At 39.9% G+C, this 140,948-nt stretch overlaps 12 protein-coding genes and 2 long non-coding RNA genes across 20 annotated transcripts in view; 8 read left to right on the top strand and 6 right to left on the bottom strand.

Annotated features, from left to right (window-relative positions):
- Positions 1-1,619, top strand: part of LOC113040737 (GTPase IMAP family member 5-like) — a 2,132-nt gene extending 513 nt beyond the window's left edge. Inside the window, exons 2-4 of the mRNA XM_026198997.1 lie at positions 254-335; positions 731-787; positions 1,021-1,619. Of these exons, the coding sequence (XP_026054782.1) occupies positions 314-335; positions 731-787; positions 1,021-1,619 (678 nt within the window). The 5' untranslated portion in view covers positions 254-313. The remainder of the gene's footprint in view (positions 1-253; positions 336-730; positions 788-1,020) is intronic.
- Positions 1,620-36,842: 35,223 nt separating this feature from the next.
- Positions 36,843-39,937, bottom strand: LOC113039343 (ETS-related transcription factor Elf-3-like). The gene is made up of 9 exons (XM_026197237.1): positions 39,811-39,937; positions 39,510-39,670; positions 38,865-39,095; positions 38,631-38,774; positions 38,420-38,530; positions 38,240-38,323; positions 37,875-37,988; positions 37,591-37,786; positions 36,843-37,499 (listed from the first exon to the last, which is right to left on the bottom strand). The coding sequence occupies exons 2-9, from the start codon at positions 39,661-39,663 to the stop codon at positions 37,394-37,396; spliced, it is 1,140 nt and encodes a 379-aa protein (XP_026053022.1). The 5' UTR covers positions 39,664-39,670; positions 39,811-39,937; the 3' UTR covers positions 36,843-37,393.
- Positions 39,938-44,156: 4,219 nt separating this feature from the next.
- LOC113039358 (C->U-editing enzyme APOBEC-2-like) lies at positions 44,157-50,038 on the top strand. The gene is made up of 3 exons (XM_026197260.1): positions 44,157-44,435; positions 47,756-48,285; positions 49,587-50,038. Exons 1-2 carry the CDS (start codon positions 44,185-44,187, stop codon positions 48,282-48,284), a joined length of 780 nt encoding a protein of 259 aa, XP_026053045.1. The 5' UTR covers positions 44,157-44,184; the 3' UTR covers position 48,285; positions 49,587-50,038.
- Positions 50,039-51,837: 1,799 nt separating this feature from the next.
- Positions 51,838-55,004, bottom strand: LOC113039378 (uncharacterized). The gene is made up of 3 exons (XR_003274964.1): positions 54,005-55,004; positions 52,185-52,827; positions 51,838-52,097 (listed from the first exon to the last, which is right to left on the bottom strand). It is a non-coding gene; the product is annotated as an uncharacterized LOC113039378 (long non-coding RNA).
- On the top strand, positions 53,668-58,470 carry LOC113039365 (serine/arginine-rich splicing factor 3-like). The gene is made up of 6 exons (XM_026197272.1): positions 53,668-53,814; positions 55,019-55,230; positions 55,315-55,452; positions 57,211-57,249; positions 57,332-57,418; positions 58,038-58,470. The coding sequence occupies exons 2-6, from the start codon at positions 55,028-55,030 to the stop codon at positions 58,063-58,065; spliced, it is 495 nt and encodes a 164-aa protein (XP_026053057.1). The 5' UTR covers positions 53,668-53,814; positions 55,019-55,027; the 3' UTR covers positions 58,066-58,470.
- Positions 58,471-62,309: 3,839 nt separating this feature from the next.
- On the top strand, positions 62,310-64,877 carry LOC113039361 (cyclin-dependent kinase inhibitor 1). 2 transcript variants are annotated; one of them, XM_026197267.1, is made up of 4 exons: positions 62,310-62,473; positions 62,504-62,536; positions 63,566-63,956; positions 64,656-64,877. In XM_026197267.1, exons 3-4 carry the CDS (start codon positions 63,566-63,568, stop codon positions 64,709-64,711), a joined length of 447 nt encoding a protein of 148 aa, XP_026053052.1. In that variant the 5' UTR covers positions 62,310-62,473; positions 62,504-62,536; the 3' UTR covers positions 64,712-64,877. The 2 variants fall into 2 exon arrangements, with proteins under 2 accessions (XP_026053052.1, XP_026053051.1); XM_026197266.1 differs by lacking the exons at positions 62,310-62,473; positions 62,504-62,536 and having other exon boundaries at positions 63,396-63,956.
- Positions 64,878-67,360: 2,483 nt separating this feature from the next.
- Positions 67,361-71,638, top strand: LOC113039337 (transmembrane and coiled-coil domains protein 2). Of its 2 annotated transcripts, none has more exons than XM_026197228.1 (5): positions 67,361-67,627; positions 68,530-68,892; positions 69,131-69,723; positions 69,904-70,039; positions 71,076-71,354. In XM_026197228.1, the coding sequence occupies exons 1-5, from the start codon at positions 67,625-67,627 to the stop codon at positions 71,211-71,213; spliced, it is 1,233 nt and encodes a 410-aa protein (XP_026053013.1). In that variant the 5' UTR covers positions 67,361-67,624; the 3' UTR covers positions 71,214-71,354. The 2 variants fall into 2 exon arrangements, with proteins under 2 accessions (XP_026053013.1, XP_026053012.1); XM_026197227.1 differs by having other exon boundaries at positions 67,364-67,627; positions 71,072-71,638.
- Positions 71,639-74,543: 2,905 nt separating this feature from the next.
- On the bottom strand, positions 74,544-79,568 carry LOC113039331 (ubiquitin carboxyl-terminal hydrolase 49-like). 2 transcript variants are annotated; one of them, XM_026197218.1, is made up of 7 exons: positions 79,173-79,568; positions 78,860-78,946; positions 76,555-77,978; positions 75,703-75,907; positions 75,526-75,634; positions 75,110-75,315; positions 74,544-75,023 (listed from the first exon to the last, which is right to left on the bottom strand). In XM_026197218.1, the coding sequence occupies exons 3-7, from the start codon at positions 77,917-77,919 to the stop codon at positions 74,920-74,922; spliced, it is 1,989 nt and encodes a 662-aa protein (XP_026053003.1). In that variant the 5' UTR covers positions 77,920-77,978; positions 78,860-78,946; positions 79,173-79,568; the 3' UTR covers positions 74,544-74,919. The 2 variants fall into 2 exon arrangements, with proteins under 2 accessions (XP_026053003.1, XP_026053005.1); XM_026197220.1 differs by having other exon boundaries at positions 78,860-78,943.
- Positions 79,569-82,481: 2,913 nt separating this feature from the next.
- On the top strand, positions 82,482-84,654 carry LOC113039357 (G1/S-specific cyclin-D2-like). The gene is made up of 5 exons (XM_026197259.1): positions 82,482-82,893; positions 83,451-83,666; positions 83,737-83,896; positions 83,988-84,130; positions 84,209-84,654. The coding sequence occupies exons 1-5, from the start codon at positions 82,693-82,695 to the stop codon at positions 84,293-84,295; spliced, it is 807 nt and encodes a 268-aa protein (XP_026053044.1). The 5' UTR covers positions 82,482-82,692; the 3' UTR covers positions 84,296-84,654.
- A 761-nt stretch (positions 84,655-85,415) lies between these two features.
- Positions 85,416-93,464, bottom strand: LOC113039335 (NUAK family SNF1-like kinase 2). The gene is made up of 6 exons (XM_026197225.1): positions 93,212-93,464; positions 91,072-91,192; positions 90,841-90,992; positions 88,832-88,897; positions 88,333-88,585; positions 85,416-87,414 (listed from the first exon to the last, which is right to left on the bottom strand). The coding sequence occupies exons 1-6, from the start codon at positions 93,371-93,373 to the stop codon at positions 86,426-86,428; spliced, it is 1,743 nt and encodes a 580-aa protein (XP_026053010.1). The 5' UTR covers positions 93,374-93,464; the 3' UTR covers positions 85,416-86,425.
- A 5,696-nt stretch (positions 93,465-99,160) lies between these two features.
- On the top strand, positions 99,161-113,150 carry LOC113039328 (dual serine/threonine and tyrosine protein kinase-like). Of its 2 annotated transcripts, none has more exons than XM_026197215.1 (14): positions 99,161-99,726; positions 102,479-102,882; positions 107,629-108,018; positions 108,108-108,303; positions 109,596-109,831; positions 109,907-109,990; positions 110,057-110,233; positions 111,044-111,173; positions 111,248-111,404; positions 111,523-111,655; positions 111,724-111,837; positions 112,052-112,229; positions 112,531-112,665; positions 112,733-113,150. In XM_026197215.1, the coding sequence occupies exons 1-14, from the start codon at positions 99,561-99,563 to the stop codon at positions 112,894-112,896; spliced, it is 2,664 nt and encodes an 887-aa protein (XP_026053000.1). In that variant the 5' UTR covers positions 99,161-99,560; the 3' UTR covers positions 112,897-113,150. The 2 variants fall into 2 exon arrangements, with proteins under 2 accessions (XP_026053000.1, XP_026053001.1); XM_026197216.1 differs by having other exon boundaries at positions 99,166-99,726; positions 112,052-112,166.
- Positions 113,151-113,680: 530 nt separating this feature from the next.
- Positions 113,681-118,069, top strand: LOC113039347 (uncharacterized). Of its 2 annotated transcripts, XM_026197245.1 has the most exons (6): positions 113,681-113,814; positions 114,216-114,285; positions 114,365-114,428; positions 114,498-114,703; positions 114,911-114,977; positions 116,281-118,069. In XM_026197245.1, the coding sequence occupies exons 4-6, from the start codon at positions 114,545-114,547 to the stop codon at positions 117,141-117,143; spliced, it is 1,089 nt and encodes a 362-aa protein (XP_026053030.1). In that variant the 5' UTR covers positions 113,681-113,814; positions 114,216-114,285; positions 114,365-114,428; positions 114,498-114,544; the 3' UTR covers positions 117,144-118,069. The 2 variants fall into 2 exon arrangements, with proteins under 2 accessions (XP_026053030.1, XP_026053028.1); XM_026197243.1 differs by having other exon boundaries at positions 114,365-114,703.
- Positions 118,070-121,834: 3,765 nt separating this feature from the next.
- Positions 121,835-123,583, bottom strand: LOC113039380 (uncharacterized). The gene is made up of 3 exons (XR_003274966.1): positions 123,529-123,583; positions 123,007-123,177; positions 121,835-122,230 (listed from the first exon to the last, which is right to left on the bottom strand). It is a non-coding gene; the product is annotated as an uncharacterized LOC113039380 (long non-coding RNA).
- Positions 123,584-129,100: 5,517 nt separating this feature from the next.
- LOC113039353 (F-actin-capping protein subunit beta isoforms 1 and 2) lies at positions 129,101-135,587 on the bottom strand. Of its 2 annotated transcripts, XM_026197253.1 has the most exons (10): positions 135,415-135,587; positions 132,512-132,601; positions 132,271-132,392; positions 132,076-132,189; positions 131,869-132,010; positions 131,671-131,787; positions 131,508-131,573; positions 131,343-131,419; positions 130,333-130,427; positions 129,101-129,822 (listed from the first exon to the last, which is right to left on the bottom strand). In XM_026197253.1, exons 1-9 carry the CDS (start codon positions 135,415-135,417, stop codon positions 130,334-130,336), a joined length of 825 nt encoding a protein of 274 aa, XP_026053038.1. In that variant the 5' UTR covers positions 135,418-135,587; the 3' UTR covers positions 129,101-129,822; position 130,333. The 2 variants fall into 2 exon arrangements, with proteins under 2 accessions (XP_026053038.1, XP_026053037.1); XM_026197252.1 differs by lacking the exon at positions 130,333-130,427.
- Between the last annotated feature and the right edge of the window lie 5,361 nt (positions 135,588-140,948).

Raw genomic sequence — 140,948 nt, 5'->3', positions numbered from 1 at the left:
ATGGCATTCTTTCATTCATTTGGATAATTGAGTTCAATCTGTTTATGTAATCCAGAGTGTGTCTTATTTCTGTCACACGAGTGTCATCAGAGTGTGTTTGTTCAGTGATTCACAGCAACAGCTTCATGATTCAAGCTACTGCAGTTAAACAGAAAACTGAACAACAAACAGCAGGCACAAAAACTACAGAACAGTGATGGACGAATGAACAGAGACTGTGTTACTGTTTGAAAATCACTAACATCTCTTACAGGATGATGAACAGACAGACGTCAAGAGTCTGAGGACTAAAGAAAGAGAACAGAATATCAACATGTCAACCTCAGAAACCACAGGTAAAAATTATTCTAAAAGAACATCTTCATTCAATTCTGTCAATAAAAATGTAATTTCTTGAAGCACTTTATTTACATTCAGAAGCAGTGAACTTTTTTTAATCAGTTAACTCTTTTGAAGTGAGTTTTTAGCAAAAATATATTTTAAAAACCTAATATAACTTTCTTGCCATGAAAATAGCCACAGAAGCTGGCATGGAATTAAACACAAACAAACACATTTGCATATTTAATTAAAATTATCCAAATTATTTTCATCTCAACAAATTTTAAACATATTTATTCTGATGTGACTTGTAGTCATCTCAGACTGTCACTTAGACCAGTTCTGCAGTTTTAATCATTTGTTCAAAGATGTTTTCTGTTGGGTGATGAAGGTCCTTTGTTTCATACAGTGGTCGTCCACAATCCTCCTCGTAGGAGAAGACGAAGCAAAGAACAACCTCCTCTGAGTAAGTCTTTATACATGAAGTTATGTGCGGAAAATATAAACTGTTTATCCCCATCAAAACACAAATGATTAAATGAAAAAAAAATCTTCTGCTGCTGGATTCTGGTTATTTTGATCTGTGATGCTGGATTAAGAACAAGATCCTGGCATCATAACTTGTTCCATATCACATGTGTTATTGTATAATATGAGGATTGATTGTGGACACTGAATGTCTGATCTGACTCTTTACAGTGAGGATTGTTCTTCTGGGTTCGAGTGTGTCTGAAAACAGTCTGGTGGGGAACTTCATCTTAGGACGAGCAGCGTTTGACAGTGAAGCTCCTCCAGATGTTGTAGAGAGAGTCGGAGGAAGACTGAAGGACAGAGATGTGATGATCATCAACAGTCCTCAGCTGCTCCAGACGAACATCTCAGATCATCAGATCACACACACTGTGAGAGAGTGTGTGCATCTGTCTGATCCAGGACCTCATGTGATCCTTCTGCTCCTCAAACATGAGCCGTGTTCAGCAGAAGATCAGGAGCGTGTGGAGAAGGTGCTGCTCTCTTTCTCTGAGCAGGTTTATCAACACACCATGGTGCTCACAACACAAGAGACCACAGAAACCAGTGACGTCCTACAGAACATCATTCAGAAGTGTGCAAACAGACACTTCAGTCTTCAGAGGAGCAGCTCTCCAGATGATCTCCTGCAGATGTTTGAGGACATTGTGAAGATGAACGATGGACGACACATGGTTTGTGCTGAAGCTTCACAGTATTATTTTATTATATTTATATTCATATATTCTTCATTCACATATAATTACTGCATTAATAAATTCAGATAATTATTGTATTAAATTCATGATTAAATTATTTAATTATATATATGTAAGAAAGATCAGATTACTTAAGTCTGTTTAAATCTATATTGACACCGAATAACAGAAATGAATTATTGCTTGTAATAATTATAATAATAATTGTACTAATATTTTAACATTTTATTTTTACACAGGGAGAAAACAAGGACATTGAATCAGCAGAAAATATACAGAATCTATTTCACAGACTTCATCTTGAAGACAGAAAGCACAATAAACTGAGAGCCGCAGATGTTCTTCAGATAACTGAGCATTCATTACAGTCTCATGAGTCTTGTGCTGAAGAAGAGATGATTCAGACTTTCCTACAGAAACTACTGATGATGAACTACAGAGCAAGATACATCACAACTAAACAGACCAATAAACACCAAACAGACAGTGACTCATCTGAAGATGAGGGTAATATTTTTGCTGAAATGATTGTGTCTATCATAAGAATGAGTCAGTCTGCTCTCATTCACCCGATGGATGTCCAGATGGCTGTGTTTCATCGTGCTGATGTTCTCCTGAAGCAGCTGATGGTCACTAAACTGTCCCAGTGTCAGTTCGCTGTTCCTCTGCTTGTTCCTGATCCAGACACACGACAGATTGAGTTTCCTCTCTGGACATTCAGACAAATCCACAAGAGCTGGAAGACCAGAAACACCAGCAATGAGATCATCAGTCAAACCCAGCCCATCTACAGAGCACAAACTCCAATGGTGTTCTTCTTCAGGTTCGGCTCTGTGTCTTCATCCAAGTCTCAGCTGATGAACTGTCTGATCAATGAGAGACACGACACGTTCTTCCACAGAAACTGTCCCGGCAGCAGCAGATCCAGAGTCCTGATGGACGGAGTGGTGGAGATCTCCTGGTTCTGTCCATCTGGAAGAGACACAGATAAATACAGTGAGTGTGTAGCGTTCTGTAATCTACACGGAGATGCAGGAGAACATGAGAAACAGCTGGAGATCCTCACAGACATGAGCTCAGTCAATGTTGTTCTTCTGCCACGACTCCACAGGAATGATAGACACCCTGCAAAGATACAAAACCTGTACAAGGACTCAAAGCCACTCATTTGTCTCTTTACTGAGGATGAATCTTCTGTAACTGAGTCAAAGAAAGGAAAATACAAGATCGGTCTGAAATACAGAAATCAGTCAGAAGTATCTGAAGAACTCAGAAGAGCTATAAATGATTGTGTCTCAGAATCATCTCACACTTTCAGACTTGAAGACGTGTCCAAACACTCAGATGTCAGAGTAGATGAGGAAGATGATGATGACTGCAGGAGAGGAAGAGCAGCAGCACAGAAGATGATGAGTTTACTGGAGAAGAAAGATCTGACGATAGTCAAAGAATCATTTCTTCCTCATCAGGGGAAACTGTGGCATCAGTGGAGTCAGAAGAACAGAGAACTACATCAACCTCGAGCAGATGAAGGAGAAATGGAGATGAAGAGAATCCGTCAACAGCAGCATGAATTAGACATCAGTGAGTTTATGAAGATCTTTATTAGAGAAATGAACTCAGATGTTGTCACAAAGATGTTTCTCCTTCAATGGCTCAGAATCCTCCTGGATGAACATACATCAGCAGAACTTTCTGCTCTTCATCACAAATATGATGAAAAGGTATCAGCACTTTTAAAACTAAGACATAATTATACATCTGAAGAACTCCGAGCTGCACAAACAGAACTTGAGAGAATATCTGAGGATCTTCAAGCTGCAGTCTTTGGTGTGGAGCACATCATGAGGGAGATGGCTCAGATCTATGAATCATGTTCATCTGTGAAGAGAAACAAGAAAGACCTGCAGGTTCACTTCTCTTCTCTCCCGAGTCTGGCAGCACAGATGATGATCTCTGGATCTCCACTGGAGCTGATGGATGGAGATGCTGCTCATGTTCCTGTGATCTGGATCTCTGCTGTTCTAGATCAACTCGTCCAGAAACTGGGAGACCAGCGAGTCTTTGTGCTGTCAGTTTTAGGGTTTCGAGGCTCTGGGAAATCCACCATGATGAACGCCATGTTTGGACTCCAGTCTGCTGTCAGTGCTGGAAGATCAACCAGAGGAGCTTTCATGCAGCTGATCAGAGTCTCAGACCAGATGAAAACACAGATGAACACTGACTATATTCTGGTTGTTGATACTGAGGGTCTTCATGCTCCGGAACTGTCTGTAAGATCAGGAAGACATCATGACAATGAACTGGCCACATTTGTTGTAGGTCTTGCAGATCTGACACTGATCAACATCTTTGGAGAAAACCCATCTGAGATGCAGGAGATTCTTCAGATTGTTGTTCAGGCCTTCATGAGGATGAAGAAGGTCAGACTGAATCCCAGCTGTGTGTTTGTGCATCAGAACGTCTCAGACATCACAGCTGGAGAGAGAAACATGGAGGGAAGGAGACGACTGCCGGAGAAACTGGATGAGATGACAAGACTCGCTGCTGAAGAGGAAGTCTGTGATTCTGAGTGTTTCAGTGACGTCATTAGATGTGATGTTCAGAGAGATGTGAAGTATTTCGCTCAGTTCTGGGAGGGAAGTCCACCGATGGCTCCACCAAACCCGTGCTACTGTGAGAACATCCAAGAACTGAAGAAGACTATTATATCTCATGCCTCAAAATCAGATGGAGCGATGCTGAGAGATTTAAACTATCGTATTAATGATCTCTGGGAGGCTTTACTGAATGAACGATTTGTCTTCAGTTTTAGAAACTCTCTGGAGATCTCAGCTTACAGGAAACTGGAGACAGAATACAGGAAGTGGACCTGGAGTCTTCACAGAGCCATGATGGAGACTGAGAACAAACTACACAACATGATAGAGAATGAAGTGATTCATGAGATTGAAGAAACTGATCTTCACAGAGAAGTGAAGAAGACAAGTGAAGAAGTGGAGAAATCAATGTCTGAATTCTTTGAGAAAGACACAAATGCAGATATACTGATTCAGTGGAAAACATCATTTGAAACTAAAATCAGAGAGCTTCAGGAAAACATTGTGAGAGAAACACAGAGAAGATTAAATGAGATTCTTCAGCAGCGAGACCTGAAGAAAGAGATTGATGCTCTGAGAACACATCATGAAAACACTCTGTTTGAAAAGAGCAAAGAACTTGCCTTAAAACTCAGACACAGAACAAATGATGAAGAAACACTGAAGAAAGAGTTGATTTGTTTTGGAAACAGAGTGTGAAGATCATAAGAGACACTTCTGCATTCAGAGACATTGACTTAATGAGAGATGTGAGAAAGATCCTCAGTGACGGCTATGGAAGTGTTCCTGTAGATCACTGGAGAGAGAACAGGGATATTTTCACTGTTACAAGTTATTCAGATTATGTACAGTTGAAGAAACCCAGTGGATTTGGCAGAAATGCCATCAGATCAGTTAAAGGGATGTTGGGTTATGGTCTGTCTGTAGAGGATGAAGCCCAAATAAGATCATTAGTCTCAGATGTTGTTCAGCAGACAGACCGAATGATTCAGTCTTTTAACATCTCAAAGATGGGCTACAACATCAGCTGCATTCATCAACTCATAGACTACATCAGAGCAAGAATAACACAACATGAAGAAGAATCAGTGAAATATGTGTTCAAGAATGAGTTCTTCAGGGATTTGGTTCTGTCCATCTGTGAGAGAGCAAACAAGATGATCACTGACCAACACAGACGGTTCAGAGAAAACCATGATCCTGTAATATATGTTCAGAAGAAGACAGAGGAGTACTATAGTATTTTCCTGAAATACTGTCATGAAGTTGCGTCAGCTCACAATTTTTGGTGAGATCATCTGTCAGAAACTGAAAGATCCCATTGAGCAGAGCATCTATAAGAGAACTGCCAGAGATATAGCAGATTAGATCAAACTGTGAATCACTGAGAGGAAACAGATCACATCTGGAGAAACACATCCTGAAGAGACTGGCAGAAGAGGAGGACTTCAACAAATACATGAACTACATTAGTAATCCCACAGAACACTTCAGGAGATTCATCAGAGATGAAGTCAGTCAGTACATCACTGATCAGTTCAGTCTCAGTGTTTTACCCAAGATGAAGGAGAACATTATACTCCTGAAGCAGAAGATCATGAGAGCAGCTCATCAATCTACTGAACGTGTTCACGAGAACAGAGGAGATGTTAGTTTGTGTTTGAAGAGTTTCACACAGCAGCTCTCAGATGAGCAGATCTTCTCTGAGGAACATTCAGACTCATCTAAAGATCAAGAAGATCAGATTTCAAATACAGACCAGGATTCAAGACCAGATTCACTCCCACAAATATCAGTCAAATGAGCAAAGATATTAATGACTGATGATATATGATGAGTACAGAGCCCCGCACATGACATGCAAGAAAAAAAAAAAATTAAATATAAATTTATAAATCGAGTGAACGAAATAAGAAATCAAGGGAACACAATAGTAATTGTGTGCACGTTTTAGTACATTGAGTGAACGAATTAGTAAATTGTGCATACTAATTAGCCTAATATTTGGTCCTGCATGTCAAGTGCGGGGCTCCGTAGATGAGTGAAACAAAATCAAGTGTCTCAGACCTGTACATCTGATTTATATCCAAATCCAGTGTAAAATTTTGTATGAAATAATGCATCTCTGCGAGGACAATACTTTTATATTAAAAAAAGAATTGTTCTGTGGTTTTTACAGTGATGGGAAATTTTTGACCATAGTAATTAAGATTCACTAACAGCTTGTGCCAATGCAAAACATCTTTTGGTGTTAAACCGGTTGTGTCATGATTTTACTAAAGACACACAGTGATGATTTAGCACAGAAGAGACATGGACAGAGTTATGTTTGTGCCTGACCTTATTGAATATGCATTTGTAGGAGTTTACCTTGCAGACGTGAAATTTATGGGAAGAGAGTATTCAAATGAATCATGCAACGTTTTACTAAAGTTTGCGCTCATCAAATTACAAGTAGAACTGGAAGAATTGTTGTTTTTTCCATTATTGATGAATAGTCAAAGTCTGTCCGTCATGTTAACATTTCTCCAGTAGATGTCAGTGAAGCAGAACTGAAGTGTGAACTGATCTCACATGAGCAGCTGAAGGATTCGTGTCACACACATTTATTAATTCAGCTGAAGATCAGTGATGTGCTTGTCAGATGTTCTCTGCAGGATTCAGTCCTGACTCACTTCTGTGCTCAGGTATCTGTGCTAACAAGAGTGCTTAAAGACGGGATAAAATATAAAAAAAAGACAAGTGTATAGAACTAACATTTTCAGAACTTAAATGAGAATGTTAGCAAACTGTATTTTTTATGTATTTCTGTGATTCTGTCTTCAGTGTCACATGATCATCAGAAATCATGATAATATGATGATTTACTGCTCAAAAAACATTTCTGATTATTATCAATGTTGAACACAGTTTCGCTGCTCAATATTTCTGTGGAAACTGATAGATTTTATTTTTCAGGATTCACAGAAGAATAGAAAGTTCAAAAGAACAGTCTTTATTTAAAACAATAATCTTTTGTAACATTATAAATGTCTTTTGATTGATTTATTGCATCTATGTTGAAATTCTTTCAAACATCACTGTGAAGGTGTGCAGTGTATTTCTTCACTCTCTTCAGACACAAAGGCACTGATAAACCTTCATCTGATTGGACTGAAAATCCCCGTCTTTGTTCAGATTGTGTGTGCAGCTGTGACAGAACTATATTTACTCTGGTGTTCTTGAAATAGTCAGTATCGTGACTGATGAGAGGGACCTGAAGACATCGGCTCCTTCGTGAGCTTCCACACATCTACAGATCTGATGCTCTTCTGAACGTTTCTGTAGAGTTTTACTGAGCTGAATTCCCCTTAAACGCTCCGTCATCTTCACTAGCCACGAGTCCTGATGTTTGATTCATCTCCTTCACGTCACTCCTGCACAATCACAGCTTTGTTTATCAACTATCCCGACCAGCGTGATGATGATGACGATTTATGATGATCAGGGTATTTCAGCTCAGTTAACACATTCTGACAAGTTCCGCAGACTGTCTTTCACAATCAGCACAGAAACACATCAGTGTTAATATTGTTATCTATTAAACTATTTCAAAATTATTAAATAACTACTCAATTATTTATAAAGTGTTTGGTTAATTAAAATAAAGCTGACCAAATATAGTAAAAGACAAAATAAAGAGGTTTAAAAATATTTATTTTAACATCTATTTGATTTCAGCCTAGTTTTAATTAAATACAATTGGTTCACGTTTGCTAAAACTGATATTAAATAAAGCTAAATAAAAATATTAAATATAAATAAATCTCTCTCTCTCTCTCTCTCTCTCTATATATATATATATATATATATATATATATATATGTATGTATGTTATTTAAACCAACAAAAGCACGCTTAAAAAAAATAGTGCTCTATATGCAGGGCTTGACATTAACACCCGCCAAACGCGGGTGGATTTTGCTTCGTGGCGGCTAACACAGTGACTCCAACTAGCCACTTTGGTGGGTTGAATAATAGCCAGTGTGTGAGAAGGAGGCTAAGTATAAGATTAGCACAGATATATTTTGACGTCATACCAAACACACTGACTTTGACTGAGGGCTTTAGAGTTTCACTCTCCGTCAAGCGATCTGTGATATCCAACATCGCAACGTCATTCCCAAAGTGCTGCATGGACACACAAATCCGATCTGAACAGTTGTGATATAGTGTGGACATCATTATTTTAGATCAGATTCCAATCGAATACAAAGATAATCATATTTGGACTAACAGTGTGAATGTAGCCATAGTTAACTACGTCAACATTTAAGCCATAGTCGACGCTTCATTTACACATGTGCTGTAACTGTACCTCTCTCAACCACAAACACCTTCTTTAATCACTTTTTCACCCTTTTCTCTTTAACTTTTGACAGAACTCCAAATGTGTTTAGTCCGTTGAGTGGCATTGTTTATGTTCAGTGTGTCCAACATGACCGACTTCCAGATTGATGACGCGTCCGTGAAAACCCTCTCTTAAAGAGTAACTGAACCCCTGGTCAGAGCCTGACTCCATCCACTGGCAATATTTGAATGTTGCTGATGTTAGAAGTGTATTTTAAAAAACTGTGCCATTTTACAAATATTTATATACATATATAGGTCCAGAGAACAATAAGGACACAAACTGAAATGTGTTCTTTATGATGAGAGGAACGATCCCCTCAAATTTAAACGAAGTTAAAAGCAACTTTGTCTGAACCATGGCATGAATTTTTCGTGAGGTTTCGAGACTGACCTACTTTCCATTGCAACTTGTTACAAATAATATCCCACTGTGGTTCAGTAAAGTAATTCTGAGTCTGATTCTGATATTTAAAAGACAGTGTTTCTAATGCTAATGCTAAAGTTTTTTTATTTTTATTAATCTATTACATCCATGCACCACTTTTATTATGCAATAAGAAGCTACTTATGTCTTTATCTTATTACATGGTTTTATTTTAAAAACGAATCAGCAGAAGAGCTGCAGTAGAACAGTGGTGAGGTGTTATTATGAGCACAGGGGGGCAGCAGAGGATCAGCAGAAGAGCTGCACTAGAGCAGTAGTGAGGTGTTATTATAAGCACAGGGGGGCAGCAGAGGATCAGCGGAAGAGCTGCAGTAGTGAGGTGTTATTATGGGCACAGGGGGCAGCAGAGGATCGGCAGAAGAGCTGCAGTAGAGCAGTAGTGAGGTGTTATTATGAGCACGGGGGCAGCAGAGGATCAGCAGAAGAGCTGCAGTAGAGCAGTAGTGAGGTGTTATTATGAGCACAGGGGGCAGCAGAGGATCAGCAGAAGAGCTGCAGTAGAGCGGTAGTGAGGTGTTATGAGCACAGGGGGGGCAGCAGAGGATCAGCAGAAGAGCTGCAGTAGAACAGTAGTGAGGTGTTATTATGAGCACAGGGGGGCAGCAGAGGATCAGCAGAAGAGCTGCAGTAGAGCAGTAGGGAGGTGTTATTATGAGCACAGGGGGGCAGCAGAGGATCAGCAGAAGAGCTGCAGTAGAGCAGTGGTGAGGTGTTTTTATGAGCACGGGGGCAGCAGAGGAACAGCAGAAGAGATGCAATAGAGCAGTAGTGAGGTATTATTATGAGCACAGGGGGCAGCAGAGGATCAGCAGAAGAGCTGCAGTAGAGCAGTAGTGAGGTGTTATTATGAGCACGGGGGCAGCAGAGGATCAGCAGAAGAGCTGCAGTAGAGCAGTAGTGAGGTGTTATTATGAGCACAGGGGGGCAGCAGAGGATCAGCAGAAGAGCTGCAGTAGAGCGGTAGTGAGGTGTTATGAGCACAGGGGGGCAGCAGAGGATCAGCAGAAGAGCTGCAGTAGAACAGTAGTGAGGTGTTATTATGAGCACAGGGGGGCAGCAGAGGATCAGCAGAAGAGCTGCAGTAGAGCAGTAGGGAGGTGTTATTATGAGCACGGGGGGCAGCAGAGGATCAGCGGAAGAGCTGCAGTAGAGCAGTAGTGAGGTGTTATTATGAGCACGGGGCAGCAGAGGATCAGCAGAAGAGCTGCAGTAGAGCAGTAGTGAGGTGTTATTATGAGCACGGGGCAGCAGAGGATCAGCAGTAGAGCTGCAGTAGAGCAGTAGTGAGGTGTTATTATGAGCACGGGGGGCAGCAGAGGATCAGCAGAAGAGCTGCAGTTAGAACAGTGGTGAGGTGTTATTATGAGCACAGGGGGGCAGCAGAGGATCAGCAGAAGAGCTGCAGTAGAGCAGTAGTGAGGTGTTATTATGAGCACAGGGGGGCAGCAGAGGATCAGCGGAAGAGCTGCAGTAGTGAGGTGTTATTATGGGCACGGGGGGCAGCAGAGGATCGGCAGAAGAGCTGCAGTAGAGCAGTGGTGAGGTGTTTTTATGAGCACGGGGGGCAGCAGAGGAACAGCAGAAGAGATGCAATAGAGCAGTAGTGAGGTATTATTATGAGCATGGGGGGCAGCAGAGGATCAGCAGAAGAGCTGCAGTAGAACAGTAGTGAGGTGTTATTATGAGCACAGGGGGGCAGCAGAGGATCAGCAGAAGAGCTGCAGTAGAGCAGTAGGGAGGTGTTATTATGAGCACGGGGGGCAGCAGAGGATCAGCAGAAGAGCTGCAGTAGAGCAGTAGTGAGGTGTTATTATGAGCATGGAGGCAGCAGAGGATCAGCAGAAGAGCTGCAGTAGACCAGTAGTGAGGTGTTATTATGAGCACGGGGCAGCAGAGGATCAGCAGTAGAGCTGCAGTAGAGCAGTAGTGAGGTGTTATTATGAGCACAGGGGGCAGCAGAGGATCAGCGGAAGAGCTGCAGTAGAACAGTGGTGAGGTGTTATTATGAGCACAGGGGGGCAGCAGAGGATCAGCGGAAGAGCTGCAGTAGTGAGGTGTTATTATGGGCACGGGGGGCAGCAGAGGAACAGCAGAAGAGCTGCAGTAGAGCAGTAGTGAGGTGTTATTATGAGCACGGAGGCAGCAGATGATCAGCAGAAGAGCTGCAGTAGACCAGTAGTGTGGTGTTATTATGAGCACGGAGGCAGCAGATGATCAGCAGAAGAGTTGCAGTAGAGCAGTAGTGAGGTGTTATTACGGGTACGGGGGGCAGCAGAGGATCAGCAGAAGAGCTGCAGTAGAGCAGTAGTGAGGTGTTATTATGAGCACGGAGGCAGCAGATGATCAGCAGAAGAGCTGCAGTAGAGCAGTAGTGAGGTGTTATTACGGGTACGGGGGGCAGCAGAGGATCAGCAGAAGAGCTGCAGTAGAGCAGTAGTGAGGTGTTATTATGAGCACGGAGGCAGCAGAGGATCAACAGAAGAGCTGCAGTAGAGCAGTAGTGAGGTGTTATTATGAGCACGGGGCAGCAGAGGATCAGCGGAAGAGCTGCAGTAGACCAGTAGTGAGGTGTTATTATGAGCACGGGGGGCAGCAGAGGATCAGCAGAAGAGCTGCAGTAGAACAGTGGTGAGGTGTTATTATGAGCACAGGGGGGCAGCAGAGGATCAGCGGAAGAGCTGCAGTAGTGAGGTGTTATTATGGGCACGGGGGGCAGCAGAGGATCGGCAGAAGAGCTGCAGTAGAGCAGTAGTGAGGTGTTATTATGAGCACGGGGGGCAGCAGAAGAACAGCAGAAGAGATGCAATAGAGCAGTAGTGAGGTATTATTATGAGCACAGGGGGCAGCAGAGGATCAGCAGAAGAGCTGCAGTAGATCAGTAGTGAGGTGTTATCATGAGCACGGGGGGCAGCAGATGATCAGCAGAAGAGCTGCAGTAGACCAGTAGTGAGGTGTTATTATGAGCAACGGGGGCAGCAGAGGATCAACAGAAGAGCTGCAGTAGAGCAGTAGTGAGGTGTTATTATGAGCACCGGGGGCAGCAGAGGATCAACAGAAGAGCTGCAGTAGAGCAGTAGTGAGGTGTTATTATGGGCACGGGGGGCAGCAGAGGAACAGCAGAAGAGCTGCAGTAGAGCAGTAGTGAGGTGTTATGAGCACGGAGGCAGCAGATGATCAGCAGAAGAGCTGCAGTAGACCAGTAGTGTGGTGTTATTATGAGCACGGAGGCAGCAGATTATCAGCAGAAGAGCTGCAGTAGAGCAGTAGTGAGGTGTTTTTACGGGCACGGGGGGCAGCAGAGGATCAGCAGAAGAGCTGCAGTAGAGCAGTAGTGAGGTGTTATTATGAGCACGGAGGCAGCAGAGGATCAACAGAAGAGCTGCAGTAGAGCAGTAGTGAGGTGTTATTATGAGCACGGGGAAGCAGAGGATCAGCGGAAGAGCTGCAGTAGACCAGTATTGAGGTGTTATTATGAGCACGGGGGGCAGCAGAGGATCAGCAGAAGAGCTGCAGTAGAACAGTGGTGAGGTGTTATTATGAGCACAGGGGGGCAGCAGAGGATCAGCGGAAGAGCTGCAGTAGTGAGGTGTTATTATGGGCACGGGGGGCAGCAGAGGATCGGCAGAAGAGCTGCAGTAGAGCAGTAGTGAGGTGTTATTATGAGCACGGGGGGCAGCAGAAGAAAAGCAGAAGAGATGCAATAGAGCAGTAGTGAGGTATTATTATGAGCACAGGGGGCAGCAGAGGATCAGCAGAAGAGCTGCAGTAGATAAGTAGTGAGGTGTTATCATGAGCACGGGGGGCAGCAGATGATCAGCAGAAGAGCTGCAGTAGACCAGTAGTGAGGTGTTATTATGAGCACCGGGGGCAGCAGAGGATCAACAGAAGAGCTGCAGTAGAGCAGTAGTGAGGTGTTATTATGAGCACAGGGGGGCAGCAGAGGATCAGCAGAAGAGCTGCAGTAGAGCAGTAGTGAGGTGTTATTATGAGCACGGGGGGCAGCAGAAGAGATGCAATAGAGCAGTAGTGAGGTATTATTATGAGCACAGGGGGCAACAGAGGATCAGCAGAAGAGCTTAAGTAGATCAGTAGTGAGGTACTATTATGAGCACGGGGGGAAGCAGAGGATCAGCAGAAGAGCTGCAGTAGAGCAGTGGTGAGGTGTTATGAGCACAGGGGGGCAGCAGAGGATCAGCAGAAGAGCTGCAGTAGAGCAGTAGTGAGGTATTATTATGAGCACGGGGGGCAGCAGAGGATCAGTAGAAGAGCTGCAGTAGACCAGTAGTTAGGTGTTATCATGAGCACGGGGGGCAGCAGAGGATCAGCAGAAGAGCTGCAGTAGAGCAGTGGTGAGGTGTTTATGAGCACAGGGGGGCAGCAGAGGATCAGCAGAAGAGCTGCAGTAGAGCAGTAGTGAGGTGTTATTATGAGCACGGGGGGCAGCAGAGGAACAGCAGAAGAGCTGCAATAGAGCAGTAGTGAGGTTTTATTATGAGCACAGGGGGGCAGCAGAGGATCAGCAGAAGAGCTGCAGTAGAGCAGTAGTGAGGTGTTATTATGAGCACAGGGGGGCAGCAGAGGATCAGCAGAAGAGCTGCAGTAGAGCAGAAGTGAGTAGGGATGGGTATCGTTAAGGTTTTAACGGTATTACTACTCTTACCGATACTGCTTAACGGTCCGGTGCTTTAACGGTATTCTTATCGGTACTTTGTGTTGTGTGTTTTTTTTAAGAACAAGTTGAGAACAGAATTAACATTTCTTTATTTTTTTAATGTAAAATTAATAATGGGCTTGTCTTGAACCAGAGGTGTTAGGAGGAGTTGGTTGGTTCATAGTAGCTGCAGCTTAAAAAAAATATTATATATATATATATATATATATATATATATATATATATATATATAAGGTTGCAAAATGTGGGCAATTGGCTATTTTGTAAACTAAATTGAGGTGCTGTGCTTTTAAGTTAACCAAATAAATGTTTACATTTACATACTGATTTTTCCTTATTGGAATTTGAAAAAACAATTAGAAAATATGTTGATTTCATTCTCATTTTTCCCAAAAGAAATCAACAGAATTTCTACGTAAGGTTAGCAAACCAGGGAGATCTTACATTTATTTTAAATGACGTGAACAACGTTGATTCAACATGATTTTAGCATACATACCTGATTTAGATGGGGCAACAACCAGAGACGAGCTAGCTAGGTAGTCGATACACATAATGCACTTTTGAAAGATGCTTTCACAGATTGCTTGTGTTTCCGCCCTTACATGCAAATATTGTTTTGCACTTATGACAACAAGGGTTGTCAGCATTAACTCTAATGATGTATAACCACACTTTAGAACGTTTTGCTCTCTCCGCCTTCGTCACTCTTTGTATTAAGCGGGAGTTTTCGTACTGTTATGCGTGTACCGCTCTCGTTCTTGTGTGTGTGTGTGTGTGTGTGTGACTTTTGAAAGACAGCCTCCGCTGCACGCATGCGAGTTCTTGCAGATCTCACAGACAAACGTCTTAATGATATCGCAAATTAGAAATGTTTGGTAAGATAAAATGTGAACGATAACATTAAGCAAATTTCTTCGCTATCGTCACTCTTTATTATTATGCAGGAGTTTACGTACAGTTAATGCATGTGCATGCGCTCGTTGTGGTGTGTAGCAGTGAGCAGTAGTGAGGTGTTATGAGCACAGGGGGGCAGCAGATGATCAGCAGAAGAGCTGCAGTAGAGCAGTAGTTAGGTGGTATTATGAGCAAGGGGAGCAGCAGAGGATCAGCAGAAGAGCTGCAGTAGAGCGGTAGTGAGGTGTTATTATGAGCACGGGGGGCAGCAGAGGATCAGCAGAAGAGCTGCAGTAGAGCGGTAGTGAGGTGTTATGAGCACAGGGGGGGCAGCAGAGGATCAGGAGAAGAGCTGCAGTAGAGCAGTAGTGAGGTGTTATTATGAGCACAGGGGGGCAGCAGAGGATCAGCAGAAGAGCTGCAGTAGAGCAGAAGTGAGGTGTTATTATGAGCACAGGGGGGCAGCAGAGGATCAGCAGAAGAGCTGCAGTAGAGCAGTAGTGAGGTGTTATTATGAGCACGGGGGGCAGCAGAGGATCAGCGGAAGAGCTGCAGTAGACCAGTAGTGAGGTGTTATCATGGAGCACGGGGAGCAGCAGAGGATCAGCAGAAGAGCTGCAGTAGAGCAGTAGTGAGGTGTTATTATGAGCACAGGGGGGCAGCAGAGGATCAGCAGAAGAGCTGCAGTAGACCAGTAGTGAGGTGTTATTATGAGCACGGGGCAGCAGAGGATCAGCAGAAGAGCTGCCAGTAGAGCAGTGGTGAGGTGTTATTATGAGCACAGGGGGGCAGCAGAGGATCAGCAGAAGAGCTGCAGTAGAGCGGTAGTGAGTTATTATTATGAGCACGGGGGGCAGCAGAGGATAAGCAGAAGAGCTGCAGAAGAGCTGCAGTAGAGCAGTAGTGAGGTGTTATTATGAGCACGGGGGGCAGCAGAGGATCAGCAGAAGAGCTGCAGTAGAGCAGAAGCGAGGTGTTATTATGAGTACAGGGGGTTAGCAGAGGATCAGCAGAAGAGCTGCAGTAGAGCGGTAGTGAGTTATTATTATGAGCACGGGGGGCAGCAGAGGATAAGCAGAAGAGCTGCAGAAGAGCTGCAGTAGAGCAGTTGTGAGGTGTTATTATGAGCACAGGGGGCAGCAGAGTATCAGCAGAAGAGCTGCAGTAGAGCAGTAGTGAGGTATTATTATGAGCACAGGGGGCAGCAGAGGATCAGCAGTAGAGCTGCAGTAGAGCAGTAGTGAGGTGTTATTATGAGCACGGGGGGCAGCAGAGGAGCTGCAGTAGAGCAGTAGTGAGGTGTTATTATGAGCACGGGGGGCAGCAGAGGATCAGCAGAAGAGCTGCAGTAGAGCAGAAGTGAGGTGTTATTATGAGCACAGGGGGCAGCAGAGTATCAGCAGAAGAGCTGCAGTAGAGCGGTAGTGAGGTGTTATTATGAGCACAGGGGGCAGCAGAGGATCAGCAGTAGAGCTGCAGTAGAGCAGTAGTGAGGTGTTATTATGAGCACGGGGGGCAGCAGAGGATCAGCAGAAGAGCTGCAGTAGAGCAGTAGTGAGGTGTTATTATGAGCACAGGGGGGCAGCAGAGGATCAGCAGTAGAGCTGCAGTAGAGCAGTATTGAGGTGTTATTATGAGCACGGGGGGCAGCAGAGGATCAGCAGTAGAGCTGCAGTAGAGCAGTAGTGAGGTGTTATTATGAGCACGGGGGGCAGCAGAGGATAAGCAGAAGAGCTGCAGTAGAACAGTGGTGAGGTGTTATGAGCACAGGGGGGCAGCAGAGGATCAGCAGAAGAGCTGCAGTAGAGCAGTAGTGAGGTGTTATTATGAGCACGGGGGGGGCAGAGACTCACAGATATCTTCTGAACATCTGCTGCTCACAGCTGCCTTTCTTCAAATATCATGTGCTTTGTTTTTTAAATGTTTCTGTCACTTCGTCCTGCAGACGCTGAAGTGTTGCGCTGTTTCTGACAGGATTCAGACTGAACATAATAACCCTGAGAGCCGAGAGCTGCGAGCGTGTGTGTTTATGTGTGTGTGTGTGTGTGTGTGTGTGTGTGTGTCGAGTCAAATGCTATTGTCAAATCCAGCTCTTTCATTCTTGTGTTCAGGAGCCGGCTCGACCAGACGCACTGGTTCTGCGGTTTCCTTACATAAGATCCGTCACCTGAGCTGAGCTGAATTAAAAAAAATTAATTATATAAAACAAAGTAACTTTGTTACTTGAAAAATTATACTGAATACAAAGCTGACGTTAATTGTAATGTGTTTCTCTCATCACTGGTTATGGTGTTGTTGTTATGCTGTTATTTAGTTAAGAGTTCTGAATGATCGAGATGCTACCCAGTTGCTAGGGTGTTCTGAATGGTTGCTAGGGTGTTGCTGCACAGTTGCTGAGGTACTCTGAATGATGTATGGTTGATAGTGCATAAAAGATATGCACTACTGCACTACAAAAGTTACTAGTGGATTTCTGCACAGATAATAAAGCATTCTGCATGTTTTCCAGAAAGTTGCTGTATGGTTATCAAAGTGTTTAGTTTGGTTGCTATGTGGTTGCCAGGGCATTGCCATGCATTTGCCAAAGCTATACTTTTATGTGGCTGTTAGGGTAATCTGAGTGGTTGCCAGGGTGTTGCTATGCATTTTCTAAGGAATTCTGAGTAATAATAAGGACGTTGCTAGGGGATCTAAGTGGTTATCATGGTGTTGCTATGCATTTTCTATGGCATTCTGAGTAATAATAGATGAAACACGATGGCGGCATGACAGCAGCTTGCAGCGGCCACTCTAGATCCGTTCTATGGAAGCTGTACAACCAATTCCATATATATCATTGACAGACCCAACTCAAGTAAAGAAATAATCCTAAAACTGCACTGCTGAAGGACCTACGAGCTCTTGGCTTACTACGGAGAACAGGCCCCCAATCCCCGTCGTCGCCTGATGCCAGAAACCAGGCAAGGGGACACCGGGAGTGGTGTGAGAGGAAGCATAAGCGTGGGAAGAGAGCGAGAGTCTGCGCTAAGCTAAAAACAAACCTTAGCTGGCCGGCTCTCTCATCTGTCATGTTTTCCAATGTCTGCTCCCTGGACAATAAATTGGACTACATTCAGCTTCAACTAGCTACATGGAGGGAGTTCAGAGACTGTTTTGTTTTCACAGAGACGTGGCTCAGTAGCAGAATTCAGACACCGCCATTCAACTTGATCGGCTCGCTGTGTTACATGCAGAAAGAGACAAAGACCTGTGTGGTAAGGCTCGCCGCAGTGGCTTGTGTGTTTACATAAACACAAAATGGTGCACAAACTCTGTACTGGTTTCTAGATACTGCTAATTGCTAGTGGAGTTGTGGCTGTTAAATGCAGACCTTTTTATTTCTCATGGGAGTTCACCACAGTATTTGTAGTCGGAGTGTACATTCCTCCTAGCGCTAGTGCTAAAGGTAATGAGGCACTCTGTGAATTGTATGGGGCTATCAGTGAAGTCAAGTAACATTTTTTATACAGCAATTTAAACACAAAACATTGTGTAAAAGCAACTGAACAACATTCATTAGGAAAACAGTGTCTCAATAATGCAAAATGATAGTTAAAGGCAGTTCATCATTGAATTCAGTTATGTCATCTCTGTTCAGTTAAATAGTGTCTGTGCATTTATTTGCAATCAAGTCAATGATATCACTGTAGATGAAGTGACCCCAACTAAGCAAGCCAGAGGCGACAGCGGCAAGGAACCGAAACTCCATCGGTGACAGAATGGAGAAAAAAACCTTGGGAGAAACCAGGCTCAGTTGGGGGGTCAGTTCTCCTCTGACCAGACGAAACCAGTAGTTCAATTCCAGGCTGCAGCAAAGTCAGATTGTGCAGAAGAATCATCTGTTTCCTGTGGTCTTGTCCTGGTGCTCCTCTGAGACAAGGTCTTTACAGGGGATCTGTATCTGGGCTCTAGTTGTCCTGGTCTCCGCTGTCTTTCAGGGCAGTAGAGGTCCTTTCTAGGTGCTGATCCACCATCTGGTCTGGATACGTACTGGATCCGGGTGACTGCAGTGACCCTCTGATCTGGACACAGACTGGATCTGGAGGCCACGGTGACCTCGGAACAAGAGAGAAACAGACAAATATTAGCGTAGATGCCATTTTTCTAATGATGTAGCAAGTACATCGGGTGTTATGGGAAGTGTTCCCGGTTCCGGTTTACCTAATTAATGCAGCCTAAAAATCCTTTAACGGATTTGGATATTAAAAGCATATTAGTATGTTATGTGTAAGCCAGGTTAAAGAGATGGGTCTTTAATCTAGATTTAAACTGCAAGAGTGTGTCTGCCTCCCGAACAATGTTAGGTAGATTATTCCAGAGTTTAGGCACCAAATAGGAAAAGGATCTGCTGCCCGCAGTTGATTTTGATATTCTAGGTATTATCAAATTCACCGGCAGGTAGGGGAACACTACAGTAAACTACAAAACACACATCCTGAAAGATTGTTTATTGTCGCGTAGCGATTTCAATCATGTGAATCTCAAAACAGTGCTCCCTAAATTCCATCAGTTTGCAGACTTTGCAATGAGAAGGATAAACACGCTGGATCTTGGCTACTCAGACCACATCTCTGTTATGTGGATTCCAGCATACAGATCACTCAACAAACGCAACAGACAGGTTCTGAAGTAGAATAGATTATGCTCTACAGGACTGCTTTGAGCAGAGTGTCGCATATTTAGAGAGGCTGCAACAACTAGCAACTCCATCAGCTTAGAGGAATATACGACGTCGGTGACCAGCTACATAAGCAAATGCATTGTTTGAAGACAATTACTACACACTCCAACCAGAAGCCATGGATGACTGCGGATGTGCATGCACTGCTGAAGTCCCATGACTCTGCCTTCCGAACGGGCGATAAGGCAGCGCTAAGACAAGCAAGGGCCAAACTGTCTCAGAAAATCAAAGTGTGCACACTCCAAGAGAATCCACAACCAGTTCAGGGACTGCAATGACACTTGGGCGTATGTGCCAAGGCATCCAAACCATCACCAACTACAGGCCATCACCACCTGCCTGTAACAGTGATGCCTCCCTCCCAGATGCACTGAATGATTTCCACGCTCATTTTGAGGCACAGAATGACACCATTGTGAGGAAGTTCATCCCCTCTCCCACCAATCATCTTCACACACTTAGATAAAAAAAGACACATATGTCAGAATGCTGTTCATTGACTTCAGCTCAGCATTCAATACAATCATTCCTCAGTCCCTGATTGAAAAGCTGAGCCTGCTGGGACTGAACTACTCCCTCTGTAAATGGATCCTGGACTTCCTGTCAGAGAGACCTCAGACAGTCCGTATCGGAAACTGTGCTTAGTCCATTGCTGTTCACTCTGCTGACCCACGACAGTGGAGCAATGTACAGCTCGAACCACATCATCAAGTTTGCTCATGACACAACCGTGGTGGGTCTTATTAACAAAGGTGAGGAATCAGCATACAGAGATGAGGTGCGTCGGCTAGCGAACTTGTGTAAAGTCAACAACCTGTCCCTGAACGTGGACAAAACTAAAGAGATGGTTGTTGACTTTAGGAGATCACATACCAACCACTCTCCACTGAACCGACGGCTCCTCTATGGAGATCATAAAGAGCACCAATGTCCTTGGACATAGAACCTCACCTGGTCTCTCAACACCAGCTCCACAGCAAAGAAATCTCAGCAGCGTCTTTACTTTTTACACAGACTGAAGGAAGCACATCTCCCACACCCCATCCTCACCACATTTTACAGAGGGACTGTAGAGAGCATTCTGAGCACCTGCATCACTACCTGGTTTGGGAATTGCACCATCACAGATCACAAGACCCTGCAGCTGATCTTAAGGACAGCTGAAAAGATCATTGACGTTTACACCACTCGCTGCATTGGTAAAGCCATTATGATTACTAGCGACCCCACACACCCTCACACCAGCTTTTCACCCTTATGCCATCTGGAAGAAGGTACAGAAGCATTCGGGCCATCACGGTCAGATTGCAGGACAGCTTCTTCCCTCGAGTCGTCAGACTCCTCAACTCCATGTGAACTGATCTAAAAAAAATCCAATCACAGATATACACCCCAACTATAAATACCTGAATCACAAACACTTGGAACCATGGCTTTCATTCAGACATGCACACATGCACTTTATGTAGTCTGAACTTTGTACTTTGTTTTATGTTCAACTTTTACTTTCTTCTTCTTTCCAGTTTTAATATTATGTCAGATAATTTAAGATAATTTAATTATGTATTGTCTTTTGCACAGTACAATGTGAGTTTTTGAAGTTAATGTTGTCTTGTGTAGCAACATGGTCCTAGACAAACACTGTTTTGTTTCACTTTGTACAAGCTGTATAGAGCTCAGATGATGAAAATGCCTCTCTGCTAGGGCATCTAAGTGGTGCCAGGGTTTTGCTATGCAGCTGCTTTTAATATATTTTTTGTGTTGCACTTTGCTAAACTTGCTATTCTGTTGAGTTTGGAGTGGTTGCTAATGTATTCTTTATGTGGTTGCTAGGGTTTGCTTTGCAGTCGCTAAGGTTTTCTGTATGAGGTCATATTTATTTGATGATCTAAGTGACAGTGATTGTGTTGGTGTTTCACTCAGAGCCGTGAGTTTCTGGAGGGACCCTTCAGTGTCTAGCTGGTGTAGTCATGATAACTCAGTGCTATTAAATCATATTTATCATATTTCATCGGTAGGTTTCCCAGCAGGCACATATTTGAGGTCAGACTAATGAGATTCTGTTGCCAGTTTCGCTCTTTTGACAGCAGGACTCCAGTTAAACCAGTCGCCCAACGAGCGGGAATAGAGCTAAATCAGGTCTCCGTGGGTTTATCTGCTAATCCAGATCAGCCATGAAGGTCAACTCAAGGTTGTGTAAACGAGTCAAAACAACATACTTAATCCACCAGAACCGGTTTGGGAAATAAACATAGAATATGCAGAATATGTGTGTGTGTTTGAGGCGCTGCGCGAGACGTGAGTCTCTACACTAACGGCAGTTTATTTCGGCTCGCTGTATTTCTTCAGCTGGATTTTAGCTACCAACATCATCCACTAACTGCCCACAAACACCCACAAGACTAACACACTGAGGTTGCACAAACTGTGGGAATATTTTTAAAACCATGAAATTTCCAGTTTTCTTGTCATGGTTAGAATGTTATTAAAATGTTACAAAAAAAATTATGTTTCTTCGAACATTCATCAAGTACAGATCATCGTACGGACGTTTTGAGAATGTTGCTCTGAGAATGTTTCTCAGTGTTCTAAGAACGTAAATCTAATTCATAGGAACGTTCCATACGCATCGCTTTAAGAAGGTTTTGCCGCAACATTTCTGTAACGTTAGTCAACTCTGTTGATTCAGCCTCTCATACTCTTTATTCATCAGTGTTTTGTGTGTTTGTGTGTCTTCTCTTTCGGTAAGCGACCCATACGCTAGATTTTTGTTACATAATCGCTGACATTGATAGTCTCTCTGCTGTTTGTTTCCTGAAGGTATACACTTTTGTTCCTGATTCTTTCAGCTCAGACGGTGAAGTGTTGAATCTCTGCCATCTGCGGTCGCTGCCAGAGTCTTACCGTAAAAAACACAAACATTTCATAAATGCATTATGTAATTGAAATTATTATACTTATGTCGAAAAGTAATAACGTTCATTGTATATGTTGCAGCCAAATGCAGTATACAATTTAGAACAATTTACAATTCATGTATTGTTTCATGTGTTCATTATTTTTGTTACGTACTTTTGTTTTATTTTACATTATTCTATTGGAATTGTTTCAGACATTTGAACATAATTTAAAGGAGAAAAATTGTGTACATTTTTATTGCATTCCATTGTGCACTACACACAATGACAAATATTTTTTACAATTATTAATAATATTTTTTGTATTTTCATTTAAGATTTTAATAATTTGCATTGCATTGTGGGATAGAATTTGATGCACTCTGCGCTGGTGATGCGATTTCTAAATATTTTTTAAATGTAAACATTTTTTAATGCATTTTATATTTATTTATATATGTACATTTTTGAAAGAGTTTCTATTTATTTTTATTTTTTTTGGTCTTCTTAATTTTGCACTATATGCATTGCATTGTGGGATACAGTATCAAAGCATACTCTGTTCGAGCACTGCACACTTTGACAGATGTGATACCTAATTCAGGTTTTCCTGCGCCAGTGTAAATAATATCTAGCACAGTATATCTGCTGTAATTAGTCTGCGGTTTTAATGAAACTAATGAGGTTAATGAGATAATATCAGTTGCGGTGTAATGTGAGCTGGTGTGTATTCTCACACACTCATGTACCTGTTGAGCAGGTGTATTTGGCAGAGCTCCAGCATTGCAGTGGGTCACGTCTTTTACTGGAAAGTGTGTGAGCGCTGCCCGTAAACCGTGCCCAGTGGGCGGAGCTTGCGCTCTGATTAGCCACGCCTCATGTCAGTTTGGTTTAGATGTTAGACAATCATTACACCAGCAGCTTTCACTTTCCCAGATTCCACATATCAAATATAAACTCTGTCTCTATGGTTTTCTGCACTAAAGGAAACAACATACACCTCTCATCACACTTCCATTGGTGTTGTTTATTGGTTTTGATGACTGCTCTGTTATAAAATGTGGAAAACAATCATAACCAATTATGAAGGAGTGTCCGAGCCGCTTTACCGGCAGTGCATGTTTATATTCTAATACTGGACGTTTTATTGGTGTGTTGTAGTGTAAACTTCACACCTGTCACACCAGTATTTAGTATTTCATAAACACATCCTAACTATATTTACACTCACATACTGTCTGCACTTCATAGTGTAATAGATTCAGAGTAGTATGTTTGTTTAAATGAAAGGCCTGTGTAATTTCTTCAGGATTTTGTGCATCTGTTCATGGTTTTTGTTTGTTTGTTTTTAACCAAAACCTTTATACACACAGATTATAGGGATGACTATTTTAATATTCGTTTTTACTTTTAAGCGGAATTGATTTAGTTAATGCTAACATGTTAATGCAAAGCATACAAAGCAAAGGGGTTTATAAGAGTTTATTAAATCTAGAACAATAAAAAAATACAACTTGAAATAAATGTTGATTGAAATGAAGTTTAAAAAATGATTTCAGCTATTTGCCAAGAAAACATTCCTCATTTTCATTTAGTTTTACCTACTGCACTAACATAATGAAAACTTAAAATGTACAAAAATATATATAAATACATAGATATATATTTAATAAAAAACACTAAGCAATATTACTAGCTTTAGCTGAAATTAAATTGACAACAGAAACTATAAAAATAGATACAAAGCCTTAAAAAAACTTAAATTAACAAACATGTAATTATAAAAACTTTAACTAAAATGAAAATGTATAATATAAACATGGAAATGTAATTCCAAATATTAATAAAATCTTTACTAGTAATGAAAAAGCAAAATGAATAAAACCAACAAAAATACTTGAGATTACTAAAACATTCAAATTTAAATGTAAATGTATTTAAAACAAATACAAAAAATTACAAAACATGCAACAGACTTATATCTTTCACTAAAATTTAAATGAAATTTGAGAATATATAAAAATGATTCAAAATGTTAATAAAAACTGTAACTTAAAAAAGTGACAAACATGCAACAAAATGACTAAAAGTAAAATTTTACTGAAAATATAAAAATATAATCTAATGCAAAATATTAATAAAAAAATATAATAGTCATATTTATTTAATGAAAATAGAAAATAACCATATCAATTAATTAAATAACTAATAATCATTATACTCTATACTTAGTATGCTTAGTATATACTTAATAAATTTAGTATAATCAATTATACCAAAAACACTTATTAGGATGCAGGAATAAAAATAAAAAAAATTTAATTTCTCCCAAATATTGGAGAAAGTGGTTCTACAGTATATCAACTTTAGTCTTACTTGTCTATCAGTTTAATCTCTGAAAAGTTTCAATCTGATTTTAAATCCTGTCACAGTAATGACTCTGCCCCTCTAAGAGTTTTGCATGATATCATGCTAATTACTGACTCTGGGCAGTCCGTAGCTCTGATTCTGTTAGACCTCAGTTGTGCCTTTGATTTAGTTGACTATAATACTCTTCTATCACATCTTGAAACAGCCATTGGCCTTCAGGGCATGATGCCGCAGTGTTTTTGTTCATATTTCACTAACATGAAGTATGTTGTTAGTATTGGAAACCAATCCTCATCTTAAATATATAAAAAAAGTCTGGTGTTCCCCAGGGTTCAGTTCTTAGTCCGATATGGTTTTCCCTTTACATGCTTCCTCTAGAATCTGTTTTAACAAGTGTGGGCTCTCTTTCCATCTGTATGCAGATGACACACAAATCTATATCCCCTTGAAGTGTAATAAATCCTATTTTAGATTGTCTGGACAAACTAAAACTTTGGCTTGTAAGTAATTACCTAAGCCTTCATGAGAGTAAAACCGAATTCCTCTCGTTTGACTCAAATGATCCCTACGTACCCTGTGTACTCCACACAGCACTACATGTGCCATAAACCTAGTGGTTTGGTTTAATCATTTTAAAGTTTGATCTCTTTTAAGTCTTACTATTAAAACTTGTTTCTTTTCCATGGCATTCAATATTTCTTGACATGCTGTGCAACGATTCTCTGTTTTGGTGAACCTCATCCATTTTAAAGTGTGTGTTTAATAGTTTGTCTTATTTCTAATCGTGTTGATCTCTTTTATTTTTCATACTCTATCCATTACTTTGGTCGAATTATAACTGTGCTTTATAAATAAACATTGTATAGTATTGTATTTTATTTTTTAATGAACTCACATCTTTATATATATCAATTGGTTAATTCTATATTATATTAGCTGTATGCTAACTGGGACACAGTTGCGTGTGCACGCCGGGTCATCCTGGAGCATCATGGGAAAAGCAATCAACCAAGACTGATAACTTACTGTAACAACAGCTTGATTCAAAACAATATCAGTGTGCCAATCCCTCATCAGTTACCCAGGATGCCCTGCTGTGGCGTGTCTCACGTGTATCGTTAGCTTTTATCTGACTGATAAAGCTCTTTTACCGTCCTCTGCCGCGGCTCCGCCCGTGTTTACCATTCACTTCCACTGACTTTAATGGCTTAATATTAAACTCAGACACATGAGCTTTGACCCCGAAATATACAGTCTGACTCTAACAAAAGAGCATTGAGCATCGAGCTGCGCTGTGATGCTTTGCTAATCGGCGATCGCTAGCACGTGACGAAATGATAAACGATGGCCTGATGACTTATAGTCAGTGAGATGCGTCAGAAAGCAATGGAAGCGCTTGTTGACACACAGTCCAGGGATTACTGGAAGAGCGCTGACCTCAATTAGTTAACGACCGTGTGACTGCGTAACACACTTAACACACACACCGACGCGGCTCTTTTCATATCACGATATCACTGTGATATCAGATCATTAATCTGCAAAACATCAGCAGAACTGTTCAGTTTGTGATCTTTAATGGATAATAACCAGCTAACACATTTAGGTCATAATTAATAGGTTATTAGTGAGAATGTTGTTTTGAAATGTTTTAAACCGTTTTCTTGTTGTTGTTTAAAGGTTACAAAAATGTTCCTTGCAGTTTTCTACTAACTTTATTTTGACCCAAAATATAACATTTTTTGAATGTTTATTTAAAATTTTCTACGAACATCTTCAGCTATCTTGTGATTAGACATTAGTTGAAGGTTATGAAAAAGTTTTTGCAACGTTCTACTAATTTTATTTTCACCCAAAATATAACGTTATTTAAATGTTTATTTTTAATGTTCTAAGAACGTTAAAATGTAAAATTTTCTTGTCATGATTAAACATTATTTAAAGGATACAAAAACAGTTTTCACAACATTCAACTAACTTTATTTTGACAAAAAAATTGAGCCAGAGGTTTAAATTTTCGACTTAAACACGGTAGCAGTCGATAACTCAATATCACGTTCCCGACGTCCTTTCAGAACAGCATATCTTCGCTTTACTTAATCTTAATCTTATCGACCACCCGGTATAGGCTACAGCCTGCACTCAGGACCGTTATCCACGCGATGCACGCATGGACCAGTTTTTTCTGCGTCATGCACTGTATTTGAGGGGTCTGTGCGTGCAGCATGTGCATAACGGTCCTCAGGGCAGACTGTACCGGTGGTAATGGCAGAGCGAAGTGTGGATGCGCTGTCCTTGAAGGACGTTCAACTTGGACTGGAAAACGGTCAGTTTACTGCTCAGAAACCCACATCAGGCAAGTCAAGACTATACACAAATTCGGATGTACAATTACAACAGACATATTGACAGAAACCTATCGCAAAATGTCTTTTTTGTCGACAACCATCCATTACGTTAATGAGCAATCTGAGCTACATTCAAGAGTGCTTTTTGCTGTCCCTTTTGACCCAAGCACCTCAAAGACGGGTGAGAATATTGAAATGCACCTGCTGCAGAATCTCAGAATATTTGGCATTCATGCGACAGAAATGGGCAGAAAGATAGTTCTTGTCACAGATCGTGGAGCCAACATGATCAGTGCCTAGTTACGAGGATACACAAGACTAAACTGCACAGCGCACATACTAAACGTGACTCTGTCCAGTGCGTTTGGTTCTGCCTTAATGGAAATGTCTCCAGAGATCGCTGGGCTTCTAACTGATGTTAAAAAGTTGGTCACATTTTTCAAACACTCAGGACAGCAGGCCAAGCTAAAAATGTCACTGAAACAATCCGTAGAGACACGGTGGAACTTTTGACATGCTGAATTCTGTCACCTGCCAAAAGGCCTACTGTTCTCTCTAAATTTTCAGATTGGGAGGACAATGAAGAATCTGTTGGATCGAAATCACTAGATATACAGATTCAGGAGTATATGACCATGAAACTTGAACTATCAAGTCAACAAAAAGTTTTGCAGTGGAGGAATTCACATCAATCCCAGTTTCCTGCTCTGAGGAACCTTGCAAGATATGTCCTCTGCATCCCGGCCACGAGTGCACCTTCTGAGAGAGCATTCAGCCTTTGCGGTCGGATTTTGGAGGAAAGACGTTCAGTATTGAAACCGTCATTAGTGAGTGACATTATTTTCTTGCATGGATATTTTAAATAGTTTGGAAAAAGTTGATTTTGCCAAGTAAGTAAACGGGTTTCATTCATTTCATATATTGCCTACAAATTTGAGATGTTAATTTATTATTGGTTATTGTTGAATTTATATATTTTGTTTTGTAGGAGAGACGTTGAAATCGTCGTCGGCGCATTCTTCTCAATGATGTTATATTGTTCGGTTAAAAAGTGATTTCATTTCACGATGGAAGGCCTACATATTTTGCTTGTAATGGATGACGTCATATTGTTTTTTTTTCTCTGACACTTCTCCTGTGTTGACAGCAAAATGTTACGAATTTAGTATTTTGACAATACGAATAAAAATAACAAATAGGCTTCCATTTTTGTACATTTTTATTTATTTTTTCTCTGCGACATTTTTTCCCCTACTTTGTTGGCAGCAAAATGTTAAATTCCGTATCTTAACAAGGCGAATAAATAATAAATAGAATTTTTGTGCATGACTACATTTTTATTTTCGGTCGGGAAGAAAATTATTCTAAGAAGATAGCGGATGAACAAAGAGTGTATATATTTCGGGAACGGGTGGGTGCGGATATAACCCCAGTGGGAGCTGGCAGGAGCAGGACTTATAAAACCTCTAGTTCCGTGTTAGCTAGGTAAAGAACATTTTTGAATTGACAGGAATTTTGTCTCAGTGACCTCATTAAAACCTCATTTTTGTGCATGTTTTGATAATCTTATCAAATAATGAGTTAATAAAATAATGATTCATTCATCACACACATGCATTGCATTGTGTACTGCACATTTTGAGCAATTTATTGTGCACAGTATGCATGCTGCAGAAAATAGCATGCTAGCATGCTGTTCTCAGTGTAATCACAAATGTCCAAAAACATACATTATGAGAGTTTATGTGTACATCTGGTGACATTCTGGACTGGTCCAAAACATCTAATAGATTAGTATAAAAACTTTATTTAGCCACTTCATTGAACTGTTTTACTACAGTGTACATTCTACTATACTTGTTTTCATAGTCGTAGCCCTCAGACTAGCAAAACACGTGCGCTAGCCAGCATGTTTGTTTGTGTTTTTCCATTTTGTGCAGCTCAAACTATAAACAGGATATACTTTAGATATGAACATCCATAAAAGCATTTCTCTGGTAACTGTTGTTTGCTGCTTTATGATGTCACCGCCAAACGGGAACCAGAAATCATTCATGCTAGGAAATGCCTAAATGATTGTTGATGCAATGCTACTTTCTACTGATAGATAGATAGATAGATAGATAGATAGATAGATAGATAGATAGATAGATAGATAGATAGATAGATTGTTGTTTTGTGTCTGGATCTTTACTCTAAGCTAGACCTAATTGTAAGTGTATAATTTTGCAGTTTAGGCTAATTTTGAGGACAATATATGGATGTTTTCTTTTTTGTTATTTTGATTATTTTTATTTTTTAATTGTAGATGCTTCAGTGTGACGTTAAACTTTGATGGTGTTGTTTAGTGGATAAATGCGTGTTGATGAGTTTGGTCTAAGCAGGTCAGTGGGTTTGGTTACTGAGAACAATATCAGAGCCATATAATGCGCTTGATGTACTGATATGAATGTTTACAGACGATCACGTGAGGACGCACAGACTCGGCCTGTTTGCATGCTAAATCATTTTATTAGCCGTCAGATTCGACCAAAACATCCGAACGGATCAACAAGTGTGTGTGCGTGTGTGTGTGTGTGTGTATGTGTGTGTGTCGCAGTCATTCTGGAAAAGCAGGAGTCGTGGTGGATGAACGGTCGAGCCCCTTAACTGTCACATACTCACTCTCTTAACTGAAAGGGTGGAGGAAAGCTCCATCAAGCAGACAGAACCGGAGCGTTTGAGTGATGGAGACACAAACAGATCAGTTTACATCTGACAGACGAGACGAACCGGTCCACTAAACCACATTACAGACATTCATTACTGCACACACACACCAACTGATTAAATCTCACTCAACAGCGCTCACTCACTGAACACAACAATAATAATGGAACTTTCTGTTCATCTGTGAATCCTGAAACATTAAATATATTACAGTTTCCACAGAAATATTGAGCATCACGACTGTGTTCAACACTGCTAATAATCAGAAATGTTTTTTGAGAAGTAAATCATCATATTATTCTGATTTCTGAAGATCATGTGACACTGAAGACTGGAGGAATGATGCTGTAAATACAGCGGAGCATCACAGAAATACATTACACTTTAACACAGATTCGCACAGAAAAGAAAAAAGAAAAAAAAACAATTCTGTAGTTTTAATCACATGAATGTAGCTTTGGTGAGCAAAAGAGATTTATTTCTGAAATATTACAAATTGTATTTAATCCAAACTTTCTGCACATGGATTAAAGCTGTTAAATCAACTTTAATGTTGCTTCTAATTAAAATCTAATGTGTCGTAATGTTTAACTTCACAGCATTGTGTCATTTCCAGTTAAATATGCGGCTTTGACCTTATGACATCATGTCTGACATCATAATCATTTGTTTATGAGCTCCATACGCTCATTCTTTGTTATGATTTCATGACGTCATTTTTAATCAAAAGACTTAGCAGATCAACTAAGTAATGTTTTATATATATATATATATAATTTTTATTACATATAATATTACTATTATTATTATTACTAATATACAGTATATATCAGAAAATAACCTGCATTGATATGTATTTATTTGTTTAACTTTTCTGTATTTATGCCTTCATTTATTTAAATATATTATTATTATTATTATTATTACATGTTTTTTAGGAACCCATGAGGAGATTTCTGTAAAGTCTGCTCTAACTCTGAACTTCTTGTTGGCAATATTAATGATAGATGAGCTCTTGTTAATATCTCCAATCTTTCTGCTACACAGCAGTGTATTTCCGATGCTTCACTATTGTGATGTTAAATCTGTTGAGAGGAAATGAAGCTCTGTCTTCCTGTAGATCCGTGACATAACAGCAGAACAGTGAAGGGCGTGTGCCCTCGATTCATTCATCCGCTTCCCATCAGACCCAACAATACAGACTTTCCTGAAACACCGCTGCCCTGACAGAAACCCAGATACTCTGATGTGTGATCCTACTTTCTTTCTTAGAAAAGTAGAGAATACACTTAATTTGTCAAGAATAACACAATAGAGTTATAACAATCCCCCACCTTAACAGACATCTTGGAAACCTTATTCAAATTCTTTTTGACACAAATAATTTGGATTCTGTTTTACTTAAATGCAACATCAGTTTGTTTTCAGAAAGCCGTACAAAATCACTGATAGCTTTTTCCTAATATTTAACTATTGACTAGAGTCATTCAAAATTACAATATAACAGAGAGCTGTCAATTTTAATTTAATAGACTTTTGAAAAATATCAATTTCTAATTTAAGTGAACTTAAAGCAATCTTCACCAAAGCCCATTATAATAAATGTGATATTTACCTGTGCCCTTCATCAAGTAGACGTAGACAGAAATGAAAAGAAGTTACCAAACACTAAATTCTAAATTAAATACAGATGAATCCTTACAGCTACAAATGTTATGTATTTCCGCTTTTCTTTTGTTATTTGATTGACAGACATCACAGCAGCTGGTTATTAGGTTATTTGGCTGCTATTACTTTAAGAGTTGCCGCTGCTTAAAGTGACATGCATGTTTGTAGCTTCATTCACTCTTTACTATAAAATGATTCAGTTAATGATACAGAAATGATACAATATGCCCACACCGCCGTATTTGAGTGTGCAGCTGAAGAGCTCTCGCTAGAGGTGGGTAGTAATGAGTTACATTTACTTCCTAGACACAATTAATATTTATATTTCCACAGTATGTAAGCTTGCAGAAATATACATGTTCACATTTTGCAGAACAGACAGAAGAAGATCCATCAATGTGCATCTAGTTCGTTATGTTCCAAAGAACAGTAACTTAGCCGTCGTGTGAGAAGTTTTCACTCTTCTCTGGGTCAGATGATTTCTGAAGGATTATGTGACACTGAAGACTGGTAACTTACTACTTGAGCAGTTTTTTTTAATCCAATACTATTGTTACTATTATTCAAGTAACTAGTACTTTTAGTTTTAATTTAATTAATATTTCTATAAGTACTTTTACTTGAGTACAGTTTTTGGGTACTCTACCACCTCTGGGCCTGACAGCATCTCAAAGAAACAAAAGAGGGCCTAAAACATTTCCCTGAGGGACTCCATTTTTAACAAATGTTTCCTCAGAAAGAACCCCTTCAGTTTCTACCCTCTGAACTCTCTCAGTCGAATAACTATACTTAAGGCTATCACTATACTTAAAAAATTCCATGACACTTGATTTGTCTCAGAGTTTTGCGCCTCTAACACTTTCTGGAGGCCCAAAAGAGCCATACCACACATTTTGTCTGCTTTCTTAAAAAACTTGTTAAATAAAGAGGTATAAAAATAGTCAAATTTATATATTTGTTTTAATGGAATGATTTTGGCTAACTTTACATCAGATGGGACTATAACATTTTCCAAGGAAAGAGCAAAAAATGTAATAGTTGCAACTAAATTATCTGCAGCATCTCATAAAAATCTATCTGGAATGTCGTCCAGTCAACTTAGAAACTTGAAGCTCTTCTAGAATTTTCTACAACACATTCTCACTCCCAACTCGTCAGATCTATTTGCACAGCAAAATAATTAATTTAGACTCATCTTGGAATCAGATTGTGACTCTCAGAATCGGATCATGAAGTGCCTAAAGATTCCCACCCCTAGTGCCTGTACTTATAGTATATTTGCCTGTTGTGTGTTTTATATTGCTCAGAAGTGGGAAGGTTTAGGGTAGGGGTGGGGTTAGGTGCTCCAACGATAGTATACATTTAAATGAAATATTTATATTTTTTTACAAATGCATGCAAATCATTAAATAAAGACAAACAAAGCTAACAACAATGGAGGACCCTGCACACTGAAAAGTGATGTTTTAAAGGGGTCCTGAGCAAGCGTCAATATGTGACGAGTTTGCTGTGAGAATGCGTTGTTGATCAAATTACTAAAATGCTAGAAGAGCTTCAAGTGTCTAAGTTGACTGGACGACATTCCAGCTAGATTTTTAAGAGATGTTGGATCAGTACACTAACTTTAGTAAAAGAAAGACCATTTGGCATCACCCCTTGTTTTAAATAATAATATGATAACTCTACTAGTCTCCACACTAACGTACGATAATGTTCATTTTGTGCACACTTTATATGTTTGTGCTCTTTAAAGCAGCATGGATTCCGATTAGCTGATTGTCAATGTTTCTATCATCGGCTAAAAAAATATCGCTATGAAAGTGATTGCGACAGTATCGTTCATTTATAGTATTATTGTGATGTGATGTGGACTCTTGCTATTCTTTCCAATTTTGGATGACTTTTAAAACGATATCTTTGTGATTATAGTTATCGCTCTTGGTGTGAACGGACCTTTTAATGTAAGTTACATAATCATCATCAGATTATGAACACAATACAGACAGTTAAACTCTAACTTACCAATCGATCACCAGCATTTATCAGTAATTAAAGTTCTCCTAAGTGACAGTTCAGCCAAAGGTTGTCATTATTAATTATCTTTGTGTCATGACCCTTCTTCAGTGGAACCAAAATGCAGATGTTTAGCTGACTGTTTAGCTTCTCTTTGACACAAGAGATCCTTATCCCATAACCTCTATATGACTCAGTATTTCAGGTGTTTTATGAGGAGCAGACGTCACAAACTGTAATATAATGAAATATCTCTGATGTAAATGTCGCCTGCAAAAACATTTTGTCCTATTTCATCACAAAACACATTTGAATGGATGAAAGATTGTGATTAGCCAATATCTACCAGCAGAGACCAACTAACCTGTGCTAACCAGCTACACCTTGCAGTTTGTCAAGGTTTACTTTTTCTTAATTTATCAAAAATACTCTATTCCACAATATGCAATATAATAGTTATAAAATACTTTTTATATATTTTAAATTATAATATTAAATATGTTTTAACATATTATATATTAATATATATATATATATATATATATATATATATATATATATATATATATATATATATATATATATATATTAATTGTAATATTTAATTAATAATTACACTTTAACACAATGAGGTCATGTGACCACCCTTGCATGTGATGTTGCATAACTCACATGCATTCACATACTGTTTATTTTGTTGAACTGTAAAGGCAAGTATAGCGTGTATTTTCTGTGTTTTGACTGAAACCCAAACAAAGAGTTTTCATCCTGGAACAAAAGCTACTATTAAATGAGTAATAAATAATTGGCCCATGTTGATCTCTTTACGTAAGTGTGCCGGGCGTTTCACTTCATCAGTACCAAAATATTGACTGGAAATGAAATGATTAACAAATTATCACATACCAAATCCGATCTTGAACTTTTAGGTTTATATGAAACTATAATGCTGCTGTGTTTGTTCTGTAACTGTGTGTGTGTGTGTGGGACAGAGAGAGAGAGATTGTGTGTGTGGGCTCTTGATCTACATGGATTTTACTTGGAAGTTAAAGGGGAGAAGGCGGGAAAATCCCTGCATACTTATGCAAATCAGTGAGATGAGATCATAATGGGAGCGACAGGATGTGGGCGGAGCTTCATGGTCACTTGCTCTGCACAGAAACCAGCCTCACACACACACACACACACACACACACATTCGCACACTGCAGTAACTTTATAACCTACACTAAATCTTCACTGTAACACAACTAGTAAACAAAACTTGGAATAATAATGTGTTTATTTTAAAGTAAAATTAAAAATATTGTTTACATGCTAAAAATATCTTAATTTCTGCATGAGTCTGACTCTTTTTTGTTCTTCTGTTGTTGCTTAGTTGGATTATCTGGTTAGTCAGGTGACTGCAGCAGTTTATAATGTTTAATTTATCATTTTATCTATTGGGCATTACATTTTTTTACATTTAATTTTTTGCTATTCATAATTAAGATTAAATATAATTTCATATTTATGTTTAATTTTTATGTTTATAATTGAATAAATTATAAGTATGACTTAATTTATACAATTATATATAAAACATTAATTATTTTTAATTATATTAGTTTTTCAGCAATTTTACAATAAATATAAAACACCCAAATGCTAATTATTACAATTCTTATGGATTTTCATATACTTGTTTATTGTTTGCATATTTTACCTATATAAAGTAAATGTTTGATGCATTAAAATCAAATATTAATATTAAAATATTTTTGTGATGTTTTTACTGCATGCTGGGGTTTCGTTCGGCATAAATATGATATTACACACACACACACACACACACACACACTGACCATTGCAACTTCCTGAGAACTGTGGTAGAAAGTGGCGTTTCAAACAAACAAGCCTCGACAGGCACTTGAAAAGTGCCAGAGAACACAGTTAACACACATATGAGCTCTTATCTGATCACTGTCAGATAACTCCCTTCTGTTTCATGCACTTTAGTCACACTCAGTAGCTTCTCTTTAGGAGTCACTTCATAATAGTTTTACCTGGACAGGTAAACCTGACAGTAGAAAACAAGCATTTAATGCAGCTTTATTGCAGCTTACTGCAATGCTGTGAATGAAACGTGCACTTTAAAGCATATAAATGATAGCGTCATGACTTTAGCTGTGGGGCATAGTGGCAGATCGAGGCCGTGGGCGAAGCCGCCAGTGACTTCAATGGTGTTTCCAGCTTTCTTTCGGGCTCGGCTTATCGAAAAACATTCTTGACCTGAATAATTTCTGTGTCGGTAATCTAAGCCATGACAAAAGAGATTTTAGGAGTGTACAGGGAATGTTAGTCATGAGAGACACGTTCAAACTGACAGAGCACCTGATGTTTACCGTGCACATAGTTTTGTGTATTGTTCAAAACTGAAATTATAGCAGTGTACGCAGGGAACACACCTGAAGTACGTTATAAAATACATAAATTAATTCTTTCAACATTTGTCAATTTTGTTGAGACCTAATAATAACACACCAAACATGATGGCAGTAAAAGAATTCCGGAGTGAAACTGCTCTATTTAGTAACTGGTAATCAAGTCATCTGAGATGGTTTGTTGGATTCTAGTGTATAAGATAAATTCAGTTCAAGACCATCAGATTAACCATCTCACATGACCTTAATTCCAGGGTAGTTTAAAGTGTTTTTGAGCTCAAAAACTCTTTTGCGACTGTTTTCCTCAGCTCTCACGGGTTTTGAATGGTGAATGTGAGATTTTATAATTCAAAGACTGTTTACTGCTTATGATGGTTCTCAGTTTCTGTCTTGTTCAGCTGCATCTATTTGCATGTGGATCCAAAATTCAAATGCAATGCCTGTGTATTTGAATGCCAGACCTCTAGAAAACAGTCGCTTTGTGCTCTAAATGCAAAACTAAACCTGCTATGACAAATGCAATAAAGTTTAAGGCAAGGTCAAACTGCATCAGATGTGTTGTTTGGAAATTCTAGGTCTGAAATATCAAACGACAGCATGAAATTCGTATTTAAAGAACTAATTGTATTTAAACCTAATTGTATTTGCAATCATATTTAAATGTTATTATGTGAACTTAAGGAGAACGGACGTCATACAACCCCCCAAAAAACAAACTTCAAACATTTTGGAGAAACGTGTCGGAATTCATTTTTTTTTAAAAACAGCTGAATCATTCTGATGATTTGCTGTGAAATTTGACCTGCATTTTTAATCTGTTTACACTTTATCCATCCGTGATACATAAAAATAGCATTCATCCTGCATTCTGCTGCATGTTTGTTTTGAACTTCACACAAAAGAGTCGTGTTTCAACAGATCTCTGATAAGGAGACTTGAGCAAATTGAGCAATTATAAAGTAAATGTTTAAATAAAGTTCAGTGGAACATTGTTCATAAAGGTGAGGCACAAATGCAAGATAAAATACTTTTAATCAGAAATTTTATTTTTAGAAAAGACGTATACAAAAAAATAGCAAATAAATGCCATACATAATAGTTATAACATCTGAGAGGCAAACCTCATACATATTATCCAGTGACTTGACAAATCACAGAAAAATTGAGCAGAATCTTCAATTAAATATCTGATTTGTACTTGATTGACAAGTATTACAAAGAATATATAGTTTACACATACATTTATATACAGTAGAACAAATATCAATCAGTACAGCAGATATGAACGTTACAGACACTTCACTCTGCCCTGACAAATGGTTTGACAAATATACCTACACACAACACTTAATTTCCCAATACCAAAGAGCCTTAACAAAGCTATACATTCTCTTGCAGTTCAACCAATGTGTAGAACAAGTGATTACATAGAGTCTTAAAGTGATGTAGCAATACTATCTGATACATGGCACGCCCGCGTGCCACTCGAACCAGACAACTGCCACTTTTACAGGTTCATAAAACCTACTTTAGCCAAAACTCTGGCTTACAGTTTCTGTGAAACCTTTTCCCTCTGGGAAGAGTGTGTTTCTAAAGAAAGGATCTTCAGAGCAACCTAAAGTTCCTCATTAGCAGGAGTCCAAAGTCTCTACGTTTGACTGAAAGTGACCCTCTTCTGTCAGGTCCACTTTAATATCCGGTCTCCTCAATTCGCCAACCAGTGGAGTTCTTCCCAAACTTATAGACCAGTCGTCTTCCATCCACTCTTTCCAGAATCTCTCGTTTGTAGTAATACCTGTAGAAAAGAGCAAGCGTTCTGGTTATTCCACTGTCCTAGCATCCACGAGACAGATCCCCCCCAAAACTCCCAGAATTGAGTATTTTACCTCATGGCTCTACTGAGCTTCTCATATGTCATGCTGCTGTTCTTCTTCTTCTGCCCCCAGAGCTGAGCAACAGCTTCGGACTTCAAGAACTTGAATACGCCATCCCTGCGGTCCTCCCATTTCATCAGACCTTGGTTCTTCTCTGGGTGGATCAGGATGTCCCGGATAAACTCCCACAGGTGGGTTCCTCTTGGAGCTGCAATTGAGCAGTAGAGACTAATTTAGTACGGATGATTGTTACTTGATCTAGAGCATCAGGTACCTCTAGAGTTATGTGTACTCACCGTGTTTACTTTTTTTGGACTGAATGAAATGTTCAAATCCCTCACTTTGGCACTTTGGGGGTCGTCCTCTGCCTCTCTTTTTGGGCTCTCCTGGCTCTTGTTTCACAAAGTTCTCTGTGGAAAAGAACACAATCAAAGGTTAGATGGGTCGATATGGGTACTCCCTAATTTATCATTCAATTAAAACCTGCTGCTTCAGAGCCACCTACTTGCAGAATTTGGTTTCAACCTGTCTGTAATTGCCAAGTAAACCCGAAGACCTTGATTAGCTAGTTCAGGTGTGTTTGACTAAGGTTGAAACTAGCTTCTGCAGTTAGGTCTCCCTCTATGAGCAGAATCGGAGAAGAAGAATCGAAGGAACTTACTGGTGCTGACGGAGTAATGCATCTCTGTGTATTCTGGGTCGGAGTCGCTGCTGTTGGACTCAGGGGAGCTTAGGTTCAGGCTACCTGTAGAAGACATACCAAAAAAAGAGCGTTCAGACTTCAGGAGAACTTTAGGAAGCTTGACCTTAACACATCAATAGAGTTAGTAGTGACACGCACCAGTGTGGGAACTCTGGAAGCTCTCAGTTAGAGAGTCATAGCCGTGATCGCTCTCTGGAGTCAGCTGATTGGGGTACTCATCAAAGTAGCTGTAGCTGTTCTCCGAATTGTCTGTGCAAAGAGAATTCAAATGTTATTTCAAGTGCCAATGGTTGGATATTGTTTTCAGTGGTTTGTGTTGAAAAGTTGCAAAGTGGAATTTGCTTCTCACCTGATGGGATTGAGGGTTGAACCACCACCGTTTCGAGAAGTGGGCCGAGGCTCGGTCCGTGCATGAAGGGAAACGAGTTCTGCAGTATGTTGTCCAGTAAGTCTAATTCGGATTCACTCAGACATGTCTCAGACAGATCAGTAGCTGTAGACACAAACAAATCAAGGGTGTTAATGCATTCAAGTACCTAAACTTAAAAAGCTTCTTCAAACAAGTGCCGTCTTTATTGCTCACCATATCTGGACTTTTGGGTCTCCAGGCTGTGGTGAAGGCGTTCTCCAAGCATCGATCCGAACATGCTGATCAAAGTTTCTTTTGACATTGAGCACAGTGTGATTCCATCCATGTTGCAGTAGTTTATATTCAGCAGACTGGCATCAAACCTGCTCTCCTCCACGTGAAAGCCAATCCACTCCAGAACGTTATGCCTGCTCCACATCTGTGGGTTCACCAGGTCCCAGGAGCCTGCCGGAGAACAGGTTCAAAATATGTTTAGCCTCATTCACTACCCCATAGATGCCCCTAACAATAGAAGAACACCCCCTCAGGTTTACTGTCTCCAGGGCCAGAGCTACTGTTGTGTGTTTAGCTATCTGTTGTGTTGATAGCCCATAGGTTTTAATCACAGTGTCAACAATGACTGCTCTGCCCGAAAGACCATAAAGCATTCCTTCCAATCTACTGTGGCCCAAGTTAAACATTGCCTCGGTTAATGATTTTAAGAGTCAGAAACTGAGGTCAGACTTCAGGGATAAGAGATTATCTTAGTGTCTGGGCTCTTGGTTGGTTGATGAGAACCATCCCAAGGAGGCAAAAACCATACAGATATCAAGAGCTACTGCTCGTTTATTCTTAAGAGCCATGTTGATGAAGTCTTACCCATTGTGTTGTTGTTACTGCTGAAGGTCATCTCTGAGAGATGTGGTGGTCTGCCCATCGGCGCTGTCATGCTCAACAAGTTGGGCTGCGGTTCAGATGGGTACAGGTTGGCATTGGCGTTGTTGAGAATAAGACTAAGTTCGCTTGACGCCATGAGAATTCTGCAAGATAAGAAACCACATCAATTGAAGCTCATCCAAAACGCCAAATCAGAAGTATGCTCTTATTAAAATAAAATTCTAATTAACAAAAAAAAAAAAACTTGCTTGGAAGGTTATGATTTAAAAGTTAAAGTATTTACCAGTTGTGGAGGATAAAGGCAGCTTGGTTTCCAGATAAAATCCTAGTGTAAGTGTTCGTCAGGTAATAATCCAGTCAGTAAAGGTTTGTCTACAGTGATTTGAGGTACACTGTTCAGAGTCTCAGAAGGTTTGCTAATGCACCTGCTGCTGCTGGTGAATTTATAGGGCAGGAATGGGCAAAGAAGGCGTGGCCAGGTGAGATGCATGAGGAGGCATGGTCAGGTGAGCATATTCTCCAGGGAGGGGAATTCCAGCGAATATCTCGCTCGGCCACTCTCCTCCTTTGTTTTTTTTTTTCTTGAGAATAGCTTTTCAGACCTTGAAACATGAACTTGAAACATGACAAGGCAGCTAACATACATTCAGAGATAAACGCGAGCAAATACTATGTCACCTGTGCTCTTTCCATGACAACACACACACATTAACCCATTCTCTCAACTATTCCTGGAGGGATGAAGTCATTCCTGTCAATATTTACCGTAGACGCAGATGTGTGTGTGTAACTTTATAACAGGTTTCAGTTTGCTGCAGGACTGGTGTTTCTGTGTTTGTGTGTGTGTTTTGGGACTACATACATGGCTGAGTGCTTTAGTAGTAGATGTAGGCGATGCGTAAACACCATTCTGTTGTTGTGGATAAAGCTTATAATAACAGTGAGTGATGTAAGCATTACAACCTCAAGTCTGAAGCGATTCATATGAGCAGAATTTTTGTTTCCAAACTTTTTTTGTGGACCATTGTAAAGTAAATACCACCATATATGAACAGAAGTTTTTAATTACCATGCATGCATGCACTGGCTTTTCGATGTCTTTTTTTAACTTAATTTGCTAGCCCACGGTACTAAAAATAGCAGTTCATCATGTGATCCAAATTTAGATGTTTCCATGTTATTCTCTTCACATTTTTCCTCCTCTGATAACTGCAGCTCTTTTTCCATTTCTTGTCAACACTCATGATTGTTAAAGAAAAGATGTCTTGGAATGCAAATGAACAGGTTCTGACGAAGATAAATTATTCTCGAGACCGCAAGACTTTCCAAATGTGGAGGCGTCTATCACTCTATCACCTACCTATCGCTCTCTCTACCTGTCTTGCATCATGTCGATTAAACACTCAATAGAGTACAAAGTGCGAACCCATCCATCAGTCATTAGTGTGTCTGTATTTGTAAGGGCAGAATTTTTTGCAAAAATCGTTGCAAATACTAAGAAGCAGCATTTTGAAGAGCTCCTTGTTATTTAAACCAGATCCTCGCTAATATAACTTAAGAAGTCTGTGTGGTTTTCCTAAGAACCTAGTGCAGATGTGATCAAATAAAGATGCTCTTTGTTTTCTGACTTGAGATGTTTTATTGGTGAGATAAGATCATGAATAAATACAATCACCTACATGGGAGACAGAGATAAACAATTTATAATACCACTTGGATCAGCATTATAAAGGTCATGTTTTAAAAGGTCAAACCTAACATGTTTTTAACAGCATTCCGGAAAGGTATTCATCTCTCCTGATGATGAGCTATACTTTTGATTATAAAGAAAAGATGAAATCTCTTTACGTCACTACTAACCATCAAATAAATGATTCATAATTACAGCTTAAAGTAAGTCTGAATCCATTATGACTAACATCATATTAAAAAAAGGCAAAAAATTCTCAATGACTCTTTTTTTCACATAGAAATTTCCAAATGTTGTCAGTAATTGACTGGACAGGGTTGGGTTTTGTTTGTAATCGTAATTAGCTTTAATTTAAATAACAGAAGTCATAGGGAAGTCCCAGTCATGATGGCAAACACTAGTCTGTGTGTGTTTCGCTCAGCTTGGGGTCTGTTATATATTCACCACATCAAACCAAGCATGAAGGTCAGTGGGACAGCGAGGAATTCCTTCTGTCGACTTCCCAAAGTTATTAACTGCTCCAGACTCCATTAATAGGCTAGTTAATGAAGTTAATAAGAGCTGCACACTGTCTGACTCAATAATTGTGAAACTCCTGCCCCCATGCGGAGAGATCCGGGTACTGCAACGACTTCAAACTGCTGGAAATGAAGGAGGCTACCATACACTGTTGTATTTTTTGGACATGTTCCTTGCTATTTTTATGCTTACAACAAGTACCAGGGAGTATCAATGGTTTGTTGTATTTACATTATCATAATATTCTTGGAAATTACCTGCAATGCCATGTGAATACCATGGTAAATGAATGTGGGTATCATGGTAAAAAACATGTTGGAAAAAATATAAACTTGACAGTTTACATCCCCTTGGTTCTTAACACTGTGTTGTTAGCTGAATGATCCACAGCTGTGTGTTTTTGTTTCGTGATAGCTGTTCATGAGTCTCGTTTGTCCTGAACAGTTAAACTGTTTGCTATTCTTCAGAAAAATCCTTAAAATCCTTCACTAATTCTTTGGTTTTCCATCATTTCTGTGTATTTGAACCCTTTCCAACAAGGATAGCATGATTTTGAGATCCATCTTTTCACAATGAGGACAACCGAGGGACTCAAACACAACTATTACAGAAGGTTCAAACGCTCCAGAAGATAAAACCATGCAGAGCCGGGGTGTGAAAACTTTTGAACAGAATGGAGATATGTAAATTTTTCTTATTTTGCCTGAATTTCATGTTTTTTCATTTAGTATAGACTTTCGAAACAACAGAAGATACATATTTCCCAGAAGACAAAGTTAACCCTTACGAAAAATAACCATGGTTTTATTATAGTAAAACTGTAGTAACCCATGGTTTTTTGGCGTATTGACTGCCATTTGTAAAACCACAGATTTACTACAAATACCAAGGTTAAACTATGGTTAATATAACAAAACCATGGTTAATTTGTGGTTACCATGGTTTAACTACAGTAACCATGGTTTTTTGGTTTTATTTGTAGTAAAACCATGGTTAATTTTCGTAAGAGAAATTTACCCTGATCTTCAAATGTAAAAATTCAAAAGGAATTTGGCTTTCTCCATATAGCTAACTCGTTGTTATAATATGTAATCATAGCTATAATAAACCGCGTAAACATATTAAGCACACAATTTACATTTATAAGCTGTTTCGGATGTTCTCGTTGCTTTTATCCACTCACGCGTCAAATTGTTTACATTAGTGTAAAGCTTCACAATGTAACGAACGGTTTGGTTTGAAGCAGCTTTAAAGATAACCCTGACGTCTTTAAGTGAATAAGATAAACGCGAGCTCTAATCTCATCTGTCCTCAACTTAAACACTAGTCGAGCGTGTCTGTTTATACAGTAACACAATGCCGATGTTTACTAACAGTTTTCATCACCTCAGGAGAGAATTAACTCGGATGACTGACACAAGTTTATCAGGCGAAGCGCGCGCCTCGCGTCACACGTCTGTAGATGACGTCACGGACCGCTAGCGTTATGCTCACGCAGCAAAAGGTGTCTAAAAATCCTTAAAAACTAGACTGATGCTTGAGAATCTCCACAGCGCACGATGTTACGATTTGGCAGATTTACGATACTGTCAATAAAAGCAACTCTTACAGGAGCATCAGTGTGTTTCAGTGACTTTTTAAAAATATTTTTTCATAAATCAAGGCAAAACCTCGTTACGAAAGAATCCATGTTTTCCCAAATATATTTTAAATAAGTTCAATAGAATAATTTTTTGAAATTGAAAATATAGTTTCAACCTTCATATAATGTATGTGTTACAGAAGCCTACATGTAGACTAAATATGGATGAAATATAACCTAGATCAATGCATGATGCTATTTTTTTCATATATTGCTTAAAAAAAATCCTAATTTCCTTGTTTTATGTTACAGACAACAACTAGTTTTTACTTTAAACATCAAAATTGCAATTTTTTCTAACTGAAATATTGAAACTGAATTTTTTTCAATACATTCTTGACCATTTATTTAAAAATATTTTAGAAAATTCTCTTTTTTCCTTAAATCAGCATATCTATACTTATTTTTCCCATGTGTTAAAGTAATAGTGTTCTTATGAAAACTCTTAAAAATCCCACACATAAGACTGGGAATGATGCAGGGATGAAAAGGTGAGACTAAAGAAAACCCTCTTCCCTTTGATCTTCTTGGTCGTCTAGATTTCAACTCTGGAAGTTCACGAGGTGCATCATGAGAGGCTTTTGACATGAGGCCTTTGCCTTTGCTCCAACTTTTAAAAAATATTTACATGAGAAAGAAGCATCTAAATGTAGAATAAATGTCCTGTGTGAGATCTCATTTATCTATCGTCTCTGTGACCAGGAGGTCTTTTAATAGAACAGGCTGACAGCTGCACACACACACACACTCACACTCCAGTGCTGTTATAAATACTGAGGTGTGTGTGTGTGTGTTCAGTCTCAGAGATGGCCGACAGAAAGAGCAGCAGCAGTGCAGGTGTCAGCTCTCGACTGACCGTCAGGAGGAAAGAAAAAGCAGAAAATGAGGCCAAGAAAGAGGAGAAACCCCCTAAGGAAGGAGAGAAAGTCGAGGTGAACGGGACAAGCGTTCCGGAGGAGACCGGAGAGGCTGCCACGGGAAACGGAGCCCCGGCGAACGGAGAGAACGCAGAGAAACCGGAGCCCATGGAGCTGCCACCGTTTGAGATCATCACCGGGTGAGTCAGAAAAATCATCAGATGAGAAGAAATCAAGCTGGAAATCAGAGATTTCTCATCATTTACAGTACTTTCCGGCTTTCCTGCTTCTGTGGAACACAAGAAATGTTTGGTAGAGCGTATGACCTTCTGAAAACATCATAAAATTAGTCATTATTACTTGTGAATCATAAAACAGCTTTGTTTTGTGGAACAGACCCAACTAATAAGTCATACATTTGCACACAAACATAATAAATCACAATCAGTCACGTGACAACCAAGTGTGCTTGGGATCATTGATGAATTCTAGCGGAATATATTAATTATTAAAAACAAAAACAAATCATGAGATTTAAGGGAATAAACCCATAACTGAGAGTGTTCCACACACAAAGATTAACACAGTCTTCCAAGTAAATGTTCTCCATTGGCATCAGTGGCTCCATGAAGAACCTTTAACATCCATTGAGCCCTTCCAATGGACAAAAGGCTTAATTATTTGCTTGTTTTTGTTTTTTTTTGTTTTTTGTTTTTAGAAAAAAAGTGGAGCTGTTCAGGTTCTTTGATGAACCAAAAATGGTGTGGTTAAACTTTTATTTTAAGGTGTCCACGTTACAGTGCAATTATACATTTAAGTACTGAGTAATATTAATTAACTACATGTACTTACTATATGGTTAGGGTTAGCATGTAATTATCTAAGGAACCGCATGCCAGTGGTGTGAGTCTTACCACTCAGATCGGTCCTTCAAGGTATCTTGGAGAGGTAAGGTGTCCAAGTCACAACATCTAGATACTGGGGTGCCTCAGGGCTCAGTTCTTGGACCACTTCTCTTCTCTGTCTACATGGCATCATTAGGTTCTAGTGAGTGTTTCAACATGAACAATCTACTAAATGTTCCACTGAAGAGAGACAGTCATGCGGGTTTGTAATGAGACGAGGGTGTGTAAAGGATGACAGATGTTTCATTTTCAAAATGAACCCTGATAAGAGACTTCAGGAGAAATGCAGACTTCTAAAAGTGTGTTTTCACAGTGATTCCACAGAACATGTGTCAAACACAAGGCCCAAGAGAATATATGATTGTCTTAAAATAAAAATCTATGCAGCTTTATATCGTAAATTTGGAAAGTGTGTATCAATACCACAAGCTTCTGTTTATAAATTGAGATTGGTGTGCATTATATATGATATGCAATGGTTAGGATTAGGGATGTGGGGTGCTCTCTGCTCACAGGTGGATTCCCATTCATTCACTCTAACATAAAACAGACACGCTTTCTATCGATCAGACATTATATGTGTGCGCTCAAAAATTATCTTCTCTCCTGAGTTGAATAAATGCAACCTGGAGTGTGGGCATCCACTGCCAGAAACATACATTGGTCGCATATGCCAACTAATGGAAATAAGTATTTATACAGCATAACAGTAGTAGTCTAAATGTATCAGTTTCGCACTCTCAACAATACATTCTGAAAATAAAAAGATCAGATCCACTGGTAAACTCCTGGAAAGACTAAGGATCCAGTAGGCGAATGCATTCAAATAGTAAGATCAAAACAGCGCTAAGGTAGAGAAAACACTGCCAAATTCATCAGAGATGGCAGATATAATAGTACTCATGTACAGATGTCAGTAAAATAAACAAAAAATCAGCAAGCTATGTGGCTTAAAGGCAGTAGTGTTTTATCCTGGATGCTGGCTGAAGGTGTTTTAGATCACGCAGTAGTCAGTGGTCAGTCAGGGCAAGGTAGAGCTGAATTGCAAGAAGTTATTGCTGAATTTATTTATTTTTGGCACTATATACATTCATTGAAAATGTTGAAAATTAAAAAGTACAAAAAAAGTATTTTGAAAGTTCTTTTGGATGTTCTTCATGGAACCACTGATGCCAAAACCCATTATTTTTCCGAGTGTAAAGCATGTTTCTATTGGGGAATGTGTGCACTGAACGCAGATAAATCCAACCCAACCCCCACCAAGCTCAGTCCTGACAGGCCGAGATGTGTCTCGCTGTGTGTCGTCTGAAGAACACACTCTTAAAAATAACACCAGAGCGTCCATACGCTGCTTTAGAGAACCGGAAACATCAAGAACATAGTTAGAGTCCAGAGGAGCCAACTCGAGAGCTATAGAGGGTCAGTTCTTGAGAGGAAGACGGTTCTTGACTGGAAAACTAAAGTACCTTTTTGAGGAAGTCAGTCAGATTGGAGCTGGAATTACATCTCGTTTAGGTGTCAGATGCTTTTCCTAAAACTCCCAAACAGAAATAAAACACCCCAGTCATCATCCAGGAGGAGTCTATGAAATGAAAGCGGAGCAGCGTGATGAGAAATGTCTGAGTTCTTAATGAGATCTCTGGCTTATGAAAATAATGTTTGAACGTATGAATGTAAATGTGCTTGATAACCCGTCGCTGATGGGTTTGATTCTGTCGACACATTGAAGCTGTGAATTGTTGTGGATCATCTGGTAGCAGGTGTGTGTTGAATCAGGTTCATCTGGCACACAATGCCTCCAGACCGTGGGTTCTGTATTTGGGTCAGAGACCAAGAATAAAGTTGTGCCCCCGCCGAGGGTATTTATAACCCCAACAGCCCTTCTATCTGTCAGCCGGTGAAGGAGCTGTTAAAAACAACCACAGAAACCCCCTCACAGGCTACTGAGACACATTCCACGATTCAATACAACTGTGATTTTTTAATTTTTTTATTTACTTGACATTGTTTAGAAACTTCTGCAATTGACATTATTAATTTTGGTATGTTCTGAGGTTCGTTCATGTTTATTTAGTCCTGTAACTGCTATTAAAGATCATTGTGGAGATTATTGTTTACTTGCACTGCCTCTCGAACAGCAGAAATTGTTTTGTAATTAAAGTGACAGAATTGAAACATTAAGGCTTTGTTTCTTACCAAACGTAAGAAGGCAAAAGGATTATTGTGATTTATTTGGTTGGGCAGCGCACTACAAATAATCTTTCATTAAGTTTCGCTCACTTATGAAATATATATCAGTGTCCCTGCAGCACAGAAGCAGTCATCAGTATCACAGATGTATTTGTAGCAATAGACAACAATACATTGTATGGGTTGTAAAAATCATTAGGATATTAAGTAAAGATCATGTTCCATGAAGATATTTTGTAAATCTCCTACATATATATTCAAGACATGGTTATGGCTTGGATATTGGGTTAATCAAAATTGAGAAATCAATAGTTTTAAGTTAACCCAGTCGCTGCACAGACTCCTTGTTAATAGCTTGTAAAGCGAGGAGGATCCTGTAGAGGGCGCCATGCATGTATTGACTTCACCTCTTGATGTGTCCACAGGGATCGCATGGACCCGTTTTTCTACAAGTTCCAGTTCAAGAACGTGGAGTATTCTTCTGGCCGGAACAAAACGTTCTTGTGTTACCTGGTGGACCAGGGGCCCGGAGCCAGCGGGCTCCTCAGGGGCTTCATCGAGGATGAGCACGCGAGCGGCCACGCCGAGGAGGCCTTCTTCCAGCAGGTGCTACCCAACTACGACCCCGCCCTCAAATACACCGTCACCTGGTACATGTCGTCCAGCCCGTGCTCCGCCTGCGCCGCCAAGCTGACAGAGATCCTGAAGGCCAGGAAGAGCCTCCATCTGTCCATCTACTCCGCGCGGCTCTTCGAGTGGGAGGAGCCTGAGATCCAGGCGGGGCTAAAGGCGCTGGCGGCCGCCGGCTGCAAACTACGCATGATGAAGCCGCTGGATTTCACCTACACCTGGAACACGTTCGTGGAGAACGACGAGCAGACGTTCGTGCTGTGGGAGGACTGCCAGGAGAACTACGAGTACTACCAAGACAAACTGGCCGACATCCTGCAGTGATGTAAGTCATATACAAAGTTCCGGCATTAAAAAGGTCTTACTCATTATGACCTAATGACATCATTACCACTTGGCACGGCTGATTGGTTCTCTCCTGTATCGGTGGCCAATGAGCTCGCAGCTCAACATTCAAATACGTGTCTAGTGCTTGCTGTAGCAGTAGCAGCACAGTTCAGAAGCCCTCCACCTTCCCCAGCTCCACCTGTATAGATCATAAAAGTTAAATAAAAGTTACACCTTCTTACTTTCCGTGAACATCTGGGCAGCATTAAGCAAATCTCCCCACATAGTGACGTAGATATGTGGCGGTGTGTTTAAACTAGAAATTTTAGGAGGACGTGGACGAGTCTTAACTTTTTTTAAATGATACAAAAATGAATTTGAAAACTATATACATATTTAAATTAAAATAACAAAAATTCACGACAAAATTACTACTAAATATTTTTAAAGCACATATATGAAAATACTAAAATACAACTGCAGTGTAATACAACATTTTGTTTACTACTTATCTTAAATAAATGTGCTTGCATAACCGTTTGATTTGAAATACTCATCACAGACTGACATTTTATTGACCATCATTAACACACACAAAGAGTCAAACCAGCACTTGCCGTTAGCATGTGGCTAAGCTAAGATTTTACACTCATCATGCACAAAAAAACAACACAATTTGTTTATGCTTTTGTGAGAGACTATACATTAGCATGCTATCTAGTCAATAAGTACAAAGACATGTGGCACACACAAATATTGAGATTAAAGCAGGTACAGTTAACTAAAACCATAAAAAGAGTTTGTACTTGAAATAAAACAAACATTAACTAAAACTAAATAAAAAATTATTTCAACTAGAATCCAAAGCAAAGTTTTAACAAAGGTTTTAACTATTAAAAAAAACATAGAAATTACTAAAATATCAACTAAAATTAATGATTAATACCAAATTGTTTACCAAATAAGAACGTTCAATGACCCAAAAATTGTTAGAAACCAGTTTTTCAAAACAAGCTGCAATGCATTCTGGGAGTGTCTTGTTTTGTCAGGGTAAAAGTCGAAGTGGCTGTGTTCAGAATAGCATGTTACCATCCTACTGTTTGTACACATTCAGGATCTCTGAGACGATCTGGACACCGAACAGAGTCTGAAGTCAGCTGTTTGTGTGTCTGTCTCAGAATATCTGGTTTCATCTGATGACTCAGGGCTCCTTCACTGAAGCTTCTGGGTCAAGATGTTCTGAGGGGCATCCTAAACCTATTTTTGTCAATTAAAGCAATTGTTTTTGATCTCTTGCAGGCTAAAGAAGCAATAGCCGACAGACTCCTGTCCAACAGTGAAGAGAATGTGTGTGTGTTTGTGTGAACAAGAGAGAGAAATGTGTGCCAAAAACACTGTTTTCACCTTCTGCGTCCACACTTTGAGAAGTGTTTAAATACATTATGTGAAATAGGCCTACTAGTATACTTACAGATTCATTTAGTAACCTTCTCTCATGTTTCTGTAGTTCTGTGAAATAAAGAGGATTTATACTTTTTAATAATTAGTTTTATACGTTGTTTTGCTGCGACACGTTTCATATGGCATACAGTTTATATTCATCATTTTATATTCACGCTGGTCTAAATTCATACTGAGCACTGTGAAATATGATTTTGTATTAATTAAACTGAAAGTAATGTTGCAGGTGTGTATGAGAGTGTTGGAATTATTGTGCAAGCAATAAATAAATAAAAATGTCACATGAGGAACTACTTTCACTATTTTGGAAAACGAATAAATGAGAAATTTTTATGTGCTACGAATATAAGATTATTTTCACCACATTTGAACTGTTTAATCCGAAATGAGACAGCGGTTTACTTAAAAGCATCTTTAATCACACACACAAATCAAATATACGATCGGTTTATAGCCGTCCATATAAATAAATATAATAGCAAGAATGATTTACTAAATATCTGAACCCCGTCAAACACGCATACCATGACATCCGATGAATAAATGCACACCAGAAATACTTCAATACTTCATTAAAGTACCATCATTATGCACGTGTGTAAATAAATACAGTCATAAAGTACTTTGTGGAAACCATATGTGACACTAGGTGGTGTGTTTGAAGTACCATGGTATCTAGCACGTCTCAAATATAAATGTTTAAAGACTGACAGACAGATTTACACAGCAGCAGTTCTGCGTCTGCGCAGTGGAGACACAGCTACATCGCCTACGTTATAATCAGCGTGGTTTGTGTATAACAGAGTATTGTTGATCATAATGAGTGTAGACATCAGTGTAGACTGATGGACAGTCCTCGAGATGATGTTACTTCTCTCCGTCTCCGAGCGCAGCGGTGAGGAGGTGTGGTCTGTACACGTCACTCAGAAGCGTCTCCAGCGCTCTCTTGGGCTGCGCGCGCCACCTGCTGTCCGGCTCGTCCTCGACAGCGCTCAGTGCGCGCGCCTGCGCAGTGTGGAGCCCCTCGATGGCGCTGGACAGCCAGATCAAGCGCCTCAGACTCTGGATGGAGCGACCGCGATCGTGCATCAGCTGATGCTCTGTGACCGCCCTCCTGCTGCAGGGGGACAATCACAGCAGAACTAAGTGAGACTGGGTCAAAACAGGAAGGGACACACTGATAGATCGATCCGGGGCGACGACAGACGTGGTAAACCGGGTGGGCAAAGTGGAGCATATGAAAACTGCACATCAGATAGCCAACAGCAAAAAATTTAATAAAATAAAATAAATAGGCTACAGCACAGATTCAATACAACATCTACATTAATTTCAACATTTAATAATACCTACATTATTAAAAGTTTTATCTGATAACCATTCCTGAGCTGAAGAAAATTTTAAATTTTCTTAACTAATGTCAAGAGATCAAATGTATTTTTCATTGTTAATGTTAGTTAAGGCATTGATAAACATTATCTAAAGTTTGCTGTAGCATTACCTTGACGATGGGGGCTTCGCAGATGGACTCATAATAAAGTGTCTCAGTTCGTTCAAAGGAGATATCGAGGACTGTAGAAACGAGCACAGCTGAAAATATGCAGATCGTTGTGGAGAAGAGTATCTAGCATATGTTTATTTTTTTCTTTCCACAATGAACGCATCTATTTAGCGGATCAAACACCGTACCTATGCTTTAAACACACCTGTATCCGAAGTTTCTATTCTAATCTATAAATCCATCCCCGCTGCTCTGGATTGATTTGAAGGCACTCCAGATTCAGACTTGTATTTGAAATCCAGTGCATACTTTTTAAATTCTTTATTAGGTTTGTTTCACTATTTTCAAATTCAACTTTCAAATTGAACAATATTTTCAAACATGCGCGTCCTCGCGTCATTAACATTATTGTGGGTGGGACTAACAGAAATTGGTAAGCAACAAAAGGTAGAGCTGAAATTAATAAACTGCCTGTAATTGACCATGAAAATTCACGTTAAATATATTTTAAAGCACATATATGAAGTTATAGTGAAACTACTATCCATTTATAATTATTATCTTTTGATAAATAACATTAATCTGGAAAATGTTCAGCTTCTCACTGAGTGGACCATTGCACAACTGAGCCACCTGTAGCTTCAGTACTGAGATAGATGGATAGATGGATGGATAGATGGATGGATGGATGGATGGATGGATGGATGGATGGATAGACAGATAGACAGATAACCTCTGGTCCTCCTGACACTGCACGGCTGTGATCACCATCAGTATCATGAGAGCGACGCGCTGCTGAGATCTCTGTGTCTTCAACATCATCAGCAGAAACACTGAAACGCCTCGAGCTGAAGAACAGAAACACCAACTCAGACCTTCATCAGAACAAAACTTCACACACACACAACCTCCAGTCAGGGAGCATCAGTACTCACGTGTCGTCTCTCTCTCGTCTGCTCTCCTGCAGAAGATTGACCAACAGACGCTCAGGTCCCAGGGTTTATATAGACCCCCGGCGTCCCCAGCACAGGAAGTGACCTCACGTCCCCTCCTCCTCCTGAGCCCCAATTATCATAAAGATATGCCTTAGTTGCTTCCACAAAATCATTTATAATGGATGCATCAAACTACTGATCAATCATTGTGTTGGGTTTCGTTCCATTTCTCCTTCACAGGTTTGGTGTTCACACTGAGCTCGCAGCCTGGGATTAAAATTTGAGATCTTCTGGCTTTCAGTTTCTCATCAGAAATGTGAATCTGCTGAGAAAGCCAGCGAGATGAGTGTTTTCCACTAAAAACAGGGGAAGAGATGAAGACGAGTCTCAGAATTGGAGAAGTTTGAGAGTTAAAAACTGACGCAGGATGGTTGTCGAAATGAAAAGTCCCAGTCGATAAAGCCGTTGGCGTTCATAACGAGCGTTCTAGTTAAAATGCCTTTTCGTTAGAACTTCAGAAGTAAGCGTGTGTTTCCACGTCAGCAGCATCGCCGAAGACTCTCACAGCCCTAGCAACACATCTCAGATGTGGTTTCTAACGGTGAGAAATGCCAGTGCTTGATGGGGACGTCGATGATGATTCCTGCAAAGTCAAACATCTCTGATTAGCAACTGCCCTGATGACAACAAACCCACAAAACTACTTCACATGGATAGTTCACCCAAAAATGGTCATCATTTCCACCATGTTCTTCCAAATCTCAATGTCTAATTAAAGTGCAGTTAATGTAGACATATTACAGTAATTAGATTAAACAAGCACTATGTTCCAAGTCTTCTAAAGTCACAAGATCGATTTTTGTGAGGAAAAACCCAAAAAATTATGGTACAATGTTCCTTTTTAGTCCCAATTCAGCACCTCAATATGCACTGTGATGGCCCTTATGAAAAATTAACAATGATTTCAACAAATAAAGCTCAAAAACCAGGGTTATTACAAATGAACCATGATTTTGCTACGTTAACCATAGTTTATCCACGGTATTTTTACAAATGGGGTCAATTAAAACCATGGATACTACACTCATTTTTTATTTTTGACCTGAAAAAGAGCAAACCCTGCTGGTTTTTGTCGATCTCATGTCAGTGCTTCGGTACACAAAAAACCAAGAGTTGCTACAGCAAAATGTCTCGATCAAGGTGAGCTATTTCTTCAAGAACAGCTTTCTTTCTTCTTTTTTGAGGAAGATGGCCATTGACTGACTAACATCAGTCATGTTTGATCGAAATTCTATCAAAAACAACAACGCTGTGTCTTATATATATATATATATATATATATATATATATATATATATATATATATACACACACACACACACACACACACACACACACAATTTGTGTATTCTGCTTAAAATTTTTAGTTTAGCTTCATTTAATCGCATTTCGTGATCAATAAACTCTTGGAGCTTCTCAGGGCTTAGACACGTGATCCGAAGCCCCGCCCTGGAGAGTGCGTCGATACGTACATTACGTGAGTGCGTCCGCATTTCCGAGCTGCGCCATTTCAGAGTGGATCTGATCCAGCAATCCGACTCACACGGTTAGAAACACGCCCAAATTCACGGTAAGTCAGCTTTTATTTACTATTATTATTGTCCAGTGCGCAAGATTCTGTTATTTGTGGTGCTTAATTCCGAACGCTCAAAGACAGAATTGCGTTTTAAAGCTTGCTTTGTGTTTTCGTGCAGACGCCATTTTACCGTTGACCCGGATTAGCGATTAACGTTAGCCGTTTACTACGAGTCTTTAATTACCTGTATTGGTTTAACAGTAGTCTTAATAATATTTCCAGCAGCTCCAGGCTGTTTTTACCCGTTATAGAGATCGATTATGTTTCACAGTGGTTCGTGTTCAGTCGCGTGTGAACGCGTGCGCCATTTTGAGCCGCGAACAAAAGCAGAAGAAAGATGCGTTAAATGCGCTTATTTCTTCCGTGGTTTTAATCTCGCGGGTTTCCCCCTCCTTGACTAATATTACTCAATATGTAGGAATTTTCTAACATGGTAGTTTAGTTTTATATGAAATTAAATAATTTGGCCTAATAGGAACTCGAACCCTTACGAAAATTGGAAGTCATAACGTTAGTAACCACAAATGAACCATGGTTTTGCTACATTACCCACAGTTTGAGCATCGTATTTGAAGTAAAACTTTGTTTATAAAAAATGGTAAAGTTAATCAATACATCAAAAAAAAAACAATAATGCACGTTTACTACAATAAAAACATGGTAATTTGGGTAATGGTTAACCCAACACTCATGCTAAATTTACACCCCAGAAGTGGCGTTAGATGTGTTTTTACACTGTTTAATGCTGCTCAGAGGTGGCTTTAACACTGCAAACACAACTGAATACTTAAATACAAGGAGATGGGGTGTAGGAATAAATCAGTCTTAACTTGGCTGTGTTAAGACACCTTAAAAGTGACTGTAGAAGGTCAGGATCCTTGTTTCCAGGTAATCTATCAATGCATTGGCAATGCAAATAAATGGTAATCGTTTATGGCGAGACATCATCATTGAGAGAGATAGAAAGAGGGAAAAGAGAGGGGGGTGGAGACCGAAAGCAGCCATGACTCCATTAGAAGCGTTAGCTTGGAGGTGGTCAGCTTTGTCATTGAAATTAGTTGGAAACTAATACATTGAGTAGAGATGGTGGATGGCTGACACGTGTGATTGGATTGTCCATTTTTTTTTTAAAGAGTTTCATTCAAGTTTATATGTGTAGAGTCACTGGAGGTTGATGGGAATTCTCTTGTTTTGGCAGATTGAGGCCATGCATCGAGACTGCCCTCTGGACTGTAAGGTCTATGTTGGGAATCTGGGAAATAATGGGAACAAATCCGAACTGGAGAGGTCATTCGGCTACTACGGACCCCTGCGGAGCGTGTGGGTGGCCAGGAACCCTCCCGGTTTCGCCTTCGTTGAGTTTGAAGACCCTCGCGATGCCACGGACGCCGTCAGAGAGCTGGACGGACGGTGAGTGTGGATCATAACACTAATAATCGGCCATTACTCAATGACGTTTGGTCTGATTGATGGGTTGTGTATGTCGTCACGCAGGACCCTCTGCGGTTGCCGAGTGAGGGTGGAGCTGTCCAATGGCGAGAAGCGCTCTCGTAACCGGGGTCCGCCTCCGTCCTGGAGCCGACGCCCAGGCCGTGATGACTACCGCAGACGCAGCCCGGCCCCCAGGCGCAGGTAAACCTGTTTTCCCACTCACCTGTCTCTCCGTAGGTTGTGTTCCAGAGGACACTAACCTGATTCTGCCCCCCACCAGCCCTGGAGGCTCCGCCGGTGCCGGGTGTCCCGGTTCTGACCAGCGTATGCCGCAGATCTTTAGCTCCTCCATCTTCATTTTCATTGATAACCATTAAACAGTGATTCGACTGGGCTTCTCAAATTCTGGTGTTTTGTTACAGTGCAAATCAGTAGGTAATTACTGGTTAAATTCATGACAAAAGGTTACGTTTCACTCCAAAATCAAATGCTTTTTGGCTTGTTTTTTGCATTGTGATTTGGCACATAAAATCCCATCGCTGTAACCGTTATCCAACACTATAGTAAGTTTTAGTGATTTGGTGGCTAATTTGTTTCATACATTGTTTAATTAAAAATCATAATTTTTATTCATAACTTTTTAAATCGCCTGCTCGTAAAATAGCTACATTGTCCGCATGAGATTGGATTGCATTATCTTGTTCAAATGCTAAATAGCCAGTTCATAAACGTATCGCGAACTAATTTAAACATAATGACAATTACAGTGGTGGTTGACGAGGTAATATTATAAAAAAATGTGATTAACTCTCAGTGCAGAAAACCATGGATGTCTTCAAGATAGGCTTTGTTTCTCTTGATTTTGGATTGAAACGTGACCCAAATTTTAATTTTGTAAATTGGACGCCGAAGCCCAGTCGCTAGTTTTCAGTAATCTGCTCGGCTCTAGTAATGGTTGGAGTATGCAATCTTTTGTTGACTTGACTTTACATGAAGGTTGTTTTTATTTTATTTTCTTATCAGCTATATTAATAAAAATGAACCCCGTTGCAGAGTCACCACCATGCCTCTCCTCACCACCCTCTGAGTCAGTCTACTAGTCTTCTTTCAGCATCATGTGACCAGCGTGCCCCAATCAGCTGGCTGGGTTGGTGTCACATGACCCAGGCGTTGCCAGTCATCAGGTCGCACCAGCCCATTGGTTCCTGAGCATGTCGTTGTCAGCAGCTCCTCCTCCTCCAACCTTAACACCCAATCGTCAGCGGCCCACTTCACATTCCTGACCAATCAGCGTATTACGTTCCCCAATGTCTACACTACAAACCACCAGCAACAGCCTTCGGCTAACCAATAAAAGCAGGAAAAATCCACTACATCCAGCCCCCATCCGCAAGCCAGCTAATCAGCTCGCAGCATCTGGCCTGCACTTTCCCGCCAATTCTGCTCCCCGGCCGCCAGCCGTCCTCCCCTTCGCCTTTTCTAGCTTGTTGAAAACCAAAAAGACTAGTAAGTTTTTCCTGCTTCATACAGTTTAATGCTGAATACAGATGTAAGATGAGGAGAAATCTCCTGTTGAGTTGAAACAAACAGGGTTGGTATGAGATCTGGACAGACGTTGTTAAGCTTAGGCTAGCAGACTGATGGGGAGCCCAAGCGGAGGTTCAGGTTACAGAAGCAGCGTGGGCTTTGAGAGCTGCTCTTGCTTTCTTTCACTGTCTTCATTCTGTGGGGTTGTTTGCAGTGCGTTTCTGTTGAGTTTCTCCTGCTAGTGCACTACTTTTGTAGCTCTGTGTACTGGAGCGTAACGCTCTTATTAAGCGAGCTTCATGTGTTGCGAGGTCTCCACTCCACGCCTGTATCAGGGCGTGACGAGTGCGTTTGACTGTTAGTTTCAGGGCTTGTGAGGTGCGTCCGTGTGTTGATTGTGCGCTCACTCGCTCTGCCTCTTCTCTTCTTTAGATCGCCCAGGAGGAGGAGCCTCAGTCGTAGTCGCAGCAGGTAAGAGTCTCGTCGGGTCGCGCAGCTTTCTCGCGTGGTTTTGTGAGCGCTTTCTCAATGTTTTATTCTGGATTCTCTCTAGATCTCTTTCCAGAGAGCGCCGGAGGGAGAGATCGCTGTCTCGCGAAAGGAACCACAGGCTCTCGCGATCTTTCTCCCGATCAAGGAGGTAAGAGTGTCTGCGAATCTTCAGAGAAAACTTATGCCATTGATATAAGCCATTTATGTACAATGGATAAAGCCCAATTACTAGTGTTTACAAGTGGAAACCAACCGCGTAATTTTTTTTTGTCACTGTCAGTCAATTTGTATCTTCATTTGACCAATCTGCCATTTTTATTCAGACCAATTATGAACGTAACCAGAATTTCAAGAGATAAATGCAATTCTAACTTTTACAATTGGAAACTTGTATTGTGAGAAAACTCGCAAGCATGAGTATATCTCAATTCTGATCAAGTCGGAATTGTAAAATATAAAGTTAAACTTGCAATTTCTCGCAATTATGAGTTTAGATTTGCGATTTAGACTTATTGCGAGATATATTTTTATTCAGTGGCACAAATGGACCTCCGTAGGAATTAGAGGTTTATCATTGTATAAAACTTAATTAAAATGGTAGTTTTTCCTGTAGTTTTACACTTGAGGATGTGATCGTAGATATTGGTGTTGTTCCAGAAGATAGTTGACACCTAGACTCTGTATCAGAATATCAGTGTTTTCACACTACTTGAACTGATATTCCTGTGAGAGATAACGTCGCTTATGTTTGATCTTCTCACTTACAGTCGTTCCAGATCAACTGAACGGAAATGAACTTCGGAGCTGAGAAACACGACGTGACGGAAACCTTGGCATGTTGAAAAACCTTGAAAAGATTAGAGTCCCCCGTATATTTTTTTTTTGTTGTTTTTTTTTTTTATTAACATTATTTTAGCAGTTCTGTTTCCTTCTGTAGCTACGGTTGTGCGTGTTTGCAGTTTTAATGCGAAGGCATTCCATCTCACACTTTTAAGACAAATGTGTTTTGTTTTTTTAGTGTTGAATGTGATTGGTCCTGCTGTGCTGAGCTCGACCGTGTTTGTTTTCTGTCTGGTGTAATGGCACTATGACCACAGCAGGGGGTGGAATGGAGAACACCTTTCATTCTTGGGTTTTTTTTTTTTTTATTGTAGTGTTTGTACTGTTTATAATGATCTGAATTAAAACTCATTACAAAAATGATTTGGTCTCCTTTTTTTTTTAATAATCATAGTTTTAAATAGTCCATTTATAGTGAAATATACTGATAGTGTAAGTATTTTTACTCCTAACAGATAACTATCCACTGAGAACAGATTTTACAGCATTTTATTTTATCCAAAATGGTGTAATATATTGTTCCTTTTTTATTATTGTACATTGTAAAGATTTTAGTCTACAAAAAATAAAGTTCGGAAGTAGTTGCAATAAAATACTTCTAGGTTTCTGTTTTAAATTTCACATCGATTCAAGTGTGGTACTTTTTTGTTATTGTAAAATTGACTTGCAATTAGTGTGAGTGATTTGTTATTCTTGTCTAGTTCACAGAGCATAGGTGTTAACACAAGTTGTATATGTGAATGTAGAAATTAAAATGAATGCATTCGGTAGAAGTTGTTTGTTCTTAGTTAATGCCAACAAAACCTTACTGTAAGATGTTCTTAAGTCTACATGAGAATGTATCGCATGTTTTCTTTATTCTTGTTCTCATTAGCATATATGCTTGTGTACAGTAGTGATCACTGACACCTTGAAAATCCTGGTTAAATATTAAACCATAAAGACATCGGAACCTTGTTTGAAGTTTTATTGTAGTTCGGAGCTTTGTTTTTGTGGCTGGGGTCCAGCTTAGCAAGTGGCTTGTTTAAGATTAGATCGGTGGGATTTGACTAGTGACTATACATGATAATAAGGGACATCTATTTAAAAATGAAATAATTGATGCATGTTCAGATCGTTTGTGTAGTAGCACCAGCAGAGGGCGAACATGAGAACCCAATCCACATCACTCACACATATATGAACTAGCAGAACATGATTCTGATTCGGTGCAGTTATATCATGACAAATATTGATAATGCACGTTTAAAAAGACTTTATTTAAAGAATTTAGGTTTTCTTTTTTTTAAATCCAAAGTATAGACTTAACACTTGAGGTAATTATTAAACATGCATGTTTATAGTTCATTCGATTAAATTTGGGTTCACATCTGTGCTCCAACAACAATGCATTTATTTTTGATAGAAGATCAAAGAGAGAAAGCGCTGATGGATTCTGTTTTGTGAAGGCATAGAGGTTAAAAAAAATATGTCCCAAATGTTGAAGGTTCAATGCCTTTATTCATGAGCACGTGTGATGAAAATACTGTCATCAGTAACCACCCTAAAGTTTCTGGTCCCCATTGACTTCATTCATTTTAATTTATTTATTAATTTTTTCATGCAATGGAAGTCACTGTTATGGAAGAACTGTTTGGTCAGCCATATTTTCCCAATTATCTTCTTTAGTGTTCAGCAGAAGTTTGGAACAACTTGAGGCTGAATAAATGACACAATTTTCCTTTTTTTTTTGTGAACTCTCTTTTGATCTGGTTTGAGAATGATTCAGACTTCTCAAACATCATTCTTACTGTATTCAAGGTCACCGAGCATACATAAGATCACGTCTTACATAATGTTGACTGGCAATGCGCGTGAAATTCCCTCCACTTTTCCGAACAAGTGTTATGTAACCTGCTCACATGAATGGCATGGATTTTTAACCCTTTGTGTTATGAATGGGTGAGGTGGATCATTACCGACACGAATTCGTTTATAACGTGTCTTTTTCTATTACTATTGAGCTCACGAGGCTACACGCTTGATCTGCCTCTATATTAATGCATCACAGCGCGAGGAAGCGTTCATTTAAAATGAATGAGTCCGAATGAATGAATTCAGAAACTCAAACTTCCCCGCGCTTCCGCTCGCCATCCTCGAGACGCCGTGACGTCACGCTCTGGTGAGTCACGTCTCCCGCGGCTGGCCACTGCCGCTGACTTTTCGCGGGGTTTCCTCGCGCTGTGGAATGTTCTGTTCTCCCGCCAAACGGTAAACACGCTAATGAAGAGCGGTCATTAATTAAACACAAATGAAAGCCTTTCCTGTTGAATATGTGACTGTAATTGTCTGGGAAGGAAGCACTCGGTCTCATTAGTGAGCAATGGCTGATATGTGTGTGTCTCTAAATTAGGGCAGTTATTGTTTAGATCTGTTTCATGGGGAAAAAAAATGCACAACAATCAATTTATTTATTTTTTACTAAAATGTAATTAATCTCTTCATTTATGGACAGAAAACACTGGTTAACTCAAGAATAAAGAAAGCCTTGTTTTAAATATTTACATTTAGTCATTTATCAGAAGCGACTTACAAATGAGAAAAAACAAAAGCAATGTTTTTCTTTCAATGATATAATAGATTAAAAGAAAACAGATCGTTAGAATAGTAAAAGAAGTCTTTTTTATAGAAAACAAGCAGTTAGAAAGGTCATGTTTTTATTGGGGTTATTGCTTTGTGATTAACTATTAACTGTATTTAACTATTTAACTAAAATATAGTTATAGACCCAGATAAACCCAGAAATCTGACTTTTTTTCTGTGCAGTTATATCTGTCAATTCTGTTTTCTCTTCTTCTCTCAAGCACGAAACAATATAACCATAAACAAGTAATTGTGAAAGTAAAAGTAGTAATTAAAAAAGTGAGCCTAATTGCGACTTCTCACAATTACGTTTTTTTTTCCATTGCAATTGCGAGTTTATATTCAACAAATATGACTTTTTGCTTCAGAATTGTGTTTCAAATTGAACCGCAAAATAAAAAGTTGCATTACTTTTTTGTGTGTGTATTAGCCTCTAAATCTCACTTATAATTATGGTACTGCACATAGTACAGTGAACTGTGTGCTTCGTTGTGTTATTAATTTTAACATATGATGCAGATGAATAGTTTGAGTAATGAGCTCAAGGGACTCCTCTCACATGCACTTGAGAGAAACAGTGGGCGTGGCTTCATTATTTTTAAGGGCTTCTTTCTAACATGTGTGTCCCTGCAGCACAGAAGCAGTCTGAAGTCTCTGGGGTATATAAAAAACAATACATTGTGTGGGTCAAAATGATAAACGTTTCTTTTATGCCAAAAATCATTAGGATATTAAGTAAAGATCATGTTCATGAAGATATTTAGTAAGTTTCCTACTGTAAATATATCAAAACTTAATTCTTGATTAGTAAAATGCTTTGCTAAAAACTTCATTTGAACAACTTTTAAGATGATTTTCTCAATATTTAGATTTTTTTGCTCCCTAAGATTCCAGATTTTCAAATATTTGTGTCTCAGACAGTTATTGACCTCCGAACAAACCACACATCAATGGAGAGATGATTTATTCAGCGTGTCATGCATCAGTTTATTCAGCTGATGCATGAATCTCAATTTAGAAAAATAAAAAAAACCTTAACACTAGCTTTGTGCTCGAGGGTGACATATCCTTTTGTAAGGGAACAAAGTGATCATGTCATTCTGGGAGTGTTCAAATATCTAAGAAACAAAACAAACAAACAAAAAGGCATAGAGGAGATACATTACAAATGCTGAGAATAAAATACTGTATATACATTGTCTCGGGATAATTAAAATAAAAATGTTTACAGTTTTTATTTTAAGAGGTAAAACTGTTTTTAAAAAACCTGTTTTTTAAAAAGGTAATAATTGTATATATGTATGTATGTATATAATTTACTCTACGAAAAATATATAAAAATAAACACTTCAAACTAATAATATGACATGAGCGTGTGAAACAGCGAGGCTCTGTTTTGGGCGGCTCCTCTCTGCTCCGCTCCGTTCAGAAGGTTCTGTTCTGTTCTGTGACGTTGATCAACTGGAATGTCTGATGAACGCGCGTTTACGCTGCACACGTGCTCACGTGTTGGCTCAGTCCACGTGCTGCGCTTGAATAGGCCCCGCCTGTTGACTGATCGGCCACGCCCACCGGAGTTCATAAAGGTTCAGCAGGTCAGTCAGCGCAGCAGAAGTCTGGAGTGAACGCTTCTTCTAGTCTAGAGTTGAGTTACGCCTCGCTTTCTTCTCAAATCTCTTCAGAAGTCTTGTTTTAAACTCCGTACTGCCCTTCAGGATCTCTCAAGTATAGACTACTTACCCTGCAGACAGCGAGTTCAGTTATTCGACTTCTCCACACGCTCCAGAAGATTAAAAAAACACATGTAAGTTGCATGTTTACTTCATTTTGCACGTTCATAACGTTTGCCTGAACGTTGTCATGGTTTATCACAACATCTCTTGGATTCGTTCTATGCATGCTAATTATAAAACTAGTTGAGAGTCTCTTAGTGTTTCTGTAAAATAACAATCGAGTCAATCTAAGCCCTCCAGACTAACTGTAACCGAGATGTTCCCTGTCAGCTGAACGGATCCCCGTGGCTCGTGATTCTCGGTCGCTGTGTGAACGTTATCGTGAAGTTATATGTCACGGTCGAGTGTCTGTTTGCGTCGTGTTTTCCACCGGCTCACAACACGAGCTTCACGTTCACGTGGACCGAGGATAGAGTGGGCGTGTCAGGGTCCTTCCTGACCAATCAGACGAGCGCTCGGTTTCCCGCCGCCGTCTTGAACTTATTCGCCTCATGAGCTGCACATTCCGTCATATTAACCAATCAGAAGTGCAGCGAGCGAGACCAGTGAAAATATTATTTTAATAATAATAAAAAAAAGTATTGGCTAAAAAATATATATATATATATATAATTTTTTTTTTTTTTTTTTTTTTTTTTTTTTTTTTTTACTTTTGTCAACTTGTTACAATTATTTATAGCTTTAATTTATTTCCTTTTTTTTTCACTTTTAGCAATTTTGTCACTTAAACTCATTGATTAGGCAACGTTTTTAAGTTTTAAAAGGTTTTTCATCTTACATTTATTTCAGATCTAATTCAGTCACCAAAATCAACAAATAACAACAATTTATTTTTTATAATTTAATAATTTATGCTGATTTAAAAACAGAGCGATTTTTATCTAATATTAAAAAGTTACAATTATAATAAAAATGAAATATATAATATTTGGAGGCTTAGTGATAATGTCATGATGATGTGCGGCGCCCTCTGCTGGTCACAGCTCTGCTCCGGAGGAACATGCCCTCACATATCCCTGCAGATCTGCCCAGACACGCTTCAGTCCTCAGGTCAGGGAGGACACCGAGCTCAGACACTGATCGTGTGTTTTCTGATGCAGATGGAGATGCACAAGCGGATCCTGCGGGCTCTCAGGAGCGGCCCGGCGCGGAGGAACCTCTTCGGTCCGGTGGATCGTGAGCAGCTCCAGCTGGAGTACCGTGATGCTCTGAGGAAGGACCTGGAGGAGGCGTCCCACCGCTGGGGCTTCGACTTCACCACCGAGACGCCTCTGCAGGGCGGAGACTTCCAGTGGGAGGGCGTGTCCGGGGTGAAGGTGCCCGTCCTGTACCGCTCCTCTCTGGAGGAGCATCCGTCGAGAACCGGCCCGTCCCGCGTGGGGAAAGAGAACATCCCCAGAACCCCAGAGAGATACAGCATTGTCCCGCAGAACATGGAGAAAACACCAGAAAAGAGGACAGAGCTGAAGAGGAAACAGACCAACATCACAGGTGAGGGGGCGGAGCCTAACAGAGACATGTTCTCAGAAATATGTTCATGTAAACTCAAACATGTTTATTATTTATTTAGTACCCAACGCAACATTTGGTTACTTTTTTTTTTATATATTTTCGTCTAATATTTGTGTTTTATTTTGATTTAAGTTTTTTTTTTTTTTTTTTTTTTTTTTTTTTTTATCACCAGAAATATTTTTGTAGTATCAGAATTCAGAGAAAATTTTAATCATCATGTGAATAATGCATAATGCAATGTTTGTTTTAATTTTTAGTTTTAAAATAGGTGTAATTTTTATTTTATTGTTAAAATAACAACATTTAGTTTACTTTATAGATTTTTTTAAATTTTATTTTAATATATATTTATTTTTTTGTATTTTTAGTTATTATTTTCATAACAATAGCAGTAATCTGTAATTTATGTATTTTCAGCTAATTCTTATCTAACATGAGGGAAAAACTAAAAGAGAGTTACAGAATTAAACATTTGAATGCATGATGAGTTTGTTCTGCATCAGAATCTAAAGAAAGCAACGGTGTTAGAACAGGAGTGAGATATGACTCAGACGTTTTGAGAGATGTTGAGTAATGACGTCTGTTAAACGAGGGCGTGTCTGAGAGTTTGACTAATAATAGAAGCATTCCCCCCGTCTCACGCTCTCTCTCTCTCTCTCTCTCTCTCTTATCACACAGATTTCTACCAGGCGAAGAAGAGAGTGGTGGCTACACCCCGCAAATCAGGACAATGACTCAAACACACACACACACACACACACACACACACACACACACACACACACTCAGGAACGCTAGTGTGTCTCGTCTAGACTCTTGTTCTCACAGGAGGAACACTGACGCAAACCACCGCTTCTCACCAGATCTTCTGTTTTTATACTCCGTCATCTACCTTCAGCCTCACAATCATCGTAGCATTTTTCCGTTGCGCCAAATGCAAGAAATGCGCAACTGTCCAGAACTTATTTTCCATCTTCCATCATGTTTTTGAATGTTTTCCATTAATAGGAAATTGCTTATCTGTCATTTCTTCTTTTTCTTGTTTGTTTGCATGTCAATGGTTAACATTTATACAAATTTCCGTTAAAGAAAATGCGTTATAATCCTTGTAAATCGACTAGGTTTTGTGTGGAGGTGGACAAGAGATTCAGGAAAGATTTCAGAATTTGTCTCTCAGCGGGACGGCAAAATTATAACGAAATAATTTAATTACGAACAATACGACAGGTTATAAAACACTGATTTTTTTCAGTGTCCATGTATACAAATGTATTGCTTTATTGCACAATACTCGTAGCTAATTTTAAAAACTAACGTTTGGTGCCAAATGTTTTTTTTTTTTTTTTTTTTTATATAAGTTGTTTATAATTCTAACACTTCTAAGCTGACAGTATCTCACACAACTCTCATAAAGGAGCTGCAGTTACGTTTTTACAACGTAAAATAATGGATAAACACTTGGCGTCGTTCGTGAAACACAATCAGAATTAATTGCTCAAAAATTGGTTCTGTTTGTGTTCCCTGAGCGCCGCAGTGATCACAGCACATTTACAGACACTTTCAGTTTTACTTGTAGTTACGGAAATACAAGTAACGTTTGTTTGAAATAAACGCAGTCACGAACACTGAGCTTTCCACATTCACTAATTGAGATGCTGGATATATTCGTATTTGTTTCTCAAGTATCGCATTCCAGCGAACGTTCATATCTGTTCTTGCTTTGTGATTATTCTCGTATCCTGATACTTGTAGATTTCTGCGACCTGTCTGTAAATATCCTGTTAATATCAGAATTATTCGCCGATGATGTAAAATTGCACTTATTATTTTGAGTAGTGTAGCTTGTATATGTCTGTTATTGTTAAATAGCTCCGAATGTATGCTGTATTTATTTTACGGATGAATATTGTACCGTAGATTGACATGTAATTGTTCTTGTAATAAAGCTGTGTATAAAGAGAAACTCTTGCATGTGCAATTGATTTCTACAAATAACTATTCAATCTTTTGATTCTATACAAAACATGCACTACGTGCTTAAAGTAGTTTTCAAAACGTTCTTGCAAGGTTCTCTCAAAGTTATGAGCAAACGTTCTTAAAGTAACGTTGATGGAACGTTTGTTCAGAGTTACCTGGTTGTTAATAATGTTCGCACAAAAACATTCATGGAACCATTTCTAAAAGGTTGGTTGGGATGTTCATCTAACATTTTCTTTTTTCAGAACATTGTGAAAACCTTCAAATGTAACGTTCACACAATGTTTGCAAAAATGTAAAATGGAATGTGTTCTCAGACATTTGTATAACTAAAAAATATATTTTTTAAAACTAGATGTTTAGAATATTCACAGAACATCAGAAATAAAATTTCTGTTATTGATGGGAACATTAACAAAACGTTTTTAGGACATATTTTGGTTAGTTGGGTACTTCTTTCTGCTAATGTAGTGCTAATCCACCCTTTCTCTGGACTGGTAAGTGAATAGAGTAAATAAAGCCTATGTGTTATGTAAAAAAGTCAAATAACCTGTATTTAGAAATACAAGTATCCCAGTGTTAACGCGTTTTATTGTAATGTATTGAATGGCATCAAATTACTGCGTTAATTAGCTAGATTTAGGAAACATTAACTATAGATAAATAACTATTTGTTACAATTTGAATGTTAACATTGCCTGGGTAACGTCAGTTGTAAAGGAGGTGGAGCAAAATTTTAATTTTGACTTTTTTAAACTATTATCATACCAGCAACATTCAGTAAATCAATTAATTAAATCAATTTAATGTTGACTTTTGTGTATTTTAAACCATTAATTTTTGCATTGTATGTGTAAATGTAACCCAGTTTTTAATGCAATGTTTCCCATTTATAAACCGAAGCGCACACAGGGACGATACAACCTTATTGTAATGCCAGAGATGCTATTTGTGTTAAAGCAAAATATTCCTTTAAATAAAAGCGTAACTTCAGCTGAGCATCACACGCGTGTATAGTGTATAGCTTGTGTTTATGTGTGCAGCACACCTTCAACATAGTGACCCAGTTGTTATGAAGCTTGTTGCTATGAGACTAACGTCAGCATATCCCATCAGCCCCTCTGTCTATTTGGGAAATGTCCTGCACCCCCCCCCCCCCCCCCCCCCCCCCCACCACCACACCACACCAAACCACACATACATATCCCTTAAAAATGTTTATCACTGTGAAAACACACACATCCCAAATTTGGTCTCATGAACACACAATGAAAGCAAACACACACATAGACCGTTTAAGCTGTGAGTATGTGTGTGTGTGTGTGTGTGTGAATGCAAACACTGCAGTGTGTGTGTGTGTGTGTGTGTGACGCATGCTCCGCTGAACTCCCCTCCCCCTCTGCTCATCTGCTCCACAGCCTCGTCGAAACACTCCGACAAACACACGGCCGGAGAGACGAGAAAGAAACCTGACATACAGGCGAGACAAAGATGAGAGGCACAGAACCGCAGCCGATACTGTCTCGAGCATGAAGCATGACAGACTGGAGCGAGAGATAGACAGCTAGAGGAGAAGGAGAGAACAGAGAGAGAGAGAGAGAGACAGACGGGAGGGATATGGCCCTCTTACACGTCTCTGCAGTCAAGCTGCACACCCTGGACTGAAGACCATGGTAATTTATCACAAATTCTCGTACCATCCATCCATCTGTCCATCATCACCCGTCTGTCTCTCTCTCTCATGCGCTGTTCTGCATTTCTGTAACCAGCTGCAGTTTTGTTCTCATGTGTTGAACTCGCCCACTGTCATCTGACACACATCCCTGGTTTACACTGCATGTGTTTGTGTGTGTGCTGTCTCTCATCGCTCAGCTCCAACCTACTTTCTAAATGCGTCCACCAGCGGTCTGTAGATTGCACACACACGCGCATGCTCTCGGCAGGTGACATGACTCAGATTGTTAAAAGTGTTAAAAGATGCATGGACTGCGCTAACCTTTAGAGGAGCCCTGCTGCGAGCGCATACAACAAACCTGGTGTCAGAGAAACAGGCGTACTATGTGTGCAGGGTGCATGCATGTGAAGATGCAAGACCGACAGTTACCTCTCGTGAAAAACCCTGATGTGTCAGTGCAACTCTGAACACACATGCAGACCATGCATCTTTTCATGCATATGTGTGTGTTTTTTATCATGCAGGCGAAATGCATGCTCTGATGCATTATTATTTATTTGGAGTTTGAGATTTGCTTTGTATCATGTATGTGTGACATTCATTCATCCACCTTTTTTTGGGAGTGAATTGAAACGTTGCATTTATGAATGATTCAAGATGCATAGTTACTATCCTACTGATGACATGCGCTTACTGTTTCAGATTGTTTAGTGTGATGATGTGTACATAGAGATATTTTCAGTGAAAGTGGGTCACGCTGTGTCTCTCTCTCTCTCTCTCTCTCAGTTTCTGTTCAGCTTCTAAACAGACGTGACCACTCACTCGTATGACAGAGGTGTCATGTTTCTGTTAGCATGACAGCGCAGCTCAGTGCTTTACTTTTTCATTGTGTGCATGCAGCTGGATAAAAGCGAAGTGTCCACTCTCAGTCTACCGCCCCCCGTGAGCCATGGGGGGTCAGACGGGAACATCAGCGTGGAGACGGGGTCAGACGGGGCAGGCGGCGAGGTCCAGAGAACACGAGTGGCGCTGGAACACCTCCAGCAGAAGATCCTGAAGATCACCGAACAGATCCGCGTGGAGCAGGAAGCCCGTGACGATAATGTGGCCGAGTACCTCAAACTGGCCCACAATGCAGACAAGCAGCAGGCGTCACGCATCAAACAGGTGTTTGAGAAGAAGAACCAGAAGTCTGCGCAGACTATTGCACACTTGCACAAGAAGCTCGAGCACTACCACAAGAAACTCAAAGAGATCGAGCAGGTAATCTCACATGCATGCGCCCATTGTCCAACTGCATTTTCCAGAGCAGAGATAGGCAACGTCGGTCCTGGATTGCCACTGTCCTGCAGAGTTTAGCTCCTGATCAACCAACAGCGAATCAGGTTTCTTGACACTAAAACCAACATTTTGGCACTAAACACTGCAGGACATGGGCACCCGAGGACCGATGCTGCCTATCCCTGTTCTAGAGTAATGAGGTGTAATCCCTGTTCTGCAGAATGGTCCTGCGCGACAGCCCAAAGACGTCTTCAGGGACATGCAGCAGGGGCTGAAGGACGTACGTGCCAATATGCGAGCAGGAATCAGTGGTTTCGGAGGTGGAGTAGTGGAAGGAGTCAAGGGTGGAGTCTCAGCGCTCACGCACACCGCCGTCGTCTCAAAGCCCCGAGAGTTCGCCAGTCTCATCCGCAACAAGTTCGGCAGCGCCGACAACATCGCCCACATGAAGGACTCTCTGGAGGATGGGCACACGGAGGAGACGCCCAGAGCTCTGAGTGGCAGTGCCACGCTGGTCTCCAGCCCTAAATACGGCAGCGACGACGAGTGCTCCAGCGCAACTTCTGGGTCGCCGGGTGGAAGCAACTCGGGCGGGGCGGGAGCGACAATGGGCAGCCCGCGACTGGATGGACAACACCACCACCATCATCACCACCACCAGTCCTCGTCCTCCTCTTGGGATGCCCTGCTGGAAGGCCTCCAGGAGATCAAAGTCGGTCAGGTGCACATGGAGGACACCATAGAGGACATGAAAGCGCAGCTGCAAAGCGACTACAGCTACATGACCCAGTGCTTGCAGGAGGAGCGATACAGGTAAGACCACACCTACAGCAGGAGCCTGATATTTTAATATCCTAATGATTTTTGGCTTAAAAGAGAAATTTATAATTTGACCCATACAATGTATCGTTGGCTATTGCTGCAAATATACCTGTGCTACTGATGCCTGCTTCTGTACTCAAGGGTCACATATGTCTCTTCTGTCTTCTCCAGATACGAGCGTCTAGAAGAGCAACTCAATGACTTGACGGAGCTCCATCAGAACGAGATGAGCAATCTGAAGCAGGAGCTGGCCAGCATGGAGGAGAAGGTGGCGTACCAGTCGTACGAGAGAGCGAGAGACATCCAGGTGACCAACAATAACAAATAATGTGCAAGTTTCCAACCTTAAGAAATAACTGTGTCCAGTCCTGCTCCTTGAGGGCCACTGTCCTGCAGAGTTTAGCTTTCAATGCAAATTAAAAACACCTAAAGCAGCTAATCACAAGCTATGTTTACTTCCAAAGCTACGAATTAAACTTATGCGCAAAATTGGAATATCGCATACAACATTTGGGATTTAAGCACCATTTCCTTCCAGTGAGTTGAAGAAAACAAATCGTCTCTTTCTGATTATCTTGCGTTACTTATCACTAAGAATTCCCGAATTTTCTGCAGTAGGAGAAGGCACTGTATAGGTGTATAGTAATGGAAAGAAATTCAGTGGGAGCTGTATTAAGAAGACAGTCCCGAAAACTTTAATACAAAAATGCACACATTGAATGGTGACATATTTGCAAAAGCTGAATCCCTGAGAATTTAGGCGATTTAGAAATCCGAACGCATTTTTTTAGGTCCAAAAAGAGGACGTATGGTCATGCTACCACATAAGTTACAAACAAGTAATGTTATTTCTTTGTAGATTATATAACATCAGTTTGGAAAACAGACAAAACTGAAATGGTAAGAAGCATTGTTTGAGAAAAGGGTGTAAAAAAAAAAGGTGTAATTTTCTCCTGATAAAAACTCTGAGCAGACCTATAAGTACAGTATTATTTGTGATTTGAATTTTGTGAAAGAGAGTGCCTCTTTCGATACGTTTTAAGCCGGGCTTCAGGTGCGTTAACTTTTGAATTTGCGATCTTGTTGTCACTTTTTACGAGAAAACATAATGATCTGATCTATACACCTTTAACTTTTTAAGACTGAAACAAAAGATGGATACAGAAACAACGGTCGCAGTCTGGAGCGCTGATATACACTTAATCTGAGTTGCAATGGGGCCAGAAGTAGCGATACACTGCTTCACTGGATATAGGAGGAGTGATAAAGGTCTATTCCGATGAGTTTGGGTGCTCCAGAGAGAGTCCTGAGTGTTACCCAGGTGTGTGTTTGCCTGCAGGAAGCAGTGGAGTCGTGCCTCACCCGCGTCACCAAACTGGAGCTGCAGCAGCAACAGCAGCAGGTGGTGCAGCTGGAGGGAGTGGAGAACGCTAATGCCCGAGCCCTGCTGGGGAAACTCATCAACGTCATCCTGGCCCTGATGGCAGTGCTGCTGGTGTTCGTCTCCACCATGGCCAACTTCATCACGCCCCTCATGAAGACGCGCGCCCGGGTCGGTGCCACCCTGGCCCTCGCGCTCTTCCTGGTCACACTGTGGAAACACTGGGACTGGCTGGAGCTCTGCCTGCTGCCCAGCTGAAGAGTACACGTCCAGAACTGTGACTCTAACTGAGACGCATCCCTTACATCGTATCAGAAGAGGGTGAGACCTTGAAGGACGTAAGAGAAAGATCCATCCATGGCCTGAAGGTGGTGCTAGACCATGGCTCTACATTTCCTGTCTTTTCCTTCTGAATGGGTGTCTTTTACGGCTGCGCGATTAATAAGAACGCGTATCTCATCGGTAAAACTGGTTCTGTGATCAGTAGTGAATCTCCATCAGGTGCTGCCAGATGGAGCGCCATTTACTACATAGAGCGAAATAAATAAATTGCATGCGATATAATCGCGCGATTTTGAAATCAAAAAAATTGTTCGCGATAAAAGCTGTTTGCGTAGCTTCTCTGTGAACTATGGCTGTGTGTATTAAATGCTGCTTCATCTGAAAATACCACAATTAATAACGTTTTTACTCCAAACATGCTTCGTAACGTCAGTCGAGCGTTTGAAAGTAATCCTTCTGTGAGATGATGTGGCTTCTCAAATAGAATAAGACACGCAACATATTTCATATTATTCCAAGCATCGATGAAGGTTATGTTGATTAGCATTGCATTACTATAATAACAATTAAAATAAGAAGATTAAATCTAAGATGAAAGCAGTTGAATCTTCTGTTTTTAAGCTAGCGTAAGAGATTTCCTGAGTTTCTTCAGATGGAGATTAACCACTGATCACAGCTTTTGTCTAATCGTGATTGTGATTTCATTTCTATTTATCGCACAGCCATAGTTTGTTCCTTTTTTTTGAGACCACTGAGCTCCCTTTTGCTTTAACTAATGAATGTTAAAACTGGTTCTTAGAGCGGAGACAAGACATCAGAGTCTAGAGGATGGTCTTCTGCTGATGCATGGCTTTCATACCAACACATGATCCCATTTCAGATCCAGACATCTGAAGAACTCTTTCATGCTGACACCAAAACCGTCTCAAATGTGCTGCGTTTGGTTTGTTTCGTCTCTGTGGAACTCAGTGTCTGTTATTTATGAAATATCTCATCACGGAGGAGAATTAAACTTTCGTCATTTTACTTTGTGTATTGTTAAGTGATAGGACGCAAAGGCAGAAACTTAATGTTGGTAGTCATGAATCAATACTACATCCGTCATCAGAACATTTTTGTAAACACAGTAATAGTGTAACACTCACTGTTAGCATGGTCATATTTCTCATGTTTCTATCCGTTTGCTAGATCACAACGCCACTGTATTCTTCATAAATACATTTGCAAATACATGCTACGATTTGTTTCCTGTTTTGTTATAATTTTGGTGAACATATTTTTTGCATCGGTGTGACAATCTGTTGCTTTAATCCAGATTAAATTCATTAATCTCAGGATGGATTACAAAATCACATGAACCTGCTTCCAGCTCAAAATGAGACCGAAATGATCTTCAACTCATACAGCATGCTACGTTTCTGAAATAGCCTCTTTAGACTCAAACAGGTTAAGGATAGAGAGTTTGTCACAAACTTAATCCTGATCTATAATCATCAGATGTAACGTGGTTCATTGGTAATTAATACATCTGCCCGGTTCACTCATTTAAACACTGCTCAAGGACGCCACCTGGCGCTCAGATGGAGGTCTTACACGCTTCACTATCTTCCTGATGAGGAGAAGCAGCTTTCTTTAATTAACATTATCCAAATAAGATTGATCTGACAAACTTGGAAACGAGGACATGGCTAATATCAGAAGTTAAGTGTAGAGATAAGCTTTGATATTGTTTATATACATCGATTATTTGATATTTAGTCTTATTTTAGATATCATGGATAAACTGTCCTTAGTCGCGTCCACGGACCGTTTGCTAAAAGTGTTTATTAAAGATTAATATATGATATAATTTATATGAATATTAATATATACATATAAATATTTAAAAATATATATGCTGTATGTCTGTGTGTGTGTGTATGTATACACACATACAATAAATGTACACGGGACACACATTATGTAAACAAAAACCTTTATTTCGGATGCGATTTATTGTTTGACAATACATATTAATTTAATTTTAATGTACTATAATTCAACATCTAAATCATTTATAACTTCCTGCGTTCCTCGGTCACTTTAGTAGAAAGAAAAAAAACAAATCGTAGTTTCACTGAGTATAAAATCTTATTGGTTACTTTCATGGCACTAATCCTTACTATTAACAATTTTACATAACATTTATTTTATTTAATAATTCTGACTCTCTTTTTATCGCAAATGCAAGTTAATATATCTTAATTCGGACTTTATAACTCGACTGAGAGACTTAAGAGTTTAGTTTTCTGCCACCAGATAGGCTCCGCCCACACACACACAATTCCACTATTTTACGTCAATTTCGTTGATAAACGTTCTTATCACTGTGTGACAAGCTCTTGTAATATGCGGAGAACATTTTTGAAAATGACATTTGTTCAGTATAATCTGTAATCGTTTTAAACCTAACTATTTTGTACCGTATGCATATAATTCTGTCAGTATCTCTCCCGGGTTTCTGCGACCGTGATGCGCGCGCATCCTGAATGTTTCCAGACCTGTAAGTGGTCTCTAGAGTCCTACACAGACATCTAGTGGTTACACCATGACAGAACATGTTTTCTTTCCTTGCCCTAACCAGGTGCGAATCTGCCTTCAAAAATGGGATTTTATGGGCCTAGTCTCGATTTTAATCTGAAATACTGCACTTATGATTTTTTTTAAAAGTACTGTTTTCGATGGAAATAAATTATCATAATTATTGCATAAATATTATTAGTAGCACAGAATTCTATAAAAATAATGAAAAAGATAAAATAGTATTAGAAAATAAGATACTAGCTTGATTTAACTAATAATTCCATGGTTTCATATCAGTTTATCAACTCATGCACCCCAGTTCTGCCAAACCTCTTAACAGCAAGAACAAGCAGATGTAAATGGATCTAGGTTCTTCAGTTCATTTAAATATTCTTTCAAAGTAACACGTGCGTTTCAACACACCAATATTCTATGTATAGAGTTGACTATGAGCCTTACTACATACATCAGCAGGTATTATAATTACACAAGATCATGAAAAAGTTTGTCTAAACACACACACACACACACACACATTTGCCAGCAATGATGTGCATCAAGTATAAAGCAGACAGTAACTCAAGGCTTCATGATTTTTAATTTTTTTTTATTCACTATCATCAGGAAGATCCCACAAGATCTATAAAGTCGATAACAGGCACTCTCACAATACAGGACAAAGGTGAAGGGTCAGAGGTCAGCAGTCACGCCCACACACACATAACTAGACATTCAGCGTCATAGGATTGTTGGGTCATTTACCACTGATGTAAATGAAGAGGCTTTCTGTTTTCCTGAATTTGATCCCGATTAGAAAGAGTAGAAAAGAGTGTCGGTATCAAAGGTGAAGGATTCCTGATTGAGAGCGTGTGATGATGGTATTGCTGGGTGAGCGTCCGTGTGTGTGTGTGTGTGTGTGTCTCTCGACAGCAGGAACAGTCCTCCGGTGAGAGACACACAGTCTACGAGGAGCGCTGCGTGTAGAACAGGATGTAGGCCTGAGTGCCGCACACCTCCTCCACACTGCACACGTTCATCTCAGAGTCGTTACAGTGAACCCAGAACCCTGCAACACAAACACCGTTACTCAAACGCCAATAGAACGGAGCACATCTACCCAGAGTACATTGCTGCTTTGGAAGCGTGACTCACCTCCTTCAGTGTTATAACAGTAGGCCGTGTAGTGCCCTGAGCCAAAGCCTTTCCCATGATGCATCACTACAGCAGATAGGTCATAGGTGTAGGCTTCTCTCTGCGGCGTCAGAGCGGCGTCCGAGCAGCAGTATGGTTGTATATTCAGGACCTGATCAAAAGCCACGTGGACGCCGATCTTCTCCCTGTGATTGCGACCGGACCACCTGGACAGGTGTGGAGGGGATCATTAGCATGAGGTGTGTTCAAACCAGGGGTGTCCAATACTGCTCCTGGAGGACCAACGTCCAACACAGTTCTGATCTGAAGATCATGAAGAGCTGCTTCAGTTGTGTTTGGAGCTAAACCGTGCAGGAACAGGTTTGGACGCCCCTGGTTCTAATGAAGGAAGACGTTAAGAAGGTGTTCTGACTGACCGGAAGCGTTTGAGGTGTAGCCGCAGCACCTGAGGTAAACGGCAGATGAGTAACTGCTTACACGCCTCCGAAAGAGACCGGGGCTTATGGGACGATTTACGCCGCTTTCCTGAAAATGCAGGAAGTTTAGATAAATGCATCAACAACTTTGATGTCTGTAAGAAAGGTGCGACTTACTGTTGCAGAAGTTGCAGGCGTAGATGCAGCCCTCCAAATCCTCTGTCTCGGTGAACTTGGCGAGCATCTCTGAGAGCGAGCAGCTCTGTCGACACGCCGCGGCGCTGGGCTTCTCCATCCGGTGGTATCTTTCTGGGAACTCCAGAGACAAATCCCAGAACGGCTCCACCGTGTTCGACTTGCGCTTGCAGGACAGACATGTTACCTGCAGGTGCAGTTTACAAACAGTGATCATTGGTTTAGTCGTGCATTGATTCAGTCAATTCAATATGAAACATCTGAACCTGTGGTTCCCAAACACATTCCTGGAGCCCTTCAACAGATCTCCTTTCACACACAAAATAGAGTCTCTACTAAAAAGCTGAAGACTCGAGTTGGGTGTGTTTAAATAGATATAATGGCAGTGAATAAGGATTGAGATTTTAAAGCCCAAAAACAAGTTCATCCGTCCATCATGAAAGGTGCCTCACACGGCTCCCAGGGTGAAGAAAGGCCTCCTGTAGCTAACTGATGCCTTTTTGTAGAATATCAATATTTAACATTTGTATAAACTGTAATCTCTAGCTTCCACTAAAGCTCCCGTGTGAGTCACTTTTTACTATGGAAGGATGCGTTTAATTGGACTTCTTTTGGACTATTGCAAGCTAACTACCATTATAAATCTTGGAAGAGCCCGGATGTTTTTAAATACAACACCAATTAGATTTATCTGAAAGAAGAAACTCATATACACCTAGGAAATTATAGTCATTTTCATTTTTGCTTGACCTGTCCCTTTAATTCAGTAGTGTTGGGGGATCTCCAGGAACAAGTTTGGGAACCAAGGGTCAAAACGGGTAAGTTGCACGTCACCTGGCTGAGCAGCTGTCCGTGGAAGATAGTGTTGAGCACTTTAAGGACTTGTTTGGACAGTTTCCGCTGTGTGATTGGAATCAGGATGTGTTTCTTGGGTCCGTCGGACTCCAGTTCCTGTTGGACTTTATCCAGAAGCTCACACAAGAACTCTTGCGCGTCCTGCTGGTCGTATCCGCGGAACGCCGGGATCAGGTTCCACACGGAGTGCAGCATGGCAAACGGAGACACCAGTGACCAGCGCCCCGACCACATGACCCTGAAGAGCGTGTGCAGCTCGTGACACAGTGACATCTGCTGCCGAGCTGAAGACCGCGGCTCTTTGGGCTGCACCAGTTCTGCCGAGCTCAGGCTAGGCGTGATGCTCTGTTTGCAGAAGGTGCCGCCGCTCGCCCTCCCCATGCGTCCCAGCGCACTGAGGGCTCCCTGCGAGTGGTTGGTCTTAGCGAGCAGCTCCTCGGTCTCACACAGGTCCAGTGTGAGGAAACACTCCCTGAACTTCTGCAAGTGACTCAGCACCTGGAGAATGGAGTTCATGTAACACGTGTTCCCGAGGTTGCGCAATCCAGTGACTCCGGGCGCAGGCTTCCTGCGACGTGACGTCTGCGAGGAGTGATACCGGTGCAGGCGGCCCGCGTTACGAAGTGGTTTGCGTGACAGGGGCTTGTTGGATAGCGACAGCAGGGACTGTTTGGGAGCCGAAGGGAGTCGTTCCGGAGGTTCACGGAACTTCCGAGGAATAAGTGCGAGAGTCGTACGAGGAGCCTGGGTGAGCAGCCGCGCGCTTTTCCTCGGAGGCACGTTGGCTAGTTCTCCCATGAGCCGCTTCTTGACTTCCCTGCGTTGTCTGCGCTTCTCCTCTCGCTCTTGCTCCTGCTTCTCCTCGCGCTCCCGGTGTAGCTCCTGCTGTCGGCTCCTCCAACAGCGCAAGGCACTTTGAAGGAGAGTTTTCCGTCTGTGCCACAACGCCGTCTGCATAGCACCATCCCGCGCAGCCTCGCGCACTCTTACTGCGCTATCGGATGTCGATGACCGCAGGGAGCGCTGACCAGGGCTGCGGACGGTAGATAGCGCCCCCCGAAGGAGCTTCAGGTCGCCCTCAACATTATCGTTCAACGCGTAATCTCCACACGCGAAACAGAAGACGTCCAGTTCACGTACGTCCATGGCTAGCGGGTGCTGCGTCATCTGGTAGTGACTCTGGGAGTGTTCCTCCATGTAGCGGCCGCACGCCACGTGAGCGCACTTCAGACAAGCCCATACGGACTCCGTGGTGCCGCAGTCAATGCAGCGCCACATCTGCGGGTTGAGGATGGAGTGGCCCTGGCCCAGACGGAACCGCACCACATGCTTACAGCGATCCATGTCTCCCAACACGCATGAGCACTCGGAGTCAGGAACCACACGCCATGACCACACTCATCCTGAGGACAAGATAACGTAATGTTCGTAAGTTACCATATAAAGTCATGTATTAATGCTGACAAAGACGAATGAAAACATGCATGTCTCAATAAGTGCTTTCACACCGCATAGCACTAGGAACTTCGTTCTTTTCCTGGTTGCATTCAGGAACTCTGATATTTACAAACCTCAACAACTAGGGCTGGGACAATAAAATCAATGCATTGCGAATCAATTAATTGTTCTGCTTCGAGGTGCCAAGGTGCAAGTAGATTTGACCACTTACATGACTCAGCCGAACACACAAGGGCTCTTCTTCATGAGCATTTGAGTATGCGGTTAAAAACTAGCATAGAGCGCCAACTAATGTTAAAAACGCATGCGCAAATCTATATTGCGTCCTTTTTCTCATGCTGAACAACAATATTTAGTGTACCTGCATCACTGTAGGGTTGGGGTTGGTGTACACTTTGATAAAAACACAATCCAATTGGTAGAAGAGCAAAAAAATATTGTCGGTTTCCTATAGCTGTATCCCTTCTAGCTACAACCGCAAATATATCACGTAATTACTGTATCTGTATTACTCTAAGGATAGGTTTAGGTTTGTGGTTGGAGTAGACGTTAATAAACCATAACTTTACAGTAGCATTTTTCTTGTCAAAGTGTACTACCCACTGTTTTAGTGTGAAGTAGGAAAATCTGACAGAACAGCGGCTCTGAAGTAGAAGCTAATTCTGTTCCCCCAAAAGGAATTGCTAGAACTGAATACGTTCCTAGTTCCTGCGGTGCGAACACGCCAAAGACTGGGAAGTGCCACCAATAGTTCTAGGAAGTATTTAAAGGTTCCCCAAGGCGAAAGTGCCAGCTGCAACGCTTCTCTGTAAGAAACACTACTCACTTTGAGAAAGGTGGAGGTCCAGCATCAGAGCGGACATGTGCTGTCTCTGTACAGTTTATTAGACTTCATCCTGCAGAAGGAAAACTGCTGTGAAAGAAAGAAACTGAATATATATTCTGATTTTAAACATGACCAAGAGTGTGTGTGTGCATATGTGAGAGTTGTGTGATTGTGTGTTTGTGACTAGATAGTGTTCTCTAGATGGATGACTGTATTTTTGAGTGTTTGTCTCGCAGTGCAGTGTGTGTAAACGTATGAGTGTGTGTGTGTGTGTGTGTGTGTGTGTGTGTGCTAACCCGCTAGCGCTACTCACAGAACAAAAGACGCTCCGGCGGGAGACACGCGGAACCCGCGGCAGCGGTGGATCCGGGAGGTTCCGGTACCGGCGCTCGCTCGGTGTGTCTGTGTGCGTGTTTATACCGGCGCGAGAGATCCGTTACTTTAAACCCGCTGAACAAAAACCATCAAGAGCTGCAGCCACTGAGTAAACTCAGACCGCGAAGGCACCGATCGGCTCTCAAATAACGGCCCCTCGGTGCGGTCCTCCGCGAAACAGCCGGCCAAGTACGTTTGGCGAGTTAAATGACGGTTGATATTTGCGCGGGGTTCTTTTTACACTCGCCTTCGGCTGTTATTTACCGCCATCATCCGCACGCGAGAGCTGTCACCATTTTCGGCTCAACCGAACTCGCCCAGCGCCGGCGTCACTGCGCTCTGATTGGCCGAGGAGCGATCAATCGCATGACGACAGTGCTCTGATTGGTCGAGACGGAGGAGCCGGTCTCTCATCTGTGCTGGAGGTCTCTGTCAGGGGTTTAAAGCTCCAAACAGATTAACCTCGTCCATAGCATGATTCTTTATTTAGATATTTTACATTTTTCAGATGATTTTCATAAGCAAGCTCATATAAAATTAACACTTATTATGAGGTTTCTCATTAGTGGGAAAATATGAGAGCAAATGAGTGTAAACAAAGGTTTAAGTATGGACTTTGCATAATGAAGTAGCCTACATACAGTATATGCTTACCCAGCATGCTTTGCGACTACTAAGTAAGATGGGTTATTTATATTAATTTATTTATTTATTTACATGAGCAGAATTAGTAAAGTCTCGTGGCTGTGAATAGAGTTAGCATTGGTGTGATTTGCGTGATGCTAGGTTAAGATCATATGTAGTAGAGCTTATCACAGGTGGCTCTGTGTTCATCCACACTGTGTTCTGCTCACACACATGCAAATCAATTGGTCATCTGCTTCTTCGTCTGTTCTGCATAAATGCAAATGTGGTGTTCCTGTACAAACATCAACGCACAGAGGCAAAATCAGAAGATCTATTGTGGGATGGATTTTAAATGTGATAAAAAAAATGATAGGTAAAAAAAAATTGATAGCCTAAATGCACTGTGAGTCGCTTTGGATAAAAGCGTCTGCTAAATGCATAAATTTAATTTAATTTTAATTTAAATGTGTTCATTTTGGCGGTATGTAGCTGCTCGCCCATGCAAACTTTCAGAGAAACTTCCTACTAGCTGATAAACACCTGAGGGAAAAAATGCGTGTTTTTCTATTTTCTTAACCAATTTAAAAAAAATTTTTTATATAATACAAATATAATTTTTATAAAAAAGATTGTTTTGAAGCCTTCCGAGCACACAGGCGACCCCTGCTGGTCTGGAGGAAGTAACGAGCTCTGGTATAAACATGTATAATGACACACTTTACAAGACTAATGACAAATTTTCGTGAAAATCTAATATATTAAGGGTAAACTACAAATCCTTACTCACCATTAAGTAAATGTCTATGATTTGTGGTGTTTTATTCAATTGTAGTGCTTGTTTGTGTGTTTCTGAGAGAGTTTATCTGGTCAATTAGAGACAAAAAAAAAAACAAGTAATTAAATATTGAGCCTAAAATGTGTTTTAATGTCACCAATGATGAGGATTGTATGATGTTTGGATAATAAATGTCTTCAATCAGATATACTTCAGTTCATCTTTAGCACAATTTAGCACACTTTATACCAGTTTAGTATGCATGCAACTCCATGATAGTACATAAATATGTAAATTATTTGTAGTTCAGCTACTTAGTATGAAATAAATTTATATGAAATACATTTCGGCATAATTATTTTCACTGCAGGGTACAGCCAAGACTTGTAAAAAGGCTTCAGAAGTATTATTTGATGCAGTTCCTGTGAGTGAACACGAGAGGACGTGCCTATATCCTCCAGGACACAACAGATCAGATCTGGAGGTTCATTCTGCCTCAAGTATGATAAACAAATCATTACTGTCCTATCTCCCAAATGCCAGAGGAGAAATCGAGCGAAACTAATCCTCAGAAATGACTCTGATCCTGTTGTTATTTTTAACTAAGACACAGTTATTTTAAACTGGATTCTTCCTCTGCTTCTGCACACACTTACAGTTTAATTCTCTCTGTATCCTCAAGGTTTATTCTCTTATCATTCACACTGATAGATCAGTGTCCCTGCAGCACAGAAGCAGTCATCAGAAGCACAGGGATATGTGTAGAAATACACAACAATACACTGTATGAGTCACAATTATACATTTCTCTTTCATGCCAAAAATCATTAGGATATTAAGAGTTCATGTTCATTAATATATTTAGTAGATTTCCTATTGTAAATATATCAAAACTTAATTCTTGATTAGTAATATGCATTGCTGAGATCTCATTTGAACAACTTTAAAACTTGAATAAACTCAAAACTATGAGAATAAAGTCATAGCAATATAGCAATAAAGTCTTATATGAGATTAAACTTGTAAAATTGTGAATAAAGTCATAGCACTGTGTTATTAAAGTGACAATATATTGATAATATTAAAGTCATAATATAAGTCATAATAACGAGGTTGTAGCAAATAAGAAAATAAAGTTTTAGATGAGATAAAATTTAATATTTTGAGAAGAAAAAATTATATAATCTCTATTTTTTTAATGAGGAACTGATTTACATCTGACGAGTTTACTTCTCACATTACTATTTTGATTATTCACTTGTTTTTTGCCCAAATAAAAAAGATAATTGCAGCTTTTTATCTCACAATCCAGATTTTCTCACAATTCAGAGAAAAAAGTCATAATTGCGAGATAAAAATAATTACCAGATAATAAAATTTTTTTTTCACAATTCCCTGTCTATGCCTCTCATTTCTGAATAATTTTCTTATATTGCAGAGTTTACATTCTGCAATTGTTTTATTTATTTATTAATTTATTTTCATTATTTAACCACGGAATAAAAAATAAAAAAGATAATTGTAAAAAAGGTCATAAATAAATCTCACAAATCAGGATTTTTTTTCTTGCAGTTGCGTGTTTATATGCAACAATTATTTTTTCTCCACATTGCAAATTCACATCTCTCTATTCTGAGTTCATATCTTTTGATTGTAAATTCGGATATAAAGTCAGATTTGTGAAAAGTCTCACGGAAACAGGTTTCCATAATTAAGCAAGTAATTATTACACCATTTTCCCCTGTTGAAATCATTAGACTGAGAACTTATAAATAAATAAAATAAATTAATTTAGTTTTTTCATGAAGATTACAGGCTGCATCAGCGGCGATGTGACGTCACAACGATCTCTGCCATTCCCGTGAGCGCGGGCACGCCGCGCGTCGCAGTTCGCTCGCGAAGCTTCTTTTAACTGAAATAAACTATGTTTTAATTTATGAATTTGACTAAATGTATTGTATATATATTTGTAGAGCTGTTAGGAGTTCTGTGAACATAGATACCGCGTCTCGCTCGTGACTGACGGTAAGTTTGACCGCGTTAATCGGTCTGTCAGATGGAGTTGTTCTGTCACGAGCATGTCGAACCGGACTCGAGCTCCAAACCGGTTCGCGCGTTCAGAGACGCGGTTCTGACCCGAGACTCGCGCGTCTGTCGGAACCTGCTGAGCTCGGAGAGACCGAGCTTCAAACCCGGTACCGAGCCGACCGACGAGCAGCGCTACGTTCGCCCAATCCTAACGGGATGGATGCTGCAGGTGAGGAGAGAGCTAATGAATCATATCAACCTGAATCACTGATTCGAATCGTGTTCAGATTCAGTGATTCGAATAATACTGATCTGATGCTGTGTAATGAATCATTCTTACTCAGTGATTCGAATCACACTGATCTGATGCTGTGTAATGAATCATTCTTACTCAGTGATTCGAATAACACTGATCTGATGCTGTGTAATGAATCGTATTCTGACTCACTGATTCAAATCACACTGATCTGATGCTGTGTAATGAATCATTCTTACTCAGTGATTCGAATCACACTGATCTGATGCTGTGTAATGAATCGTATTCTGACTCACTGATTCGAATAACACTGATATGATGCTTTGTAATGAATCATTCTTACTCAGTGATTCGAATAACACTGATCTGATGCTGTGTAATGAATCGTATTCTGACTCACTGATTTGAATAACACTGATCTGATGCTTTGTAATGAATCATTCTTACTCAGTGATTCGAATCACACTGATCTGATGCTGTGTAATGAATCATATTCTGAATCGTGAATCACGGAGCTTGTTCTGGAGCAGGTGTGTGAGGATCAGAAGTGTGAGGAGGAGGTGTTTCCTCTGGCCGTCCATTACCTGGACAGGTACATGTCCCAGAATGCCGTGCACAGGTGCCGTCTGCAGCTGCTGGGGTGCGTCTGCATGTTCCTGGCCTCCAAACTCAGGGAATCGGTTCCTCTGAGCGCCGCCAAGCTGTGCGTCTACACGGACCACACCGTCTCCGTCCCAGAGATCCTGGTAAGGTCTTGTGTTCCGGCTTGTCCAGAAGCGTTTGGGGTTGTCTCCCTCTGATGTGTGATGTGTGCAGCAGTGGGAGGTGATGCTGGTGTCTCGTCTGGACTGGGATCTGGCTGTGGTTCTGCCGTCTGACTTCCTGGAGCCGCTGCTGGAGACGCTGCCTCTGAGCGCCGAGGACTCGGCTTCGGTCCGGAGACACGCGCTCTCCTACATCGCTCTGAGCTCCACAGGTACTCTTCTGTTCCCCTGCAGCTGTTGATCATCTGTTTGAGTCACTGATTCACTGGATTCGTTCAAACTTGTGCGTGTGTGTGTTTTCAGAGCTGAAGTTCTCGGGCCTGGCTCCGTCTGCGGTGGCCTGCTCGTGTGTGACGGCGGCGGTGGTCAGACTGGACGTCCTGAAGAGCCAGTACAGCACCGACGGCCTGCTGCAGCTGCTGAGGGACGTCCTGGACACAGACCTGGTGAGGACACTCTCTCTCTCTCTCTCTCTCTCAGTGGTGTGAGCTGGATCTCTGAGCGTGACTCTCTCTCTCTCTCAGGTGTCTCTGCGCTCCTGTCTCTCGTCGCTGGAGGACACCATCCGTCACATGCTCCCGTCTCCACCCGAGCAGCACCTCACGCTCTGACAGAGCCTCTCCCGTGGCTTCTCGTGTTCTCCTCCTGTTGTTGACGGTTCCGGTACATTAGCGTTTGTTGGCCACGTTCGCTTCAGGTTTAATGTTCCGCACCCAAGCAAATATTTGCTTTGTCAGGAAACCTTCGCCCTTTCAGACACACACAGCATTTATTTCATGTGCTCTTCTTGCGTTATTGATAGACTCTTTTAAAATTTTAAAGACACGTGTGAAAATAAACAGGACTTGATGTGAATGCTGAATGGTTTTAATGTGCTGGTTTGAGCAGAAGTCAAAAGATCAACTGAATGCTTATGTTCTTCATCTATTAAATTTTATAATAATTAAAACTAGCATACATTTAATTCAGAACAACAGACACTACCGTGACATATACTAGCATGCCAAGTAATTGATACTTCTTGCATACTAGCAAATTTAGCAAATTTTGTGTGAAAACTTTATTATTATTATTATTATTATTGGGTTAAAATATAACCAGGATATTTTTTTGGTCTGGATTAATTACCCAAATCACCTGGAAAATAAACTTATTTTAATAAACTTATTATTTAACTTATTAAATAATCTACATCCCAAAACACATTTAATACTACACACCAGTATATTTTTCAGGCATTGTTAGTTTATTATCATATAGTTTATATATATATATATATATATATGTGTGTATAAATTCTTTTTGTGTGTGTGTGTGTGTGTGTATTTTCCATTACATTTAGTACATTTGTTTTTATTAGTTTTTTTAAGTACATTACTTATTTATTTTTTGTTTATTGATACAATTTAGTACCTCAAGTTAAATTGAACAAAAATTATAAATGTTGCATTGGCAACTAGACAAAATAAAATAGTAAAAAAAAAAATTATATCTGATTTTATTTCAGTTAAAGTTCAGTGGGTTTCAAATACCCATAGTGATTTTGTGTTTTGATTAAGTATAAAAACCCTGGTATTGGGTCATACTTCAACTTCAAAAGAGCACAGACACGTTTGTTGCACACTCTTTGACTTAATTACTTCAGATTCATTAATACTTAAATGAGTTTAAATGTAATTCAGTGTTATCCAGGAGACTGATGGGTGCAGAAGAAACAACATCCAGAGAGTATTTTCCATTTGTGCTGTTTTATTGTTGAGTCAAAGAGACATCAGGGCAGATAAATCAGGCACTTTGGCAAATAAACATGCAGGAACTCAAACTAAATATATCAGCAAACAGAAGAACAACCCTTCATTCCTCGGTTATCTCCTATAAATCCCCCTTCTGCTCTACTGAGCTCTGAGTTCAGATTCACTGATGACCCCAAACGCCCCGCTATGACACCAAAACACCATTCCTAAATAGCTGTTAACATCCAGTAAATCTCACTGTTTCAACACGTTCCTTGAAGACAGAATGATTGGAACAAAACTGGAGAAGCTTATTCTGAAAGGTCACGTTGTGTTTTACCATCCTAATAAACGGAGTCCTATCGGCACAACTCTTATCATCAAACAGATGTAAATCTAAAGTCTGGACTGTATAAAGTCATGAACAGACAGTAGTGTATTGTATCGGTGCACCTGTGAACTCTGAGCAGATAATGGCATGTTATAAAAGTCAGAAACTGGCATGAACGATCTTCAAGAGCACTTGAGTCAATCTCTGCACCGTGGTTATTTTTGGAGAGATGTTGTTGTTCAAATACCAGTGTTCACCTTAAAAACAAACAGAACTCACAATGGTTCTGAACTTTATCATGAGTCATCTTTGGTGTTTATTTTTGACTTGACTAGCCAACACCCTAAACAGTCATTTAAAAACATTTCAAAGAATACCCAGTCTGGGAGCGAGGCAGCTGACAAAATAAAAGGCACTTTTCTCAAACCAAGGCTGCTTTATAAAAACCACTCTTTTGCATGTTACAACACAAACTGCCGTTCCCTCAGAATTAAATGCATGTCCTAAACAGGATGTCCTGTCCTCTACGAAAGCCCATTTCCTGCTGGGCCTGAAAACATTCCCTGACCACTCTTTGTCTGGCATTGCTCCAGAACATTTCCAAGTCTTCAACCGGCTTCCCTTTCCTAGCACAACTGGAGTTGCGTCAGCTCTGCACATCTTAGTCCCTGTGCGTTTCAGCTAGCGGTCGCTCCCAAGGCTTGTTTATATGTCTGAGTGACGTTTTCACAGTCAGAAATTGAGAAGACGCTATCGGACACTCCTGTGCGGTAGCAGGCCATGTCCATGTCCCAGTGTCCCTGGTACTGAGACTCTTCCCTCAAGTCGAGGAGATTGTCAGCGGACACGCTTCCTCTCATCCTGCGTCCACCTGCTGGACGCTCCACCGGAGCGACGGGAATCTCACGGTCAGGAAGGTCAAGTCTGTCGAAGGACTCCGAGGAGAGGATGCTATCCTCGCTGACCGCGCCGCTCGGTCGGGATCTGTGGACCACTGTTGGTAAGGAAGGAGCGAGCTGATCCAGCGATCCGAATTCCTCCAGGCCGCCGGAAAACTTGCTGTGGCGTTTGAGGATGCCCTTGCGGTGCGGCACCGGTGACGGCTTCCCAAGAGTCTGTCCGGAGCACACCGGAGAAGAGGAGTAATAGCCGGACTCGCCTTCCGAAGGCTTCTTCAGGATCCCTTTAGGAGGTGGAGGCAGGACAGGTGGAGCCAAAGTGTTCTGGCTCTTCTCCTCCAACGGTGTAGCCTGGGAGTCACCGGGCGCTCTCTGTTTAAGACTTCCCCGCTTCTTCAGGATCCCTTTAGACGGACGAGGAGCTTCCTGCATGGTCTGCGAGACGTTGTTTTCCTTGCGTGAGCGGCGTATGGAGCGCTGTCTCTGGACCGGTTCCCCACCCGTCCGCAGCAGGCAGCGCATCTTAGAGCCGCTCTCCAGAAGCGGGCGAGACGTGCGGCGGAGCCAGTCTGCGATACGAGTCGGGCCACCGGTGGGACACGCAGCGGACGCTTGTCCTGGCTCCTGATGCACAGCTGCAGATTCACTCGGAGCCAGCAGAGGGAGCTGATAGCCCCAGTTCAGCCACCAGTGACCCGCGATCTCCTCCAAAGTAGCTCTACGCTCGGGGTTTACCATCAGCATCCAGCGGATCAAACCACACGCATCTGTGGGGCGACAAATAGGATTAATGCTACAAATGTCCTCACAGGGGGTGTCCAGTCCTGCTTCAGGAGGGCCACCTTCCAGTCGAGTTAGCTCCAGCTCTATTTAAACTTGCCCAAGACACCCGAACAGAGTCGTCAGGATCTCTAGAGCTAGTCGGAGCTAATCCCTGCAGGAAAATGGCCCTTCAGCTGCAGATCTGGACACCCCTGGCCTACAACATCACAGACTGCATTCAAACACATTTGTATGTGGCTTCTGGGTGTGAGGGACTGTTGGCAGTGCAACGTAGGTCTATCCAAAGTTTTATGTAACTATGCAAATGATCAGCGATGCAATGTTTTGACTACTAATGGAAATGAAAGCATGGGAGCACAAACAGTGCACAGTATCCCGATACTGTGTTTTCCAACCCTGTTCCTGGAGACACACCAATCGTACACATCTGCAAACTCTTCCCAATCAAACACACCTGACTCAACTCATCAGCTTGTTTAGTAGAGACTCCATGAGCTGAAATGGGTAAGAGAGACATCCTAGATGTGTACTGTTGGTGTGCCTCCAGGAACAGTGCTGGGAAACATTGTGTAGCAAGATTAGTTCATGTTACTCTGGGCACTTTCCCAGTTCTCTGTAATGTTGGGACATTGTGTTGCTGCTGGTGCTAACTCAAATTTATGAGACAGCCATGCAATGGTCAACAGATGGAAGGCTATCTGCACTAAAGGCTTATCTGCTGGAAATAGATACGCTCCCTCTATAAAACTGCTAGATGGCATGGTTGAAAGAGCCACGTCTGGACCTTTGCCTTGACAAACACAGTAAACCAGTTTCGTGCGTTGGTTTAAATATAGGACAAACAGCACACAAAGGAGGTCTCTTGGGTTTCGGTCGTCTTCTGTATGGTTTAAGAGCCTCACCAGAAGGTTTGCTGGGTTTGCGGTAGTTTCCGGTGCTGATCTGCTGGACCAGGTTCTTGTGGTCGTGTCCGTCGAAAGGCATGGCTCCATGGATGAGGGTGTAGAGCAGGACCCCCAGAGACCAGCTGTCCACCTCGGGTCCTCTGTACGGCCGGCCGTTCACGATCTCTGGAGACGCGTACAGAGGACTGCCACAGTACGTCTGCAGGAACCTGTCGTCCTGGTAGAGGTTCGACAAGCCGAAGTCAGCGATCTGGAAGACACACAGACAGTCGTTGGCCAGTTTCATAGATTTACACCGTTATCTCATGCTCAGGTTTCGATAGGGTGTTTGTCTTGTTTAATAACCCTAGGGAAAGTTTCACAGATCATGTTTCAAACGGACTTTGAAGATCTGTTTGTTCTCAGCGCATGCTCGAATACCTGTTTGAATTCATTTATTCTGCTGATCATTGATCTACATCTGGTTGTAAACCCTTCACATATTAAAAGAGCTTACCTTTATATTGCCCTTGTCGTCCAGCAAGATGTTCTCCAACTTCAGGTCACGGTGAACAATACCGTTCTGTTGGAGAAACAGAGATATTTAGAAACCACAATCAGATTTAAATTCTAATCAGATGAGCCATTTTTGACACACTTTGTTGAGTTAAATACTCCAGTGTTTAGTTGCTTGCTAATGTACGTTATTGGAATATTTCATAATACTGCTATCAGTGTACTTTTATAAAAATTTTCGCTGTTCAGATGGGTTTTTTACTGTTGATTATGGCTTTAAAGGTATAGCTCACCCAAAAAATTGGGTGTTGGGGAGTAACTAGTTACATGTAACGTAATTAAATTACTAAATACATGTATCTTTAATTAGTTACAGTTGCTTCTGAATGTAGGTTACATCTGATTTATTCACACTCACACACAGATTTAACTGACTTCTTTCATGAATTGCATCGACTGCTCTAAAATATACAACACCAATGTTTCAGTTTAGGACACAATCATTAGGACACAATCATGTTTTTCCAAGGCATTGTGAGACGCCAGTGTTTTCTGCTATATCTCTGATTTAGCTTTGATTTCAAAACCAGTATCATAGTTATTAAACCCTTTCTTGTTATGATTTTAAAAGCAGTAGCTATTAATCTGTAACCATTTAATGATCCAGTCCTCGATGACATCACGTTTTAAAATATTTCAGTTTCACTCTCGAACACTTTCCTGATGACAAACGCTCAGGAAACCCCCGAGTTTCCTCTGATTCTACACTGATTTGGTGTCAGAGCAGGAGTGCGAGTCTTTGGTGATTGTGTGCGTCTCTGCAGGAGGGCAGATCCTGGTTTAACATCACAACAGAGCGTCACACATTCCTGAAGACTCCTCCACACCCGTTTGTGCTCGGTTGAAGCTGAAGTCTTTCTATAGTTCTCCTGACTCGAGATGTGCCCACATGACGTCTGAGTAAAGCTGGACGGACTACAACCCTCCATCTAACCATAACAAGCTTCATCTGTGAGAGCAGACGGTCAATATGATGAATCATGATCGTCATCCTCTGTAGGAAACTCTCTTTGAGCTCACGACTCATTCAGCCCAGGAACAATACAATCAGAAGAGTTTAACTGCGTATAAACATGGAGGAGTGCCTTCTTTGGTGCCTCAAACAAGCATCAGAGGCGTTTCATTTGTTTGTGTGCTCTGCTGTGGAGTGTGAACTTCACCTTAGGAGTAATAAAGTCAATCAGATCAATATAGTTTTTATTATTTTACATTTTAAATAAAAAATAAACTCAATTTTCTAAAAGCGTTCACTTTTAAGTTTTAAGTTATCTATTTAATTATTCATTTTTATTTCCATCTCAGTTTTATTAATTTTAGTAACTTTTTTAGTAAAATTACTTAATTAGTTTTTAGTATTTTTTTTTTTAGAAATGTTAAAGTTTTTTTCTATTTTAATTTATTTAATTTAGCTTGGATATTAATAAATATAAATTATAGTAGTGTTATTTTAAATGTTATGGAATAAGATAATGTTGTTTTTAATTATTTACATTTTTTTATTTCTAATTTTAAGTTTAAGTTTTTCTAATTTAAAAAATAAAACTGGTCTAGATAGTTTTAGTCATTTTAGTACTTAACTGTAGTTATTATTAACAGAATTTACAAAATGTTGCAAAATAAACAATAAATGTAATAAGATAATTTATAATTATTTTAACCCTTTCTGTAACCTCAGACACTAAATAATAGAAATTACAGCAGTGTTATTCTGGTATGCTAATAAAGTTTATAAAATAAAAATGTTGTTTTAAGTTTACGTTTGTAACTTTCTTGTGTTTTTCATCATTTATATATATATACACATACACGCATGTTTTACTTCTAAACTAGGTTTGGCCAACATAAGCTTCGGTCCCCTGAGATCAAGCATCAAACACTGTATGTGTTGTGTTGTTCAGAAGGTATGTGTGTAGAAACAGAGAGAGGCAGGAAGAGCAGGTGAACTCTGACCCGGTGGCAGTAGTGAACCGCAGAGACGATCTGTCTGAAGAAGAGACGAGCCTGACTCTCAGAGAGGTGCTGTTTGTCACAGATGTAGTCGTACAGATCTCCCTGACTGGCGTACTCCATCACGATCACGATCTTGTCCTTGTTCTCGAACACTGAAACAGAGGTCAGAGGTCAGGTGTGAGGTCAGCTGTGTGTGTGTGTGTCTGGGTCACGGGGTCAGGGTCTCTGTACCTTCGTGGATGCTGATGATGTGAGGATGAGACAGAGACGACATGATCTCGATCTCACGCCGGATGTGGATCAGGTCCTGCTCGTCCCGGATCTTCTCCTTACGGATCGACTTGATGGCCACCTGGACACACACACACAAATCAGATTTGTGCTCGCATGTGTGTGTGTGAGTGTGAGTGTGTGTGTGTGTGTGTCAGACGTGTCTCCACAGGTCACGCATGAGTGGCAGATGGACAAACACACACACACACCTGTTCTGACACACAAAAACACACTTAAGTATTTCTGAAAAATTCCAACAATTCTAAAAGTATTTAGTGACCGAAAGAAACTCTGTAAATGCTTTAATACTCTATTTATATATATACACACTTGACCCCATCTTTCGAGTGGTGACTGTGTTTTTAGTGTGTGTAGTTGATCCTGACAGTGTCCCACGGTTGAGTTTGTCATGATCATTAGATTCAGAGACGAGCTCAGACGTGTCCAGACTCGCTCAGAAGAGGAGAACAATAACAATAATAATAATAACCTCTTCCTGATCCACCGAACAAACACACAACCTGACTTCTGGGAAAATACTCTGATCTGCTTTAAACTGAAATCTGAGTTCTGTGCTGTAAAACACACTTTACTGCAGATATATACACATTATTATTTTACACAACATAGAGAATGTTCTGTTTTCCATTCATACGCGTTTCCAACTTATGTAAAAATAATTCTTAAAACAAGATAGATTTAATAATAAATATCTCCAGCTTTGTATCTTACGTTAAATATAAAGTTAATAAAAATATTGTTTTCTTGTTTGAAGCATAAAACTATTGTAAGTTAGTGTGCTTTGTGCTTTTAATAAACGAAGAATAAGATTTATAGCAGATTTATTCTCAAAAAACTGAATTATTATTTCAGTAGAAGAAACCAGGTTTCACTTCTCCTCGAAGAACACAGAGCCTGCTTTTAGCACTATTTAGGATGGGTTTTGTTAGTTTTTTTTTGCATTTTAACATGATTTTTTTAATGGAAATGAATAGAATTAGTACTGAAATGTATAGAATAGGTTTGTAATAAAATAGTTAGTGAACACAGAAGCGCTGGTGCTGCTGAAACAGGCTTGTGTTCATGAGAGCGGTGCGAGAGGTGTCTATTAAAGCAGAAGAACAATAGGACGGTGCGTGCGAGGGACTAACGCTCTAATAATAAGTGCAGGCTGTGGATTGAGCCCTGGGCTATTCAAAGCTCTTTCCCAAGCCTGGGCGTCTCTGCAGAACCTGTTCAGTGTTTACTCTGTGAGCCCCAGCTCCTCATCAGTGATCACAGTATGGCAAGCTGTGTACTCCTTCACACACACCAGGAGAGCTTCAGATCAACACTTCAGATCACACACACATCAGAACCTGTTCAGTGTTTACTGTGAGTCTGATGAGCCCCAGCAGAAGCTCCTCATCAGAGATCACAGTATGGCAAGCTGTGTACTCCTTCAGATCTCACACAACAGAACGACAATTCTTCATATCAGGAACTAGATTAACGACTAGTAAAAATATCATTCTTGATGTCTGGCATTGTATTTGCACTAGTTAAATGTCACCAATCAACATTTTCACTAGTAGCAATTTAACACTGGTACATTTTTATTAGTAACAATATCATTACTGAAATCAGAAATAAAGGCTTAGTAAGAATTGTATTTTTTGATATGTGCAATATGAATTGATTTGATTCTTGATATTAACATGTGAATTTAAGTGGCAGGCTATGGTGAAGTTAAACTAGTGAAAATACAATTACAGATATCAAGATTACGAGTTGAAATGTAATTCCTGATATCCAGAACTAGCAATCTAACTAGTTAAAACTGAATTATATTTATGAAGAATTCATATTGTGTTAAGGAATAAAGGTTAAAGCGGCTTGCCATACTGCAAAGCACACACAATCAAAAGTGCTTCAAATCTGCAGGACAATTAAAAAAACACACCTATTAAATAACTTCTGTCAGTTTTCTCTACAGTAAAAAATATTGTATATTTTATTCTAGATATTGTATTGTTTACTTAATTATTTGATGATGTGAAATCATGTTTTGTTGATGTTTAACGCGTTGTTTTTATGGTGACAGCGCGCGCTCTCTTACCGTGTTGCCGGAGCGGTCCACCGCTTTCTTCACGCGCCCGTACGTTCCCGTCCCGAGCGTCTGCTGGAACTCGTAGCGGTGCTTCAGGTTGTGTTTGTGATGGTGCCGCTTCACGGCCTGACGCTTGACGCGCGCGACGCCCGCAGCCCCGTCACACTCCATCAGACTTCAGCGGAGGAAGAGTGAGAGTGAGATGACGTGTGTTCATGTCCGCGTGCAGGTGCAACAGTGAGTGAGCGACGGGCGCGCGCGGAGCGACTACTGGAGACGGTGTGGGCGGGGCTCTTCCCGTAAGTACCGCCCCTCGGCTTTGTTTTGAATTAGGTAGGCATTGTTCAATCCTTTGTAGACACGCCACATAATATGAAACCACGCCCATACGCTCCCAATTGATTTTGTTTCACGGAAGCTGGCTTCTTATTTCTGACTTGTAACAAAAAACAGGGTAATGTCTAAAAGTTGCTTTGTGACAAGGTGTACAGTAAACAATCTAAAAAAATAGAACTATGTTTTTATAAGCTGTCGAACCAAAAACTGAGTGTTTAGGACACTACACGTTCCTTTTATTTGAGAAATGATCAAAGTGAACGGCCCATGAGAAACATCCCCACATCTACAACTGTTTTTCATCTTATTTACTGTTCAGCTGGTCACACATGAGCTTTTAGACATTGTTCTGTTTTTAGAAATGACGAGGATCACTTCGCAGAATAGCGTCAGTGGAGAGCGCGGGATTGTGTTCCCTGCTGGGGGCGTGGCCTAAAGACGCTCGGCTCTAGGGTGTTGTTGTTGTTTTTTGTTTTGCAATCTTTAGGACAACGAACATACAGTACAAAGGCATCAAAATAAATATAATAATGAATAGATTAAGTCTTTAAAATTGTTTGCAGTTACCCCGCTTTGCTGTTTATTGTATAGTGACCTACTTATATTTTAAAATGAGTAAAAGTGTTTTTTTTTTTTTGTTTTTTTTTTTTTTACTGCTCGTTTACATTTGTGGATGAAGAATTTTCCATTTATAATAAGTAAATGTACTATATACCAAATTCTAAAGTCACCAGTGTACTCATGAAAAAACATGCTTTGAGTAAACCCTTTATACTGAATCTGTTTACTTTTACAATTTACTCAGTTTATGATTCGCGATTAATATTTTCCTCTCAGCAGGTGTTTTGGCGCGCTTCGTGTAACGTCCTCCCGAGAGCGCGGGAAAATGTTCATCTTCATTAATAAAACCGAAAGTGTAAACTTTATGAAGTGTGGAATTAAAGGGGAATTTGCTCTCGTTCATGTGTTTAGTATGTGAGCTCTTACACAATCCTGGCTCAGTTAATAGTGTTTCATGTTTACATTTAAAAATGTTAAAGATTACAAAGGGAGTTAAATCTTAATATTTTCACACATTTACATATTTAAAATATGAGACACCAGTGTTTCAGGAGTTGAGGATACAGAATATGACACATGGTTATTCCACAACTGGTTTATTTCCTATTTTGGTAAATGTATATGAGTTTTTTTTTTTTTTTATCAATTCATTTGTTAGACGCCAGTGTTTCCTGTATAGCAAATATTTGAAGTAATCATTCTTTAAAACAAAATACTTTTTAAAACTGTGATAATAGAATGCAAGAAAAAAAGTTTTTTTCAGATTTATATTATTCTTTTTTTACTATAATATAATATATTTGCATACATTGAAAAATGAAGTTAATGTTAAATGAATAATTTTCATTTCTGGAAAAGAAAAATGGAGTAACTTCTCTATTCTGTACTTATAAATGTCATCAAATCAGGAGTCTGTTTTCAGCTTTTAAACATCAAAACCATGATCCCCTTCATTAATATAACTGAACATATAAGCTATTATTAGGTTTATGCATTCCCCATGAATGAAGAACACAAGATTACATCCCAGGAGCACAAGAATGTTGTAGAGTGATGAATGAAGCCAAGAAAAACATGAAGAAAACGAAGAGGAAAATAACACAGGTAAGACTGATCAATGTGTTCTTTCCATTTACATATTCAACTGTTGGTAAGCCGACAAGAAAAGTTATTTAGGAAAATTATTATTTTAGTTATTATATTTAAGACTGCTATACCGTTCAAAATCAAAACATAGAAAAAAGAAGAGTAATACAGCCACACTGGGAGATAGGATCCAAGCAAGTGTTGATCATAGACTATATTTATTTATTTATTTAAGAAACTGGATGAAAATATACAATCACCTTCAGGAGAACATTAACAAATAAAAGAAAACATGTCAGAAAAAAGAGGAGGATGAATAAAACACAATATAGGGGTATGTAGCTTACAATAAAGGACAAAATCTATTAATAACAATGAAAAATAAAAGAGCAATGAAAGAAAGTTATCTAAGGTTAATCAGAGTCAATAGAAATACATGTTTCATATAAATGAAACAACCGGACACCTTTTTATTGTTAGTCGAACAAAAAGATGTGAGCAGTGAGTCAACCTCAATCCAGAAATACGAAAAAGCAGGAATTGAGCCCAAATAGTGTGTGTGTGTGTTTTCCTTTAAAATATGTAAAAAAAAAAAAATGTTTTCATACATTTAAGTGAAAATTATTTTATCTTGTTCAAAACATGAATCATAGTTTTGCTGTAAATTAATTTATTTTTTTGGCAAAAAAAAAATATATATATATTGCAGATATATTCCAATTATTAACATATAAATGTTTTGTTTCCCAATAATAAGAAAAAATATGTAAAAAGAATTCTTAAAACAAGATAGACTTAATACATATCACCAGCTTTGTAATTTATTTCTAAGGAAAAGCGGACCACGTTTGAATGCTTACACCTTCCTTTTATTTGAGAAATGATCTATTTTTCATCTTATTTACTGTTCAGCTGGTCACACATGAGCTTTTAGATCAGTAGCGTAGCCAGAAAAGAGACTCTGGGTGTGCATATGAAAATCTGGGTGTGCCACATTTATTGTCAGATTACTGTGCAAAACTATGGGATAGTATTTTTGTCGCACTGCTTCTGTCCAACCATACTCCTAGTGGTAATTTGCAGGTCGTGTCAAAATGTAGTTAATTGTTAAATGTAATAATTTTCTTCCAAATATGATAATTTTGAACTTCTGGTACGATACTTGGACATTTGTCTGTTTGTCTGTCTGTTGATGTTGGGCCCGGTGAGGGAGAAACATCCTCATCAGGTGTAACGTTAAGGCCTTGTGTCGGCTGTCCATCAAGCCGAGGTTTTTGAGCTAGAAAAAAATTAAGAAAGGAGCTCTGCGACATATTGCTATCTAGCAATGTGCAATCAAAAATGATCTGTTTATATCATAGACTGCTGGGGTCACAATCAGCTGCTGTTTGCTGATTGGTTGGCAGTCCAAATGTCGGCAGATATATTTTAACAAAAATAATTTAAAATGTAAATTACATTTTAACATTTTTAATGCACCATATATTGGATTCTTATGTCTGTGCCCCTGAGAGTATGATTTAGAATGTTCAGTGACGTCACAGAACTGTCAGATTCAAACAGCTTTCGCGCGTTGGCTTCACTGAGCCAGAGACGGACGCGCTCAGCGCTTGTCATATATCACAATTAATGCAGTGTTTTCAACCACATAATGTTTATTTTAGGTTACATACATTTAAATATACATAATCACTAGTAAAACAATACATTGGTAGTTTGTAAAATCACACTGATGTCTATGGAAGCAGCAAAAACTATCTAATCAAATGCAATTTGCCGACGTGTTTTATTCATATATCAGACAGACATAGCAGAACAATAAAGTTTCCTCTATTCTTCGTCCAGTTCAACAGCCACTTACTTTCATGTATTTCGGGAGAAACTGGGGGATTCAAGTGCTGTACTACGTTAAATCCGTCTGACAGGACTCTGAACTGCAGCGCTCATCTCGTTATAGATCAAGATAATTTATAATGGTTTTTAAACGAAGAATCGGAATATCAGATACTTGACATGGTAAGCAAGTTTGTGTATATATTTTAATAAAAAATGAAAAATTAAATAAAACGAATAGCGATTATGTTAGTGGCTGCGGTGTGTCACGTGACACATGACGCGTCGCCATGGAAACAAGGGGTCAGTTACAATATTTGTAACTTACGCGTGAAAGGGTTGATTTAAAAATATATATATTTTCTAAGTTAACAACAATAGACCAAGTTTAGTAAACATTTTTTATTGAGACTATAAAAAATAATTCTGCATCTATTTTTAGGTGTGCCAGCTGCCACTGTGGGTGGCACAGGCACACCGTGGCTACGCCACTGTTTTAGATATTGTTCTGTTTGTAGAAATGACGAGGATCACTTCGCGGAATAGCGTCATCGGAGAGCGCGGGATTGTGTTCCCTCTGGGGGCGTGGCCTAAAGACGCTCGGCTCTAGGGTTTTTAGATCCTTAGAACATTTTTAGAACAATGAACATACAGTACAAAGGCAATAGCATAAATCACATCAAAATAAATATAATAATAAACAATGAATAGATTTTAAAAAAAAAATTCACTTTGTTATTTCTTGTTTCTTTTTACGTATACAGATAGTGACCTATTTATATTTTAAAATGAGTAAAAGTATTTTGTGGATGAAGAATTTTCCATATATAATTTCTAAAGTCATAATAATCCATAATAATCTAAAGTCAACAGTATACTCATAAAAAAACATCCTTTGCGTAGACCCTTTATACAAAATCTAAGTTTACTTTTACAATTTACTCTTGTAAATTTTCCTCTCAGCAGGTGTTTTGGCGCTCGTGTAACGTCCTCGCGAGAGCGCGGGAAAATGTTTATCTTCATTAATAAAACCGAAAATGTAAACTTTAATGAAGAGTGGAATTAAAGGGGAATTTGTTCTCGTTCATGTGTTTAGTATGTGAACTCTTACATCAAACGGGCTCAGTTAATAGTGTTTCATGTTAACATTTAATTCGTTTTATTAGTAGAACTATTCTGACGGGAATGAACGAGGCTAAGAGAGACTTGAGTGTTTAACAACACTGACTAAATCATGTATCTTTCGAAAGAACCTTTGGTGATAGTGATTCGCAGCAGTAGCGCAGAGTTAACCTCTAGAGGGCGCCAGGTCACCGCACTACAAGCACACTACAGTATACATCTAGTGTACTACACTGACTGAACAGCAGGAGAAGAGAGAAGAAAACAGGAGATTGTATCGAATCCACCACCTTTTCTTTTTTAGAAACTGAATATAAAATTTAAGATAAAGACTAACTGGATGCAAATTTTATACACTCTGCGACCAAAACAATAATAATAATAATAATAAACGACAATAAACCATGTTTTCTTATAGTGAAGGGGTGTAGAAACCATGTTTTTTTGCGGTATTGATTACCACTTATAACCAGTGTTATATCTACAAATACCATGGTTAAACAATGGTTATATAGCAAAACTATGGTTCATTTGAGGTTACCCTGGTTTTTTTTTTTTTTTTTTTTTGTCTCATTTGTTGTAAAACCATGGTTAATTTTCATAAGGGGGCGAGAACAATAGAAACCATCACAGAATTTGTAATGGTTTTACTGGTTAACATGGGAATTGTACTGGTTTTAATGGTCCCTGTTGGTCTTTTCTAGTAATTAGTCGCCTTCCATTATTATAATGCAATATGTATAACAGCACTTCATTTCTAATGGATTTAATGGTTTAAATGGTTTGTAATAATGGAAACCATTCGTATTTTCAGCAAGAAATGTGTGTGGAGGTCTAAAAATATTTTTTAGATTTCTTTTTTTAATAATGTCCTTCACCTAATTACGTAAATAATTTTAGTACGTACTTTGTTTATGTTCGCTACGCAAAGCTGACTGCATTTCCCAGCATGCAGCAGTGGCACCCCGCCCCGCCCCCGAGCGTCCCTCTCTCGCCTATGGACGGGCAGCGGCGGCGGAGGCTGGCAGCGCAGAACTCCCGTATTTGGGCTGAAAAGTGACACATTCCCGACGCAAAACACCGGGATAATCGATGATCGGCGCTCGCCTGCGGGGGAAAGAGTCGCCGAACAGCCGCGAAGCGCGAGCAGCGACCCGGTCCGCGCGGGTGTGCTTGTATTACCGATCAGAACCGCGCCGATATCGGTCCAGTTAACGGGAGGAGGCAGTGTGTGTAAGTGTGTGCGTGCGTGAGTTGATGCACTGTTGACACACACACACACACGCGCGAGCGCGCCGCCGCTGGTTGTTGTTGTTGTAGCGTTATCGGTTCGGTCCATCCGGGCCTCTGCAGAAACAGCGCGCGCCCGTGTGGAGATGTGACGCGGACTCGCGCGCACTGGGTCTCGCTCCGGGTCAGGATGGAGAACCCGCAGAAACACAGTCCTCTGCTCAGAGATCTGACCCGAGCCTTCAGCCACTACAACAAACACAACGTGCTCCTGAAGAAGAACCTGCACGAGACCCTCAGCTTCTTCAGAGAGATCCGAGAGAACCACAGCAACACACCTGCAGCGCTGGACACAGGTGACTCCGCTTCCGCTTCCGGTGTCCAGAGACACTAAAGATCAAAATACAAAAACACAAGCTGATGGAAAGTATTGATACATGCTAGCGTAGAATATGAACACAGTCGGCATTTTTCACTTTTATTTCTGCTTTTTGAAACTATAAATAATGCTAATTATTTTTGTGTTATAATTAAATATATTTATGTAGTTAAATGTTCCTGATATAATATTTCCTCCCTAAATACACATATATTTGTCTTCTAATAACTAAGCTAAACATTTCTAAATTGGTCAAATTAAGTACTCATTAAGTTCTATTTATATAGTATTTATTGTAGTATTTTTAAATAGACTTTTTAGTACTTTTGTCAAACTTATGTAAAAATTAATTACAATTTTATATTTAATCTTGTAATTTACTGTTCTATAAATTTAAATAAGTTTCACCTCCACATGTTTTTATTAGTTATGATTCAGTTAGTTATGAAGGCATTCTAATTTGAGTTTCAGTTAAAATTTTATTTAAACTAACACAGTTTTAGTTTTTGTAAGCTTTAGTTTAACCATAACAACACTGGGGTAAAAATGGCTGATATTGACTTTTTAATAGAATTTTATTTAAAGATTTGTTGCTTAAATACTGCCGTTAGGATTTACTCTTCAAACACACACCAATCACAGTCAGTCACCAGTAGATCTGTGATCAGACGACTGATATACAACACATGAAAGTATAAATATCGGTTTGAGATATCGGTTATCGGTCGATCTCTGCTTGTGTGTTAATGTGTTAGTTATCAGTGATGGGGATTCCTGATAGTGTGTGTGTGTGTGTGTCCTGCAGCAGGTTCAGTGTTAACAGCAGAAAATGTCTCAAATGGGATTTAGTGCAGAAATAAGCAGCTTAACATCTGTGAACAGAGACACATTCAACTGAACCAAGAACTGAACACTCCTCAGTGCTTTAATGAGGACACACACACACACACACACACATTAACATGAGCTCACATTGATTCACTAACATCACATAATCTTGTCTGAATCTCATATCAGCACCAAATCAAGAGAGAGACATCAGAAAGTGTATTTGAGGTTCAGAATCCAAACCTGCGTGTTATGATTGTTTTAATGTCATTGAAACTTGTTTTCACTCTGATCAGTGTGTGCTGTGGAGGAATCTGTGTGATGAGTCAGTGTGAGAATATGAGCGCTGACACCCGTACTGTACTTGCTTTGATCTGTGTGTGTGTGTGTGTGTGTTTGGGTGCGGCTGTCATCCTCTTTCCCGTCACAGAGGTGTTTTGCAGGTCTGACGTAAGTTTCCTCTGGTTTCTCAGTGAAATGTTTGAGTGTGTCTGAAGCAGTGGTCTCACGGCCTCACGGCGTGACCTTTGACCCGTCTCAGGTGACCCCTGATCTCTCTCCCGGACCCCGCGCTCGTGTTTGTGTTCCTCTGGCCTGTCGGCGCTGGTTCTGACCAATCAGAGCGTGGGCGTCTCTGGCCACGCCCCCTGAGCTGCATGTAAACACATGTTTGTTCTGTGCATGAGTATCTCATAAAGATCTGTGGTGGCTCAGATTAGGCGGCGAGCCGGCGGTTGTGTAAGGCAGCGCTGGGATTATGAGCTCTTCCTAATAATAATCCAGTAACCATCGGCTCCGAGCGGGTCATGAGATGCAGGCCTCAGGACGCTGTGCTTGTGTTTGTGTCCTGACTCCTGACTCTAGGAACAGCCCTGTGTTCTCTCTCTCCATTCATCATCAGACATCTGCTTCACAGTCACTGGGACATTCTGATCATAGATGACTTTTAATTACTTTTTCTTTTTTTATTATTTCTATTAGTTTGTTGTTTATTTATTTCAGTGTCAGATATTTTGTTTACAAGTTAAACTAAATAAATATAAGAATGCTGACTTGGCAACAACCTCATACTTTATTCATTTATATTAATTTTATATACATTTTCTTTGAAATTATTCAGTTAACGTTTATTTATTTTCAAGGAATTACATTTTTTATGGTTGTAGTTTTATTAGAAGAGTATAATAACCCTGATTTGGCATTAATTGTTTATTCAGTTTCATAACAATAGTTACATCATTTTATCAAATTTCGATATCAGAAACAGATCAGTAAATTTCATTCATTTCTGTGTATCATTCTATAAATATTACTGTTTTTGTGTCATGGAATGTGATTTTTAGAGGATTTCAGGTGATAATGTTTATGATTTAAATAAATATGCAGATTGTTAATAAAGATGACGCTTATTTGTAAAGTAGCTTTGGTGTTTTCTGTGGGTGTTCTGCGCTCATGAACCAATGAGAGAGCGCCTCAGCACATTAGTAATAGTATTGAGACACGGTGCGTGTTTGTGACTGTAATTACATTGTTCTGCCATTAGATGGCGACAAGAGACTGTTTCTATGAATGAGTCAGCAGTAAAGACATTTACTTTGAAAAATAAACACTACAAACTAGTTATTTTTAGTTTCCACAACAGCTTGACACATTGGACAAATGCACTGAGCAGTTAAATCACACATAACAGATAAAAGTATATTAATGTTACGACAAAGATATCGCTTTCCTCAGCAAATGTTTTTGTAGTATAGTTTATGTTTGTGCCTTGTATTTCTTGTGTTGGCAAGTTTTTTTGCAGTGAAGTTGAATGTTATTGTAGTGCAATATTGTGATTTGCATAATGTTTTTAAGCCCTGTGTGAGCTACATGTTAATCTTCAGTGTCTCTCTGTGTGTCAGGTCAGCTCAGCTGCATCTCGCTCCCGCGTCACGAGGAGGAATATCTGCAGAATGTGCTCGGTAGCGCCCCCTACATCCTCATCCTGGGCCAGGACTGCTCGGCTCGGTACCAGCTGCTCAACTGCCTGCTGGGAGAGAGGCTCCTCCCCCTGGGCCCGGAGGTGGGCGGAGCCTGTGGGCCGGAGGGCGGGGCCTGCAGGAGGAGGAAGCTGTGTTTCACACATGGCCGTCAGACACGCTTGAGCCTGGCTCTACCGGGACACTACGAGCTGGTGCATCAGTTGGCGGCTCACTGCGGACGCTGGGACACGGTTCCACTCGAGGACCTGGAGATCCAGGAGTGTGAGGATCCTGCGCAGCGATTGGCCGAGCTGGAGGTCACGCTCCATCATGCCCTGCTGCAGGTCAGGGGCAGTACTTTTCTTTAAAGATTTCTAACTGGTCCTACTAATTTAAGTTTAGAGTGTGTGCAAGTACAAATAAAATCTGTATTTATCATGCACGTATTGTGCAAATGCTTAGCTTGAAATATGAAATCATTGATTATTTTGAAATTGGATAAATTCCAGCACTTTCGTTTCTACCACTAGAGTGGTGCTTATATTCACACACATTCCTACGTATAAGTACAGTTTGGTAGATCCCACACTTTGCGTTCACACTGTTGATATGTGGTGTTTATGTAACCTGGATCTGTTGGTCTGGTGCACAGAGCTGCTACGGTGATGTGTGTGTCTCCATGGCAACCAATGGCGGGAAAAGTGTGTCGTCCTATACTCTGTGGGTTCGGTCACAGATGGTTTCCTCTTTGAACAGGGCTCTGTGTTTGGACCGTTTCAGATCTCTGAGATCAGACTGAGATCCTGATCTGACTCTGAACAAACACTGTTACACAATCAGTGTCCTATCAGACTCAGACTGAGACAAACCAAGATCTTGAATCAGTACTAGATCAGTCAAACATCAGAGTCGGTCATGGATCAGTTTATCACACTGGATCAGACTCTGAGCAGCACATCACTCATCAGATCAGCTTTGGATCATCAGACTGATCAAGGTCTTGGATTGGTTCCAGATCTCTTCCGTTAAAAGAAGGAGAATCTCTCATCAGGGTCATAGTGACCGAAGGGTTCAGACTCAGATGGAGATCAGACTCTCTCAGTGTGTGTGTCTCCGTCATGACTCTCTCTTGTGTTTAAAGCCATGTTTCCCGTCACACACATCTGCTAGAGTCACGTCTGCTCTCACATGAACTCGGTCTGTTTTCTGGTTAGCACAGAGATGTTAGTGGACTGTAGAGTCTGAATCAGATGTTTGTTGGTCTCCGCCGGCTGTGTTTGTTCCAGAGAGACGGCTCTGACTGACTCTATTGAGCTCTTTCTTCTGGCTCTGACGCGCTCGCTCAGGATTAATCAAACAGATGAACTTTGACCCGCCGTGTCTAATGTAGACGCCTCCCACGCTCCAGGCCAAGCCACAACTAATCACACCGCTTTTATAAAGCTGTTGTTTTGAAAGCTTTTATCCAGTAACCAGAAGTGTCTGAGAATATTGTGGATGTTAACTGCTTTAAAACTAAATATATACTGTATATTAGTGTATTTTGTGTAATGTGTATGTCTATACGTATCAAAACAAAAACATCAAAATATATTCTGTCATGTAGGGCTGTACTAGAATAATCGAATATTCGAATATTCGTTCGGTGGGGTGGCATTCGATTTTCAGTTTTGAGATTCGAATATTCTTTTTTTTTTTTCAACACGTGACTTCCGTCGCGGATTCATTCTCACTCATGCTTGAACCGCCCGTTGGCGAACGTAGTGATTTATTTAATCTCATACTGAATAGGTACAAAATGCCCAAGACCTCAGCTGTTTGGGAGTAGGCTTGTTGCGATAGTCGGTGTTACCGGTGATACACGGTGTTTAACCCACCTACCGGTCATAGCACTTGACCACCGGCACCGTCCCCATCGTGTTGAAGTTTTAACCTATAGCAATAAAGCACTTAATTCAGTTAGTGACTACATGCCTTCGTAATTTAGCGTGAGCGTAACGAGCGCCGCAGTAAAGCAGCAGGTGTCCGATTTCATTTATCATTTGAGGAGAGTGAGGCGAGCTAAAGGATGGCGGAAGATCTGGTTTCAAAGCGAAATGCAAAAGCACCTATTTGGAAATATTTTGGATTCAAACCAAATGCCAACAGGGATGTGTTTGATTTTCGTTCGTTGCATATTCGATGGTTGTGTGGTGTTTTTTTTTTTTTTTTTTGCTGAAAAAGCCAAGGCAGGCACTTTATTTAACGAATAGTGAATTTTATATAATTTATATAATATAGTAATATTTTATATAAATTCTTGTTTGATACTTGTGTGCAGTGGTTCGTTTTGTTAATAAATGCACTTTAAAGGCGTTTCATAAGTGCTTTTGTTTAGTTTTTGCATGTTGTGTTAAGTTATTATTCATTTTGCAATATGTAATACAAGCGAGTGTCTTATTGTTTTGTGTATTTTTATTAAGAAAAAAATAAATTAACCCATGGTTAATTCAAACAAATGCTACTGAATTACCGCTAATTAAAGTGAAAGTAAATTGAGACGTGTGCACGTCTGCACGACCGCATTTTCGGGAGCACTTTAAATTAAGTGAGGATGACAAGACAAAGGCAGTGTGTCAAATATGCGATTTGAAACTTGCCTACCACAACAGCACCACAAGTTTGAAAAATCACCTGATTGCACGCGAAAAAAAAAAAAAAAAAAAAACTGCTTTTATGCGCTTAATTTGCTATGATAAATAGGCTAATTGCAACATGCTTTCAATAAAAGCATCGCGCATTTTAAAGATTTAAATTAACAAAAAGTCAGAATAAGACAAAATAAATCCCTTATATAGAATAAAACTAATTGTAATAGATATTACAATTTTTGTCATTTTAAAAACAATTCATTTATTCTTATTCAACTGTTTATAAGCATGCTACCGTGTTCTTTATTTATTACAGTTCGTTGAAATCACTGTGTGTTACTAATTTAATTTCTGTTTTGGGATTCATTTGTTTTAAAGAAATGTTCGTTATTAATACCTTATTAAAGTTCTTGCTCTCAACAGACTTTGTGTTTTGTATCACTTGTGCACTGTCCGTTTTCGGAGCATAAACCTGCCCGTGTAATGCGTACCGGAAACTGTTCTAATTAAAAGATTATTAAATGTTTATTAATATTTAAAGAATGTGTGCCACCTGATCATATTGTACCAAATGCAACACTGCACTCCACTGGGTCTGCCGCAACACATTTACGATGCCGAAGAGTGAAACGTGAAGTCGTGAAAGATGATACAAATGCAAACCGACACTATTATTATATATTTAGCCCCACCCACCGAAGCTTCGAATATTCGATATTGATTGCTACCTAAGCTTCGAAGCTCAAAAAATGGCATTCGAAACAGCCCTACTGTCATGCCACATTCATTACGTTTAAGCAGTATTCAGCTAGTTTTAGTGGTTTTCATTTACAAACGTTCACCAGATTTAATGGACCAAGTATGTACATTTATTTGACTGTTTAGTTCACATGAGCCGCATTTCCACTGTCGGGCCAGTGCGAGCCAGGGCTTAAAGCGGGCCGGGTGGGGCTCATAGCCCCGGGCCAGTAGCACGAGGCCAGAATAGCGCAGGGTTTCCACAGTTGGAGCTTGAAGCACCGCTGCACGTCACTAAAACACGCCCTTTACACGCCTCTCAGAACAACGTCATGCAACCTCATCATTTCACCAACAAAGAGAAGTTATCAGAAAACTAAGAAATAAGTCACTGGAACATGTGCGATCACAAAACAAACATGATAAAAGAGGCCGTTTGTTTGCATGCTTTGTTATATATTCAAATTCAAAAGCACCGATGTTTTAACTATAGAATAAGTGATACATTAATCAAATTGATTTAATTTATCAGGACTCAAAATTAATCACACATAAATACACTTATATCTATTTTATTTATATATTTTTAACGCTTATGAAAATAGCCTGCTTATTCAGTCGAGTCTGTTTCTGTTTATTAGCCACAGTAGCCGTCATATTTAGAATGAATGATAATATCTCTATTTTTATAAAAGCTCCCGAACAAAAAAAACGTTATTAGGCTATATTCTTTTATGATAGGCAACGTGAGAAAAACTCTCGAGACGAGGCTTGTGACAGAAAATATAAGTTACTTAATAAAAACACGATTGTGATAGAGAATAAGAAGCTGACGTCTGATTTCTTCAAGCGGTCATATTTTACCATGTTCACTATATGTTTAGCGTGCATATCTTTTTCATCGCTTATAAATATTTCAGCCTTGTATGGTGATTCTAATCCACATTGGATGATGATCAAGTTATTTCAAACACTCGCTGGTGACTGAAAGAGACTGTTTAATGCTGGTGTTAAAGCTGTTATCTTTCTGAAATGATCCTCAGCGCAGACTCTCTATTTTTATAAAAGCTCCCAAACAAAAATCATTATTATATTTTGATGATATGCAACGTGGAGCTAAACTCACGAAACGAGACGACAGATAAAATGTTACTTAATAAATACACAATTGTGATAGAGAACAAGAAGCTGATGTCTGCTTTATCCAAGCGGTCATATTTATCATGTTTACTGGTAACGTTAATGTTTAGCGTGCATAGTCTTTTACATCGCTTATAAATATTTCTGCCTTGTTTAGTGATTATAATCCACATCGGATCAAGTTATTTAAAACACTTGCTGCTGACTAAGAGTGAGTTTTGAGCTCAACTTATTTTAAAAAGTCTTTAATGCTGGTGTTAAAGCTGTTATCTTTCTGAAATGATCCGCGCTGACGCTCTCCAGACACGGAGAAACTCCGCCTTTGTTCATAACTCCTCCTCTAGCCCCAGCTGGCCCGCTTTGGCCCAAGGTTTTCGTCGGGCCGAAAAAACCTGGCCGTTGGCCCCGAGGAAGCCCCGGCGAGGCACGATCAAGGCCCGGAAGTGACAGTGGAAACGCGACTGGCCCTGGCACGCACTAGCACGCCCGGTCCTAGCTCGATAGTGGAAACACGGCTATGGTGTGAGGTGATGCCAGGTGTGTGTGTGTGTGTTCACTTACTGAGTGTGTGTGTGTGTCCAGGAGGTGAAGGTGATGGTGTTCCCGTGTCGTGGTGTCCAGTCGGTGGAGGAGTCTCTGGAGGACTGCAAGCGCGGGATCCTTCCCATCATCCTCTACTCCGTCAGTACAGACACACTGAGCTCTGAGCAGGTGAGGGACCTGAGGAAGGTGCGTGAGACTCTCCCATCGTTCCCCGTCTGCTTCATCAGGGTCTCCAGCGGCTCCTCGGACCCCGGGGCCCTGCACAGACAGCTGCTGTCTCTGGATCTGAGCGAGGCTCCTGTGGTGGGAGAGAGTTTGCAGCGTGTGCTCGGGCCCTCCACTCGACAGCTGCTGCAGAACCATCAGGTGGAGGCCGCCTCGCTGCTGAACACCGTCCACTGCCGCTGCCTCGACCTCTTCATCAACCAGGTGACCCCTACTGTAGGATGTTTTCTGGCTCTGTCCTGTGTCCTCGCTGGTGTTTGTGGTGAAGGAAGCTGTGTTTTGTGTGGTGTCAGGCGTTCGACATGCAGAGGGATCTCCAGATCACGCCGCGGCGGCTGGAGTACACGCGTGAGAAGGAGGGAGAACTCTACAGCTCTCTGATGGCCATCGCTAACCGCAAGCAGGAGGAGATGAAGGACATGATCGTGGAGACGCTGAGCTGCATGAAGGAGCAGCTGCTGGAGGACGCCGCTAACCTGCAGTTCACAGGTCACATAGACATTATAGTGAGGAGATGGGAGATTTCTACAGAGTCATGTCGATCCTTAAATCACAAGACTTGATAAGTGTGTCTTTGGAACACTGTAGCTCCTCCCGTACAATACATCACAATTTGTGCTTTGATACTTTTGAAATGAAACAAAGTGTCAGATCTCAAACTGTGTCCATTGTACTGCAATATTCAAACAATTAATTACTAATTCAAATTATTAATTACTAGTTATAGCACAAAATAAACATGACTAAACATAAGTTTCTGTCTCATGTAATCACTCGAACAGTGTTTCAGCCGTGCAAAGACATCGATATAACGGCTGGTGAACAGTGTTACGTCATGTTTACGGTTTCGAATCGCTCAGATCATTAAAATGAATCGGATCAAAGGAGACGCTAGGTCTCGAATCAAACATTAGCAGACATGGATGGATGCGTTGAGCACTAATCCCAGCTGTTAGGGCATCACAGAAGATTTCTGTCAAGCGCAGCACTTATAAATCACATTAACTTATCAAAAAAGTTATTTGTATAATTAGAAATTTAGTTTATATTTATAATTTCAGTTTTGTTTGTTTTTGATTAGTTTTCATTATGTCATGAAGATTTCATGAGCAAAACAAATTTACATTTGACAATTGTTTAAAAAACTTTACAGTTTAGTTTTTAATTTCTATTTTTGTTCAATTGATCATTTCAGCGGTTTATTTTTATTAGTTTTCACTCTATCATTATTTTGTATTTTAGTAAGCATTACATTTTAAAGTTTTACATCATTTTAGCTTTTTTTTCATTTTCTTTCTGCCTTTTAGTTTTTGTGCATTTAAAAATGTATGTTTTAAATAATTGATAACTTATGTTTTTAATGTAGCTTGATAATTTAGCTTTTTTTTTTTTTATTATTAATTCAGTTTAGTTTTTTTTATCATTGTTAGTTTTACATTAGGTTTAGAATTTCTTTTAACTCTTAACTTTTTTTTATTTAGTTTTTTATATTTGGTTTATTTTATCATTTCATTTTAGTTTGATTAATGTTTATTCCTTCATTAACTTTCATTTAGCTTTTAGTGTTTTTATTTAAAAACATTTAAAAAGACTTAACTTATTACTATTATATTATTGATTTAGTTTCTGTTTTTATGTTTAATTTATAATTTTCAAAATGTAATTATTCCACCGAAAAGATAATTGTGTATAATTGTGTGTCAGAGGGAATGCATTAGTGTTAATAAGCGGCATGTGTGTCCTTTTACTATAGAGCAGTCTGTGTGTGTGTGTGTGTTCAGACATCATCATGTCGTCTAACGGCGAGCCGGTGAGCTCCAAGGACATCAAGATGTGCATCAGTCAGATCCAGGACCTGATCGTAGTGCGTCTCAATCAGGCCGTGGCTAATAAACTGACCAGCTCGGTGGACTACCTGAGAGAGAGCTTCGTGGGGACGCTGGAGAGATGCCTGGGCAGCCTGGAGAAGAGCACACCGGAGTCCTGCAGCAACGTCACCTCCAACCACCTCAAACAGGTAAAGCTCACACACACACACACACACTATACAGTAATAGAGAACAATACAGTTAAGTTGTGTAATTGTGGTCAGATCCTGAACGCGGCGTATAACGTGGAGGTGACCTTCCACTCGGGCTCCTCCGTCACCCGGCTCTTCTGGGAGCAGATCAAACAGGTAGGTTACCCATGATGCCCTGCGCTGGCGTGTGTGGTGCGGCGGCTGACGCTCGTGTCTCCTCAGATCATCCACCGCATCACGTGGGTCAATCCTCCGTCCGTCACGGCCGAGTGGAAGCGCAAGGTCGCGCAGGACGCCATCGAGAGCCTGAGCGCCCCCAAACTGGCCAAGAGCATCTGCTCTCAGTTCAGGACCAGACTCAACAGCTCTCACGAGGCCTTCGCTGCCTCGCTCCGACAGGTGAATGTGCAGCGCATACTCCTCCTGGGTGCTTCGTCAGACTCCTCCGGTCAATCAGAGCTAAGAGCTTTGTGCTCACGCCACTGACAACCACAACACACTCCTTTCATTTACTTAGTGTGGGGTTTTCTTCATGTGCTTTTAAGAACTACTTAAATATTTAATTTCAACAAAAAAAATCATTATTTGTATTATTATTGAATTGGTCTTTAGAGTGCATTCGTTAATTATTTGAAATATTAAAATGTTAATATTTAAAAATCTTATTTACATTTTCTATTAATAATTTATATATTGGATTATATATTTTAATTATTCTATACATATTATTTTATATATTTTTTCATACACACAAACACAATAATTTATTTATTTGAAGTGTTCATTTCCAAAAACAGATTTTTTGACAATTTGAAAAATGTTCAAAAATCATGTTTTTTCATTGTGGATTCCAATTAATCTCAATCAAACTGTATTTTAATGAGGTTACAATTAACTGGAAAATACAGCTAACTAAGAAAATCAAAACATGATTTTTGGACATTTTTTAAAAATTATTTTGCAAATTAACATACAAATGAAAATTATGTATGTTTTTATGCGTTTTATTATAATATGAAAGTTACATTTAATATATTCTTTAGGTTTATTAGTAATAGTTATATTAAAGTTTTGCTATTTATTGTAATTGTAATATTTTTGTAAATGCTATTTGTCAGTTGTTTATTAGAGTCATTGGTGTTAATGTGACGAGACTCCCCTGCTGATGAGTGTGTGTGTGTGTGTGTGTGTGTGTGTGTGTGTGCGCAGCTGGAGGAGGGTCACACGGGGCGTCTGGAGCGAACTGAAGACCTGTGGTTGCGGGTCAGGAAGGACCACGCCCCTCGACTCGCCCGTCTGTCACTGGAGAGCCGATCGCTGCGAGACGTCCTTCTGCACGGTGAGACACACACACACGGATCACACGGTGTGTGTGTGTGATGTGAGTCTGAGTCTGTGTGTGTGTGTCCTCAGGGAAGCCGAAGATGGGCCGTGAGCTGGGCCGGGGTCAGTACGGTGTGGTGTATCTGTGTGATAACTGGGGTGGACGTCACCCGTGTGCCCTGAAGTCAGTCGTTCCTCCGGACGACAAACACTGGAACGACCTCGCGCTCGAGTTCCACTACACACGGTAACAACACTCCAGTGCATCTACTCTTTAATAATAATGATAATAATGCGTCTTGTTATTATATGTAATTCTATTTTAGTTTGATACCAGTAACAGTGTAGTTGTTTGTGTCCGTCAGGTCTCTGCCTAAACACGATCGTTTGGTGAATCTCCACGGCTCAGTGATCGATCACTCGTACAGCGGCGGCTCCAGTGTCGCGGTTCTGCTGATCATGGAGCGGTTACACAGAGACCTCTACACCGGACTGAAGGTACCATCACCACACCGGCTCTCTGTCTGTGTGTGTGTGGTTGTGATTGACCCGTCTGTCTCTCTCAGGCCGGTCTGTCTCTGAAGGAGCGTCTTCAGATCGCTCTGGACGTGGTGGAGGGGATTCGGTTCCTGCACGGTCAGGGTCTCTTACACCGCGACATCAAGCTGAAGAACGTCCTGGTGAGGAACTGCGTCTACCATCTGACTCTCTGTGACGACATCCCATCATAACACATCATAACACTTCAAAGTGCTTCATAATGTGTCTTAATGCATCATAGTGCTTCCTAACATCATATTGCTTCATGATGCATCATAACACTATATAAAGCATCATAGTGCTTCAGAACTCTTCACAGTGCTTTATAATGCACTATACTGTGTGTTTGTGTAGCTGGACAAGCAGAACCGGGCGAAGATCACTGACCTGGGCTTCTGTAAACCCGAGGCCATGATGTCGGGCAGTATTGTGGGGACACCCATCCACATGGCCCCGGAGCTCTTCACAGGTCGCCGACCGCTCAATGATCCTCTGAGGAGTGCTTTCAGTCTTGAGCGTTTTACACATTACAGTACATGATTTCAGCATCCACTGATAAATTGTGCATTTTTTATTTTATTTTGAAATAGTAAAAATGTAGTATCCAATTTTAATATCAGTTGATTAAAATTGCTTTTTAAATGATTTGATAATTTAAATGTTAATTTAACGGCAATTTATTCCCAATTTTTTATGTGATTTTAATAGTGGACAGTGAAATGAATCATCTTTATATTTTTTTAGAATTGAAAATGTTTATTTTGATGTTTTGAAAATGTAGTTATTGTTTACATTAGTTTCTGATAGTACGTGTGTTTGTTTATTTGGCGTAGGAAAGTACGATAACTCGGTCGACGTGTACGCGTTTGGGATCCTCTTCTGGTATCTCTGCTCCGGCTCCGTCAAACTCCCAGAAGCCTTTGAGAAATGCTCCAGTAAAGACCAGCTGTGGACCAACGTCAAGAAAGGTAACGAGCGCCAGTCGCCGGATCGCGTCGCTGTGAACTCTGGGTAACCTCTGTGTGCTGCTTTCAGGCTCGCGTCCTGAGCGTCTGTCCACGTTTGACGAGGAGTGCTGGCAGCTGATGGAGGCCTGCTGGAGCGCAGACCCTTCCCAGAGACCCCTGCTAGGAATCGTCCAGCCCAGCCTGCAAAGCATCATGGGACGCCTGTGCGGCAACCTGGAGGACTCGAACTGACACTCATGTCCCTGCATGCTCCTCCTGAGACGCTAAAGGAAAGCAGCTCTTGTTTTGTGTGTGAAAGCAGACGAAGGTTGATGTCTGCCTCTGAACAAACCTGATCACGCGTGTCATATTCAGTGCTAAAACCCAGCGTTTTACTCGTAGTCGAGTTTGTGTTACAGATAAACTGAACTGCTGATTTTTAGATGGTGTTTAAACTGGTTTACATTATCCTGACATTTTTTTATAAAATCATTTGGATGAATTCACCTCTGCACTGTGTTGATTTCCTCTGTGCTTCTTTGATTATTAAAGTGTATTAAATGTGATTTGCTAAAACATTCAGCAGAGCTGATGAGGGAGTTTAATATTATTAAAACAAAACATCATCCTACAGATTAAGATCGACTTGATTTTCTTCTTATATTTAATAACAACAGAGTAATATTAACACAATAATAACAAACAGTTGTGTTTAGTTTAATTAGTTAAATTTAAAGACCAGGTAAACCTCGTTAACAGTTAAAGGATTAATTCAATCTACTAGCAGGCTAGTTTATGATTCATTATTACTGAGGTAATTTTACAGTGAAATAGCGTTTTTCAAGAAATCACAATTCACGAGGTTCATATTGACGTTGTTGTTGTTTTTTATACGGGATGTCTTCATTTGACTACTCTTCTTAAAATATATAGGTATGAAGTTACGCGTTCATTTTAAAGAGTTCGTTGGCGCGCATGCGCAGTGAGTGGAGCGCGCCTATTAATAACGGCCGATTTCTGAGGCGAGTTTAGACTTGTTGTTATATCGTCTGAATTAGTCAAAACATAACTACGATTCATGTTTCATATCTCTCTTTAGTTTGTTTACATTTGAAAGTGAAACCTAACCCTTAAGGTCGAAATTAATATTTCTGCTCGATGTTTGTCGAGGTAAGTGAAGTCTTATTCGTCATTATTTTTCAAAGTATTAAACTTTGTTAATATATCGTCACTTTTGACTTTATCTTTATATTTTTTATCATTTTATTTTATTTATTAAATGGCACTAAAACGCCAAGAGGATTTTAAATATTAAAATATTATTTTTCAAATAAATAAGCTTAAGATCATCTGCGAGTGAACCATATTTTACAAAAAATATCCATAGTTTTATTATAGTCAAATGAAAGTAGTATTAACCGTTTTTATGTCTTTTTTGGCTGATTCTGATTGATTATCATTTGTATAACCCCAGTTGTACTACAAATAACATGGTTAAGCTATGGTTAGTGTAGTAAACCCATGGTTATATTTTGTCGACTGTGGTTTAACGACAGTAACCTTCTTTGTAGCCATAGTAAAACCGTGTTTGAACAGTTTTGAGGTGATGGCGACTCCAGTAGATCCTCAGACGCCGTCAGTGTAAGTACCTCAGTATATCAACATCAGGATGAGTTAATCAACACTATCACACACTAAACGAGTGTGTGTTCACACACAGATCAGGACAGGAGAAGAGACACGTGAGGTTTGTGGAAGTGTCACCGCGAGATGAAGACCAGAAGGTATTTATCCTCTGTAACTCTGGAGATGTAATCCGATATTACCTGTAATCAGTAGTGTATCGGTTCCAGTTACTCCAGTCAGATCTGGAGAGCTGTGTGTGTTGTTTCAGGACGTGATGGAGGAGTCTGGTGCTCATCTGTCCGTGTGGTCGGCCGGTCTGTTCATCAGTAAGTGGCGCTCGGCGCAGCGCAGAGGGGTTCGAGCCCGGCTCTACACGGATGACCCCGAGTACAGACGTGTGCTGAGAGAACAGGAGCTCCAGCTGAGATCCAGTGTGAGCCTCAGATTCACCCACACACTCCCAGTGTAGAGCTCGTGTGTGTGTGTGTGTGTGTGTGTGTGTGTGTGTGTGTGTGTGTGTGTGTGTGTGTGTGAGAGAGAGCAGGAGCTCCAGCTGAGATCCACCGTGAGCCTCAGATTCACCAACACACTCCCAGTGTAGAGCTCACGTGTGTGTGTGTGTGTGTGTGTGTGTGTGCAGGTGCCGCTGCCGCTGGCCTCTGCTATGGACCAGGAGACCCTGCTCATCCTGCTGGACGTGGAGAAATGTAACACACACACACACACACACACACACAGAACTATGACCCTGCAGGAATCTGGACTAAATAATGTTTTACATCCTCCCTGAGTCTGAAGATTACAACCATTTCTCTCATCAAAATGTTTTCCTTTCATCAAAATTTTTTTTTCTGCAATCCCCCCCAAAAATTATTATTATTAAAAATGTTATTTTTCTTAGCAACTTTTTTCTAAACACATTTTTTCATCATTTTTTTAATCTTAGTAGTTCTCATCTCAATTATTTTTTCATCACACCTTTTTCATCTTCTGAAAAAAAAAACTTTTCCTCATAGAAAAACTTCTCTCATAATTTTATTTTAATCCAAAAAATGTATTTTATCAAAAAAATTCTGTCATCAAAAAAAAAAAAAATTATATAGATCATTTTTTCCCCTTTATAAAGACGTTCTCTATTCAAAAGCTTGTATATAATTCAGAGTGTCTCATGTGACATTAGATCTAACATTACGTTTTTTTATTTTTTATTCAACAATTGCACAGTTTACATGAGCGTTCATCTCCATTATAAAAAATAACACATTGTGCGGTTTCCAACATTGCAAGATCTCACAGTAAGTGATTTAGTTTTCTGACGCAGAATCTCGTGAAGAGCCTCAGGTTCGGTGCTACAGCGACACCTGCTGGACGACGAGATGATAGACAGATAGATAGATAGATAGATAGATAGATAGATAGACAGATAGATAGATAGATAGATAGATATATAGATAGATAGATAGATAGATAGATAGATAGACAGATAGATAGATAGATAGATAGATAGATAGATAGATAGATGGCCCGAAAAACTGGCTAGTTTCCTGAAGACAGGAAAAAAAAAGGTATTTTTAAAAAGGAAAATGTAAGGGTTTTTTGCAAAGATGTTTTTTCTTTTTTTTTTCTTTTTGACAAAACTTTTTTATAAGAAAAGTTTGAGAGAAAAGTTTTTTCTCATCAAAAAAACTTTTCTTAAACTTTTATCTCATAAAAACATTTTGTTTTTCTTTTTCTTGTTGAGAGATTTTTTATTCATGAGAAATTTAAGAGAAGGAAAGTTTGAGAAATGTAAAACATATTTTTGATGAAAGAAAAAAATCTCATGCTAGGTTTAAGAAACGACAAAGAATGAAAGATTTTTTTAATGAGAGAATTTTTTATTTTTTGATGAGAGAAAAAGTATTTGACGAGGTAAAACATTATTAATATGTCTATGTATGTATATCTAGGACAGTATATTTGTATTTGACGTTGGTAGTTGAGTCTCCTGCAGTGATGTGTGGTGTTCAGCTTACAGACGGAGCCTGGGTCCACACCACACTCTCACCACAGACGCTCAGAGACGAATCCAGACGCTCAGAGACAGACGGTCTGCTCGAGGTGTGAGAGACGAGACAGAGACGAGCACCTGGAGCCGCTGGACACCCTTCAGGACAGACAGACGCGCTCAGAGTCCAGACACAGAGACAGAGAAGAGCGTCCTGGACACCTGGACCCGCTGGACACCCTTCAGGACAGACAGACGAGCTCAGAGTCCAGAGACAGAGACAGACACAGAGAAGAGCGTCCTGAACACCTGGAGCCGCTGGACACCCTTCAGGACAGACAGACGAGCTCAGAGTCCAGAGACAGAGACAGACACAGAGAAGAGCGTCCTGGACACCTGGACCCGCTGGACACCCTTCAGGACAGACAGACGAGCTCAGAGTCCAGAGACAGAGACAGAGGAGAGCGTCCTGGACACCTGGAGCCGCTGGACACCCTTCAGGACAGACAGACGAGCTCAGAGTCCAGAGACAGAGACAGAGGAGAGCGTCCTGGACACCTGGACCCGCTGGACACCCTTCAGGACAGACAGACGAGCTCAGAGTCCAGAGACAGAGACAGACACAGAGAAGAGCGTCCTGAACACCTGGAGCCGCTGGACACCCTTCAGGACAGACAGACGAGCTCAGAGTCCAGAGACAGAGACAGACACAGAGAAGAGCGTCCTGGACACCTGGACCCGCTGGACACCCTTCAGGACAGACAGACGAGCTCAGAGTCCAGAGACAGAGACAGAGGAGAGCGTCCTGGACACCTGGAGCCGCTGGACACCCTTCAGGACAGACATCTTCAGACGCGCTCAGAGTCCAGACCACACCAGCGTCTGATGAGAATACACATTAAACACTGAGAATCTGCTTCAGCTGTGTGTGTTTGACAGAGAGCACACACACACACACACACACACACAGACGGAAGATCCTGTCTGGCACACACTGATGACAGTCACTTCTACAACTTTCTGCAACAGTTTAAAAACACTTCTAACGTAATTGTGGCTTTTCAGTCTTACAAATCTGATTGTATTTTTTCTAAATTGAAAGTTTTCATCTCACAAATCAATCTTTTTCTCTGAATGTGAGTTAACGTTTGATTCTGAAATCATTTTCTGTATCAAACTCATTTGTACACAGTGTTAGTGTAAATCCTGCAGATGTGATTCAGATCAGTGATTAGCGTTAGCATGATGTGTTACAGAGCTGTACAACACTGTGAACTAAGATTTACATTCACAATCACATCACTGCTGATCTATAACATACGTCAGTCTTTTAAAGTGAGTACAGACGTGTTGTCTCCTCCGGTGGAGTGAAATAAAGACCCCGCAGGAGGAGAAGAAGACATGGTGAACGCCAGAGAAAGACTGGAATCAGAGTCAGTTCATCTGTGATTCCTTCTTCATCCATCACTCGATCAGAACCAGCAGTGTCCTTTACAACATGTGTCTTCAATGAGACGACAGGACGAGAGGAGTGCTTCGTGTCATGTGAACAGAAGTGTGAACACGTTTAGCACTGGATCAGATCAGTGGTGTGTCATGAAGGAGAACACACACACACACACACATCTGTCAGTATCTGATTCAGACACTTTATCACAATATGGTATCTGGTATAATTATGTTATGTTACATTATTAGCCAGCTCTAAATGTAAAATTGGATATAAAGCAAAAAGTCAAGTATAAAACTGTTGATTAAATTGTATATATGGTATGAAAAACATGACTAATATCTGACAGCTCTTTCATATAAAGTTGGATTTGTAGTATAGTTGTGTTTATAAAACTAAATCTAAACTATTTTACTGCACTGCTCTTAAATATATAGCATGGTGGGATACATCGTGGAATATTATTGTATCATTTATTTCTCTATATAAGCTTGTATATATATATTAGTTGGATATAAAGCAGAATGTGCACATCACTGATGAATCAGTCTCGGTAAGAGCACACAGATCAGTGGATGTGAATCACTCAGATTCAGAGAGTCGTGGACGCCCCCTTCTGATGACGCCGTCCAGCCCCGCCCCCTGGAGCTCGTGAGGAGGCGGAGTCTCCAGATGACTGACAGCTGCTGCTTCTTCAGGATTCATGTGTGACACGATCACATGTTAAAACTGAACACTACACTACTGGAAGCAGCACTGACAGATAGTCACAGTTATATCATAATTATATTTGGTATTAAGTATCAGTATAGTTACATTTATAGCTGAAAATTAGGTCCCCACCGTGACACGAGTCCCTCTGAAACTGAATAATTAAATGTAAAATAGCACTGGATAGTCTTCAGTGTAAAAATGAAATATACAATCAAACCTACATTCATTCAGACACCTTCAACATTTCTCACATTATTACAGTTTATTTGCTATTGCTTCTAAAATGGTTATAAAATATGTATTTAATGCATTACAATCAACCAAAACTACAGACAACTGTTAAAATGATAATATTTACACAGCTATCAATACTTTGTTGAACAGTTAAAGTGAATCATCGATTAGAATCATCGAAGTAGATCATCGAGCCCTTCTGTCTAAACTGACTCTTCAACTTTGCAGAAGATGCGCTAGTTTGGTTTCAATCTTACTTGTCCAACAGAAGAAAAGCTGTGAGTGTTAGTGGCACTATGTCGTCTTACCTTGAATGTTCAGCAGGAGTCCCACAAGGATCTATTTTGGGACCAGTACTGTTCTCTCTATATATAAATGATATGCCAAACATTTGTCAAAAAGTCCATTTCCAAATGTATGCTGATGATGCTGTTATTTTTACACCTGCTAAAAGCACACAGGAAGCATCATCCATTCTTACATCAGCACTGGAGAATATTCAGCATCGGCTGCTTAAATCCGGCCTATTATTGAACAAAAAGAAAACTGTTCAAAGAAAAAATCATAAAACTGGAGCGGTCCAATGTGTTCCTGGGGGGATTGACATTGTTGAAGGGTTCAAGTACCTCGGGGTCACACTTTTCATTCAAAAAACACATTAAACTTACGGCAAACAGAATCAAATTCAATTTACATAACTTTAAACAAATTAGACCATCGATGACAATTACTTCTGCTAAAATGTTCCTGCATTCAATGATATTCTCACATATAGATTACTGCATCACAACCTGGTCACTCACTGGAAATACAATTTTAAAACCCATAGAAATGTTATTCAAAAAATCTATAAAAATACTTGATCAAAAGCCTCTGTCATTCCATCAGTGTAATATTTTGGGAAAATACAATATGCTCAATTTTGAAAATTGTATTAGTTTTAAAAATAGCTGTTTAATTTATAAAGTTTTTCACGGATTGGCCCCACCTTCTCTTTCCACATATATCAAACCTAGGTCTGATAGAGGTTTTAGCACCAGAGCCTCGTTTAGAGGAGATATAGAGATCCCGCACAGAAAAACTACCTTTGCACAAACTGTTCTGTCTATCACAGGAGGTCATTTTTGGAATAGCCTCCCAACAAATATTAGAGAATGTCCTACTTACTGCACGTTCAAAATGCACCTTAAACAGTTTCTTAAAAGCTCCCAGATATGTCCTCCTTTTGACTAATTTATTGATGTAATCTGCCTGAATGTGTGCTAATGTGTTTCTGTCTTGATACTGTATATTATCTGTTCTTTTATGTTGTATTATTTGTATGTTGTTGTTTTCCTGCCTCGGGACTACAGGTGAAAATTATCATTTATGCTATAACCTGGCTCATTTACAGTCTGTACAGAAATGTTAGATTGTTCATTAATGTGCATTGTCCCGAACAAATACATAAATAAAATAAATAAATTACCAAGCAATGCTTACTTTTGTTCAGACTGTGGTGTGAGGTTAGGTTAGCAATTCAGAAATAAATAAAATAAATAAATGCAACAAATGGTGCTATGTAAGGTGCTGTTTTTAAGGTATCATTTTTGGTCCCAATGGTGTGTGTGTGTGTGTGTGTGTATATATAATCACACACACTTTGTATTCCAAATGTTACGTTTATGTAAATGACATCGACTGGAAAAGGTTTGGATGATTCCTCACAGGTATTTATTAGTAAATAAGGTGAAAGAGGTATCTTTCAGAATAATTCCCTGCGAATCATTACATGATTACATTTAGAAGAAGGGACATTGCTCACACACCAGAACATTTGGGCAAAACCTCCGCAGATTCATCACTGACCATATTTATAAAGACCTTATTGTGGAAGGATGCTATTTTATGTTTTTATAAAAGTCAAAGTAAAGAAAAAATGTACTTCATTATACATTTATGACATCTTTTGGCACAATTTCACATTCATAAATGTCAATTCAGCTCTTGTTTTGTACTCTTTATCCATGAAGTTGAACATATTAATCTGATTTCTGGCTCAAACAACAAAAGGCTGTGAAAACTATCAGCATACAGTCCTCCTTCACTGTGTAATGATTGTAAGCTTCCCCTGGATATTTGATTTCATTTTCTGTTTACCTGAACTTTGAGGTTTTTAAGGTTTCTCATGATTTATCATTTATGATGATGACTAAAATATGTGATGGGGAAAAAACTAAAGTAGAATATTGTGCAATAGTCATATTGTTGTATGTCATTTCCAAAAGCTAAACCAGACTGATAAACTCTTTTGCTCTTTCAGTTGTTAAGAAATTAAAATCCTTAGACTGTGGACAGGTAAAATAACCAATGGAGTATCAAGACATTCACTGTCTCTATCATCTTTCCCTGAATCCCTCTCTCTCTCACTCTGCACATCGAGTTTCTCTGCAATATGAAATAAGCACTTTCAATAATCTATATTAATTATGCAGCCATCAATTGTATATGTCCCCATGATCACAGTCCTCTACTGATGATCTTATAAATCATAAAGCACATATTTTTCTAGGAGTATTTTTCTAAGTTATAGTTCAAACTGTAGCTGAAGGTTTGTGCTCTGACTCAAAAGCTGAAGTGTCTTGTTCAACAGCAGGATCACTTACAGCACTAGTGATAATGTTGCTTTCTTCATCACCTTCAAAATAAATTAATACACATTGTACACTAGGCTACATATTATAGGCTGGAAATGGAAAATCTGGTCAAGTTTGGCACTAAAAAATACTGTATCCCCATATGTAAAACAGAGTGCTAGTTTGAACTTCTATCATTATATACGTTTGTAATATTATTATTTATTTAATAGATTTTATAAATAAATTATGTAAATATTAGGGTGAAACAGTTCTACTTTTTCACAGTTTGGTTTGTTTCATGATTTTAGAGTCACGGTTTCGGTACCGTTGTATGTGCTCTATACTTTAAAATAATAATAATAATAATAATAATAATAATAATAATAATAATAATATATAAATATAATCGTATTATTAAGAATATTCTAACTAGTAGCAGCAGCAGGAATAAATACAATAGAGTAAAGATACAAATAAAATAAACTTTTTTAGGCAGGTCTTGCATTAGTTTTTAGGTACAGAAGCTGAATAAAGTAATCAGAAAGAGCTTTAATGCCAGGTGTTCACACATACGAGGAATTAGTTTTCGTGAGAGAAGCTCCGCAGAACAACAGAATAACAGCCACAGAACGATTTGATTTGTCCAGGGTAATGTCTGGGAATCCAGAAGCTTCCATCAGCAGAAACATATATTAGCTGAACTCTGTTTGTTTCACGTGTTATTCATAGTAAACAATATTCCAGATGCTGTGTCAGATTTAGGTTGAACAGCGGTCTCAGCGCGTGCCGAACCGTGTGTGGAGAACTGAACAGAGATGACCTGACCTTTGACCCTCCCAGACACAGAGCAGCTGGACTGCATGGGTTCATCAGTGAGGATGTGCTGATTACAGGGAATCACTGGGGAGATCCCGTCCCGTCCCGTCCACTTCTGGGATGGGTATTTTGGGCTGGAATCTGTCAGTTACAGTAAAAAATACATAAATACAAATACAGTATACTACAGGTCACAGCAACTTTAGTAAAATACCATTTTAAACGTTTTTGTTATTTGTTATTTGAATGAACTGAAATGTACACACATTAATCTGATGTCAATCCTCCACGCTAGTTAATCACAAAGTTAAAACATAAAACATAAAATATCAGGAGAGTTTCAAAGTGTGCAAACTTCTTTTATCCTCACCACACGCCAAACTATTAACACTGTCAGCATTAAAAGATAAAAGTGCTGCATTCTGCTCTGAACGTGTTGTTTGTGCTGAAAATAACACACACTTTCATCATCGATGCGTTTCTTACAGATTTCTGCTCGTTCACATTCAGAGACAGAAGAAGCACTGTAAGAATGAAAGATTAATAAGCAGATGTGAATGAGAGAGTTTCTCCATGGCTGAGATAACACTGCTGTGAGTGATGTGCTTTCACTTCAGTTTCAGAACAAAGATCTGCCAGTGAGGACAGAAAATATACTCGCGTTTATCTGCTTTCCCATTGCAGATATTTGTGCTAATTCTAACCAAAAATGAACACAAATGCTTATAATTTCTTTTAGAACACAAGACTTAAAATCTTAAGTACATGCTTCTTGATTCAAGAGCGTTCAGATATTTATTCTAGAAAACAAGACACAAGCATTAATAAACACTTTTGTGCAGTGTAGTTGTCATCTAAACTAGGTTTAATTCACACATCATTTCCAAACTTGTGTAGATGAACTGCAGAACTGACACCTGGGATGATCCGGATGACCAGTGTCCAGCTGTTTGAGCCCCGGACTGGACACACACTCGTCCTGAAGAATGAGCAGGTCACAGTGAAGGACCGCACCGGAGGATATCATGGAGGATCTGGTGTGTGTGTGTTCACACGGAGCACTACACGCTTCTTCAGCTGTCTTTACACTGGAGAGATAATATAGAGAAACACTTCACATCACACATGACAGATAAACACTTCACTGAGTCTCATTCTGTTACCCCTCTGACAGCAAGAGTCCAGCGATATAAAGATGATTCCACCTTTATCAGAGATCTTCAGTAATGATTCAGCACAAACACAAGAGACATACGGTGTTGTGAAGAGAGCACACACTGTGTTTTAATGGGTTAATCTGACAGAGTTTATACTGTGTAAGTGCAGGACAGGATCGTCTGCAGTGGAAACCAACAGAAACATCCCATCTAAATGAAATCATCTCAAATCAAAGATCAGTGAGCTGCTGGTTTCACACACGAGACTGAGAGAACACTCACAGATCATGACCGTGCAGTTCACCGTCACCTGACCCTCTGATGCTCTTCATTTCCTGTCCACACTCCTGTCTCCAGAGACCCCAGACAATAACATTTCATTCTGTAACAAGATTATAGGTTTACAAATGTAATTTTACTCTGTTTGTTAATGTTTTTACTCAACATTTGTGCAGTTTTTGGAGGATTTATGATATCTTTTACATTTCTATAAATAAATAAATAAATATTTATTTAAATAGGCTTTTTACAAAAAAACAGCATTTGATGTAAACTTCCCTTTATAAAAGACCCAGATTTCTAACTTTCATTCATGGGATAACATGGATCATTTTAAATGATTTCATGTAACAGTTATACCCATTTTTTGCTATAGAGCTCCACTATGTACTATATGCTATGTGACTAGCTGAAAGATATCTTTTCACAAGCTGGATTCAGTTGGATTCATATCTAAATATTATAAAATCACAATTATAACAAAAATAACATACTTTTTGTCAAAGTTTAGCATTTTTTTTCCTGTTTTTCAATGATGTTACATTACAATGCATTGCAGGCAGTAAGCATGGTAAACCACATGACTTCTGTGTGTGTGTGTGTGTGTGTGTGTGTGTGTGTGTGTGTGTGTGCGTGTGTGTGTGTGTGTGTGTGCGTGTGTGTGTGTGAGTGAGAGTGTGTGTGTGTGTGTGTGTGTGTGTGTGTGTACGTGTGTTGTGAGCAATATAATTTAGCATTGTGGATGTTTTTTGCATTGGTGGAAGTGTGCCACTTTATTTGTGCCATTTCTGTCGATTTGTTCTGCGTTGTCATTTCTTCCTATATTTATAAGCACTGGATTCTGGAATACTAATGCTTGTCACCTTGTGTTTATTCATCAGAGTTGCTGAAACTGATCGAGGGTCTCCGGTGTCTGGTCTTACTGAGTGATAGTTCAGTCTGTTGTTTAACACATCTCACATGATGGAGCAGATCTTCAGCGAGCACTGAACACACTCTCATCACATCACATCATGTGTGTGTTATAGAGCTGAATGAGCGTCTGCTTCCCTGTGGGACCGTGTCAGGTCAGGGACGGTTGAACATCCAGGAGAAGTGTGTATGGTCTGTAGTTTACTGATATCACTAGATCCCTCTGACAGTGATTAGAGAGCAGTGCTCGATGTTGAACACGGGTCAAGCTGAGGATTCGTGAAGAACAGGCTCAGTGTTCAATCAGAAACATGTGTCACGGATCACTGCTGTACCGTGTGTGTTCTGCTATGATCTCCTCTGAGCAGTTATTAAACAGAAGTGTGTGTTTAATATCGTGCTCCGAGCAGTCATCACGTCCGGCTGGGTTCAGAAGTGTTCAAACACAGCTCTGAGATCTGTGTGGAGCTGAAACCAGCTGTATGTGTCTGCAGATCTGTTTATGAGACCAGCAGCTAGCGGATCGATCGCTAGCACACACAGGAATCACTCATACAACCTCTCATTTCTACATCTAGCTTTTATCAAGTCACTTTTCCAAGGAGAACATGTCTGCATGTTAACAGTTCTGTTCAAATTCTTATTCATCTTGTTTGTGGGGTTTCAGAGGTTATAGTTCATTTTGTTTATTTGAAAGATTCTAACAGTTAAATGTTATTGTATTTGCTGTATTTAATATAAGTTATAGACTGGTTGTTTGTGCCTCTGTAGGAGTCAGTCAGAAATGTTCCTAAAAGCCAGTGAAATCTCTTTATCCTTTTATAAAGGAGCCTCTAACCAAAGATCTGGAGCCGGTGTTGTGTAATATATTGGGTTTCTGAGCTTCTCGGTGACGCTGTGGGCGGAGCTTACGTGAATATTCATGAGTTTCCTGTTTCACGTTACAGCGACTCTGACAATATTAGTGCGTTTGCACCGGATCACACAAACTGTTCAACAAGGTAACGTGAGGTTAATTACGGTTCAGCTTCGGATGAAGAGAAGCAAACGTAGAATATAATTATTTGTGCACTTAATGTTATTCATTGTTTGCTGTTGTTAAGCAGATGTTAAATATTTCATCATATTCCTCTGTTTCACTTTTAAAAGCATGTCATCTGATAAGTATGTGTTTAATGTTGTGTATATGATGGCACAAACTTGCTACAAACTCACTGTAAGCTGAGAAATAAAGAAGGATATAAAGACTCTTATGAAGTAACAACTATTTATCTTTTTTTTTCTCTCTTAAAAGGCGTCAGAAGGAAGTGCATGACATCCTACAGTTGATGTGGAGAAGCGGTTTGTGATTGATATATCTGTTATAAATCAGCAGAGACTGATATTTGTTCCTAGTTCAGAAGATCTTCTAGTGAGGGACTTATTTCTCAAGCTATATATGAGACAATATTGCACACATACATGGGTAAACCTTCTCAGAATTAACTTTTTATTTGATTTTATTTGTTTATCTGATGCAGGGGATGGTGGAAGATGACCAACAGAGTGTGTACTTTATCACTGTTAAACAATAGTTAAACAAATCATATACAAAATAAAACCTAAAGCCTGCTATTTGATACAAGTGTTGTATTATTAACCAGTTTTACTACATTTCATTCCTGAAATCCACACTTTTGAAAATCAAGATAATCGAAGATAATCAAACCAAGCACAACCTAATAAAACATGTTTCACTGATAGAGGCTTTTGTAAGAAAGATCATGTTGGTGGATATATTAATATTAAAAACATGTTGGTTATTCTTGAATGGTTTATTCTGCAGTGGTATAATCATGTTTCTTCTCCCAACATTCAGACTGATTTCATTGAGTTTTCTCGTGGTCTTTAAATCTCTGTTTGCCATTAGTTGTTCTTATAGGAATCTACTTTAATAATGTATTTAATAATTGACTTACAGCAGAAATCATATAACATGTTTGCTTGTGTGGATCAGTAGACCTGTCCCTAAACACATATACAAGTAAACCCTTCTGTAGCTTTCAGCAGTTTTCTTTTTTAAACATGTCTTTTATATTCATACAGGTGTGTATTAAATCTCATTTATGTAATGCCTTCACATCTGTTAATAAAACCTTTAACACAGAATCAGCTGAAGTCTTTATTCAGCAAAGCAATCTACTTTTATCTTTGAAATGAGAATATACAAACTACTGTATGTTTTGATTTAGCCATTTGTTATTAAACTACAAAACATTTGAATTGTTATAAGATTGTAGAAAATAAGCAAAACATTATTAAAGTACTGCAAGATTGTGAGTTTCAAAGCTTGACCAAAACACATTTGAGTCCAGATGATTTTCAAGTGCACCACAATGAAGTTTATGATTAAAGACAAAAATAACGTTTATTAAGAGATTTTTGCATCTTGTTTTAACTATATTGTGCATTGTATACTAAATGTATAATTTTGGGGGCAAATAAATAAAATAATAAATACAGAGATTAATGTTTATTCAGCTCATCCAGCTTTTGCTTTGTTATTAAAAACATGTTTTGAATGATTGAGTAAACGATTAAAAATTACACAGAATAATCATCATACATTTTATTATGACACAACACATACATTTTGTCAAAGTTATTAAAAGACACATTTTATGTCAAATAAGAACATTATAAAACTGCTTCATTGTAGGCTCATTTGGAGGCTAGTTCAGGTAAATCATTACAACAATCACTAACCATAACACAATCTATAAACTATTTTGCATATTGAAAATAGTAATAAAAACAACAATAAACTAAGCATGATGCCATTCTATGCTAAAACATATTTTGAAAATCGTTTGTGTTTAATTTTCAACGCACTAATATTGTCAGAGTCGCTTTACCGCGAAACAGGAAACTCATGAATATTCATGTAAGCTCCGCCCAGCGTCACCGAATATTACACAACACCGGCTGTGCTTTCAAGTAATGCTTTGAACATCTGTTTCACTGAAGGGCAAGGGCTGACGGGATATTTTACAGGAAACACTAAACCGGGAAGACAGCGGGAAAACAGCTCAAATACACGAGAACCCCGGAACAAAACGGGAGGGTTGACAGTCACTAACTACACCTTTGAAACACAGATAAAAGTCCATGTGTGAAGGGTTGTTAGCACACAACTAGCAGCTAGAACACAGCTTACCTTCATCCGGATTACTGTATACACCAGCTTTATGATCTGCAGCTCCTGAACCCATCCATTTGTGAACTGCACATGAGACTCCAATGACTTGTAGCTTCAGCTATTGTGAAGTGTAGGCGCTCACAAGACAAACAAGGGAGCAGAAGATATCTGTAATATCTGAATATATCTGGAATGCAAAAGTGCGGCAGCAAGTCTCTGTCGGTACTCCACTATTTGTTGGGAATTTGATATGGATCCAAACCGTTAATAGTGCAGATTTTGTCCACATACCGGTCCCTGGCATCCCTATTTAGCGTATCCCTATAAATCCCTCAACCTTTTCACGATTTTAACATATTTTTTCTTTCTCCCAACTCTGCTTCTTCTCGTTCTACTTGCTGTATGTTTACATTCACGAGGCCATCAACATGGCCGCCAGGTCCCAGAATGCAACGCGGCGCTCAAGCCCTATTAAACCAGTTTATCTCCTCAGAGTTTGTGCGGAGTCTCCATGCTGACAAACAATAGAAACTATCGCAGAAATTACATTACAAGCATCAACTTTTAACCATTTAAACAAATATTTGTTTTATTATTTATCATAATCTGTGTGTATTATTTGTGGATTGTAAACACAACACTCATGTATAAACGCACAAATACAAGTCATGCATTTAAACCCACGATTAACACGCATTTAATTCATCAGTGAAAGAGGCGCTTCAAGTCAGAGAGTATTTAGTATGTTTCGTGTGACAGAACTCTTGAGCTTTTTACATGTTTTTAGTAAACTCCGGAAGTGTTGGTGTTGTTCTGGCGCCCTCTGCTGTCCTTGCTTCCGTTCACCTCACAGAAACCTGGGGTTTGAGTTCTGAATGAGTGTGATATATTTTAAAACACAGTTTTTCACTTGATTAGCAGTTTGCAGATTATTAAATAACATACTTTGTTTTACTAAAATTCATTAATAGCCGGTTAGCATCAAACCATTTCTTTAAAATGCTCATTTAAACGCAGGCTTGTTCCAAATGTTTTCCACACCAATTTATCTAATCACAAAATGACATCTTTCAATACTCAAGACACCTTACAAATATCATTTATATACAGTGCAAAACATGTAGGCAGTGCCTAACACTGAGCCCTGTGGTACACCACAAGTAACCTTCAGTAAATCACGATTCAGCACGATTAAGCTTCCCTGTTTATAAAAACTATAAAGATTTGTCTCACTGCGATCTGAATCTGTAAATCTCTTCTCAACTTCATGTGATTATTCCTTCTATTAAGATTAAATCACCAGAGCATTCAAAGCGACAAGTGTGTGATTTGTGATAATGACAGGGCTACTTAGAGAAACGAATAAAAGTTCCTGAAATACTGATTACCTGTAGCTGATGAAGTGAGAAGAGAGTGATCGTGACGGAGCTGCACAATGACCTGTGAGAAAACCAGTTTTACACAACACAAAGATAGCACGCAGGGTCAGTTTTTCCTGTTTTTTATTGTTGCTGGAGGCCCTAATACAACATAAACCGTAAGCTTTACAAAAAAAACAAAAGCAAAAAAAGACCTAAAGAAAAAAATGTGAACTTGACAAATAATTATCCAACCCAAAGAAAAGAAGGAAACCGTCTGACGCTCCCAGATGGACAGAGAGGAGAGTATGTTTACTGCATCATGACACGTTAAAAACATGACGTTAAACACACACTCGTCTGCATGGACTCGAGCACAAGTTTTAATATTAACAGCAAGACAATGATCAGAATACATACATACGTGTGGATATTTATATATAGATTTATATTAATATAATCACCCGCTCCTCGTTTATTCCTGACGCGTGACACTACAAGAAAACGTGTTCTTCTGATGGCAAGAGAAAAGCTCCGCCCCACTGCGATGATGTCACCGAGAGCCAATCAGACGCTGTCTTAATACTACATGATTACAGAGAGAGAGAGAGAGACGGGTGAGGTGATACGAGCCCAAATACAAAAACAAGAAGCGTAGCCTTTTCTCCTTTTTCCTTAGTTTAGCACAGACGGAGACAGTGGTGAGGTGGAGAGAGAGAGAGAGAGAGAGAGAGAGAGAGAGAGAGAGATGGTCTCTAGCTCTGCTGTTTGCTGCGCTGGTTAAGAGCGTGCATCAGGTCGTTCTTCAGAGCCTCCTGCTTCGATTTATCCGCCAGCATCTGAACGCTCCTGAAACACACGAGGGAAGAGAGACGGGTTTAGTTCATCAGCAGACGGAGAACAGGCTTCAGGAGAGATCTCACATCAACTCCACATGCTGTTAAACAACAAACACATACCACCTGATCTCAGATACACACTTCATTAAGCAGGCAAACTCACATCAGTAAACACTCAAGACGTGTGTATTCAAGTCAATCAGATCTCTTATATTCAAATGTCTACGCTTTATTACTTCAGCTGCTCATTCAAAGAGATCATTGGTGCTTCATAATGCTTAAAACGTTTATTATTCGATTTAAGATTTAAGACTTTTTATAGGCTTTTAAGGAGCCATGTAAACCCTGAGAAACCAGCTGTGCAGTAAAAGTGAATCGACTGCATGACACTACAGATTAAACCACACGGGAGGTCTATGAACACTGGTTAATACTGATGAGCAGTACCCAGAATGCACTGCATGCAGTTAGTGTCTCTGTTAAGGAGGTGTGCAGGCGGACACACACAGACATCTCTGACCCTAGTCGATGTAGATCTGACGCTGGGTCAGAACCTGAGAGAGCTCCCTCTGCAGCTGACGGTACTTTTGATTATCAGGAAGAGACTCGATCGATCTGGAGCCCCAGAACCACAGAACCACAGACAGACAGTCAAAACAGGAGGAAACCGCAACTAATGCATAGGACTCTACCGTGAATCTGTAATGAATCTGAGTCTTTAGTCAATCTGTGATGAATTTAAATCTGAACCTGTAAACAAAATAATACTAATAAATAAAACATTAAATATTAAGTAAGTATATTTGTTGATGTAATAAAGTGACTCAATAAGCCAAAACAACTGTATTGGACATTTATATGAGAGACGTGGAAGCTGGGTAAGAAGTCAATTTTCTGATTCATAGAAGAAAAACACGTCATTATATTCAGTGTTTGTGCTGGCTGTCTGATTCATAAACAAATGACTCTTATGAACCAGTTCTTTAAATGATTCATTCCAGAAGACTCGCTCATTCGGAGGTTACTGTCTGAATGAGTTTACTTCATGAGCTCACTCAATCACTTACTATTAATACAATAATAATATACAGAACCTGAACGGTGTAGTCTTACAATATTACACACTTGTACTTATATACCTGCGCAGCACCTGAAGTGCACAGCCCAAAACAAACTAAATAACAAATAAATAACTGAAACATGTGTTTTTAGACGTCTCTGGAGACGCTGCAAGAGTCAAACGTGTCTATGATTACACAGAAAACACAGGAAAAGCAGCGTAATGCAATAATAAACCTGTGAAGAGCTGCTGTGTGTGATCTTTCACGTGTGCTCCACGCTGACAGACGGAGAGATGCGGTTCATTTATAGATCTAGTTAATACAAGTCTACTGCTGTTACACCCTCAGTCATTCTGAATCTGAATGACCTTGACCTTTCAGATCTGTATTATCTCTGAGCATGTGTATAAGGCTTGTTTGTAGAAGATGTAGTTTTAGTTCATGCAGTGTTTGGAGTCGTGAGACGCACCTCAGGCCGTTGACGATGTCCTTGGTCTTCCCGAAGTAGATCTCGTTGAGAGTGGAGCGGATCTTGTTCTCCATGTCCTGACACACACACAGAGAGAGAGTTTGAGTGTGTGTGACGACACGTGTGAGCTAAACTAGCGTGTGTGTGAGAGAGAGAGAGAGTCACCTCCACCAGGCGTCCGATGTTAGCGATGTGAGGAGAGGATTCACCGACCGTCTCGTCTTTCTCCATCTGCACACACACACACACACACACACACGGAGGGTAACCCGAGGCGGTCACATGACTCCCTGAGCACTATAAGAGGAGCGGGGGGGGGGAGCGGTACCTGTCGGGTGAGACTGCCGCCCAGGTTCATGGTGCCAGAGCCGGTTTTGGTGGTCTGGAGCCACAGCATGACTGTAGACGTGAGTTTATAATGAGCCGTGCGGCCGCTCGACTTCTCCTGGAACACACACACACACACACATGCTTCACACACACACCACCACACTACAAACAGCCTCAGACTCTTAATGACTCTCACCTGCACCTCCACCACGTGGATGGAGTCCCAGCATCCCTTGATCTTCTTGGAGCCGTCTCCAGCTTTCTTGATGAGGATGACTCCGGCGAATCCGTGGTCCAGATCCCACAGGTAGACGGAGGAAACCCCGCCCTCGAAGTACCTGAGAGAGAGAGGGTGTGTCAGTCACGGCTCTCGGCCAATCAGAGCACGGGGGCGTGTACTCACAGGTCTCTGTACTGGTCGAAGGCGTTGTTGGCCTCCACCTCCAGCTTACGCAGTCGAGCCGAGGGCATGGCTCCATCATCGATCGGAGGCTCGTATTTATTACTCCACGGAGACCTGAGACAAACAAGCACTCAGTGCTGCACCTTGTGTAGCCGGAGACACTGTGTGTGTGTGTGTGTGTGTGTGTGAGCGCACCTGTAGGAGTCTCCATCACGGTTGTAGTCACACAGCAGATAGTCTTTCCCCACCACTTTATCACGAGCGATCTTCAGCGGCTGATCCACCGACGACAGCAGGTCTTCACACAGACTGGGCACCTGACACACACACACACACACACTCCTGTCAGACCTGAGAAACACCTGAGTGCTTGCTGTGTGACTGACACTGACGCTAATAACTGCTAACACACACACACACACACACACACACTGACCAGGTCGATGAGGTCGCTGAGGTTCTTCTCGATCTGCTGTGGAGGCAGACGTCTCATCAGGTCCAGAGCACAGTCCAACTGCTGCTCGTTCTGCAGAAACACACACACACACACATTCAGCTTCTGCTCATCCTGAACCAGTAAACCATCACATCAGAGGACTTCTGAAGATCATGTGACACTGATGATGCTGGAAATACAGCGGAGCATCACAGAAATACATTACACTTTAACACAGATTCACACAGAACACAGATGGATATATCTCTCTTCTGATTGGCCGACACATCCGAGACAGGACTTTTATTTTGACAGCACAGAGCGCACACTGCTCACACTCTCTCTTTATTTTACACATTTAATTTATCCATTTTCTAATATTTGATTAAAGTAAATACAATGATATGATCTTTATATCAGCATCATCCACCCTGCTTTACAAAACAACATCAGAACTATATCAGTCGCACACTAAACATTACAATACAACTACAGTCTCAGATCAGCTCAAACAGCACAGTCATGTTCAGATAGATGGCATTTCAAGTCCAAGGACTAAAATAAACTATTCTCTTTTACAATTAATTGAAAAAATCAAACTAATACAAAAAGAAGATTTCTAAAATTAGAAATGTTGCCATGGCAAATAACTGAAATAAAATGTTTGAAATACAGTTGGACCAACAAATACTAGATTAAAACCTTACATTTGTATGGAAATTAGAAATGTAAAGTTATATGAAAAATACATCTTTATTTTAATCAATGAAAAAACACAGTATCTTTGGCTGAAACTTCAACGTTCAACATTTCTGTCCAAGTTAACGTTAGAGTACTGACATCAGTAATAAATGAACCCCTGAGCGGAAGCTTGCTGTATTTGAGTTAGATGCTGTATGATTATTAACACTGTCCAAGTTAATGTGTGGCTATTTTAATCTGGTATGGGAAACTCTGGCTTAGGCCAAGAACAACAAACGTCCTCTAACTTCCTGTTTGTCATCTGCTCCGCTTTAACGGGTGACTGCTGTCTTTCAGAGTGAACACTAAAACACAAAGGTCTTGAGAACTGAGAGAGTCACGGCGACACCTCGTGCTCCTGACGCCAGGTTTACACGTGTGTGTGTGTGTGTGTGTGAGGGGTCAAAGGTCACAGCAGACACACCCCAGCTGCTCCGTGACGTCTGAGAGCGTCTAAACTCTCGCTGTCTCTGAGAACATCTGAAGTGAACCCGGAGTCTCTTCCCATAACATCCTCACAATACTGAGACTCTGGAATAACTGACTGATGAGTGAATACTGATATAACACCAACACAGATCACTTCTGTCAATGATCCGGAGTTACACATCGATCTACGACGAATCAAAACCCTCAATGATAAACACCCCCAACAAACACCCCTAAAACAGCAAATACAGAAACCATAAACTAAACCAACATTACACTCGAGAACAAATACTAAATCCTCAAATACTGACCCAAGAATAAACCCTAAGCCAAGTCTAATAGTGACATGTTCAAACACTAAACCACTGAACCCCACACTACTTCAAATACTACACATTAAAGCAGATCAATACTAAACGCCAACATAAACACTTCTCTGTGCAGAATTTGAACACATCTCTCCATTTTCAAAAGTGAAACAAAAACACCCAAAGCATAAACAAACAAACAAAGAGTAAACCAATCCAATACTCAACACATTTAACACCGCGCTCTTAAATAATAAACCCTTGAAAACTGACTCTGAAGATAAACCCTAAAATATTAAAGTCTCAAATCCAAGAAAACACCAAACAAATACTCAAACGCTAACACCTTCTGAGGGTTAAACTCAAATATCAGAGACATGAATACTCATCTACTAACTCTATTAAAGCACAATATTAAAGCCCTAGTGAAGTCTAGTACTCGACCCTTCAAACATCCTCAGACCAGCCCTGAACACTGATGGACAAAGAAATCCTGATATTAGTGATTACCGTTTAATGACCGCCTGACTGACCTATCGCAAGCCCCTCCCACCGAACACAGATGAGCCAATAGCAGTCCAGGACAGAGAAACACTGGAGGATCCCAAGCTTTCAGCGGTTTGATGGTGTTTATGCTATAAAAATGATCAAATGATGAGCCTGGCGCACTGTAAACACAGATTACAGGTATCCAAACAACAAATAAAACATAAACACATAACCCAACATTAAACCAAACAAACACTCACCCATTAAACACTAAAACCCATCTGACAGGAAAACTCAAACATAAGATTCTTAAATACTAAACTCTCAAATACTGAACTACATCAAAGAAAACACAATATTAAATTATTCTAACCAAACACTAAAAAACCCATTTGACAGTTAGCAGATACATAAACACTGCTAAACCCCAAAACATCTGAACAACACACACTATAACCCTAAAGTCAATCCGTAAACCCTCAAACCAGCCCTGAATACTACAATATTAAAATCAAAACAGCTCTAAAAACACCAAACCAACAAACACTCAACTCCGATAGATCGATACTACGATATATAAATACTAAAACCTCAAACACTGACCACCAAATGACCCTAACAGCCCTAAAAATAAACTTAAGGTTCGAGAACTACACAGAATAAAGCTACAACAAACAAACACCAATGCGACGAACCCTAGACCCCTGAGAACACAAACACGATCTATAGACCCCTCAGAAGCCTCTAACACGGAGCACATCTGAGACAGACACTAGGCCTGCAGCGCTCAGTGCTCGCGGGGTGTTTATTTCGGGTGTTTTAGCGCGTGTTGTGGTGTTATAATAGTGGTCTAGGGCTCGGGTTCCGGGAGCGCTGCGCGTCTCTTCCTAAAACGGCCATCGGCTCGCCTCAGCTCGCGCGCGCGGCGGATCTTACCATGACTGCGGCGCTCGGTGGCGGTTTCTGCGGGACTGAAGCGGCGGAGGCGGGTTCGGGTCGCGGTGCGGTGCGGCTCGGTTTGGGTCGCTCTGGACGCAGTTCGGCTTCGACTCTCTAACGGAACCCAGCCCTGTCAGCGCTGCACTTCCTCATCCGGGACCCTGCTTGCATATCCGGGTCATTCCGCTGCGATGCCGCACAGACCAATCACTGGCGCTTTAGTAAGGCATGGCCAAATATAGAATAACAGGGGCGTGGCGGAAGTGAGGAGGGCGGGGCGTAGGGCGGGGCGTGGGGCGGGCGCTAGAGGGAGGCAGAGAGCAGTCATTAAAAACAATAACATTATATAAAAATAACCCTAGAACACTAAACGAGAAACTTATAAAAACAATAGAAATTTTTCTATTTAGTTTATATTATGTTTGTTTATTTTAATTTCAGTTTTTTTATTATTTTAGTTCAGTTTTGTTTTTTGCACTTTGTATTTTGGTTGTTGTTTTATTTCATGTAGTCTGAATAACACTTCAAAACAAGAAGCCTGAGCTCAGTCTGAAAAATAGTTTTTTGTTTTGCTTTATTTTATATATATATATATATATATATTAAAGAGAGAAAGACAAAAGTGTAATATAAACAATTCATTAACAACGAATGAGACAATTGAAAACATAATTATATAAATATGTAAAGAGCATCAGGATGTTTTACTTATTTATTTATTTGATATCTCATTTAATCAGAATCTGAATGAATAATCTGAAAGTTAGCTTCGAATGTATTGTATCTGAGGGTCTTAAATAATAGCAAACACAATAAGCTGCATCAAACTGACACAAAAGGATTATTATGTTTTTATAGATAAATATAATCTTCAGACACGAAGACAAACTCCTTGCATGTGCAAACATACTTGGCAATAAAACTCTCTGATTCTAAACACTCTTTCCACAAAACGTCGTTTCAGTATGTAAGTAAAATACAAGTTATTAACATTTCAGCGTGTTTTATCAATGCTCCGTACTGTATAAACATAGTTTGGTCTTGAGCAAAAGAAGATAGTGTCGCTCTACATTCTCGCGAGATCTGTAGAACTCTAAGCTACATACGAGCTATGACTCGGAACTCTCGCGATATCTGCAGAGCGGCTCGATGGCGGATGACAGTGCGGTCAAAACTGGTGACAGTCCAAGAAACACGTTAAAACGGCATCATTTATTCATAAACTACATAGATAACAGCAGGAAGGTTTACTGGCTGGACAGAGACGTGTCCGTTGAACTATGAACACTCTTGGAGCAGCAAATAAATACAAATTATTAATATATCCAAGTATATGAGATCCTGGAGCACAAGACCTGTCAGAAGGGTCAGGGTTTTTCAAAACTGAGATGTACACATCATCTGAAGCTGAATAAGTCATCTCTCATTGATGTGTGGTTTGTTCGGAGGACAATATCTGTCTGAGATACAACTGTTTGAAAATCTGAGAATCTGAGGGAGCAAAAAAATCTAAATATTGAGAAAATCACCTTTAAAGTTGTTCAAAATGAAGCCTTGGGGGAGGGGGGGGGGGGGGGGTATAACATACAACATGTTATCAAGAAACAAAAAAGTAAAAAAAAAAGAAAAAGATAAACATGGAAATACAAAATACAACAAACAAAACAATTGCCAGGGGGAGGAAAGTACAGCTTTTTTGTTCACAGAGTCTCTGATACGGTCAATATAAACACATATTTCAGTTAACAAAACCATTTTTATTGCTAAATTTACATTTATGAATGTGAAATTTGGTCAACAGAATCTGTAAATTAATTAAATAAAAGCACTGTTCTTTTTCATCAGGATAGTCAGTTAAACCAAAAAGTATATTTTCCCATAAGAGTGAAAAATGTTTTAAACACTGAATATTCTCCCTAATAAACTTCTGGACCTCACCCCACAGTGTAACTGAACATGCACAAGGCAGTTTCCTCATATTCATTACAATAAGTACAATTTACATTTATACCTTGTTTACATTTTGTGAGTAATGACTTGCTGGATAAACTCTGTGAATAAGTTTATAAGAAACTTCTTTAATCTTATTTCTAAGATGCTATTTTTGTGGTAGTAACCACACTGTTCCAGGCCTCGCTGTGTGTGTGTGTGTGTGTGTGTGTGTTGTATTCTGCTGCAGCGTCACCTGCAGTGTGTATGCTGTCTGTTCTTCTGTAAGATGTGAAGTCACAATTGTGAGATGTAAACCAAGAATTTAGAGAGGAAAGTGTCAGAATTGTGAGATTCACACCAAACACACACACACACACACACACACAAGCTCTCAGTATTCCCACCCATCACAGATTAAGTAAGCAACAGTGTTTCTCAAACTGTGGTGTGTATACCACTGAACACATCTGATTTGATTTGATACCCCTTCTAATCCAGGACTCAGTGAAGTCAAGTGTTTAGGAGGGGTATTTGGTGTGAGATGTTTGAGAACAGATGATGTAACATAATAATAAACCCAAAGTTAACATCACTATATATCTACATATATCCACACGCATGTACATAAGATGACACATGTGGATGCCGGATCTGACATGCTAGAAACACAGACACAAGTGTTCTGCAGATGTGTTAACAGAGCGGTTCTGACAGAGGAAGAGATCTGAGCGAGTGAATGAAGGAAGACTGATCCTATCTCCAGGAGCTCGAACACAGAAAACACATTTCACAATTCCTCTCTTAACTCTAGAGACAGTAAAGAAGATCTGATCATTGTGACCAAGGCTGTATTGTGAACTGTAAGGCACTAAATATTGTGATAAATAATATGGATATTGAAGTAAATACATTTAATAATGAGCTGAAGGCGATGGTGTTGTCTTCGGGCTGAAGGTGAGAGCCAGGACCGCTGTTCATACATCACACAATGATATGTCCTATCAACAGAGTGTAGACAAGTAGCATTAGCATTAGCATATATAATATCTGCACAGTCCAGAACCGGTAGCAACCATAGACATATAAACACCTAGATACGTCAACGCATCCGCCATCTTAGTGAGGGCAAGACTGCCTTAAAAATACATGGACGTAAACGGGGAGCTGCGGTTATTACTGAATAAAAACACCATAACGTTCACATTTATTACTGAATTCTCCCCTTATGTCATGTATATATGTATTATAATCTCTCTTTTTTGTTTTGTTACTAAGACTATATATTTTCCTGTTTGTATTAAGAGCTGCTCTCTCAGGCTATATTTTTTCTGTATCCTATTATGAAGAAACGGATTTTATGCAGCCATGTTTGTTTGTAAATCTTTTTATCTTCAATAAAAAAATAAAGTAATAATAATAATAAAAAAAAGTTCACATTTATCATCCGATTTCAGAGGTTTGTGATCTACGTGCAGTTAAAAAAACTTTGCCTCCAGTTATTTAGTGACAATTATTGAAAGCTCACATTTGTCTCACTCACGGTTTACAAAACTGTTAATTTATTATAACTGTGACATATTCATGTAATGTCATTTGAATGTACACTACATGATATGTAGTTGTTTTATTGCTTTCTCTGTGTTCAATCCCAACATTTTTATTTCTTTTTTCTCTCTTTCTTGTGTCTCAGGTCAGAACACAGCTCATTCCCTTTGAAATTCTGGGATAAAATCTAAGTAATACATCTTTAATCACTAATAATTTACTATTGTCGAGAAAATGTAATAAAACAAGTAAATACAAATCAAAAATTGACACACTTGTAGTCTGCTTTTCATTTTGCTAGCACTATAGCCTACAGATGAACTCCACAACAAATAATAACATGTAACTGATGAGGATATGGATCCAGTGGACATATGAACATATAACTGATACAGTGCACAGTAGAAATATAGTAATGTGATATGTTATATTAAAAAGTACATGTAGTTCAACTTAAAGTAAAGTGAATAATATGAAAAGTGAGTACAACGGTACAATATAACATATGTATGTGATATAATAGATTTTTAATAGCATAGCATATGTATAATATGAATAATACCATAATAAATAACTGAACAACAATAGGTTAACAAAAGAAGAATATGTAATATCAAGGGTGGAATAATACAGCATAGACAAAAATGAAGAATAAATTAATAGTAAATTAAAGAGTAAAATAAATAAAAAATTGAAATGTAATTTTAAAATACTATTTGTGTAATAATTATTAATCACATTAAGACACAACTAATGACACAGCACAAAATAATTGTGGACATGAGTTCCACATTGTGTTTAGTTAATGAGCTCCTTAAGTAGAATATATACATGTACACACACACACACACACATATATATATATATATATTGCCAGTTATTAATTGTTTATTTGCCTGAAGAATAACCTTAACAAAGATACCTTCAAAAAGCTCAGGTTTCACTTGAGGAGTAATTAATTGTGATTTCAGATGTGATGAATGTAAGTGTGGACCCCACCTCCCCTGGATCCTCCATCTAATCTATATATGATGTAGTTGTCCAGTTTAACATCGGAGTCATCTGTATTTCCATTTAGCCAGGTTTCAGATAATGTTATTATATGTGGATTATTATAAACAAGCCATGAGCTCAGTTGATCAGTTTTAGGAACTAAACTGTGAATGTTTAGATGAATTACATGAAGTCCTTTACCCATTGTTTACAGTTTATGAAGTCAATGTCAAGCTAGAAACAACTGTCTGACATGTCTGAATTACAGTAATGGTAGTGATTAGGGAAAGGTGCAACATGCAAACACACACACACACACACACACACACAGGTCACACACTCACACTGTTCTCCAGTTTAGAGAGCTCTTGAATGTGTCTCTGTGTCTGTTTGACCGTGATCAGTGATCAATCAATCACCTTTATTTATATAGTGCTTTAAACAAAACACATTGCGTCAAAGCACTGAACAACATTCATTAGGAAACAGTGTGTCAATAATGCAAAATGATAGTTAAAGGCAGTTCATAGTTGAATTCAGTGATGTCATCTCTGTTCAGTTTAAATAGTGTCTGTGCATTTATTTGCAATCAAGTCAATGATATCGCTGTAGATGAAGTGACCCCAACTAAGCAAGCCAGAGGCGACAGCGGCAAGGAACCGAAACTCCATCGGTGACAGAATGGAGAAAAAAACCTTGGGAGAAACCAGGCTCAGTTGGGGCCAGTTCTCCTCTGACCAGACGAAACCAGTAGTTCAATTCCAGACTGCAGCAAAGTCAGATTGTGCAGAAGAATCATCTGTTTCCTGTGGTCTTGTCCTGGTGGTCCTCTGAGACAAGGTCTTTACAGGGGATCTGTATCTGGGGCTCTAGTTGTCCTGGTCTCTGCTGTCTTTCAGGGCAGTAGAGGTCCTTTCTAGATGCTGATCCACCATCTGGTCTGGATACGTACTGGATCCGGGTGACTGCAGTGACCCTCTGATCTGGACACAGACTGGATCTGGTGGCTACGGTGACCTCGGAACAAGAGAGAAACAGACAAATATTAGCGTAGATGCCAT

The sequence above is a fragment of the Carassius auratus genome, chromosome 22, assembly GCF_003368295.1.
Source record: "Carassius auratus strain Wakin chromosome 22, ASM336829v1, whole genome shotgun sequence".
NCBI lineage: Eukaryota > Metazoa > Chordata > Actinopteri > Cypriniformes > Cyprinidae > Carassius > Carassius auratus.
This window is presented reverse-complemented; position numbering and strand designations above follow the sequence as displayed.

What these genes read in the sequence shown, in the direction of transcription:
- LOC113039343 (XM_026197237.1), bottom strand. Translation starts at nt 39,663, where the DNA reads ATGGCGTCAAGCGAACTTAGTCTTATTCTCAACAACGCCAATGCCAAC. An exon ending in CAGTAACAACAACACAATGG is followed by an intron (nt 39,096 to 39,509) that starts GTAAGACTTCAT and finishes GTTCTCCGGCAG; the next exon opens with GCTCCTGGGACCTGGTGAAC. An exon ending in GCATTACTCCGTCAGCACCA is followed by an intron (nt 37,989 to 38,239) that starts GTAAGTTCCTTC and finishes TCTTTTCCACAG; the next exon opens with AGAACTTTGTGAAACAAGAG.
- LOC113039358 (XM_026197260.1), top strand. Translation starts at nt 44,185, where the DNA reads ATGGCCGACAGAAAGAGCAGCAGCAGTGCAGGTGTCAGCTCTCGACTG. An exon ending in CCGTTTGAGATCATCACCGG is followed by an intron (nt 44,436 to 47,755) that starts GTGAGTCAGAAA and finishes ATGTGTCCACAG; the next exon opens with GGATCGCATGGACCCGTTTT.
- LOC113039365 (XM_026197272.1), top strand. Translation starts at nt 55,028, where the DNA reads ATGCATCGAGACTGCCCTCTGGACTGTAAGGTCTATGTTGGGAATCTG. An exon ending in AGCCCGGCCCCCAGGCGCAG is followed by an intron (nt 55,453 to 57,210) that starts GTAAACCTGTTT and finishes TCTCTTCTTTAG; the next exon opens with ATCGCCCAGGAGGAGGAGCC. An exon ending in CTCAGTCGTAGTCGCAGCAG is followed by an intron (nt 57,250 to 57,331) that starts GTAAGAGTCTCG and finishes GATTCTCTCTAG; the next exon opens with ATCTCTTTCCAGAGAGCGCC.
- LOC113039361 (XM_026197266.1), top strand. Translation starts at nt 63,416, where the DNA reads ATGATGATGTGCGGCGCCCTCTGCTGGTCACAGCTCTGCTCCGGAGGA. An exon ending in GAAACAGACCAACATCACAG is followed by an intron (nt 63,957 to 64,655) that starts GTGAGGGGGCGG and finishes CTTATCACACAG; the next exon opens with ATTTCTACCAGGCGAAGAAG.
- LOC113039337 (XM_026197227.1), top strand. An exon ending in AACTCAAAGAGATCGAGCAG is followed by an intron (nt 68,893 to 69,130) that starts GTAATCTCACAT and finishes CCTGTTCTGCAG; the next exon opens with AATGGTCCTGCGCGACAGCC. An exon ending in AGAGAGCGAGAGACATCCAG is followed by an intron (nt 70,040 to 71,071) that starts GTGACCAACAAT and finishes GTTTGCCTGCAG; the next exon opens with GAAGCAGTGGAGTCGTGCCT.
- LOC113039331 (XM_026197218.1), bottom strand. Translation starts at nt 77,919, where the DNA reads ATGGATCGCTGTAAGCATGTGGTGCGGTTCCGTCTGGGCCAGGGCCAC. An exon ending in ACGGACAGCTGCTCAGCCAG is followed by an intron (nt 75,908 to 76,554) that starts GTGACGTGCAAC and finishes CTGCACCTGCAG; the next exon opens with GTAACATGTCTGTCCTGCAA. An exon ending in CTGTTATAACACTGAAGGAG is followed by an intron (nt 75,024 to 75,109) that starts GTGAGTCACGCT and finishes TTTGTGTTGCAG; the next exon opens with GGTTCTGGGTTCACTGTAAC.
- LOC113039357 (XM_026197259.1), top strand. Translation starts at nt 82,693, where the DNA reads ATGGAGTTGTTCTGTCACGAGCATGTCGAACCGGACTCGAGCTCCAAA. An exon ending in TCTCCGTCCCAGAGATCCTG is followed by an intron (nt 83,667 to 83,736) that starts GTAAGGTCTTGT and finishes TGATGTGTGCAG; the next exon opens with CAGTGGGAGGTGATGCTGGT. An exon ending in CATCGCTCTGAGCTCCACAG is followed by an intron (nt 83,897 to 83,987) that starts GTACTCTTCTGT and finishes GTGTGTTTTCAG; the next exon opens with AGCTGAAGTTCTCGGGCCTG.
- LOC113039335 (XM_026197225.1), bottom strand. Translation starts at nt 93,373, where the DNA reads ATGGAGTGTGACGGGGCTGCGGGCGTCGCGCGCGTCAAGCGTCAGGCC. An exon ending in TGGACCGCTCCGGCAACACG is followed by an intron (nt 91,193 to 93,211) that starts GTAAGAGAGCGC and finishes GTGTGTGTCCAG; the next exon opens with GTGGCCATCAAGTCGATCCG. An exon ending in CAAACCCAGCAAACCTTCTG is followed by an intron (nt 87,415 to 88,332) that starts GTGAGGCTCTTA and finishes GTCGCCCCACAG; the next exon opens with ATGCGTGTGGTTTGATCCGC.
- LOC113039328 (XM_026197215.1), top strand. Translation starts at nt 99,561, where the DNA reads ATGGAGAACCCGCAGAAACACAGTCCTCTGCTCAGAGATCTGACCCGA. An exon ending in CCTCCAACCACCTCAAACAG is followed by an intron (nt 109,832 to 109,906) that starts GTAAAGCTCACA and finishes AATTGTGGTCAG; the next exon opens with ATCCTGAACGCGGCGTATAA. An exon ending in TCAAGCTGAAGAACGTCCTG is followed by an intron (nt 111,838 to 112,051) that starts GTGAGGAACTGC and finishes GTGTTTGTGTAG; the next exon opens with CTGGACAAGCAGAACCGGGC.
- LOC113039347 (XM_026197245.1), top strand. Translation starts at nt 114,545, where the DNA reads ATGGAGGAGTCTGGTGCTCATCTGTCCGTGTGGTCGGCCGGTCTGTTC. An exon ending in AGCTCCAGCTGAGATCCAGT is followed by an intron (nt 114,704 to 114,910) that starts GTGAGCCTCAGA and finishes GTGTGTGTGCAG; the next exon opens with GTGCCGCTGCCGCTGGCCTC. An exon ending in CCTGCTGGACGTGGAGAAAT is followed by an intron (nt 114,978 to 116,280) that starts GTAACACACACA and finishes TGTGGTGTTCAG; the next exon opens with CTTACAGACGGAGCCTGGGT.
- LOC113039353 (XM_026197253.1), bottom strand. An exon ending in TCAGCGACCTCATCGACCTG is followed by an intron (nt 132,393 to 132,511) that starts GTCAGTGTGTGT and finishes TGTGTGTGTCAG; the next exon opens with GTGCCCAGTCTGTGTGAAGA. An exon ending in ACATCGGACGCCTGGTGGAG is followed by an intron (nt 131,420 to 131,507) that starts GTGACTCTCTCT and finishes TGTGTGTGTCAG; the next exon opens with GACATGGAGAACAAGATCCG.